Source organism: Artibeus jamaicensis, unplaced genomic scaffold, assembly GCF_021234435.1.
Source record: "Artibeus jamaicensis isolate MK-2021 breed Jamaican fruit bat unplaced genomic scaffold, CSHL_Jam_final scaffold_1964, whole genome shotgun sequence".
NCBI classification, from domain to species: Eukaryota; Metazoa; Chordata; class Mammalia; order Chiroptera; family Phyllostomidae; genus Artibeus; species Artibeus jamaicensis.
Genome location: NW_026522030.1, coordinates 21,001,364 through 21,123,259, shown reverse-complemented (window position 1 = coordinate 21,123,259; position 121,896 = coordinate 21,001,364). Strand labels below are relative to the sequence as shown.

Sequence of the window (121,896 nt, the reverse complement as noted above, 5' to 3'; positions counted from 1 at the left end):
TTATAAAGGAGCAGGACTTACTGTCATTCCTACTGGGCTTGAGGCCAGAGAGTTTTGTGGGGGCTTGCCTTTGGTCTCGGAGCCTCAACGATCCAATTACGTGCTCCTCAAAGGTAAGGGCTGTATCATTCAGCTTTTTTTTTTTTTAATTCACCCTCTATCGTTTGTGCATGGCAGCCAGTGTTCAATAAAGAAGCATCATACCTAATAAAAGAGCTTTGTCCTTAACTCTCCCCCACGACCACTAGGTGTCGCCTTCATCTCAGAGAAACTACGCCCCCTCCTCTCTCCCTCTACTCCAACCCCTCACCCTCCCACTACCCGGGAGCTCTCTCAGCTTCTCGGCGCTGTGATTTCTGGAGAAGTGGCTTGAAGGGGGAGGCAAGCCGTGGCTCTTCGCAGGGGGAAGAATGGATGTATGTGCATCTTTTATGACAATTGAGAAGAACTCCCCAAGGTCCCATAGCAGGCTCTCCCAGCAACCATGATATCATCCCTCACAAGCTGTTCCTCAGAATCAGATCCACACTCCAGATACGGGGTGTCTGGGGTGAGCCTTCCAGTTTGGAAGCTTGGGTGCGGGCCGGAGCCCAAGAGGGGCACCATGGACCTCTGTTGCTGCGGGAATGTTCTGCCTAGTCCGGCAGCGTTATCAGGTGCTCGCCCGTGCCGTGTGGCCCACAGAGGAGACCAGGGGCCTCTCCCGGCTCCTGCCCGGGAGCAGATGGTGGGGCGGAAGCCGGGGGGCCGCGGTGGGCCTCCAGGGACCTGGGAGGGCACGCAGGGGCCTGGGGGCAGGGGGAGGGAGGTGGCAGCGCGGGGTCCTACGGAAGGAGGAGGCTCCTGGGCTTTGTCAGGACGCGGGAGCAATGGATCGTGAGCGCCCCTCAGCCCCGGAGGGGCCCGTCTTCCGTCCAGCGGGCACGTCTGCCGGTGACGGAGGGAGAGGTTCCTGGCAATGAGAAGGTGTTACGGTTTACTAGGTGGAGGAGTAGCGAAGATTCCAAACATTTGGGGGTTTCTGACTGGTTCCTGGAGACCGGAGTGTTTGAAGCCCTCGCGGAGTTGAGAGGGGGCCCTACGGACTGGGAGACGCGAGGGGTGGGGAGAGAGGCTGCGGGCGATCGCGGGGTGTGAGACGGGGAGCGAGCCCGGGGCGCGGGGCGGTCGGGGCAGGCCCTCAAAGTGAAGGGACGCCGGGGACCTCGCCAGCCTGGGCGTCCCCGTGCGGACCCCCCGAGTGGTCACCGGGTGGGCTCGAGACCTGGGAGGTCCCCGGGCGCCGGGTCGGGGGTGGAGGCGGGGCCGCCGGCGGGCGCCGGCGGGCGGGGCCGGGGGCGGGGCCGCGGGCGGGGGCGGGGCGGGCGTCCTGCCCGCGGAGTCACACTCTGCCGCCGCCGCCGCGGGCGCAGCGAGCGGAGACGGGCCGGGCCACGGCGACCTGACCTGGACGAGCGGCGCGCCCGGGGGCCCAGGCGGGGGGCGGGAGGACGCGCCGGCAGCGCCAGCCGCCCGGGCCCAGGAGGAGCGGAGCTGGGACACGGGTGGGGCCGCCGCAGCTCCGGACGGGACCAGCGCCCTGGGCCCGTTAGTCCAGGCTGGAGCTTCGGGAGAAGCCTTCTCAGGGAGACTTGCCCCTGCCTTCCCCTCCCCTCCGGCCCAGGCCTCGCTTCGCTCGCGCCTGCCCATGGTCCCAGTCCTTCCGCGGTGCAGGCCCCTTCCCACCTTACCCCCTTCGTTCTCCTCGTCGCCGTTCTCTGCCCTCCTAGCCCCTTCAGCTGCGAGGTACCCCCAGGCCTTTTCTTTGTACCAGCCTGCCCCCCAACCCCCACCCCATGCCAGCCTCGGATCCCCCTTTCCTTCTTAACTTTAGATTCGTCAGCCTACTTCACCTCTCACTGCCCCCATCCCAGTCTCAGCCCCCTCCGTCCCTCGTTCCTCCTGCCGCCCTGCTCTTAGTCCTCAGACCTTGTCCTAGGCAGGCAGACCCACTCCTTACCCACCCCCTGGGCCTTCCTCCACCTCCTCCTCTCCCACCCCACCACTCTTGATCCCTGCCTGTCTAGCTTGTCCTCACTCCTCTCCCTGGCCATTTGCCCCCGGCTCCAGGCTGGGAGGCGCGTGTGCCTCCAGGGTAGGCCAGAGTGGCCCCAGGCCCTGGGGGTGGTGGGGCTGCTGCTTTCTCCCCATGGCACTGCCATCACTCCTGCTGTTGGTGGCAGCCCTGGCAGGTGGGGTGCGTCCTCCCCTCGCGCGGAACCTGACGCGGAACCTGACGCTGGCGGTGGTGCTGCCGGAACACAACCTGAGCTATGCCTGGGCCTGGCCGCGGGTGGGTCCTGCTGTGGCACTGGCTGTGGAGGCGCTGGGCAGGGCACTGCCCGTGGACTTGCAGTTTGTCAGCTCTGAACTAGATGGCGCCTGCTCTGAGTACCTGGCACCACTGGGGGCTGTGGACCTCAAGCTGTACCATGACCCTGACCTTCTGTTGGGCCCTGGTTGCGTGTACCCTGCTGCCTCTGTGGCCCGCTTTGCCTCCCACTGGCGCCTTCCCTTGCTGACCGCGGGCGCAGTAGCCTGTGGTTTTGCGGCTAAGAATGAGCATTATCGCACCCTGGTACGCACTGGGCCCTCTGCTCCCAAGCTGGGTGAGTTTGTAGTGACGTTACATGGGCACTTCAATTGGACTACCCGTGCTGCCTTGCTGTATCTGGACGCTCGCACAGATGACCGGCCTCACTACTTCACCATCGAGGGCGTCTTTGAGGCCCTGCAGGGCAGCAACCTCAGTGTGCAGCACCACGTGTATGCCCGTGAGCCAGGGGGCCCTGAGCAGGCCGCCCACTTCATCCGGTCCAACGGGCGCAGTGAGTGTGGCCCGGGCTGTTGCAGGGTCAGGGCGGGAGGGTCGCTGGATTCCTGGAGCTCAGTGCGCAGGTGGAAACTGTGGATGAGGGGCTGTGTGTAGTGGTGGGGACCAGACGCATGTGTGGACAGAGCACCTGTGCAGGGCGAAGGTGTTATATTCCAGGAGCTCGCCGATGTCACAGGCGGATGTAAACAAGGAATAAGATGGTGTGAGGGGCGAAGCTGGTGTCAAGAGAGAATACAGGATTGGGGTGGGGTATAGAATTTGGGGCACAATGTGAGTGCCCCAGAGTAATGGATGAGGTTGACAGCCACTTCGAAATGTATGAGCAGAGACTTCTTGGTCTGGGGTACCAAGACCCCCTGTAGTGTGGGTCTGTGATAAATCACTAAAATAGTGATGGTTTTATAAAGGTGTGGGATTCAGCAGGTTGGGTTGGGAAAGACAGGTAAAACTCACACTAAGAAATTGTGGGCAGCCATTGCCTTTGAGCCTAGGGAAGGACGGGGGGTGGGGGTGGGGGGCAGTAGAGTTGGGGAGTGAGGAGGGCTGGGGTACCAAGGAAGGAACAGCAGGCAGGGGTCTGGGGAGAGGAGGGGCTTCAGTCTGATAGCTCCCTTCCTCTGGGGGCTGCAGTCAGTCGACCTCTGCCAGATGGTCCACACAGCCCCAGGGTACTTAGGACAGGACTCCAGGTTGGGGGGCGGGCGGGGAACATCTGTGGTGTGGTTAATAGGTCAGGACACTCTCTTCCTTGCTGAAGATGGAAATGCAGATGGCTTCAGAGAGGGGGCTGTTTGGGGACCTGGAGACGTTCTCAGGGTGTCCCTCCGTTGTACACCTGCTCCTAGTTGTATACATCTGCGGCCCTCTGGAGATGCTGCATGAGATCCTGCTTCAGGCCCAGAGGGAGAACCTCACCAATGGGGATTATGTCTTCTTTTACCTGGATGTCTTCGGAGAGAGTCTCCGCGCAGGCCCCACGCGCTCTGCAGGTCGGCCCTGGCAGGACAATCGCACCTGGGACCAGGCCCAGGCCCTCAGGGAGGCCTTTCAGGTATCATTGAAGTCAGACTTGAAGGAGCTTGAAGGGAAGTGGAGCTTCTTTGGAGGTTCTCTGTCTCTCTCAAGACCCCACCGACACCCCAGGGACAGGGCAGGGATTGTGGCCTGCAGGAGGGAAGTGAACAGAGGCTTTTCTCGTTTGGTGTCGTTCTTTCTTACTCCCCCACCTTCGTGACCCTTTTTCAGTGTGTCTGCCAAGGCGGCCTCCAGACGTCCCAGAACACTGACTTTTCTAAGCAGCAGTAGCCAACTGCAGTGTGGGGAAGAAAGGTCCAGGAAAATATCTGGTCCTGGCTGGTGGGAGGGCTTCCACCCTTTCTGGAGAAGTGAGGGATGATGTGATACAATTAGATACAAGTGTGAGCGAGGATACGATATGTGTCCTGGAACAGACACTAAGAACTTTAAACGGGACTCAGTGGTAATGGGAGAAAGACACAATAAAGGTTTTTAAAAAAGAACTTCAGTGGTTCAGAGGAGGGAGACTCAGTGTGGCTGCAGTTAGGGATGACTTTTCATAAAGGGGTGAGGCTCTACTGTGACTTTAAAGAATAGATGTTGTGTTCCTAGTCAGTGTGCGAGCGAGGATCCAGGCGGCCTGAGCAAAGAGAAAGATTGGAATGAGCATGCGCGGGGGACCCAGGAGGTACTGGCCTGACGGGAAAGAAGGGTTCACCTGAAGTAGATACAGGAAGCAGTGTTGCTAAGATATAATCAAATTAAGGTATAATCAGATCAAAACATGAATCTAAGATCAAGGCACTTGGACTTAAATGTGGGATCCTTGAGTTTTTATGTGAAAAGAAATACAGCGACAGATTTCAGGTTGGATTGGAGGATGAGGAGGCTAGAAGCAGTGAAACCACTTGTTAGAATGGAGTGAGGTGATATGACCTTGAACTAGGGTGATAATAGCAGGAAAGGAAAGAAGTGGATTTGAGGAACAATTTGTAGGGAGAATTGATGTGACTGTTCATTTCACTCCTCTTATCAAAACTTTCAATGACTTATTTCCTGTAGAATTAAGCTGCAACTCATTAGTTCATTCAAGGCCTCCTGTAGTCTGTCCGCAACCTACTTTTTCAGTCTTACCTCCTAATGCCCGTCACGCCAAGTGCTCCAGCCCTTGACTCCTGGGCATCTCTACCCTTCCCCCTCCCCACCCCATCTCTCCATCTTTATGCTCTTTGATGCTTTCTTTTTTTTAAAGATTTTATTGATTTATTTTTACACAGAAGGGGAGAAAGAGAGAAAGAGGTGGAGAGAAACATCAATGTGTGGTTGCCTCTTGTGCTCCCCCAGTTGGGGACCTGGCCCGCAACCCAGGCATGTGCCCTGACTGGGAATCAAACCGGCGACCCATTGGTTCACAGGCCGGTGCTTAGTCCACTGAGCCACACCAGCCAGGGTTCTTTGATTTTTTTTTAAAAGATTTTATTTATTTATTTATTCTTTTTTTAAAAAAATATGTTTTTAATTTATTTTCAGAGAGAGGGGAAGGGAAGGACAGAGGGAGAGAAATATCAATGTGTGGTTGCCTCTCATGTGTCCCTCACTAGGAACTGGCCTGCAACCCAGGCATGTGCCCTGACTAGGAATCGAACTGCGATTCTTTGCTTCACAGGCCTGTGCTCAATCCACTGAGCTACACCAGCCAGGGCTATTTATTTATTCTTAAAGAGAGGGGAAAGGAGGGAGAAGAAGAGGGAGAGAAACATCAATGTGTGAGAGATACATTGACCTGGCCCACAATCCAGGCATGTGCCCTGACTGGGAATCGAACCAATGACCTTTCAGTTCACAGGCTGGCACTCAATCCACTGAGCCACACCAGCCAGGGTACTCTTCTATTCTTTGGTCTGGAATACTCTTCCTTCCCTTTCCCCAAATCTCTGCCTCTCAAGATCATACCCATGAATTGTTCCCCGGTTCTTCCACAGATTTTCACGGACTTATATACATAAGCATTTCTCATTTATTTATTGATATTCCTCCTTTCCCCAAAAAGGATGTAAGCCAGTGTATGGGGTAGCATAGCCTTAAGGTCCCCTCAACCTGGAGATTCTTTGACTCTAAGTAATGTATGTGAGGGCCGGACGTAGGTGACTGCCTTCTCCAGTGAGTAAGGTTTGTACGTGTGATTGTAACTGACTAGCGTGTGTCTGACTGCGAATGACATCATCTGTTTGCGTGCCTGGGTGTGATCTGTGACCATCACACCTGAACATAGGCGGTGGCAGGACAGGTTTCGTTTATTTCATAACTTTTGACTAAAATATTCTTCTCACTTTTGTCCATCTGAATAATGTTTGGGTATTCTTCAAGACTCAGACCGATCATCTTCCCTCTAAGACACTATTCCTGAGTCCCCAGGTTCCTCTTTTGTGCTTAGCTCTGTCTACTGTAGAACTTGTACACTGTTCGGCCAGTGTTTGATTCATTTGAAGACTGACTTACTCTATTAGTGTTTATGGAGCACCTTTTATGTCCTAGTCACTGTGCTAGGTACTGGTATATGGTGGAGAACATAACGGGTGTAGTCCCTGCCTCTTTGGAGCTTACATTTAGTAGGATAGACAGACATTAAGCAAATAAATACAAATATAGACTAAATTGTGATGAGTTACTTCAGTGGGGAGGGGAGAATAAACTGGTCTGAGAAGAAAATAACAAGGGGGTTGTATTTTAGTTAGTGTGGTCAAGGAGGATCTCCATGACCCTCTTGGGTGGATGATTTCGTAGCTTTTGTAATTTTTTTTTCTGTGAAAGAAACACCTGTTTCTTGTGTGAGAATTTCTAGCAGCCAAGGGGCCCCAGCACTTAGAGCAGGGGAGGGGGGATCTAGTCAGCTAACAGCCAGTTATGTAAATTAATTCTCAGTTCTTGATTCCCGCTGGGTGTAGGCATTATTCAGAGAGAACAACAAAGAGGGACAGTTTGCTACAACACAGCACAAGAGGAAACAGGCAGTGAAGAGTATCCCGAAGGGAGAACCGAGGCTTTGGGGTGGGCTGGGGAGGGGGTGAGGAGGGTCTTCTTCCAGAGCTGAAGCAGGTGGGGGGTGAGGGAAGTTGGTTGGTCAGCTCCAGCCAAGGATCAAAGAGCAGAGACACCTGGCCCACTGGGGTCCAGAACCAGGCCTGTCTGGAAAACGTGGCGGTAGAGTCCTTCATACCCAAAGCTTTTCCAGGAGGGTCAGGTGCTCCAGGAAAGGCCCAGCCCCTGCCGGGTGGTTTGCTTGAGGGCAGCGATGGTGCTCATCTTTGTATGCCTTGTGCCGAGCAGGCATTTGTTGAACTGAATGGAGGTGTATGTTGGGGAGAGCAGGGGGAGGACTAGGAATTCGTCTGGACAGGAGTAGAGCTAGCAGGTACTCTAATAACAAGTTGAGCAACCAGGATAGGGAAGAACAAGCAGACACAGTGGAACTAAATACGCAAATGACCAGGCTCTAAGGACCCAGAGGCTAGGCTGAGCATTTGAGGACCACAGGGTCAGAAACCCAGGCAGAGGTCTCAACCTAGGTGACCCAGCAAGATGATTAGGCTACAGAGAGGGGATGCCAGCAGCTAGAATGGAATAGGCACTAGACCAAGGGCCGCGTGTAAGGCCGAGCCTCTTTGGGAGACTTAGGCCACAGTTAACAGGGCCTCTTGTGGCTGCCGGAACAGGTCTCGGACAGGGGTGGGCGTCCCGTCTGCCGCCCTTGCACATTTCCTAGGTGCACTCTCGGCTTTCACCCATTGCTAGAGCCATTTTTGGCAGCCTTTGCTTTTTTTTTCACCTGGGGTCCACTATGAAATGAGACACAATTATTTACCTTCACCTTCTCTTTAACCCCCACACAAGCACAGAAACTCTTGTGAGATTGTTCCCCCTCCCTCTCTCCTCCCCCTTCTCCTTTTTCTTCTTCCTTTTCTTCCTCTTTCCCTTCTTCTTATTCTCGTCCTCCCCTTCTCCTCTTCTCCTCCTTCTTCTCTCTCTCTGCCCCCCACCCCTCTCTTAGCTAGTAACCACAGCAAAACAGAGTCTAGCTTAGCAGTTTTCAAAGTGTGGTCTTGGGAGCCCCAAGGATCCCAAGAAAGGGCCTCTGAATCCTTTCAGGGAACCATGAAGTCACAACTGTTTTAAAAACCATGCTAAGATGTTGCTTGCCTCTGCCGCTCTCAGTCTTCCATGATTGTACAGTGGAGTTTTCCAGAAGCTACGTGACATGTGATGATGTCATTACTCTGGCAGCTGTGGGAAGTGTGTGCGTGTGTTAAAAATTTGTCAGTTTTAATTTCTAGTATTTTAAATATGATAGCTGTAATACAAATCACAAAAGCTCTTTGGGGTCCTCAATAATTTTTAGTAGTGTACAGGGGTCACAAGACCAAAAAGTTTGAGAACTGCTAATCTAGCAAACAAACAAATCTAAATTTACTAAGTGTTTAAAACGCATTAAAAACCTATCGTCAGCCTTTATATTGAAACATAAATTGTGTTTGACCTGATCTTTTCCAGCTCTTTTACTGAGTTTTTACATTGTTTGACAATATCCTACCCTTCTATTTTTCTTTTATTCTCGGAACAGGTGTTAATGAAAGAACTCTTCCAACACAATTCTCAATCCCCCTCTCCTTTTTAATTTTGCCTGAGAGCGAGAAAGTATTAGAAGTGTGCAGCCAAGCATCCAAATGCTCCAGTAAGAATAATTACATCATGAAACAAACTGCAGTCTAATATAATGAATGTGCATAAGAAATTGACTTCAGCCCTGGCTGGTGTGGCTCAGTGGATTGAGCACCGACCTGCAAAGGTTGGTGGATCCATTCCCAGTCAGGGCACATGCCTGGGTTGGGGGTCAGGCATGTTGGGAGTGTGTGAGAGGCAACCAATCAATGTTTCTCCTGGGTGCACATTGATGTTTCTCTCCTTCTCTTTCTCCCTTCCCCTCACTCTAAAGAAAAAAATTTAAAAAATTTCTATAGTAATCCAGGGGCAAAAGACAACATAGTTCTAATGAACAACAGAAGCTGTAAACGGAAGGGGAATAAAAAGGAAATTGACTTCATTATATCCTACCTGGAATGAACTGATATGTAATAGATCATATGTGACGTATCTAGTATCTCCATGGTCTGCGTTTGCTTTCTGTGACAGGAATTAACAAAGCTGGTAGAAATGACTAGATTTAAATCTATCATTTCTCAAAGTCACATTTCATAATATGTATTGATCTGAAGTCTTTCCCTGAGGTTGTGGAGCTAGTTTCCTGTCCAAGGCAGAGGCTGGTCTCAGTGATTGTGCAAGTCTGGGAGGAGGTGGGGGCTGGCGTGCCCACCAGCTAAGAAAGGGGAGAGGTGTGAGGCCAGCGGGAGCCAGGCAGACACCCCAGTGAGAGACGGAGACACACAGACTTGTGGCCAGCGAGATGTGTGCATGGCTGAGACCAAATGTGTCATTAGCTTATCTGTGAGATGTGTGTAGGTGTGTGACGGTGTGTTTTCTCTGTGACACATGTCTGTTACCCAGCGATGTGCAGGGCCATGTCAGTATGCAGGCCCACGCTGCTCTGGTAGGTGTTTCCCACACATGAAATGAATGGGCTCATGGCTTTTCCCAGGTGGAATCACTGTCTCAAAGTATTTCCTGCCGCCATTGTCCTAGGACCTGGAATCTCTTTGATTCACTGGGTGGAGACTCTGTTTCCAAATGTCCCCAGTGGAAATGTAAACATTGTACTGATAACGTTAACAGTAATTAGCACCTCCCAGAGGAGCTGCTGATCAGTGGTGCCCTGGGTAGTGAGCAGGCACCCAGAAGGATGGGACAGATATGCTGTGAGTGCTGTGGCAGCCCTGACGGGAGGCCGAGGCAGGGGTAGGGGCTTCAGGTAGGGGCTGGTTTTGGGAACGCAGTTGGCTTCACCTGTTTCCCAGGCTCCACTGTTCCAGAATGATCCTCTATACCTTCTTACGGAGGTATACTTCTTACGGAGGCACCTTCTTGCAGAGGGGCACCACTCCCTCTTCCCAGATGTATTAAACACACCCACATACCTCCCCCCACAGGCACACGACATAGAGTTTAGTATCCTCTTGCCCTTCAGACTCGTCCATGTATATTTCATCTCACGTGTATTTCACCAAGTTTCCCTCTCCTGCTTCCTCCCTTCCCCGATGCCTGTCTTGAACATCGTGTTCATTTTCCCCACGTGCTGTTGGTACAGACGGTACTGATCATCACGTACCGAGAACCCCCAAATCCTGAGTATCAGGAATTCCAGAATCGTCTGCTGATCAGAGCCCGGGAAGATTTTGGTGTGGAGCTGGCCCCATCCCTGGTAAGTAGATCTCTCTTTCCCTAGAATCAGGCCAGGCTTGGAGAGAAGGCTCTTCTCCCTAACTCAGCGTTGAGCCGTGGCCATGTAGCCACCCCTACTTTGGGGGATGTCCACTTCCATCCAGGATTTTCCTTCTGCCCTAGTGTCCACTGAGGTAGGGATGGCACCTTAGGAATGAGAGGAGGGAAGAGATCAAACCACAAGAGAGAAGAGGTAGAAGGAGATTCCAATCATGGGCAAGGGAGCTGGGGAAGGGAGCCCGGCAGGACGTTTGTGGAGCACTGCTGAAATTGCCACCCCCAGATGAACCTCATCGCCGGCTGCTTCTATGACGGGATCCTGCTATATGCCGAAGTCCTGAACGAGACAATACAGGAAGGAGGCACCCGGGCGGATGGACTTCGAATTGTGGAAAAAATGCAGGGACGGAGATACCATGGTAATAATAAAGAGGGTCAGATGGAGCCCAGTGGGCTGCTGTTAGGCTCAGGAGTGGAGTGGGCAGAAGAGAATACAGGTGCTGGGATGGGGAGGAGAGTTAGTAGGGGTCAGAGAGCCTGGCAGAGGTGGACACGTTAAAAGCAGGGTCAGAAATGGACCCTGAGGCAGTTGGAGGAACTGTGGAGATTGGAGGGGGGCCTAGGGTAGGTCTCAAAGTAAGGGCTGTGCTTTCCTATCTTAGGTGTAACTGGACTGGTTGTTATGGACAAGAACAATGACCGGGAGACTGATTTTGTCCTGTGGGCCATGGGAGACCTGGATTCTGGGGATTTTCAGGTGATGGGGGAGGAGACGAGGAGGAGAGGGTGGGCCCTGCCAGTTCAGCTTTCTGGGGTTCAGTGGGGGCAAAATCAAAGGTACTAGAGGCAGGGACTTATTTTCTCTGCTGGAGCTGCATCTGGGTGGGTAGGAGGTTGGGGAGAAGAGCAGTCATGTAACGGGGGGCCTGGGGGAGGCGGCTGGGGGAGCAGGCCCGTGGGCCCAGTTCTCTCCTTCCTCACAGCCTGCAGCCCACTACTCAGGAGCCGAGAAGCAGATATGGTGGACAGGACGGCCCATCCCCTGGGTGAAAGGGGTGCCCCCCTTGGACAATCCCCCCTGTGCCTTTGACTTGGACGACCCGTCCTGTGATAAAAGTGGGTGTGTGCAGAGACTGGGAGCAATCCTTCCTCCCTTTATTTCCATTCTTCTCCCGCTCCTCACCGATGCTCCACCTTAGCCCTGCTCCTCCCGCTACTTCTGCGCCCCCTCCTCACTTCTCTCCCTCGAGAGGTCTGTCTGCTCCCTGCGCCCTGAGCATCGCCCTTCCGGTTCCTCCGACTCCACACACAGTCTTTCTCAGGGTCCCACTCTCCCCTTTAGCTCCACTCTCAACTCTGGCAATTGTGGCTCTGGGCACGGGAATCACCTTCATCATGTTTGGTGTTTCCAGTTTTCTCATTTTCCGGTGAGTTCTGGGCTTTTCACTGACCTGCTCTCCCTCCCCCCCCATTGCCACACATCCTTCTGGCTGAAGCCCGGTGGTCTCTGTACCGAGGGTGGGGGTGGGCCTCTTAACTCAGTGGTTGTCTCTTAGACCTCGAGTCCGCCTCTCTAGCCATTTACTTTAGTTGTCTTTTTAGCCTTGGTGCTGTCTTTCCACTTTTGGTCCGAGACTGCCTGTGCTAACTAGTGATTTTGAGTGGGGTCTTACAGGGGCAGAGGTGAAAGTGGACGCTACCATTTTAAGAAGCACTTCTACCTTTGGCCTCTGTGTTTCTAAATGAGCACAGGACAGTGTTAGGTACATTGACAGTGCAACCTTCTGTCTCAGTCCTGTGTCTCGGGTGCAACAATTGCAGCTTCAGGAGCTGCCGGGAGGCCCCTGCACCCCACTGTGGGTTTGTGGGGTGGTAGGACTGTGCTTGCCAGTCAGCTGAGGTGTGCAGTCCTTACAGAAAACTGATGCTGGAGAAGGAGCTGGCCAGCATGTTGTGGCGCATTCGCTGGGAAGAGCTGCAGTTCGGCAATTCAGAGCGGTATCACAAAGGTGCAGGCAGTCGCCTCACACTGTCACTGGTGAGCCCCTGTCTCGGCTGTCCCTCTGCTCTCCTCTGAGTTCCTGTCCTTTCCTACCCTGGACCTTTCCCAGCTCATCGGCCTGTAATGACAGCCCCTGCGCCACCACCGCCATCTAATGTTCCTTTCATCCTTCCGCCTCCATGTTGCCCTTGGCCCCAGCGGGGATCCAGTTACGGCTCGCTTATGACAGCCCATGGGAAATACCAGATCTTTGCCAACACCGGTCACTTCAAGGTGAACAGTCATCCGCTTGTTCTGGCCCCCACCATTTCATCCTGTCTCATCCCCATCTCACCTCCTCCCGTGAACCTCTGCCCCACATAACCCTCCTCTCTGAGTCCAGCCGAGCTCCTTGGTGCTCCCACAGTTCCGCCGTGTTCCGAGCACCCACAGACTCCTGCTAATACTAACTTTTCCTTTCCCCCTTTTGCTCCCACCATCAGGGGAATGTTGTTGCCATCAAACACGTGAACAAGAAGCGTATCGAGCTGACCCGGCAGGTTCTGTTTGAACTCAAACATGTACGTAAAGGTGTACGGGTTGAGGGCAAGGGGTGACAGGGATGGGGACGAGAAAGGGGAGGACCGTGGAACGGTGACATTGGCTGGGAGGGCAACGGCTTCGATTATAAATGACTTGAAGTTATAAGCACAATTAAGAGAAAGGTCCTCTCATATAGTGAGAGATTTCTCTAATTTATAACTCTTTCAATTCTCTTCTACTCCCCCCCCCACCCAGATGAGAGATGTTCAGTTCAACCATCTCACTCGCTTCATCGGTGCTTGCATAGACCCTCCCAACATTTGCATCGTCACTGAATACTGTACTCGTGGGAGTTTGCAGGTGAGGGATAGGTGGGGGTCACGGGGTGGGGGAGATAGGCCCGGAGCTACATTGACTCTGTGCAGGTGACAGCTAGTGGGACTGGGATAGTCACATAATCTATTTCATGTCACTTGCCAGGATATTCTGGAAAATGACAGCATCAACTTGGACTGGATGTTTCGTTATTCACTCATTAATGACCTTGTTAAGGTGAGTCTTCTCTGTGCCTCTTTAAGAGCTTATCCACTTCACTATGCCTCCATCTTTCTGTCTTGGCTTATGACTTTTCCTTCTAGTCCTCTGAAAGTCCCACACTCTCCATGTCCCCTCTTCTCGCTGTTGGGTAATAATGGATAAGCAAAGGGTCTGGGGCTTTTCATGGGGGGGGGGGGCGACGTGAGTTTTATCTGCCACAAGAAGTCCTGTACTTGTAGAGATATTTTGAATCTCTCTCTCTTTTTTCCACCCTCCAAGAGCTTATATTGAAATCCTGGAGCAGGGAAAAGATGAATGCAGTCTCCAAAAATATTTCTCTATTTTTTTCATCATTTACTCTCTGACCAGTATTTGGCGTATCTGCTCTTTTGGTCTGAGAAACTGAGATGTAAAAAATATTTACTAGTAAAACTAAGAGAAACTAAGGAAAATTATACTAAACCTTTGGTATTTTCTGATATAGTAGGTTTCATCTAGTTTCAGGTGGCCCTGAGGTCCGTGGATTTGCGAGGGTGTAAATTTGAATCTTGCAGGGGTTGGACAGGTGTTGAGAAGCAAGCGCCAGAGCCAGTTAGCTAGACTACTGTATCATTCATCCCATGCTTGAAGCTGGTTTGATTTTTCTGCTTAATTCTAATGAGGTTATTTAAAAAAATTTTGTGTGTGTGTGTGTGTGTGTATGTGAAAGCTTGCCATTACGTGATACAAACACAAATATGAGGAAGATAAAAAGTTGATGCAGTGCCCAGCTGGAGGTGTGCTGATAAATGTAAGAAAAACGTGACTCCTGAGAGAACTGTGATTGGATGGGAAAGTAATCTGGAACAAAGTCAGGAGCCCGATCACTTCGTATTCACAGATTCGGAAATTCCCAGAGGTTTTGTTGGTATCGAAAGGAATAAAAAGGAAGAGTTCGCAGAGACGAGTTGTGAATCGTTTCAGTCTGGAGCTAAACGTTCGGGGGAGGTGTTTGGGTTCGCACACGGGACACCATGCCCTTCTTCCGTGCCACCCGCCCTGACTTGGGCGGGCCCTGGGGCTCCCTTTGGGGAAGCACCCCTCTGCCTGCTTCGGACCTGCCCCGTGGTCCCTCACATGCAAAGGTTCTCTCCGCTTGGCCCCACAGAGCCAGAAGTGTCAGGCTGCTGCACTGGCTTCGCAGCTGTCTCCTATATTTGTCCATTTTCCAGGTTTTTTTTAATCCAGGTTTTTTAAAATAATTTTTTATTTTCTATACTTTCTTCCTGGCCCAGCACCCCCTCTGGTAGATCGCTTTTCTCCTTTATCCTGACTTGCCTGCCTACATGTGGGCATACATTAAAGTTTACACCTAGTTAGTCTTCCTTGATGCATCTAGGTACTCTGGATGCTCGGGTCTCAAGCCATGTCTTCCTAAGTAGTGGCCGTGCATCTGAGGCCGCCACGGGTGTCATAGCATTCTTGGAGTTTACCGGCATAGTTCTGTTTCCTTCGCTACTCAGAAGACGGACAGGCTGACAACTGATAGCTCCCCTCGTCCCCCCTCTTAAGCCTTCTCCTGACCCTGGTGCCTGAGTACCAGTGGACTGCACTTGGTACAAGGAAGGGATGACTCCCCTATTCCGCCTGCTTCCTTGGGTGGGAACTGCACAGGAGGCCTTCCACAGTCAGCGTGCTGTGTTTGTGGCCCCAAGATCTTTAGACAGCCAGCTAGTGCCCATCTCATGGAGAGAGGGTGTCCTAGGCCAGAAACGATCCGATCCCGTGACTTGCTCTGTGTCCCGCAGGGCATGGCCTTTCTCCATAACAGCATCATCGCATCCCATGGGAGTCTCAAGTCCTCCAACTGCGTGGTGGATAGTCGTTTTGTGCTCAAAATCACAGACTATGGCCTGGCCAGTTTCCGATCAACTGCTGAACCTGATGACAGCCACGCCCTCTATGCCAGTGAGGCCTCCCCTTGACCCCCAAGCCCGCTTTTATATTGCTCCTCTAGCCCTGGTCATTTCCACCTAGGGCGGGTAGGACAGGGAGATGGAGTGACAGGAATATGAGCAGCGCTATGGGAGTGAGCCCCGGTGGCCTTGGGGATGCCCCTTTTAAGGACTCGGCCAGCCGATTCCCTCTTTTCAGAGAAGCTGTGGACTGCCCCGGAACTGCTCAGTGGCAACCGCTTGCCAACCGCAGGCATGCAGAAGGCTGACGTCTATAGCTTCGGGATCATCCTACAGGAGATAGCACTTCGCAGCGGTCCTTTCTATGTGGAGGGCCTGGACCTCAGCCCCAAAGGTGAGAGTCGATCTACTACCTACAGCCTCCTCTACTTGGGGGGCCCTGTTCTTCATCCAAACCCTCTATCACCTTCAGAGATTGTTCAGAAGGTCAGAAATGGTCAGCGGCCATATTTCCGGCCTAGTATAGACCGGACACAACTGAATGAAGAACTAGTTTTGCTGATGGAGCGGTGTTGGGCCCAGGACCCAGCTGAGCGGCCAGACTTTGGGCAGATTAAGACCTTCATTCGCCGCTTTAACAAGTGAGAGGACATTGAGGGGCAGGGGCTCCCCAGGGATAGAAGCCTCATCATGTTTTGTGGATGAGGTGGGGTTGGTCAGTGCCAAGAGGGTGGGCCGAGTAGAAAGTCCCGGGAGTCTTGAGAATCTTGAAACAGTTACCGTATTCCGCCCCCCACCCAGGGAGGGCGGCACCAGCATCCTGGACAACCTCCTGCTGCGCATGGAGCAGTATGCCAACAACCTGGAGAAGCTGGTGGAGGAGCGCACGCAGGCCTATCTAGAGGAGAAGCGCAAGGCGGAGGCTCTGCTCTACCAAATTCTACCCCAGTGAGGTTTTTGTCCCCCTTCCTGCTTTTTCCTTTGATATTCTGCTCCGTTGGATTGTGCCTCATCAGTTTGTGAGAATTCACCTTCCAGCGCTTAGAACCCTGCTTCGTTACTTCTGGCCCCAGTGAGCCTTTCTGGCTAGAGACCGTTTCAATTCCGTCTCCGAGTGCGCTGTGCTGCTTCCTCCTTAGGACAGTGGTCTACCAGGCCTTCGCTCCAGCGGGCGCACGTAGGACGACGATCCCGACTTGAGACATGTACCCCCGTCCCAGGGAGCCCATTCCAGCTCCCAGGGACCATACAGCTTCCCTTTCGCTGGACTATAGAGTCTTCCCAGCCACTTCCTTCTCCTCCATCAGGCACAGTTTTCATGTTAGAACTAACTCATTTCTTTTCTCATTTTATTTCTTTTTGGCTCAAACTGCACCCCTGGCTTTCTAGTTCAGTGGCAGAGCAGTTAAAACGGGGAGAGACTGTACAGGCTGAGGCCTTTGACAGTGTCACCATCTACTTCAGTGACATCGTGGGCTTCACGGCTTTGTCAGCAGAGAGCACCCCAATGCAGGTGAGATTACGGGGTGGGAGGGGGACGTGGGGGAGCCTCACTGGGGCATGGTGATCCTCAGTAATAGGAAAGATAGTTTGCTCTGGAGTTTCTGTATCTTGTCACGGCCCTTGGGCTAAGAATTCTTTTTTAAAAAAAATATTTATTTATTTATCGTTAGAGAGAAGGAAAGGGAGGGAGAAAGAGAGGGAGAGAAACATCGATGTGAGGTTGCCTCTTGCGAACCTGGCCCGCAATCCAGGCATGTGCCCAGAATGGGAATTGAACCAGCGACCCTTTGGTTCGCAGGCTGCTACTCAATCCACTGAGCCACACCAGCCAGGGTGAATTCTTAGAAAGTTGGACACAAGTCTCAGGGCCTCAACTTTCCCATCCATTAGGTGGTGACACTTCTTAATGACCTGTACACCTGCTTTGATGCCATAATTGACAACTTCGACGTCTACAAGGTGAGAGCTAGGACTGCCCCTCCTACTGAGACCCCTTTAAAACCCATGCCTTCCCTGTTCCGTGGTCGGTTTCCCCTCCTGCGTCTCCAGCAGCCAAGTGCTGCAGTGCCCTTTGCAGACAAATGAGGCTCTGGCGCTCTCACTCATTCCAGTCTGATTGCCTGTGACTCCTCAGGCTTCCCTACTTGGAACCGTCACAAGATTCAGCCCCCATCTGCTACATTTTCCTGGGGGTATAAAAACTGCCTACCCGTCTTTTCTTGTTCCCCTCCAAACATGGCAGAATCATACAGGATGTGGGTGCAGAATGGCTTATTGGGGGTGAGGGGCGAGCTATGCTGTAAACGGTTTTTGTTGAACTCATTGAGCTAGCATGGGGTGGGCTTTATGGTGCTCAGGGATAGAAAGATTTGGATTTGAGTATTGGCTTTGTGACTCACTGTGCAGTGGGGGCAAGTCACAGGAGCTCCCTGTGTCTCAGGTGTTTTAGCTGTAATATGGGAATAGATGTGTTGTGGAAAATGCCTAACATCGTACAGATAATATTCATTCTGGTCCCTTCCTTTTTCATTTACTCTACTCTCTCTGTTATGACTGTAACAAAAGCTTCCCATAAACCCTTTACTCAGATTCACGAATTTTTATATTTTCTCTATTTGCTTTACTAAAAAAATATCTACATAATTATTTTCTGAACCACCTGAGAGTGAGTTTCAGACATTGTGCCCTTTTATCCTAAACAATTCAGGGTCGAGTTCCTGAAAACAGGGACAGTCTCTTACACAGCTCAGTACGACTGACGAAACCAAGCACCTGCCTTCCGACCTCTGATGGCTGTCTGAGGCCATCAAAGGCCGGCTCGACCTCCTCCGGCCTCCGTGCTCTTCAGGTCGGCCCTGTTTCCTTGCTCCCCATTTCCTGACAGCGGAGCCTATCTGTCCGTGTCCTCTTGCAAGCAGGGTGTCCATTCATTCAGCAAACGTTCACCGAGTGTTCACTGGGTGCTGGGGTGGAGCAGGAAGATTTAAAGATTCCCTTGACTCCCCTTCCCCCCTACTCTCAGGACCATGGCACTTGTTTTTCCAGTCAGTGTTCTGGCCTCCCAGGCTGTCAGCATGACTCACAGTGGTATCCAGCTGGTTTCCTTCTACTCCTCCCCATTCCCACTGGTACAGACGGAAGTGACATGTTAGTCCCCCTCTCAATCAGGTAGAGACGATTGGAGACGCCTACATGGTGGTATCTGGTCTCCCAGGCCGCAACGGTCAACGCCATGCCCCAGAAATTGCACGTATGGCCCTGGCATTACTGGACGCAGTTTCTTCCTTCCGCATTCGCCACCGACCGCACGACCAGCTGAGGCTACGCATTGGGGTCCACACGGGTAAGGCTGACTCTCGCTCCAGCCCCGGCATCCACTGTCCCCAGGCTCTCCAACCGGTTTCTTCTCACAGGACCCGTCTGTGCTGGGGTCGTTGGCCTGAAGATGCCTCGCTATTGTCTTTTTGGGGACACAGTGAACACTGCTTCCCGAATGGAGTCTAACGGTCAAGGTGAGACACGAGCCCTTAGTCCCAGCCTCAGTCTCAATTTGTGTTGCCCTTTTGTTCTTTTCAGAGTTTCTCCAAATCTCTCAGTCTGAGACCACAGTTCCTGGCTGCCCCGTCCTGGGACATGTTTAGGTTCTGGTGCATGTGTGCTGGGAAGACAGAGAGCGTTCTGACAGGTGGCGGTTGGGTAAAGCTCTCTCCAACACCACCGATTCTTCTGTTGCCTTTTGTCTTCTTCTTTCCGTCATCCCCCCATCCCACCCCAGCCCTGAAGATCCACGTCTCCTCCACCACCAAGGATGCCCTGGATGAGCTAGGATGCTTCCAGCTGGAGCTTCGGGGAGATGTGGAGATGAAGGTGATGGCAGACCAAGGGAAAGGGGGCATGGAAAGGGAGGAGGAAAGTGATTATGAAGATCACTGTATGGGAAGAGAGGGAGATAAGGGGAATAACATAGAAGAATCTGAATTTTATCTACTCCTCTGCTGGCAGGGAAAAGGAAAGATGCGAACTTACTGGCTCCTAGGAGAGCGGAAAGGACCTGCTGGACTTCTGTAAACTCCAATTCTTTTCAAGTCAGATAATCTCCTGCTGCTGGTGCCTGGGTAGGCAGTGGCTATCATCTCTCCATACACCAGAAATGGACCTTGTCATATGAGACGGAAATCACCCTTATGTGGAAGTTGTTGACCTTTGCAGCTCAGCCTTGTACATATGCCTGTCCCTCTCTGGCCTGGTCCCCTTCTTCCCTACCTTCTGTAAATATCTGTATCTAAACCAGAATATTTTGGCCAATTATAAAAACAACAACAACAAAACCCATGATGTCACAGTCAGAGCAGCTCTAAGGCAAGGTGTTGGGGTTACGAACAAAGCAACTCAGGGAATCACTGAATTGGCAGACTCAGAATCAGAAAGAATCCTTTATGTAAAACCCCTTCACCAAGTACAAACAGAATTCATTTCCTCCCCACCTCTCCAGTACAGACAGAACTAGACTCCATATTCCACATTTCACTCCCCTCCTCAAGCCTTAGACACTTCTACCCGCTCTGCCACCCTGCCCTCTTCCCTGACAGCCAAGGGAAGAGATTTCTCCCAATTGGTAGGAATAATTCTCAAGTTCATAGGGCAAAGGCTGCCCCAGGGACAAAGGCACTGGTGTGGAGAAGCTGCAGTTCTTCCGGAATGGCGTGTCCAGTGTCCTGATGTCACTGACACCCTGTAGGAATGCAGAGTGAGGACAGATCCTACTCTGTGAAGCCAGCAAAGAACCTCTTCCTTCCCTCTTACCCCACTCCTCCCAACAACTAGGCACACACCGGTAGCTGTGGTGCCCGCTGTATCCAGAAAGTTTCAGGCTGCTCCTTACGGTAGTCATGAGGCTGTGAGGGAAAAATAACTGTGTAACTTTTGGCCTGAAGCTTCCTCTCTCAACCTCTGGGTCTACTGCTTTCCCACAGCCCCCCAGAACCCTGCTGTACATGGTGGGTGGGATGGGTTCTCACCTTAGTTGGGGCAGGAGGCCCTGCCTGCGCTGGCTCCTTTTGGTAGTCACGGTGTGTCACAGACTCGGCCTCAAAGTGCTCCCTTGTGGGTTCCTGCTCAGCCTGCACCTCTTTACTACACAGTGACGGGGGCGTCCAGGCCATTCTCCCCTGGTTTTTGTCCTCCCCCTCCCCCTCCTCCTAACCCAGCCTCTCACCAGATCTGGTGGCACAGGAGCATCTCCAGCATGGCTTCACGCTTCCCTGTGGGAGGGCAGGGAGTGAACAGAGCAGGGGCGACTGGTTAAGCAGCAGGCCCAGAAGAAACAAAGTTGAGAAAAGGAAGGAAAGTCATGGGGTTTTGCCCTTATACCCACTGGACAATCCATAGTCCCACCACACATTCCTTCCTCTCTTTTTCCCCTGACTGTTGGACTCATTCTGGCCCATTCCCTCATGCTTCACACCTCTCATTGGCTGAAAGCGGTTTTCTGGGGGCTGGTAGGAGTCTTTCTGGGTGGTGCTGAAAGGCATGGGTGCCTGTAGCTGCAGGGTTAGCAGTCCCTGGTGTCCATGTCGGAAATAGAAACTCTCGGAGCCATCCTGCATGCTTGGGACTTGATCCAGGTGGTTGGTGGCTCTCTGTGGGCCCCAAGTTGAGTGATCATGATGTCCTTTCTGGTCCCCACTCCCATTACACACTACTGCCTCCCCCAGGGAACTGGGGGCAGCCTTTAGGAAAAGGGAGTAGGTCAAAACCTTAATACCTCTTCCTCCCAGTTGTAGAGAAGGCACTGGCCCCGTGGTATTTTGCTGAAAACCTCACACTTCCCTTCAACCTTGAGGGGCTTCCAGAGCCTTGGGGCAGTAGGTTCTGAAACTTGCAAAAATTTCCAGTGTTGTTTCTCAGGTTCCCAGTGTTGGTAGTAATTTTCAGAGGCATAATTAGGGACTAGGTCTGACCCCGGATTTCTGAAGCTTGTAAGAGTGCCAGGGCTGAGCTCAGGGCCATTGCCACAGCCTGGACTAAGCCCAGAGTCACAGGCAGGACCACAATCAGAATCAGGACCAGCGCCTTGACCAGCGCCATGGCCAGGACCAGAACTGGAGGCAGGTACAGGGCCAGCATTACAGCCAGGGCCAGGACCAGGGCTAGAGCTAAGTTCATTTATAGTACAGGGATCCTCAGCAACACCGGAAACGCAGACAGGCTTAAAGCCAATTTTCTCATGGCCTATCTTGTGGGTAAAGTCGGGTCCGGTGCAGGGTTTCCCAAGAAGACTGTCAGAGGTGGAATCCATAAGAAGGCTTTGCTCAGAAGAGGATGCTTCAGTCTTTGCAGATAATACAGCTGCTTTGGCAGTGGAGGCAGCTGCTGTGGTTGCAGCTGCCGGGGCCGACCTAGGACCGCCATCGGAAGAAGGAAATGATTCTGAAGAGGTCCCCAGTCCTTGAGAGCTGGGCTGTACGTTGAAAGATCTGAAAGAGAGTGAATGCGTCAAAGTTGTGAAAAGCTCAGCAGAAGAAGTCCGCAGACTTTTCTCGTCCCCTACCGCCTGCAGCCAGAGCAGCAGCTCTCACCGCGACTGCGATCCCTTGGTAGAATCAGAGGTCTCCATCTTCAGACACCAGCTACCCGGTTACCATAGAGATGGCAAATTATTCCAGGAGACTGCGCAGAACCAGAGCTGGGCGGATGTGGAGAGGCGGGGTGGAGTCAGGTGGCCTGCGGTGCGGAAGTCTTAAACCTGACGTGGTGTCAGAAGTGTGCTTTTCCGTCCGGACTCCATTCCGTCTCATCCCTGCCTTTCAAGGTTCCGCTGATCTAAGGCCTCGCCCTTCATACCTAAGCATGATTCTTTGAGACTTTCTAAGGTGGTCGTGTTGGAGATAAGCACAAGGCTGTGATTATCAGACCAAAAGCCTAGTGTATTTATGTGGGGTGTAATAGTAGCTTCCTCTCAGCTCATTCTCAAAGGGGGGGGGGGCGTTTTCAAACATTTTGATGATGAAACCCTTCAGACATCTTAAAGGCAAAATGGTGAGACAGGAATTAGAGGGTAGCAGCTTTTTGCGGTGTGTGATTAATTTGCACCCAATAAAAGGGCCTCACATTGGCCACCCCCTTTTCAAACCCTCTTATAACTTGGATTGGCAGCTGGATAAGGGCCAGGATTGTGCACATCTCACTCCTGGGATTCAGTCTCTTCATACTCATCGAGGTATATTCCTACTGCTATTTATCTAGAAGCTTGACACAGGTGGATCGCTAATTGTGACGATTTACAGATCTATAGGCAAGTGTGCCTTTAACTACCATATGGGCCTCATTTGTGTCTCTCACTCAAATCATATTCAGAGGGGATCATCCCCTGAATCAATTTTCTTTACTATTTGTGGTATAAATCTATCTATATATTTATGACAGGGACCCAAAATTGAGGGAGAGCAAGTTTATTAGCGTTACACGGTCCCTTTCCCCCTACCCCATCCAAGCGTCCAGGTCTGGAGTCCTTAGCCAGTTGGTAGGTTCAACCTGGAGGCCACTTGAGCTGTCGGCCCCCAAGTACATGAATGTGCAGGTGATACACAGATTGTGCTCCCAGCTTCCCATCGTTGATCACTGAAACGAAGCTTGGGGTTAGTGAGTTAAGATCATGGGAAAGGCCAAAGAATGAAGATCATATTGAGAAGTATTTATGAGAATTCATCGGTAAGGGGCTCAAGGGCCAAGCCACTCACCAAGTCGGTATCCATCTCCCAGACCCTCAGCCTTTGCTGTCTTCTTGGCCACAAGGAGAAGGTGTCCTAGAAGCTACAGGAAAAGGGGAGGGAGACAAGTGGCTTTATTTACAAGGAGCAAAACCTCTAGCTGAATCCAGGACTTCCCCCAGCCAAACTCTGGCCTTATTCTTCCCACCTGCTGGTCTTCTTCTTCAGCTTGGCTAATCCGAGGAATGGGCTTCTTGGGAATGACCAGGAAGTGCACAGGAGCCTGAGGGGCTACATCACGGAATACTAGACACTGGGAACGGTGACAGGCCAGAGACCACTATATTATTTTCACAGGCGAAATGGTTATCTGTGAAATTCCTATAGGGATGGGTCCTAAGGGCACCCCACCTGCTGGTCCTCATATAGAATATCAGCTGGGAGGCTGCGGTCCAGGATCTTGGAGAAGATGGTTGGGGCCGTTCCCCCAGGAGCTGCCTGCTGGGCCTTGGCCACTTCATTCCCATCATTCACACCTGCAGCTCCACGGACCTGAAGGTGGGTCAGACACACCCGAAGGAGAGTTGGTAATACCTCTCCCATGTACTCAGTTGGGGCTGGCAGAGGCTGGGCTCTTGATAGCCATTAACTTCACCCTTCTAGGAATCTGTTAGTATTTCCTACCCACAGGAAAAGCCCCTCAATTTCAGAGCATCAGCAGCAGAGAGTAGGGCCAGAGAGTGCTGGGCCTGGTTAGATAACGGGTAGTATCGCAATGTAGGATTTAGGATTTTGGTTGATTTCTTCTAAAGTATCTAGGAAATCTAGCACTGTTCAGGGAAAGGATGCAAGGTGAGAACCTGGAGACTTAGTTCCCAGTTCCTATTAGTGATTTGCCTTCGATAAATCCTTTTTCTTGGCTGCAAATGTAAAATAAAGGAAGCGGTTTGCACCATCTCTTAATACCACTTGGACTCTTTCCACATACTCTCATCTTGTTAATGTTGCTACTTATTTCCATTACTTGTTTTCTGATCTTTAAGCCATGTTACCTGTCTCATTCAGGTTTTAATAAAATTGCCTTTTGACACAAGGGCCTCTGGGTATCACATTTGACCTCCTACTGTGAATTTAACTGCAGTCCCTTGAATCACTGTAAGAGTCCAGTTAAGTGGACTCAGCCCCAGGGAAGAGGGTAGGAAAGTCCATGTTTCCCAGGGACTCAGAAAGGCTGAAGTTAGTGCTGTCACGTTGTGAGAGAAAAGGACAGGATGAATCTGACCCCTCTAGTCTCTCTGGCAAGTCGGGAAAGATGAGAGGTTAACACTAGTACTCAGTAGAAGGCCAGGGTCCCAAAGGAGGGCGTAAGACTGGCTCCGATATAAGAAAGAACTTGTCCTACAGGGGGTCCTAAGGGGGCTGCCTGGTGGAGGCTTTCTGTCAGAAGGGCTTCTGGCAGGTTTAGAAAAAGGCAGCAGCCGCTGCACTGGCCCTGTCCAGACCTCGGCGCCCGGGCTTTGCAGGACGTCGGTGGTTGCCAGTTCGCTTCTCCTGCGTCCAGGCTTTTGGAGAGGAGCTGCGACCACCAGTCCAACCTCACGGCGCAGCTCCGGAGCTTGCACTTTGCGCCCCGTCTCAGCGAGGCCGCAGGGTTGAGCGCATCTGGGGGAGCCGGGGAGGAACGTGGCCTCCGGCCCTGGAGGGTGTCAGAGCCCGCAGGACCCCTTCCTTGCCCCTACAGCCACTTCTCACCTGCGCCCCCCGCGGCCCCGCGACCGCCACAACCCTGTGCGCCACGCGCAGCCCCGCGGCCAACACCATGGCCGCCGCCATCTTCTCCTCCGCCGCGGAAACCCAACAACTGGGCGGGCACTCGGGCGCCAAGGCAGGCCCGAGGTGGGTGTGGCGGTACCTAGGAGCCACTGGGCGGCGGCCATTGGTCCCGCCAGCCTTGCGGGGAGGGAGTCCTGCTATCCCATTGGGTTGCGTTTCTGGCCCTGCTTGCTGCCCCTTAGCTCAGGGGCGTGGCTGAATCTTTTCATCCCATTGGTAGCTTTTGCCAGCTGGGCGATTTTTTTCACTCCATTGGCTTGTCTTTCCAGCGTGAACGACCTCTTTCCATTGGATCCCCTAACTAGTTTTCCTATGGGATAGTTTCTCACAGAATTGGAAGGAAAGAGAGACCAAGTGGTGGATTTCCCCCTAATTGGCTGTGATACACGCAGTGGGCAGCTTCTGGTTGCAGCGCTCCAGTTCAGGTCTGGCCCCTACTGCTGGCCTGGGAGGGAAAGGGTGGCGCTCCTGTCACCTGCCTCACAAATCCTGTAAGATTGTAGGCCAGCAGTTTTCCACCTTTTTATCTCATTGCACACATAAATTATTAAAATTCTGCGGCACACCAAAAAACATATTTTTTAGCGATCTGACAAAAAATGATATAATTTTGACTCATTCACACTAGACATTGTTATATCTGCTGTCATTTTTTTTCTGTCATTTTTTAATTTGACAATCTAAGGGAAGAGGTTATGATGCCTAACTATATAGTCAGGTACAGAATGCTTTAGAAATTCTTTCGGCACACCAGTTGAAAATGGCTTGTTGTAGACCCTTCCTGACGTTGGTCTGGAGGAGGGCAGGGTTCTGAAGGCACTCAAGTCTTATTGGCTCCAGGAACCAGCTAACCCCAGGAACCCAAGGCCTTAGGGCCTTCAGAAAAAAGAGGCCGGTTGAGCACACCAGGTGGGTGGGGCTGAAGGTGAACTGGGACAGAGTCCATTTTTTAACTGGAATAACTATGTTCCCCACCAGGGCAGTTTCAGACCACTGAACATTTCAAAGATTTTAACATACTCATCTAAGGCAGCAAAGCTTGTCAACCTTCTTCCTCTCATGGAACGCATAGACTAATTTCGAGAACTCTGTGGCACACAAAATAATGTTTTATTTTTTGCCAATCTGACAAAAATAGGTATAATTTTGATTCATCCACACCAGACAGCCATTGCTGTGTTGGCTATCCTCATTTTACTTGTCAGTTGAAGGGAAAAGAGGTCAGTGTCCCTGACTAAATAGTCATGTATTGAATGCTTTAAAAATTCTTGTGGCACACTGGTGGAAAATCACTGATTTAAGGGCAATTCCTCCTTAGTTTATGTTCCTGTTAACATATTCACTCCAAGATTAAAGATTCTGTAGTTTTAAGTTTTCTTTTTTTTGCATTTTTCTATTTAATGGGTAGGGCCGCAGGAAGCAAATGTTTCCTGAATAGAAAAGGTGGGTGCTATGGTTAGCTCTGTGCCTGGTATTTTCAGTGAGTGGAGTTAGGAGGACAAGGACAATGTGTCATGGCTAGGTCTGAAGTATATTTCGTTCTGCTGCAATACATATTTTTGACATAAGAAACAAGGGGGTCACAAACCCTGGCGGGGTTGTCATCCTGATACATCAAGGTTGAGGGTTCTATCAGCAGTTAGAGCACATACAAGAAGCAACCATGTCCTGGCTGGTGTGGCTCAGTGGGTTTAGTGCCAGCCTGTGAACCAGAGGGTTGAGGGTTTGATTCCCAGACAGGGCACATGCCTGAGTTATAGGCTATATCCCCAGTAGGGGACATATGAGAGGGGAAACTCTCATATTGTGTAGGGGAAACCATGCATTGATTGTTTTTCTCCCTCCTTTCCCCGCTCTCTAAAAATAAATTAAAAATTTTAAAAAGAAATGAAAAAAGCAACCAGTGAAAGCATAAATAAGTGGAATGACAAATTGATGTTTTTTTCTCTCTCTAAAATTAATAAAAAGAATTTAAAAAAAGGAACATGGGGGTTACAAAATGCTAATATACTCATACCAGGTTTTAGTCTGATGGTCACCACAGTATTTTTAGTTATTTTTTTTGCACATGGCCTGACACATAATGATTTGTAGAATGAATAACACTTGGTGTTTCCTTTAATTTCCTTTTATAATGTTATACATATGTATTGCAGATTTTCTTCCATTACAATTTTTCAATTTTTCATATTATTGCATAGTCTGCATACATATATTTTATAAAGTCTTCGTAATATGTCTTTGAATGTGTTTTTTAAAATTTTTATTTATTTATCTTTAGAAGAGAAGGAGAGATGAGGAGAAACATCACTGTATGGTTGCTTCTGGTGTGTCCCCTGCTGGGAACTGGCCTGCAACCCAAGTATGTGTCCTGACTGGGAATCAAACCGTGATCTTTTGGTTTGCAGGCCTGCGCTCAATCCACTGAGCTACGCCAGCCAGGGCCTGAATGTGTTTTTCATCGTAACCATTCCTTTATTGTTGACTACTAACTGAATTAGTTTCATGAATTGTCATCATAGTGCTAATTGCTTATAACCAGTAATGAGGAGCTCTTTATTTCTGGAGATAGTGATGACCTTGTTCATAAAGCAATACTATTATTGTTAGAAAATCCTTTCTCTTTCAAAGGGCAGACATTTGACCATGTGATTTCCCCCCAAAAGGTCTAGTAGTTCGGGTTTCAAATCTCCCCTTGGAAAGATAGACAGCCTCCCCAGTTGCGAGGAAATGTAGATGGGCCTTTTCTCTGTGCCAGAACAGGCTGCGGCTCTCAGCTGGTGCCTATTGACCCCCAAAAGACTTGTACCCATATTTTGCAATGCGTAACACACACCCACATTTTTGCCCCATACTTTCAAAAGAAAAAAATCTTTCATTTTAATGTTTTAATTCAATTATTTATTTTTATTTAGAAACAAAACTGATTATCATATTCTAGGGTATTATTTTGCATACAGATATTATTGCTTTCTAGAGTTACATTTTTTAATGCATAAGCATAAATAAAAACATTTATATAGGTATGGAATTAGTACTACCCATGTATAATGCACATCTTTATTTTTTCCTCAAAAATGTGACCATTTTACACAGCAAAATACTGTACCTGCCAGAAGGACTACTTATGGTTAATTGGGCTCAATTTGTAATGAGAGTTCAACAACCATTGCTGATAGGAGTCTCTAATGCACTCTGCATTTCAGGTGAAAGCCACAGACGGAACTGATAGCTGAGTCTCTCTCATAAAGGATTTCATGAAATCATCTTTTAACCAATGGACTGAGCCCTACCTTGTTCAATTGGAACTGCCCAGCTACATTCGTATTTGCATCTTCACGGGCCAATCAGAGCAACTCTATAATGACCAATCAGAATGAGCAATTCTGACCAATCAGGACAATGCTATTTGGACCAATCAGACTGCAAATTTGGATTCCTCATTTGAATAAAAATGGACCAATCAGGAATGGGGCAGGAACTTTATACATTTCAGCCTCTTAGTTATGGTAGAGCACATTTTCCCTTTTCACTGTAGGCTGTGTCTCCCTCGTTTTCAAACTTTTCACCTGAGTAAAGTTTCTCCTTTTATTGCACCGCAGATTGGGAACTCGTGTTGGCATTGGATTGGTGGTAGCGACCCTTCGTGGACATGCGTCTGGGATATCAGAAGCCCCTAAAGCTGCTCTGGAGAAGGGCAAGAGATCAGAGGAGCTGGGAGCTGAGAAGACGAAGGAAACCAGCTAGGAGGGCTAGGCAAGGACAAGGCACTTTGAAACCGGTTATTTCTTTGGGTTCTCATAGGGAGCAGGTAGCACAGAGATTATTCCTCTTTTAAAGATCCAGAACCTGGCGCCCAGAAAGGGAAATTGACCTGCCTAAGATCACAGAATCCATTAATGTCAGAATCCACTACTCCCCATAAGAATCATTTATAGGCTTTCTAGTCACATTTCTTGACATTCACTGATTTTGGCTGCTGGCCCACAGTCTTCTTTAATCCACGCCTTTGTGATCACTCACAGCTGCTCTTATCTGAAAGCTGCAGCACGCTGCAGGATCTGACTACTGTTTCCTGTACTTCAGCCCCCACCACTACATCTGCTGCTGGGCCCCATTAGAGGCTTCTGCTCCTTCAACTGTTCCTTTTTTCCAATCTGCCAATTGCTTCCTGGCCTCGCTTTCCTGATTTGTGTGGTCAGCTCCCTTCACACCTTCAATCTTTTTTTTTTGCCTTATTTTCCTGATTATTATTATCCTCCCCAACACCTTCCCATCCCAACCCATTAATCTAAATATTTTGTTTCTCTGCTTTTCTAACTAGGTTCCTGCTTCCAACTGTATCTTAATCCTCAACCATCGGATCAGGTTTTGCTCCAATTCCCCGCATTAGTTTTCCCAAACCTTCACCTCCCTTTTCCTGTCTCCTACTTTCCACTTTTCTCCTTCCCCCCCTTCCCACCAGCAACTGATCTTGTCTCTTACTTTGTAGGGGAACTTTCACAAGATCCTGCTCCCTATCCTTTCTTTCCTTTCTTCCTCTTGGTTTTAGGATGCAGTGTTTCTCCTGTCCAAAGTGAATCCCTTCACCTCTGCCTTGACCTCATCCCCTCCCTCCACCACTGGGATCGTGCCTCACCAGGCATCTCTCTTTCTCTTCCGCATCCTTCCAGGTTTTGTTTTTTTTAACCTACTGGCCTCTTCCCTTTTTCCTTCCTAAAAACTGCTTCCTCAACTCCACATCTCCCTTTGGATATTGTCTGACTTCTCTCCTCCTCTTTTCATTCAAGTTTTTTAAAGAAACTCCTTCTGCCTCCACAGCACCATTGAAACTACACTCTCCCCAAAGACCTTCTAATTGCAAATCCAATGGATACTTTTCAGTCTTTATCTTACTGGAGACCACAGCTGCATCTAACATCACTGCTCACACTATCCTACTTAAAACCCCCTCCCTCCCTCCCTCCTTGGCTTCATTGAATCCACTCTCTCCTCTGATGCCAGGGCTGGCAGATTAAAAGTGGGTGAGGTGAAGACAGCTGTCCAGATCCAGCCTCTCTACTGTGTATGGCTTCCTTTACCCCCAGTAGGTGCTGTCCCTAAGGTCTTAGAATGTCTATCCATGGGCCCGGCTCTAGCTATCCCATACAGAGCCAGGTCAGATTCCAATGGCTTCCCCTTTATTGCTGATCTGGGCCAGGCTCACAGAGGCCTGTGCCAGGTGCTGACAGAGTCTGTCCCTGGAGGAGGGAAGAGCAGAGGTGAAAGGGTCAGGTATGGCGGTTAGAAGTGGGGCCAGGTTGGAGGCTGAATGGGCCAGGGAAACCAGGGGGACTAGGGTGGGAGCTGGGATGGCCAGAAGGCCCCTGCTTCTGTAGGACCTCGAAGTCAGAGTTGTTGATGATGGTTTCTTGGAGGGTAGGAATCTCTGCAAAAGGCACATAGTCTGCTCCTAGGGGTGGAAACCAATGCAGGTATGGGATGCAGGGGGTGAGGGGTGAGGGGTAAGGGGTTAGGGGGCGAGGTGGTCCTGGGTGGGATGGTTGAGGGTGGGAGTGCCTTTCTGCCTGACTTTCTGACTACAGACTCTGGAATGACTCCTTGTCCCAGGTTGGCCCCCTCACCGTGAGGCCTCCCTCCTCGTCGCCGGGTCTCTTCAGTCTCAAAGAAAGTCTGGTGTTCCTCCCAGCGCCGGTCACAGGCTGCACACAGGAAATTAGACTCAAAGCAGTTGCAGCAACAGCCTAGGGCAAGAGGACAACCCAGATAAGTATGGGGAAGTGGGGCTTCCCCACGGACTGACTACATTCTCATCTCTTCCTCACCAACTACAAAACCAAGTCTCTTCTACCAGCTCCCGTATCCTTATCCCCAAGTTATATGCATCCTATCCCCACTCATGCCCACCTCTGTACTCCCTTTGTTTTTGAAGGTACCTTTGACCTTGCAGGGATGGGACCCAGTAGCTGCATGGTCTTCATGGTTATGTTTGCAGCGACATTGGGCTCTCCACGCCTTGGGGTCAAAGGAGGCTCGTCTCCTGAGCCAGAACTGACCCACCTCCTCTGGGCGTGATGGGATAAAGCAGAACATGAGGCAGCGGCACTGGTTCACATTGCAGGGCACAGATATGTCTGTGGGAATGAGGAAGGGTGCTAGGGCTAGACCAGCACCTGGCGGGGCCTGGCCTTCCCATGCCAAACCCCTCCCCCATACTAACACACACACACTTTCTCTCATACGTCCCAAAGCACGACAGAGTCAGTTATTCCTCCTCACCTGACTTTGAGGGATAACTCAGTTCTCCCTACCTGATACGATCTGGTGCTCTCTCAACAAGTGTCCACAAAAGCACTTGGACTCATCCCCAATCCGGAAACAGTCCCATAGATAATGGGGGCAACGCCAGCCAATGTAGAGACCTGGGTGTGGTGGGATTGAGTATTAGGACAAATGAGAGGGAAAATAGCCTAAGCTCTTCAGGGCATTCTCACACATCCCCTCGTGGGGGTGCCTCACCTTTCCCCGCCGAGGTGTATTTTTCTCCACCCATGAGTCCTCATCCCTACCCCTTTCGATTTTTTTCCTCAAGCTTTTCTCAACCCAAGTGTTTCCGTTTCCTTCCCACTCTAGGGTCCACTCCAACTTTGTTAGCCTGTCAGAGATGACTGAAGACAGTCTTCAGTTTCTGAGCAGGAAGATTAGAAATAAAATTTTGCTTAAAGATGAACATGAATCTCAGTGAGTTCTCTGTTACTGTGGGGTTCTCATTTCTTCCCCTCCCTACCTTACAGCCCAACTTTGCTTGGTTTTTTTGAAGTCTAAGGAGTGAGGGAAGGAAGTTGATTGGCTGGGTGTGGAGGAGATGGTGGAGATTGGCTATGAAGGAGCAAGATTGTTGAAGGGACCCAAAGAGGAAGAAGACGTTGGGCAGACCAGGAGCCAAAAGGAGGGTTTCCCTCACTTTTTTCAGGTCAGCGCCTTCATACTTTCCTGGTACTGTTAGACTAAAGCTCTCTATGACCTTGAGAAGGGCTGCTTAGGGCTCTCCAAGGGTCAGGTGAAAAAGGTAGGCCAGAAGTCACGAGTGGTTGAGACCCAGAAATATCAGCTAGTGAGGCGAGGGAAGGAAGATGAGGCTAAGACACATCCCTGAGCTTAGGCACTAGCAAGAGGCCCCTTTAGACCCTGGTTTTAATAGTGGGATCTGAAAATGCCTGGCTTACACTCAGTCTCACCAGGAGACAAGGGTGGTGCTGCTGTGTAAATGTGGGAGGAGAACCAGAGAGTACCCCCCACTCAGATTTTCTCATCTTTCGTGAGACCTAAGAGTACCCCAACTTCTAGCCGAGAATCCTGTGTGAGTCCCATGTGGCAGGGCTCTTATTCCAATGAAGTGTCACCTCCACCAAGAAGTGCCCCGGACTTCCTCAGTCTGCGGACCCCTCTTCCTGCCTTCCATGGCCCCTTGTGCTACTCTTATCACAGTTAATGAACTGTTCACTTGTATTGCTGTTAGACTGGGAGTTCCTCCAAGGAAGCATCTGTCTTTTCGTCTACATCTCTAGTCCTAGCACAAGGCCTGGCACAAAACAGGTGCTCAGAGAACACAGACTGCCTGACTGGATAAGTGAATGAGCCAATTCCTTCAGCAGACCAGGCAGAACCCTGAAGTTCCATTGGGGAGGATATGAAAGAGTTACATCCTCTGGTCTTTGATTCTGTCTGGGGCCATAATCCACAATTCTGTGTCTAATTGTCAGGTTAGGTCTTCTTGTATTACCCATGGTCTCTCAGGGTCTAAAGTCTGCCCAGGTGTGGCTTTTGGCTTTGCTTCTTCTGTCTTGATGCTGACGGCCCGTAGTGCCGGGGCCCCATTACACCAGGGAGTCTTGGTTTAAAGGGTGGGGTATGGGTAGAGTCACAATGGGAATGGGTGGGGGCCAGCATTCTACTAGAGAAATTCTGAACTCACGGATGAGCAGGTGGGATGTGCAAGTGAACAGGGGTCAGTGCTCAGAGACCAAAGCCCAGCCTGGGATCCCGGGAGGCTCAAGTCCGCGCACCGATGCAGGAGCCCATGTCAAGCTTTCAGATGAGGAAGACTGAAGTTTGAGCAGGGAGACTGGCAAACTACACCTCAGACTCAGTTACAGGTGTCCATACCCATTAAGTGGGGCTGTTGACATCTGGCTGTGTATTCTAGAACGGTGCCCTCTACTCTGCCCTGATTCCAAATCCTCTTCCTGTTATGAGTGGACAAGGAGTGGCAGGGAGGAGACTTTATCTGGGATGCCATTTTGATTCTTGATCACATAATCACATGGTCACATTTGCATGTTGACATCTCTTCATGCTTGGAATGTCTCCATACAAGATACACCTGTTTTTACATGAAGGATGTCTCCAGCCCAGACCTCTCTCCTGGGCTTCAGACCCATGTAGCCAGCTGTCTACTAGACTCTTTCCACCAGCATGTTCCACAACACTTTAAATGTGTTATATGCAATCATTCCTTCCAAACCTGGCCCTCATCCTTTGTCCTCTGTTCATCCAACACATGCTTAGCAAGCATCTGTCGTAAACATTCAGTTAATGGCACCATTATCCAATCAGTTACTTAAGCCAATACTTAGACATCATTCCAGTCTTATTCTATGCATCCAATGATCCAAAGGTCAGTTTTGCCTTCTTAGCATTTCTTGAGCTTGTCTACTTCTTTCCACATCCACCCATTCATTCTTTACCTGGATTAGTACCAGTGCCCCACAATGTATTCTTCCTGTCTCCAGTTTTTGTCTTTTTCAAGTCTACCCTACTGCCAGAGTGCTCTTACAAAAACACAAATCTGTTCATGTTATTGTCACATTTAAAATCTTTCAGTGACTCTCAGTTGCCCTCAGAATATAGTCCCATCTCCTGAAGATGGCACCGAAATGCCTGCGCAATTCCGCCCTCGCAGAGATGAGTTGCACTACTCTGCCAACCCCCTGTGCAGCAGGCATGCTGCGTTGCTTAGCTTCCTGTGGTGCCTTGCCCTGCTGTAACTCACCATACCCCATCTTTTACCTGGCCGCCTCTTCTTACTCATCTTACAGATCTCAGCTGAGAAGTCATCCCTTCCAAGGTTTATTCCCCCAGTTCCCACAATTGGGCACCTGCCCCTTTTCTCCGTTCATGCAGCACTCAGGGCTGAGCTCAGTTATAGCAATTATTAGGACGAATTATTATTTTCCTTTTCCTTTATTGGTGTCTCTCATTAAAGTATAAGTTATCTGAAGGATTTTTTTTTTCTTGGAAACCCCGTCAGTATCACGACCTCCATGGCTAGCATTGAGCCTGGCACATTGCTGGTGTTCAATGAATGTTGAATGAACAAGGGAAAAGCTTACATGTGATATTTCTCTACAGAGCACATCTATGGATTCCCCAGGGACAGAAGATCCCCAGTATTAGAAGATAAACCCAAATGTTTTTGTTCAAAATTAAAGAACACTTATATTTTGGTATAAAAATGCCTGTTGACACCCTGGCTGGTGTAGCTCAGTGGATTGAGCGTGGGCCTCTGAACCAAAGGATCATGGTTTGATTCCCAGTCAGGGCACATGCCTGGGTTGCAGGCCAGTTCCCAGCATGGGATACACGAGAGGCAACTATCCGTTGGTATTTCTTTCCCTCTCTCCTTTCCTTCCCCTCTAAAGATAAATAAATAAAATCTAAAAAACATGCCTATTGAAACAGGAAAATGAAGAAGTTCAGTTTCAAGAAGTACAGTGGCCTTGAAGAGGGGGGAGTGGACAAGAGGTTCTAAGAAGGAGAATGAGGGTACTGAACAGACCCAACATTTACAAGGAGAATAAAAGTGGCATAACTTGTCATTGAAATAAGCAAACAAAGCAATGTCAGTAACTGAAGTAAGACCGAGAAACAAATGAGATAGATCACTGTGATTTTCTTGTCCAGAGGTGGAGGAGGGAGGTCCCTGCATGGGACTGAGGAAAGTAAGTTCCATGGAGGACAGAAGGACATAGAATTACCTGGCTGACTTTACATCTTAGGCCCATCTAGTTTTGTCGTACCTCTACTCCTGTCATAAGGAGGAAGTATGAAAATAAACGCAGTGACATATATTGAATTTGGTCTAGAAACCCCAGAATCCTCTTAGCAGGTCAGGGTGACCCTCTTACTGAAGTAACCCCTATAGATACAAAGTTCAGTTACATAGGTACACATGTTCACACAGCACAGCACGTGTTCTCACTGTACCTCCCACACCCTTTCTATACAGACATGGATATAAGCCACTAATGGGCCTGTCGAGAATACTCATTCCTGAGAATGAGAGCTGAGAGTTGGAACCGAGAGGGCTAGAAGATATGACTTTGCTCTTTGGTGGAGACTCACCGCTTTTGGATACCCAAGTGATCACGTGTCTCATGTTGAGGGGTGACTGCCTTTTAATGGAGTCCCACCAAGGGGACCAAGGCCTTTTGCCATGTAAGAGCAGTAAGTCACTTGGAGACTGTCCAGGTTCTCTTCCTTAGGGTCTGTTTGGTGCAGGTGATCTGAGCCTTAGATCTGGGACTGGATGTGTTATTAACAACTTCAGTTCTGCCATGTGTCCCTAGCTGGGCTTTATATGAATATCCCCACTTTCATCTGCAACTACGCCATCTACCTTGGCCCACCTGCCTGCCTCCCTCCCAGATTTCAGGCAGGGGCCATCGCCATTTCCACAAGGGGCAGCTATTCATTGAATGGACAAGTATTCAGAAACCAATGGATCAGAGGATGGCCCTGAACCTGTCAGAAGCCTCGGAAAGGCTTCTTGGTCTCACCTGTCTGGATGGCACTCAGGGCTGCATTCTTCTCCCACTGGAACAGATTTTTCACCTGAGCAGCAAACATCTCTTTGCGCACTGTGTTAGCCACTTTCACCATCTCTGCCTGCGTAGTAGGGACCACTGGGCTGACTCTGGAGCCTGGGAAGACAGGGGCAGAGTAATCAAGGAGAAGTGGAGACCCTAAAACTGAGAGAGGGGGTCAGACCGAAGATTAACCCAATCCCCTTCTCCTGAGGCAGGCGAAAGACAGTGATGAGGATGGGGAAAAGGGCAGGAGCAATTACGGCCAACTCCTTTCTTCTCCTTCTTCTTGACCAGATGATGTCCAGGCTGAGCCGCGGGAGTGGCTCTCTCAGTGGCATCCACCTCATTCTCATTCTCTCCTTCTTCCCTTTCCTTTGCAGATGTGTCCAGGCTGACCTGGGCTGAAGGGCCTGAAAGGGAGTGCTTTTGAAGGAATTCAGATTCAGGGACCTGCACGGATCTTCTCATCCGGGAGACATCACTGGAGGAGGACTCAGAGATGGGGCCTTCCTTCAGAGTATCAGAGGGAGACGCAGAGACATGGCCTGGTGATGCATTATGAGAAGCAAGCTGTTTCTCTGAGACCTTAGAGATGTGAATCTGCAATGGGCTCTCAGGGACAGAGTGTTCTAAAGAGGCCTTGGAGATAGAAGGCTCCAAGGGGGGTTCTGAGGTATGGGTCTCTAACAGGGTGTGGGAAGTGGAAGGCGTCACAGGAGATTCAGGGGTGTGGGGCTCTAAAGGAGTCTCAAAGATGGAGGGCTCCAAGAGGGTTTCCGAGGTATGGATCTCTAACAGGGTGTGGGAAGTGGAAGTCATCACAGGAGATTCAGGGGTGCGAGACTCTAAAGGAGTCTCAGAGATGGAAGGCTCCAAGGGGGTTTCTGAGATACGGGTCTCTGAAGGGTTCTGGGAAGTGGAAGGCTCCAAAGGAGTTTCAGAGGTAAGTGCTTCTAAAGGGGTCTCAGAGATGGAAGCCTTCAAGGGGGTTTCAGAGATAGGGGGCTCCTGTGAGTCTCTGGCAGAGGGGTCCTTTGAAGAAGGGTGCTCCTCCGCATCCATGGTGGTGTGAGGCTCTTCTGCGACCTCGTCTGCTTCCATCTAGTGGTAGAATAGGGTACAGGCTTTAGGCTGGGATTGGAGGGTCTGCAAGTCAGGGTTCACAGGCAGGAGGGGAATTAGGGTAAGTGCACCTGAGATATGAGAGGGGAGCAAGACGAACTCTGTATTAGGCTAAAAGGCCAGAAGGTTCAAGAATGTGTCCAGACCTCATGCAGCACCCTGCTGTGGGTTGTGAGGGAGCTAAACTTAAAGAATGAAAGGCTGAAGCAGACAGAATCCCATCAGTAGATGGTAGCAGAGGACCATGCCCCAGGAGGGAGCCTAAACATAGCAACTTGGCCAGTCCAAGAGCAGGGCTCTAGACATACCTTAGGACCATGGGGGGGTCAACCTCTGGAGTTCTAGAGACTAGGAATCCTAAGCCAAAGTGGGGGGTTTGCTCCCGAGGGTGCAGAAGGATGCCATGATGGCAGGGCCCTGGTCACAGTCTAGTTTTGTGTAGGGACCCCACACTCCTTCCTTTGATGATGCCATTCATGTTCAAAGCTTCAACTACTTCCAACTATACGCTGATGACCCCTAAACCCATAATTCCACCTCAGACCTCTTTAATCCCTGTGCTACACACTCATACCCAACTGCCTGCTGAACGTGGCCAAGTGGATGTCCTACAGGGCATCAGAACTGACTCTGGGAATTATCCTAGTTTTCTCCTTTTCCCACAGCCCTTCTCTTCAAATAGGCACCGAAGACTGTATTTCCTATCTTCTAAATATCCCCCAAATCCATTTGCTTCTCTCCTTTCCCTCCAATTTTGTTCAAGTTCTCAACATTTTCTACCTGGATTATGTATGATAACTTTGGCCCTCTGCTGCCTTCCCCAGCATATTAATCCACTCACCTGTTTTTTCACTGATTTATGTAATTTATACTTTTGTAAAGGGCCTAACCCTACACTTTCACTGAGACTCTGTGCTAAGCACTAGGCTCAGTTGAAGGAAGCTGGGAAGGAGACAGGTTAACCGACATGACAACACAAAGGAGCTGGGTAAGCCCAGGATGCTGTGGAGAGCGGGGCATGCCGAATTTGTCTTGGAAGTATGTCCAAAATGAGTGAGCGCTCCTTAATGACCCAACTGTAGTCTTTCTAAAATGCAAACTTGACAATGGCATTCCCTTGCTTTAAAATACTCATTGAGTCAATCTAAGGATTAAGGCTGAATTTCTTAATCCTGATGTTCAGGGCCTGTCATCATTTGCAACAGTGTCTAAGGCTTCCAGCCTTGACCTTCCCTCCACACTTCTTGCCCCCACCATGCTCCGGAGGTACCCACTACATCACTTAAACTCATCAGAGCCTTTCTGAAGGGGACGTTTGGGACAGGAAGTAGGTGAAGAGGTAGGATAATGGGGAGGAAGATCTTCAGAAGAGGAAAAAGGGACGGGGTGGGATGTGGAGGACTAGAGAACGGTAAGAGGCAGGGGTCAAGAACGGGATAGAGGGTAAGGATGAAGAGTAGAGAATGGCGTGGGGGTGGTACTGAGGGCAGGGACGGAAGGCGTTAGGAGAGAAATAGGATGTGCGCTTGGAGGAGGGGCCATAGGAAGCTACGTACCTCTGGGCTTTGGCTCGGTTTTTACAAGTCCTTAGATCAGGATCTTGTCTGAAGGTGGGACTGGGAAGTGTTAGCCCGGAGAGAGGGGAGGCTCTAGGTTGTGGATGGAACCCAGCTGCAGGGCGCTGGGTGGTGACAGGCCTTGTCGGCAAGCCTACAATACAGGGAGGACACCTGCAGAAATTAGCAAAGGAGCTCTAGCCAGATTTGGGGTAGGTTGGGAGGGGAAGGGATGAGGGGCGGATGGAGGGACTTGATTGAAGCCTCTGGAACCCTGGCCAGAAGAGAAGGGATCCGTCACCAGGGCAACTGGAACGCCTAGCAGTCTGGTCACCTCTCGGGTGGTGGTCGTCTCCTGAGGGTCTGCATTGGACCTGGAGCGGACGAACCTACAAGGGTACACTTCTTTTAAGGGGGTTTGTGGAATCTTTTTGAAAGTCTCTGGGTAGGGTTTGCGGAGATCTGCGGGGACGTCCGTGGGTGTCTGGGTTTGTGAGGGTCTCTGTAGTGTTCCCATGAGATGTTTGTGGGGCCGTCCCCGGGGCCTGTGAGGACTTGAGGGTACTTGGTGCCTGGGTTGGGAAAGGCTGGGGCTCAAGTAGCTGGGGCTGGGCGGAGCCTGTCCCTCGGAGCCCAGCAGGGACCAATCCGACTGACCGAGAGGCGGGGCGCCCGGTGACGTCAGGCTCAGGCGGCAGCCGCCGCCGCGGGGCCTGGTTATCGCCGGTTCAGCGCAGCCCGGAGTCGCCCAGGCCTGAACTCCTATCCAGGTCCCTGGCTCGGCCTCAGCCAGCCCGACCCCGGCCCCGGGCCCGCGAGCATACCCGAGGCCACCCCCCAGGGGTGGGGAGCGGAGCCGCGGGTCAGCTCTGCGAGCGCCCCGCGCTGGCCTGTCCGGCCCCGCCCCCGCCCCGGGCCATGGCCCAGCCCTTGTCCCGACCCCAAGTCCTATTATCCTTATCCCGGCCTTGGCCTCCGGTCCCTCCCTCGCCCTGCCTCCCAAAGCAGTCCCAGTCCGGGCCTGAGCACCAGCGAATGCCCAGGTCCAGGTCCCAACCCAGGCCCCCCGTCCAGTCCCAGACCCTGGCCTGGCCTCCACCCCCGCCTCTGCCCTGGTTACACCCCCTGACACAAATCCCAGGCCAGCTCCTGTCCCAATCCCAACCCCAGTGTTTGCTTAAACCCAGGGCCCACACCCTGCCCTTGCTCCAGTCCCCATCACAGCCTCTCCTTGCATCCCATTCCCTGTCCTTGTTGAAGCCCCAGTACCCAGCTCAGCCCGACCCATTATCTCAGCCTTTGCCCTCATCTCCGTGTTTACCCAAGTCTCTCCCACTACCCACCCCTCTCTCTCACACCCTACCCCTCTCCCAGCCTCGACTCAGGTCTGGGCTCCGGCTGCCACCAGCCCTGTTGCTGCTGTTGCTGTTTTCTGTCCTTGGCCCAGGGGCTGGTGAGTGCAGAAGCAGCAAAGGCTGAGGCAGGGATGGGCTTCTGGCAGGGAGGGGTGGACTGGAGCGACTGGGGAGAGGTGAGACCTTGATAACCAAATCATTGGGGGAAGAAGTGGGGAGAAACAGGGAGGAGAGGGTTCTTCTACATCCGAGAGGAACTGGTAGAGTCAGAAGAGAGGTAACAGGTGGCTTGATAGCACCGAGGGCAGAGATTCCAACGTTTTTTTTCCTGTTGTACATCTGACCCCGCTTTGACTCTTGCTTTTTTTGCAAAGAGGTCTCGTTCCTGCTCATAAAGTTCGGTAGGAGGACATGGCCCCACACCAGGCAGCCTCTAGTCCAGTGTGGGAAGAGCTAGCCTAAACTTTTGAGATATCGGGCATGCCTTAAAATAGGTTTATGAAAGCAGTTTTGAAAATAACATGTAGCAAACAGATGGACACGGGTTAGTCACCATTATAATGGGTTTTCTTCCCGTAATGAGTTTTGTTCCAAATAAGCTTGATTTGGCTAGGAAAAACTGATACTCTCAGAGCAGGCTTGAAACTCAGAGGCCGTTTTACAGACAGGGAAACTGAGGCTCAGCAGGGGAGCAATTTGCTCAAGGTCATATAGCTTGTAAATGGAAATACTGGAGCTAAAAGAGTTCCTAATTTCCACCCCACACTAGTGGGGTTTTTTCCCCACTGCAACATGTGCCTGATAAAGAGGGAAACAAACCCAAGTGGGCTCAAAGCACAATCTGCCCTCTCCTCTGTCTGCCCACAGGGAGGGGCTTCATCCACAAACTGGTCCTCATTTGCCAGCTGTCAGCCTAGGGCCACTGTCCTAGGGTAGTGGTTTGGTTAGGAGAGGGAGAGGTCCAACTTCTTAATGGGTGGGATGTTGGAGGGGTGGTCCTTGCCATAGGAGATGGGCCAGAAAGATGGCCCCATCCTAAGGCGATAACTGTGGTCTGCCTGGCGCCGGCCCTCAGCCACCCCTGGTGGGTGGCACTCTAGACAGGGTGGACATGTGCCTGAAGGAGTCTTTGGCAATAACAGCAGAGTAGCTGGGGGTGGGGGGTGGGTTTCAGTGAGCTCTGGGGTCTTGGTTCAGTGCACAAGCTGGGGAGATCAATGCATGTCAAAGGTCACCCCTCCTGCAGAGATGTCCAAGTTCACTGGTACCTGGATGCTTAGGTGCCTGAGTGAGGGATCTGTGGGAATGCTGGGCGTACGCACTGTGTGTACATGCTTGTGTGTTAGTGAGTGTAGGCACATGCATGTTGTATGGGGTGCATGTGAGCCTGTGTGTCCTCTGAGTACCCCATATTATTGTACATGCTGTGGCCCACACATGTTCCCTTCAGCTCTTCCTGCCATTGTAGATGGTGTTACCTTCCCAGCACATAGCTCCGTGTCTGGAGGCAGCATTGGATGCCTCTCAGAACAGATACAAGTGATCCATTTGCCCCCCAGCCTGACTCCTTCAAGGAAGGAGCCATAGAAGGACTCAGCGCTGGTTCCTGCTTCTGGGAAATGGGGCAATTAGCAGATGTCGTGGCATGTCAGGTTTTCAGTTGGGTGAAGGGAATGCCTACTGTTGGGCCCAGTTCATGGCTTCTTTGTTCACGAGCCCATTGAGCAAGCCGGAGCTGGCTGGGGGAGGAGAGTGCTGACAGCCACAGAGCCGTAGACAGCTGGAAGATGTGGATTAAAATATGGCTGTCCAGAAGCAGGTTTAGGTGGTTTGGGGAGAATTGTAATGAGGCCAGAAGAGAGTGCTGAATAGGCCCTCTGCAGGCAGGGCGACTGGAGCTGCTCAGAGTCACTGCCTTGGAAGCTGTGGCCTGGCCTGCAGGAGTGCTCTGTGACGTGGGGTGGGGGGTGGGGTGAGAGATCGTTGACTGAGGGGAGGACCACAGACTGTTGGTCTCAATAAATGCTTATTGTTGGCTTCAATCTTATTTCAGGAATGGAAGGTATCTCCTGGGTCTCCGGGTCCTACCTCAATCCTTGGGTCTTTTCCCTGGGCTCAGCTGACTGCATTTTCATAACCTGGGCTTGCCTTGCCATTCCAGAAATGACCTTTTGTTCTACCTACTGCTGTCATCAGCAGGGTCAGCCTTAGCCTCCGTGGGTGTGTGTATGTGTATGCATGTGTGTTTCAGGTGGTGGTAGACATTCCCCCGAGCTTCCCCTGGAATGAAGTACCAGGGCATCTAGGACAGGTTCATCTGAGCTTGCCTAGGGCCTTACTTGGGCTTCCTCTGGGACACAGCTTTGTTGGCCCTGGTGAAACCCCAGACCAAAGCTTGGTGTGAATGGGGCTGCGGATGCCTTCTGGAACATTTGCCCTTAGAACTTCTAGGTTCCCCCCCATCACCAGTTGCTGCTCACTCCCTTTTCCTACCAGCCTCTCCTGGGACCTCTACAGTCCCTGGCCCCTTCTGGAGTTTCCCAGTAACGGCTGAACTAGTTTCCCAGTATCCAGGCCATGCCATGTTGCAGCTTTGAGTCACAGGGCTCTGTGTGCTTGTCTGTCCATGGCTTCCCAAAGATTTTAGCTGCTTTTCAGGAACAGCTCCCTGAGAGTCTGCACAGGAGGCCTGGTGAAGATTTCTTCCTCACAGTAGCAATGGCTCGTTCTACGACCCATCCTGGTACCGGCTTTGGGGAGGAGAAGCTCCCGCACCCCAAGCCCAGGGCTCTGCTTTTTTGTGACAGTGGTATCCAGGCTATTCAGCTCTTGGCTCTCTGCCTGCCAGTTGTCATAGCCATGGCTCCGAGGAAACCTGTCCCCTCCATCCATTGGTTCATTTTCCTTCGTTCCTCTCCATACACTGCCACGGCTCTCTGAAGGCTGCCCTGTGAGCCACTGGTTGGTTCCTGGGCAGTGCTCAGCTTGCAAGGTGGCTGGTCTCCTTGCTGACAGGTGAGACTGACCATGTGGTCTGCACTGGACAGACTAGCCCTTGGGTGTAACAGTGGCCTTCGAAGATAAACTCAGGCCGGACTAGGGCCAGCGGCCCTCACCTCTCTGCAGGGTGACTCTTGAGGCTGCGGTTCAGTGGGTCTGACCTCACCCCGAGTTGCCTCCCTCAGCAGCCTCCCTCTCCCGATGTCTCATTCTGTTATTTCAAATACCTCATTTCTGGAGTCGTGTCTCCCATTCCAGAGAGGGGGACTGTAAGACTAGTTAGGCCCCATGTGTATTTCCTACTTGGCTGAAAACTCTGCTTCAGAGTCTCCCCTACCCACTCCCCCCACCCTGAAAAAAAAAAAAAAGCTGATTTCCTAACCTTCTTACCTGTCCTGAGGTCATCTTCTGGGTTTCTGGGGCTGCTCTTAAGTCTTCAGAGCAGTCAGATTCTCCAGAACTTTGCCTGCCATTTGGGACTCTCTTCTGTCCAGCTGAGTTACTGGGTTATTTTTGCTTTAACAGCAGTGCTAGCCCCCTTGTGTTTGCCTGGCTAGCTGCTGACAGCAGACTTTCCTGTTCACTTTGGCTCTGCTCCCAACAGCCATGCTCAGGTATCTGGGCATTTCACTTAGAGATGAGCCCCTCTCCCCTGCTCTGAATATGAACGTTCCCAAGTGGTTGAGATTCCACCACAGTCCCCAGCTGACTGCCTTCCTGGGCCTCCCTCCGGGAAGTGCCCTCAGGCTACTCACTATGAATCCCAGAGGGCCTGGTGCCTCTCCTCTTCTCCCAGGGGCTTTTGTGGTGGCCTGCCAGCTCCTGTCCTTGCCTCTGCCACCCAAGAAGGCCCCTTGCAGACTCACCACACTTTCCCCTCCCCCTCCTGCCCTGAGCCAGTATACAGACAACTTTTGTGAAGCTTCTGAGGTTTTTTCCTTCTCCTGACCACAGGGGAATAGAAAGGGGAGGAAAATAAACAAGAAAGTTACACAGTTTCAGGCTGACTCCCCAGCCCCACAGGTGGAGTTCCAGCCCGCTCAGAGGCCTGAGAGCCCATGCCAACACACGCAGGCGCATGCTCCCGTTCACACCTCTGTTTTGTTAGGCTTAGTGAGAGGAGAACAATGACTCCTAAGTGCGGGGTAGCTGTACAGTCCTGTAAAGAGGCCTGGTCTTGGATTTACGCAGATCCAGGTTTAAGCCTCAGTTTCCTTATCTATAAAAACAGGTCATTTTTTCAAGGTCATTGTAAAGACTAAAGCCGACGATGGCGAGAGCCACCAGAGAAGAGCATTTGTTGAGTTGGTGCTGTTGCTGAGACTGGTGTGCCTGCCGCTTAACGGACATGCCCTGTGTCCTTCCTGCCCCTTTCTTTCTCACCTGCTCCCAGGAGGCCTCTTCCTGACCGATTACTCCACCTGCTCACCCCGCAAGCTGAGTCCTTTCCGCTCCTTTGCCAGCACTGAACTCTTCCACTTCCACGTTCCTGAGGACACATTCCTGGCTGTTTGGAACCTCATCATCTTCAAAGAGCAGGGGGGGTCCTTTGGGGACCACTGCCCAGACCAGAGTGTGACCGTGTGAGTGTACGAGTTTACCTCCGGGCTCCGCTTCTCACCCCAGACCACTGTCCGAGCTAAAGTGTGACTTTATGAGTACCTAAACTGACCTCCTAACCCTGACCTCTGACCCTGGTTGAGATTGAAGTATGACTGAGGGCCAAGCCCTCTGCTGCCTGATGACTTTGTTAGTACTGTTCGTGTGAGCTCCTGAGCGGACCTTTTGCCCTGTCTGTGCTGACCCCGGACCTGGCACCGCCTCGTTGCATGTGTCAGTGTAGGGAGTCTACTTGTTTGCCAGTGACGATGACAGTTCTCCCTTTTCCCCATTTCCCATCCCCACCTCATTGCCTGCTCTCCTTCTCTCCTCATTCTGGTCCCCAGGTATTTCCGGTCCGGGGCACCCCCTGTCATCAATCCCCTGCACACACACTTCCCAGGGGACACAGCTGTGCCTGGGGTGTTCTCACTGACCCTCAGCTGGACCCTGCCCAACCGCACCTCAGGCATCTTTAATGTCAGCAGCCCCTTACCTGGGGACTGGTTCTTGGCGGCCCACCTTCCCCAGGCCCATGGCCACATCTCCGTCAAGGTGGGTTGATACTGTCCAGGGCAAGAGGGGCCAGAGCTGCTTCTCCATCTCTGCTGAACTCCTCCCATGGGTTACCTGGAGCACCAGCTTGTACCAGGATGGGCAACAGCATCATGGTGGCCGGGGTAGAGACTAGCTAGAGGCCAGCAGGTCCCTCGATGGGCCAGAACCCGTGATCTGTACCAGGCAATTTTGTAGCCTTGGAAGGACATGGTGGGTCCGCGTAAGCTGAAGGGAAAGTCCAGAGTCTGTAGTCAGTCAGAGGCCCTGGCATTGCAGAGTAGTGTCCCTTCCTGTGGGAAAGTGCGGGAGTTCACCGAGGTGACTAGAAGTCAGCTAGGGACAAGTCAAATGCTGCTGCACAAACCCAGGATAGCCCTGCAGACTCAGGGCTACAGCCCAGTTGTTAGTCCATCCGGTAGAGCACATTCCTCCTCTGTCATAGTTTCAGCTCCCTGCACCCCCTGGAAGGCTGTGTGGGAGCACTCTGGGGTAGGGTAGTTCTTTCTTGGTAAGGGGAGGCTTTGGGGAACTGGTGTCTGTCCTGTTGCCTCCCTGTCCTCCAAATATCTGCACTGGTTTCACAGAGCAGAGGTGGTTAGAATCTGAAGTGTCCGTTCAAAGGTCAGAGTGCTTTTTCATTCTGGTCGGGAGGGGAAGGAAATGCCACAGAGTTCTGCTGCCACTCCTGGGTGTTGGGAAGAATTCTTACTTGTAGTGAGAGGATCTATAGTTTTACTCCTGTCTGTTGGTAGGAAGAGAAGGTGTGATAAGCTGGTCATTGTCAAGAGTGAGAGGACTGAGAGTAAGCAGAGTGAGGATTTAAAGAACAGGAAAGCCGTCAGGGTTTGGCTGCTGAGAATTGAGAGGGACAGAGATTCCCAATCAGATGAAGGTTCGAGTCAATGACAGTGCTCCAGGCTGAGTTCCTTGAGGGAGGGGCTCTGTGACTTCATTAGACTCACCTCTCTTCCTCCTACTGCACCTGAATGAGCTGAGAATCGCACAGGGCCCAGTGTGCTGGCACTGCTGCTTTCAGAGTGGGGACTAGGGCTGAGGTGGTGTCTGGAGACCTCGGCGATAGGCCTGCTTTTCCTGAGAGCAATGCATAAAGAACTTCCCGTCAAGGTCTGGGAGCCCCCTGGGGGAGAGTGTGTTGGGAGCTCCCCTGAAGATGGCTCTGAGGTCTAGGTAGGTCTCGATTCTCATCAGAACCAAGTTAGGATTATTCTGTTTGCAGGAATGTCATATGTCTTTGGCCAAATTTTGAAGAGCCTGTTCCTGATCCTAACTCTGATCCCGGCTTCTCTTTGTGAGGACTGACAGGGAAGATCCTTCTGAAGCCCTGCTGTGATGACTCAAAAACCTTTCTGAGTGATCAGGAGGAGCCGGGGGCGCCTAGACCCGGCTGGTATTATGGCGGCTGAAGTCCGGTTAGAAAAGGTCAGAACCAGGTTTAGCTGACATACCCATTTGCAACCAGATGTAGCAAGTGGGGCCCGGGGGACTTGGTACCGCAAGCTGGAGCCCTAGTCAGCAGAGCTCCCTGGGGTGTGGTGAGATTTGAGAGGAGAGGGCACAGTCCCACCTTGCCCATGAATGGCAGCAGACCTGGACGCCGTGAGAGATGCAGCTTTTCAGTCAGGCCTGTTCCAGAGGCTCAGAGGGTGGGAATGGGGTGAGGTGGGGGTAGGGAAGGAAGGATCACCCTCGTGGTCCCTCTGAGAGTTTGATTACCTTTCGGAATCTTAAATGGGCCTCTAAGGATTCTTAAGTTGTCTGGTTAATTGCTTAGATTTAAGCCCGTGGGTAATTGTCTAGAACGTTCCTCCAGGGCTCCATCTTCTTGAGTTGCTTCCTCCTTATTCCAAGTCTTGACTTCCTATGCAGCTTGGCCAACACAGGAAGTCATGTGCATTCAAGGATATCTTTGGGTAGGGACTGAAGAGTCCCAGCAACAAGAAGGCAGTGCTGTTTCTAGGGCTTTTCTTAGCTTCAGGGGTGAGTGCAGACTTGCCTTTAGACCTTAGTCCTGGAGCACCTGCTTTGTCCCAGGCCATGGGTTGGGTGCTTCAGACACAAGTACATAAGATGTATATTAGGAGATGTTTTAAGAGGACAAATGAGAGGTGGCTAATTCAGCTTGGTAGTGTGGTGGAAGTGGTCTTAGGTCACTGTTAGAAAGTGAGGCCTGAAGTAGGGAAGGCAGGGAAAGGCATTCTAGGTGGTAGGGTAGCCTGGGCTAAAGCCTGAGAGCTGGAGCAGTTGTGGAGCAGTTGCTGGGATGGGTAAGGGAGGTGGAGGGGTGGGAAGAGGCCAGATCATGAAGGGCCTAGAAGTTTGAACTTCATCCTGACAGTGACAGAAGGGAAGAGACTTGTCTGGTCCAGGCCACCGTCCTGAGCCCTGGTCCCACACTGCTGCTGGCCCCCATGTCTGTGGTATTTGCTCATGTGTCCCAGCACCCAGCTCAGAGGCTGGCACACAGTGGGGGCCGGGCAAGTTTGCATTGCCCCTCTGCTATCTTCTCAAACTCATACTGTCCAAGACGTATCTCACTTCTCCTCCTTTCCTTTCCCTTTCTTCCTGTCAACCTCTTCCATCGTGACCCATTCCTTCTGTCTCCTTGCTTTTCCTGTCTTGGAACATGGGCTCATCCTGTGGTGCCCAGCTGCCAGTCTGCTCTGAGGGGCAGGCCTTCGGGCTGTGGGTAACGCCTGGCACCCAGTGGCTCATCGGGGAAAGTCCTGCGAATGTCTGGGGCGTAGTTCTCCTTGAATGTCTCCTTTCTCCGGTCCAAGGTCTGAAAGTAAATGAAAGCAGGTAGAATAATGACAACAACCATAAGGAAACCAAAGGAGCAGATTGTATAAAAGAAAGGATTTGGCCGAATCCACCAACTAGGACGAAGTGTAGCTCAGTATGTCAACTGAAGAGGTTAAAATCTGCTAACAGTGCTCATTCTGCTCTTCCTCCTCCTCCTAAATTATTTTATTTGTGTTTTGATTAGGTCATACATGCATCTGGTACAACATTCGAAAGGTACAAAAGGCAGTGAAAAGTAAGTTTTCATCTTCCCTTCAGCTCTTCCCAGTCCTTACTTCCCCTTGCCAGAGTTAACTAGTAACTAGACGTTAATAAGTTCCTTATATTTATTACTCTTCTCTTCTTGAAAGACTCTGGCCTTTGTGACTTTACAGAACCGTCCTGGTTTCCCTCCTGCCCACGCCCACTCCTCCTCTGCCTCCTTTCCTGGCATCTCCTTTGCTTGATCAGACGTGTCGTGGGGGCCCCAGTGCTTGGTCCGGGGACAACTCCTTCCTTCTTTGTCCATTCTCCTGCTAGGGGTCTGCAGAACAATGGTTTTAAGTACCATCTACAAGTGAATGCCTTCCAGGTGTATTCAGTGAGTTCTAATTTCTTTGAATCTCAGACTTTATGATCAACTACTTACTTGACATCACCAATTAGATGTCTCAGAAATGTCTCAGACTTGACATGTATATATCAAAACAGAGCCAAAAGTAAAAATCTCTTCAATTTCCATTTCGCTTCTTCCAGTCCCGAGTCTTTCCTTCCTCTAGTCGTTTTCTCAGCGAGGGGCGCTGCCATTCACCAGTTGCTCCAGCTCCAAATGTAGGTGTCTTCCTCTTCCCGCCTTATTTCTCTACAACCAATTCACAAAGTCTCGTTGACTCTACTTCTAAAGCGTGCCCCGAATGTATCGCCTTGTCTGTTTCCACCCTTACCACACCTACCCTCATCTTCCTGTTGGGCCATTACAGCAACCTTTCAAGTGGTCTCCCTGCTTCCACGCTTGCCCCCTGTCGTCTGTGCAGCATTCATTTACTTCCATGTTGACCACCTCTGACTGATGGCAGGTCAGGGGCTGTGCTGGGTACAGGGATGGTCCGATGGAGAAGGCCAAGTGTTTTTGGGCATCTTTAGTCTGTAAGCCCTATCCAGAGCCTGGGACTGGCTACTCTGCTCAGGCAGAGGGTTTCTTTCTAAAGAAACCCAGGCCGTCCATACCAGAACAGTCTAGAACTCAGTTTAAGGCCTTCTGCTCCAGCTTCTTGCAGACCATTTTGTTTTGCACCCACTTCTCACTTTTGACCCTTGTGGTTTCTCAGGTTTCCTGGCTTTGACCTTGTTCCTTCCATGACTGCTGATGTTGACTCTGTTGCACTCTCACTTGGCTTCTGTCTTGGTGGCTCTGGAGGCCCTGAGTTCTGGTGCCCTCTTTCTAGCCCCGTCACTGGGCGAAGGTTGCTGCATCTCTGCACCTTCCCTGGTCTCCGCTGACTGAATGAATGCTCCCCTCTAAACTAAGGGAGGAGTATTAGATGGGCATCTTCTATAGTTTAAGGAAGGAGCACATCTTAACCACTGAGGTGATGTCCACTGATCCTTCAGTTAAGCCAATAGCAAGCAAAGTGTGGAGCAAAGTTTTTCTGCCCCCAGACTGTCCAACAAGGAAACGGGCCACCTCCTGATCATGGGCCCCTGCCCTGGGAGTTCGTCCACCACAAGGTTACTGTGGGCGATCCCTGTGGAAGCAAGTGAGGTTGATGAAATGACTTGTGACAGGAGTCCTGGTCCTTAGAGTTTGACATCGAAGATGAGGAACATCTGCTTTGGATATCAGAGATTGAGGTCTCTGAGCTGGGAGGTGGGGTCAGGAGCTCTCCGAAGGCACACTCTTTTTGATATCCATTCTTTAACTCAACAGATATTTTTTTTAGCTCCTAGTGTTTGCCAGATGGTGTGCTAGGCATTAGAGATGCAGTGATGCAAAAAATCACAGAAAAATTGCAGGCAGAGGGAAATGGGATTTTCTGCCCTGGCATGCACTGAGGCCTCCTGTGAGCTGCGGGGAGCTCTGCTGGAAGTGTGTGCTGTGGCCGGCTTGTTCCACGGCATGGAGCTCAGTGGGGTGTCAGAGCCTAGGGCAAGGTTTAGAGACATGTCTCAGTCAGAATAAACACTTAAGTGGAGAGTGGCCTCTAGTTTATTGGGCCGGCACAAGGTCGTTTGTCCAGAAGACAGGAAAACCTAACCAGGAGGCCCCTCCACCCTGAACTGCCACAGCAGCGGGGCTCAGATAGCTGCAGGCGCTGCAGAAGCGGAACAGGAGTGAGAGAGGCTGTGCCCACTGAAGAGTGCTGAGGCCGCGCGGGCCAAGGGTGCTGTCAGCTGAGGAGGGTGCGGGATCTGATCCAGAAGGCCACTCAGGGGCATGTGGCTGTTCTCCAGCCCCGTCTCTTGTCAGAAGGAGCAGACGTATCTGTGGGCCCCTTGAGACAGAGCAGTGGGAGAGGAGACAGAAGGTAGGCTTTGGCTTCATCAAGATAAGAGCTTCCCCCAGTCGGGTTGATTTGTTTTCTTTTTTTTTTTAAAGATTTTATTTATTTATTTTTGGAGAGAGACAAAGGGATGGAAAAAGAGAGGGAGAGAAACATCGACTGGATGCCTCTTATAAGCTCCCACATGGGGACCTGGCCCGCAACCCAGGCATGTGCCCTGACCAGGAATTGAACTGGCGACCTTTCAGTTTGCAGCACGGTGCCCCGCCCACTCAGCCACACCAGTCAGGGCCATTCATGTCTTCATTTGTTGATTCAGCAAACTCGTTTGTGAAGTGTACCCTTTACACTAGGCTCTGAGTCTGGGGAAACAAAAGTGAAATAAGACCAGGTTCCTATTCTCAAGTTGTTTACAGTCTGGAGGTAAAAAATGGCCCTTCCCTGGGGATGTTAAAGCAGAAGCTGGACAAGCACTCTGGGTGGGTGGGTGGGTGGGGAACAAAGGAAGTCAAAGGTTCACATTGTGGGAGAGGGAGGCGGTTTGGATGGAGGCCTTCCTGGAACTTTCCAACACCCAAGGAGAGCCAGGGTTTAAGTTCCTGTGGGCTTGGTGGGGGGCGGGTGGTTCAAAATTACCTGGAGGGGCTGTTAGGAATGCTCAGGACGGGGTTGGGTTGGCGGAGGGGCGGACAAGGCCTGATTGTCAGCAGGGCCTGAGTTTGAATCCCGAACCTCAGCCAGTGCCGAGGATCACAGCAGATCCTGCAGACTGAGAAGGACAGACCTAAGCAGGCAGAAAGGACCCAGAACTTACAGAGACCTCAGCCTCTGCCCTGGGAGGAGGGGACCAGAGGAGGGTGGCCCCCGCCCCACCTGCCGGTTCTGTCCGCCCACCGTCAGCAGCACCCATGCGGTCTCTGCCCCCCCACCATGCCTACTTTCTCTCAGGGTCTCCAGGATGAGTGTCAGTACCTCCTTCAGCCGCAGCTGATCGTCCGGCGTTTGCTGGACGTTGCTGTGCTGGTGCCTGGCCGTCCCTCAGAGCAAACCCTGTCCTCTCACAATCGCTCAGCCCTGTACAAGTAAGTCAAACCCGCTCCCAACCCCAAACCTGGCCCTTTCCCTCTTCCTTCCCTGGCCTCAAACAGGGAACCGGGTTCTCTGGCTACTTAGCCTACCTGCCTGTTCCTACCTTCCCTCTAGCCACTCTGGACAGCCGGGCCACCCAGAGCCCCAGGGTGGGGTGCACCCCTGCCTCCCTCTCTCCCAACACAGAGGGGAGGACTTGAAAAGGCCTCCTGCTCTCCTGTGCCCCTTCCTCCTCCCCACGCCCTTCCTCCTAGCATGCCCCTGATTCTGGTAGCCCTCTCACCTTTCCATACCCTGTGTTTTCTTACCCCCAACCTCCCCTCTGCCCAGGGTCTTTGTGCCCAGCTTCACTTACAGGGTTTCAGCACAGCTGGTGTGTGTGGGGGGCCGCGGGGCATCTGCCTGCCCCCTTACACTGCGCCTACGTCCCAAGGCCCCACCCCTGCACAACTCAAGCTCTGTGGCCTGTGGAGGTGCCTCTGTCTGCCAGTTGGAGCTAGCGCTGCCCCCCTGGGGGCGCTGGGTCTACGTGCGTGTGGAGACGCCATCCCGGGGCTCCGGAAGGACCGTCCGCTTCCAGCTGTGTGTGCGGTTGCAAGGTCAGAAGCCCCACATCTGCCCCAGTCACCCAGCCTGTGTTGATGTCTGTGACTAAGAAGAGGCAGGCATGGTGGCTGTGTCCAGTGCCCCTGTGCTATGGCCCTACAATCTCCCTGACCCCACCCAGGCTCCTTCACACTCCTACCTGGACCTTCAAGTCACTGGAAGGCCTTCGGGTCATTTTTCACCATCTGGGGCTCGCTGAGGGACCCCATCCCTCTTCTTAACTTAGTCTCTTTCAGTTTCCTGGGGTAGGTAGGGACAGCTAGGACCTCTGGGACACTGGTCTTGTGAGAGCCCCTGCAAGTGAGTGAGAGGGTCAGTCATCTGTTTCAACAGTATCCTTGGGTGGAGAAAGAGAGATGACCTTGAATTTGATTCCCTTCAACATGATAATCTATTAGCTATGACCACTAGGAAACCCCTAGGCCCTATCCTGTGACCCTGGGTGCCCCATACTCCCAGGGACATTCAATTCTCATTCTCACCCCTCCCTACCCTTTGCTAAATCCTGTCTGGCTCAGATCTGGTTCATGGTGGGGCTCCAGGGCTGTGAAGGCAGTGGCCCTCAGCTCTGACTTCCTCTGCCTCACAGAGTGTCCGAAGCCCAGCCTGTCCCGTGCCCTGGTCCCTGGAGCTGCCATGAACATGCCTCAGTCACTGGGCAACCAACCACTGCCCCTAGAGCCACCATCGCTTGGGGCCCCTGTGGAGGCGCCCGGGGCCCCGTCTCCGCCTGAGCACTGCTGGCCGGTGCGCCCCACTCTGCGCAACGAGCTGGACACCTTCTCCGTCCACTTCTACATCTTCTTCGGCCCCAGCGTGGCCCTCCCTCCCGAGCGCCCCGCTGTGTTTGGCCTGAGGCTGCTGCCAGTGCTGGACAGTGGAGGCGTCCTTAGCCTGGAGCTTCACCTCAATGCGGTACATCATGGAGAGCAGGGAGGTTACCCCTGTGGGGGAACTGGAAAAAGAAGGTGCCAGGGGTCATTACCTCCTCCTGGAAGCCTATGCAGGTTGCTTTCACCCAGATTTATGATCAGAGACCATGTCTCAGCCCAGTTCTGGTCAAAAACATTCCCCGAGTATTGACTGCAGTACAGATAGGCTGGCTCAGCCAGGGCAATTCAGAGGGGTCTGGAGTTCCCCAGTTTTGTAGCCTAAGCGCCCGTCACTAAGGGCCACTCTCTGTAGTGGGTGTTCGCTTTCATGCACACATCTGTGGTGGGGAGTTCACGGTCTGAGGCCACGCAGCCCATCTTTAGATAGCTCTGAGTACTAAAGGCAGGCCTGGCATTCCATGAAAACCTGCCTCCGTGGATTTTTACCCACTCACTGATCTTTGTTTTGCCACAGAAACTATATTTTGCTAAATCTATCCTAGTCCTTCAAAAAAAAAGTTAATAGACTCAGTTGATCAGAGCAGTTTGAGGCTTACAGAAAAATCGAGTGGAAAGAACAGCGAGTTTCCGCAGTCCCCCTCTTTCCCTGCACAGTTTCCCCCGTTCTTCACATCCTGTGTTACTGTGGCGCGTCTGTTACACCCCTGTCCTGTGTTAGCAGCCCGTCAGACGCCCCTCAGCTGCCTCGCTATCAGCATCTGAGACCTGTCCCCATCCTCCGCTACCTCCCCGGTCAGACTTCCGGTCCTCGGGTCTCTGGATAAGCGATCGGAGGTGGTCTGACGGGGCTCAGCTGCCTGCCTGCAGCCTGAGATTAGCCGTCCTCTTTCCGCTGCTGCCCCGCACTGACCACCTGGAGCTTGGGGTGATTTAAGATCTCTGAGTCTCTTTCCTTTCCTTCCTTTTTATTTTCTTCAAAACAATTGTATTCATTTACTTTTTAATTATAAGAATAATAGAATCACATGTAAAAGTTTTAGAAAAAAGAAGATGTTCTCGTAACACGACCGCGTAGCCTTTTGATGCGCATCTTCCCGGTCCTCTCCCACCTTCCCTGTTACATGTATCTGACTGTGACCAATGGGCGTACATGTCTCTGTGCACCGAGCCTGGTTCATGTGCCCTGCCGCCAGTTCCCATCTCATATGTTTGCAGTGAACTTTTTAACCCAAATGGAAGAATCCATGCTCATCTTTGAGGCATGGCCTAATGACACTGGTTTGGGTCTTGGGCTTTCTCCACTTTGTGTAGTCACACGCTTGAAGAACCAGCCCTCTGTGCCTCTTAGTCCTTGTTTCCAGCTTTGAGTAAGACGGGGCTAAGGACAGAGCCCTGCGTCAGGTGACTGCCTTAGGTTGGCATCAATCAACAAGGATCCCCCAGCCTTGGGCCCTATTAAGTCTCCTGTCCCCCAGCTCTGGGGGCAGGGACCGTTTCCTATGAATCGGCCTGTGACCTGGTCTGTGGCTCGATGTGGTCTTTTATGGGACATGGCTGAGAACTTTCAAGTGGTCCTGCTGGTCAGGAGACAGCTGAGTCTTCAGCCTGAAGATGTTCCTTATTTTCATACTCAATTCTGTCTGACTCTGTTCTAATGCTGTATGTATTTTGTGTTTGCTTATTGTCATGCCTCTGGGCAGTGACAGTGAAGTCTTGATTTGACCTTGAAACCTTAGAGCACATACCAGAGACCAGCTGTACGCATACTTGTTCTTCCTCAGCATCCTGAGAGCAGAGGCCCAGCCCTCCGCAGCTCCTCACCCTGTTCCTCTCTGCGTTCTTGTCCGCTCACTCTCATGGGCACCTGTTTACCTTCCCCCATCTTCATGCGATGACCCTTGCTACCCACCTCAGACAGTTGTTACATTTATTCTGAAAGGTATATTGGCACATCTACTCTCTTTATTCTCACACAGGATATGTGCTTATTGATTTTAGAGGGGAAGGGGAGATGGAGAGAAACATCGATGTGAGAGAGAAAAACATCGATGTGAGAGAGAAACAGATCAGATTCCTCTTACAGGCACCCTGACCAGACCGAACCTGCAACCCAGGCATGCACCCTGACCAGGCAGCAAACCTGTAACTTTCTAGTTTATGAGATGATGCCCCAGCCCACTAAGCCACACTGGCCAGGGCGGCACATCTACTATCTCTCCAAGTATTTCGATGTTTTTCCCTTGGATCAAGAATTGGTCATTTGAATCAGGGAACTGCAATGGCTAGGGAACATTTTTTATCTTTGGCTCTCCCCCGGAATGTCTTTCACTGAGTAATACTTTGGCATATTGCCCTGGGCCTGCATTGAGGAAAGTTATGAGCAGGTTGTATGACATTCACTCCTGTCATTGAGGACAAGATGCACAGCCAAGTGCTGCTTTGACGAGGACTTAGCTGAGAACCACACCTTCGGATGCTGTACTTCTGTGACTCTGAATAACCTTATCTTACGGGCTCGCAAATCCGGTCACTCATTGTGTTTCCTTCTTTGCTTTGGTTGCTTGGAAGTCAGCATCAAATATACAGCCCACATTTAAGGGCAATCTTTATTTTTCCTATCCCGATTTTTCAACTTCCCTCTTACATTTATTTTATCCTGTGATTTGCATTTAATAAGCTGCCTCAAATCCTTCTTGAATGAGGTGAGCTTATGGCAACCTGTTACCTTTATTCCCGGCTTCTCTTCGCCCCGGCCAGGTCGCTGCATTTAATCCCTCGGGCACTCGTCACCGCCCTTCTGTACCTCATCACTTCACCTGCGGAGTAGCCTGTTCCTTTGCCTGCCTCCTGCCTTCAGACTCAGGTGAAGAGGTGACAGTGACTGAACACCTCACAGTCACCCTCCTTCACAGCTGCTTTCTACATCCAGCAACAGCACCCTTCCCTCCCCCTCAACAAGCTAGGACTGAAAAAGAGGGTGTTCTCTTTAGCCCGAACAGTTCAAACGTTCTGCCCAGAGGAAGGATTTGGGATTGGGCCTTGCCTTTTTGTCAGACTTCGCCAGCTCTCTGGTGTGGGAGATTCTGTGTTCTGAAAATGGAGGAGAGATGGGTGATGAGCGCACCTGCAGCAATGTGAAGTCCAGTGAGGGCAAGAGGAATTTATGGGGAGGGGTTAACAGGTGTAGGAGTCTGGGGGTGAGGTGGGGGTGGTAGGACCTCCAGGGTGGGACAAGTTCATCTTCATACCTGCCTCCCCGACCCCAGAGCTCCCTGCACCAGGAAAATGTGACCGTGTTCGGATGCCTTACTCACGAGGTGCCCTTGAGTCTGGGGGATGCAGCAGTGACCTGCTCCAAAGGTGAGGATGAGGAATGGGGAAGGAGAGATGGTTGGGAGTCCGAGAAGGGGCGGGGATCGGTGGGGAATGTTATGGACGGAGGATGGGCTAGGGATGGGGTGGGAGTGGGGGGTTGGGGGCAGATGGGTGAGGGTTCTTTAGGTCCTGGGCCCACACTGCCCCTTCCTTCCTTTCACTGACCCCTCCTTTACCCGCTCAGAGTCCCTGGCTGGCTTCCTCCTCTCAGTCAGTGCCACCTCCAGGGTGGCCCGGCTGCGAATCCCCTTCCCACAGACTGGGACCTGGTTCCTGACCCTCCGCTCCCTGTGTGGGGCAGGGCCTCGGTGAGTAGCTTGCAGCTGTGTGACGGGTGGGAGGGAGCTGCCGAGCCCGGGTGACCGCCGTGTGTGCACAGGTTTGTGCGGTGTCGGAACGCCACTGCAGAGGTTCGGCTGCGCACCTTCCTGTCCCCGTGTGTGGACGACTGCGGGCCCTATGGCCAGTGCAAGCTGCTGCGCACGCACAACTACCTGTACGCGGCCTGCGAGTGCAAGGCTGGTGAGTGTTCTGGGTGGGCAAGGGAGCTCCTGGGGCTCTCGGGAGGGGGTGGCCAGGAGAGCATGGGAGGGCGGAACTAGGTACTAGGGTCAGACCAGCCTCCCCTGGCAGTGGCACTGGCTTAGCTGGAGGCCCCAGAGGCTTCCAGAAAAAGCATTTGTGGAACCTCTGGCTGCCCTCTGTACCCTTCCACCCTGTGCCTTCCCCACCCGCAGGGTGGCGGGGCTGGGGCTGCACGGACAGTGCGGATGCGCTCACCTATGGATTCCAGCTGCTGTCCACTCTGCTGCTCTGCCTGAGCAACCTCATGTTTTTGCCGCCCGTGGTCCTGGCCATTCGGAGCCGATACGTCCTGGAAGCTGCTGTCTACACATTCACCATGTTCTTTTCCACGGTATGCAGTGGCATCAGGGTCTTCTCTGGGTCCTTATCCATGTGGTGGGTGAGGTTCTACATTTTCCCCATGTTCTCCACCGGCTTGGGGATGTCCGTATCTTCACCATAGGAGGATGCCTCCAGTTCACTCTCTGCCGTGGCGGTGTGTCCCCGCCTTTTCATGTGAAGGCACGTATGCCGTGTGGTCAGTTTTGTAAGGCACATTGGGGTCGATGAACTCGTCTGTTCGGAACTTAAAATAGCCAGCAGCCACTGCAGGCAGTGTGGGGTCTCTAGTTGTCTCACGCCCTGCCCGTCCACCCTGAGGGCGAAGGGGACCGTTACCTCAATTCACTGGACGGGTAACTGTTCCACAGTGTGGGGTTGTGCCTTCACCACCAGAGATCTGCAGGGGGCAGGAGGTGCGCGCTGTCACCTATGTGGCCGCATGGCGAGTTGTCAGTCTCGTGGAATTCCTCCGTGATGGGAGGGCTGGCTGTGCTGTGCTCGTGTTCTCCATCGCACTGGGGACTCCTCCGATGTGAGCATGTTCTTTCTTACAGCATAAAAAGGTGTCTCCCCACTTAATAGCCATGGCCTCCTCGAATTATCATGGGGACTTCTGGAAGGCAGAGGAGATCTCTATGATTGGGTAATTTACAGAACGGTCTGGCTCTTAAAATCCCAAGAAACTTTACAGATTCAAGTGTGTTCTGCGGCATCATGGGAAGTGGCGGTGTGATATAAAATCCCAGTCCAAAGGAGGATGTTTTGATGAAGATTAACACAGTTTTAAACCCCTTCCCTTCCATTACAGAATTTCCACATCTGTGTCTTCCCACTCTTCTATAATCATAAAAATTCACATTACACGCACGTATCACAGATATTCTAAGGCAGGGTAGAGGAGCGAGCCTGCTAATGTGACTTAGCCTCCATGTAGACGGCCCCCTCGTCCCCCACCCTGGGGTTGTGCACCTAGGGATCTTCTCATCTCAGCTCTGGGCTCTTGGCGTCTGGTGACATGCAGTGCCTGCCTGTGGGCACTGCCAAAGTCCTAGATGCATTCAGACTTTCCTCATGTCTTAGCAACAGAGGTGTCACAGAAAACCAATACAGCCCCGCTTGTTCAACATTAATAGATCAGATATATGTCCAAGTTGCAAAATCCTACTTATCACTTAGGAGAATCCTACTTATCACTTAGGAGAATGATGGGGGCCGATGCCCCGAAACAGGGCCGTGTCATACGTTGGTTCCTCCTGGACGTCCATCCGCAGAGGAGGAGGAGCAGCCCTGTCTGTCTCCTTGCCTTGTAGACAGACCTTGGCCCCTTAAGCTGGATGAGAGGAGCACGTTCCAGGTTTGCTTTACTGGCCCCCTTTTTAGACCCACTCTGACAGTGCTCATTCTATTTTTATATTGGACACCGTTTCTCCCCTTTATTGCCAGATGCCCGTATACTGTTGCGACCAAAGCCTCTAGCAACAGCCGTTCCTCCAGCCAGCTCCTGGCTACATGCAGATCTGATGTGATTCATAATTAGTAAGAGTACCTACGCGGGCCACTGGGAAGAGCGTGTCTGTTCTGCACTCTGCACAGGCATCCCGGGCGTCGGCTGCAGAGTGTTCAGTCCTGGATGGCTCCTCATTTTCTGGACACAATGGCAGATCAACCTGAAAATAAAACACCTACCACCCAGTGGGAACACGGGGGGAACTATAGTGCCTGGCACCCCGTACGGAGCTTCTACCTCCTTAAGTAAGATGATGAACAAAAGATTAGGGGAAAGATGAGGTCAGGAAGAAGAATTCAGTGGGGAAAGTGTTATGCCTCAAACTCATATTGCAAACCATGATACCTCAGCCTAGACGATAGGAGATGTCAGGAGATGGAAGGAGTGGGTGTTGCCGCTGTGGTGTCTGCTTTTCCTCAGAGGTCCGTCCAGCGCGTTTCCTTTGGGAGGGCGCATAAGGCAAAAGACATAAATCCGCAGAGAGCTGTGTGTTCATCTTCGCGCCAAAGATATTCTTACAGCCATACGTGTTCTTAGTGTTTGGCATCAAAAATACTCAAATCATATGAATTCTACAAGAACTTCAGAGAAAAGTGGCAGCAGGTGTCCTAAGGCAGAGAGAACTCCGGTAACTCCTGGGCAACCTTCTTACAAATGAGGGAACGCAGGACGTCAGAGGCTGTGCGCTGTCCTGAGAGGCGCAGGGACTGGGACCACAGACCAAGGGCGCGCTGATGGCGGACCTCCTTTCTCTAACTGAGGTGCCGCAATACCCTGATACAATTCCATCTGTGTGCCCTGCACCCCTCTTTGAATCTCTTCAATACCCTGCTCTTTCCTGTGTTCCCCACAATGTGGGAGAGGTGGATGCTGCATTCTTGCATTTTCCCACGGTGTGAGGGGCCACGCTCTTCTCCTTGGCTGGAGGGACTGTTTTCATACTGTGTCTACATTGGGTGGGCAGTGATGAAGAGGACCAGTTAGCGAAGGACCTGAGGGTGAAGCCCAACTCAGAGTCTGAGCTAACAGCGGAGACTGGGACAGGCTGGGGAGGCTTGCGGTCTGGGTTGGCCAAGAGGCTAGCGTTCAGGCGCAGAGCCTGGGTCAAGGATGAGGATTATGGATGGGACCTGCAGCAAGCACGAGGGGATGGGGAAGGATTGGCCTCCCTGGCCTGGTGTTCTCCACAGCACCTTCCAGAAGCAGGAACATGAGGAAGGTCAGGATGAGGGTCGGGGCTGCAGATACATCCCTGTACAGCCGAGGCAGACCAGGCCCCCATGCCATGTTTTTCTCAGGAGTTGGGTGTGGAGTATTTCCTGAATCTGTGCCGCCTGTGACCTCTGACCCCTGCTTCTCTGGCAGCAGCACCCCCACCCCGTGGCCTCTTTCTTCAGTTGTGTAGGCCTGCACCTCTGCCCCCAGTTCTCTCAATGGCTGTCATTTCTCCCTCTAGTTCTATCACGCCTGTGACCAGCCAGGCATTGTGGTTTTCTGCATCATGGACTACGATGTGCTACAGTTTTGTGACTTCCTGGGCTCGTTAATGTCTGTGTGGGTCACTGTCATTGCCATGGCTCGTTTACAGCCTGTGGTCAAGCAGGTCAGTGTCGAATGGGCCCTGGGGGACAACTATAGCCAAAGTATGCCCGAAATGCATTCCCAACCATGCCAGGAGGGCCTCACCAAGGGCCCCCTCCATCCTGGCCCGGCCCCTGGAGTCCTCTTTCCCCAGGTGCTGTATTTGCTGGGGGCTATGCTGCTGTCCATGGCTCTGCAGCTTGACCGGCATGGACTCTGGAACCTGCTCGGACCCAGTCTCTTCGCCCTGGGAATCTTGGCCACAGCCTGGGTAAGGGTGGGGAAAACTGTGGGTAGGGTGTCTCAGCGGGACTTGGGTGCAGGGCCCTGGGTATCTGGTCCTCGCTTTAAGGCAGGCCCAGACCCAGTCATCATTACGGTTCTGCTCATGGTGCCCATTCTAGTCTTAGCAGGTTCCTTCAGGTCACAGCCACAGCTCAGGGGAGCCTGAGAGTGATGGGCTCTGGTGTGGGTTCCAGGGCCTCCCATTCCTGAGCTCCCCTTCTCTGCCTCCTCCAGACAGTACGCAGCGTCCGCCGCAGGCACTGCTACCCACCCACGTGGCGCCGCTGGCTCTTCTACCTGTGCCCGGGCAGCCTAATTGCAGGCAGCGCCATCCTACTGTATGCTTTTGTGGAGACCCGGGACAACTACTTCTACATTCACAGCATTTGGCACATGCTCATCGCCGGCAGTGTGGGGTTCCTGCTGCCGCCTCGTGCCAAGACTGAACACCGGGTCCCCTCCGGAGCCCGGGCCCGGGGCTGCGGTTACCAGCTGTGCATCAATGAGCAGGAGGAGCTGGGCCTTGTGGGCCCAGGAGGGACGCCTGTCAGCAGTATCTGTACCAGCTGAGAGCGGCTTTGGGCCTGGCCCTTGGGGAACGTGAACCCGTCCTCGGGGCAGAGAGCCCTTCCTGGGGTTTTCCCAGGCAGCGTGGAGCCTTCCCAGGGACGAGAGACAAGTTGTATTTCTTGAGGTCGTGGAGTCTTTCTTGACAGGGAACTCTTCCAGGGACCTGGCATCCTTCCTGAAGGCCTGGAGCCGCCCTGCACCCATGGGTTCCTTCAGGACTGCAGCCCGTGCAGGACTGCAGAGTCCCCTCCGCACCAGGCAGTCCCTCTCAGGGACATGGAACCCTCCTGAGGACACAGATTCCTTCCTGGAGGGACAGAGCTCTCCCCGGACATGGCGTCATTCCTGAGCAAGTGGAGGCCATCTTGGGAAGATCTGAGTTTCCAAATTTTCCCAGCATCTCAGCGACTCTGGCCTCAGGCCTCCTTCCCAGAGGCAGCGCTGGGCTGGGCTGGGCTGGGAGGGGAATTACAGAACACGGGGGCTGGAGTCTTGAGTAGACGCGGGTAGAGTCTGGTGTGTCTCCAGTGAAGTGTTTGCTGGTTCCATGCTGCCTTTTTTTTCTGCTGCCAAGGGTGCGGGGGAGGGGAGGGGGAGAGGGACCTTGAGGAGATCAGCAGGGGTGAGGCAAGCCCAGCAGGAAGGAGCTGCTGGAGCTACTCTCTGTGGCTGTGGTCCCATGGTGTCAGGCTATAGCAGCTGGGAATAGGGAGCTGAGAGAGTGTGAAAGAGAAAGAGAGATGTGCTGAGATCATTTAAATCAGTGAGACAGACCTCCCTTATGGTACCCACACCCAACAGGGAAGGAAGCTGAGGACCCAGGAAATTGGACCACCATGTACAGATCTCAGATGTGCAAGAAATATCACAAGAATGTAACTTCTATTTTCAGCTCCATTTTGCCTGACTGCCAAAAATATAATCCTTTGTCAATTTGGAATTTCTTCCCTTTCCACACTTGTCACAGCTAAGTTCTGAGGGTCTTAAATAATGCAAAGATGTTGGGAGAGTGTTCTTCCTGGTCACTGTGGTCCATGCGGCCCCCACCTCCTGAGACCTCCGACCTTCCACCTGGCCCTCAGTCGGCGGTGCAGGCAGGCCCTGCCAGAGCACCTTCTTGGTCCTGACTACGTAACCCCTTTGAGTCCTGGGCTCACTGCCATTTCTGTGCCATGTGCAAGGACCTGTGACACCTTGGCTACCCAGATGTACCTTGGAGCCATTTCTGCTCTGGGTTTCTGCTCTGGATTTTATTGGACCGACAATGCATGAGTTGCTCCCACTTTGAGATCCTGCAAACCTGCTCAGGGGCTTGGCTGAGGAAGTGGGGCTCAGGGCCCCTCTCATTTTGGACCCCTCTGTGCCAATGCTTTCACCATGCCCCCTCCCCATTTCTTTTCCTACTCCCTAGTTTAGAGAATATTTTGTTAATCTGGAGGTGGGGAAGCCTTACTTTTACTTAAGTTTCCTCCTAAATCTTTTGTCTATGCCTTAATGTTCCCTTTCAGGCCTAGGCTTTTGAAGGTCAAAAGCCAAGAAAACAACATCCCTTTGTCCTGTGGTTTCTGCCATCACAGCTCCTCCTTGGGGCACAGAGCAGAGAATGGTATGGCCAACTGAATGGTGAGAAGGAGTGAGAGGTGTGAGCTAAGTATCTGTTCCTGTATCAGGAATGTTGTTCTACCACATTAAGATGTATAGAGTCAGGTCACCAGGACCCATGAACCCAAATAGCTGGGATTCAGGACAGAGTCAACAGAATACAGATGGCACTGAAGAGGGAGACAGAGCTGGGACAGAGATGCCCCCCCACCCCCAGCCAGCTAGGAGGGGTCAGAAGGGGCTTTCTGGAAGGGGAATGTGTGGATGAGGATTGAATGAGTTTTCATATGCCAAGATGTTGGGAGAGTGTTCCTTTGTGTCTATATTGTATCCTTCCCCTGAGATTTCCATCATTCTACCTGGTCCCCAGTCAGGAAAGCACTAGGACACAGTGTAGTGCCCAGCCTGGTACGTGATGTGTCCAGTATGTTAGTTAGAGGTCAAGCAGTGTTTGAGGCTGGTGTGTCTCTCCACACCATGCCCCTCTCCTCTCTTGGAGAGTGAATAAAAACTTTACTCTCTACACTTTCTTCTCCTTGTGAATTCTTCCACAGCCTGCGTCACCAACCACCCTAACATGTTGGTGGCCCATATGGGGACCTTCTCTACTTTGCCCTCTCCTCCAGCCTCCTGAGACTTGTGACTAGGGAAGCAGGGGGCAGTGGGAGCTCGACCCAGGCTAACCTCCTGACCCAGTCTCTGTGGGATTCAGAGAGAGGATTCTAATCCTTCTCCATCTTTCCAGACTCTGAGGACAGCCTCCTCCTCACCCACCTTCGGCCAGCTATCAATAGAAGAAAACTTGCTTATTCCCCTAGAACAACTCGACTAGAAATTTCTACAAAGCAAGAACAGAACAGCTCCCTACAGCCACAGGCAGAAGGTAACATTGGAGGAGACAGCAGCCTCCTGTCACAGCCTCAGCAGTCTACAGGCCACACAACAGCAACCCCACCCTTTCTTAAACCAATTATCATCCAATAAAAGCTTAAAGCCCCCACCCCTCAATGCTGGTGTATCCCTCCACACTAAGCCCCTCTCCTTTCTTGGAGAGTGAGTAAAATCTTTATTCTCTCTTTTTTTAAAAAAGTATTTGGGCATGAGAGGGAACTGCAAGGGAGAGACAACGAGGTAGGAAAGACTGATAGTTATCGGGGAACAGGGAATAATTCAGTGTCCCTGGGCTATTAGAGAGTGTGTGGGTGGAGCAGGGGTGGGGGCAAGCAGCCAGTAATGCAGTTGGATATGGATAGGTGGGGTCTGGTTTTTGCCCTGTGGGAAATGAGCCACTGGAGAAACTTAAGCAGCAGAGTTGCATGAACAGATTGGTGTTTTGTCTTCATAGATTGGGTTGTTTTGTTTTTTTTTGCTGCAGAAAGTTTTATTGTTTCCATTTGGTCCAGTGGGTGGGAGAGGGTTCCAGGGTAGGGTTTCAGGGAGAGGCTCAGGCAAAAGCCAGATACCAGGGAAGTGTAGAGGGACCCCTCAAAGGCCTCTGGGATCCAAAGGCCTCCTAGTCATGCTTGAGGGTAAGCCTTTCAAAGAGATACCCATCCTAGCCTGGGGAGCTTTAGTCAGGTGGTCACCCATCTTCTTGATGAGTTTCACTTCCTCATCTAGGAAATGGTTCTCCAGGAAGTCACAGAGATGAGGGTCTGTGCAGGTAGAGGACAGGGAATGCAGATCCCAAAGGGGGTTCAGCTTCTTCTCCGAGGCCAAGGCTGCTTCCATGGTGTCCTGAGTTTTACCCCACTCATCATGGGAAGGCTTTGCCACATCCTGGAGAAATGTGGCCACTGTGCTGATTTTGCAGCTTTAAGAGACAGATGCTCAAGACTTCCAGCCAAGATGGAGGCGTGGGTGGAAACACTGTACCTCCTCACACAACCAAGTTTAAGGACAACAAAGATTTAGAAACAAAGACACAACCAAAACAGAAAATTGAACTGTACCGAAGTCCGACAACAATGAACCCTTTATCCAGACTGGTAAGAGGGGTGGGGTCGGTAGCTGGCAGAGAGGGGTTTTGGCAGGGAAAAGAGGTTGGATCAACCCAGGAGCGCAGGCGGCGGTTAGCAGATCCCAGGCGTGGGGTGGCAATGGGCAGACCCAGTGAGGGTGCAAGGTGGCTGGCTGATGTGGTCATAGATTCACATGCAGATAAACCAGATTAAAAAAACAGCAGTGAGACAGACCTTACAACATGGCCCCAGCAATGGGAATTAAAGCCTAAAAGCACTGATTGGAAAAACTTTAGGGAGTTGAGGTGCTGGGAGAGGCTCCTAGCCTCGCAGGAGAGTTTGTTGGGGAGACCCACAGGGTCCAAGAATGAACACAAGCCCACACACCCAGGAACCAACACCAGAAGGGCCCAATTAGCTTGTTGGAAGCGGCAGAGGGGACCGAAACCCGAGAGAGCGAAGCAAGTGCCACTGTTCCCTCTCGGACCTTGGCCCCGGTCGCAACCCAGGCACTGGGTTGCCCCACCCTGGTGAATACCTAAGCTTTCGTCCCTCATACATAACAGGTGCGAACAGACCAAAATATTATGGCTCAAGCAGAAGAAGAGCTGAAAGCCCCAGAGCCAATACTTCTAAGTGACCAAGAGATAGCCAACCTATCAGATGCACAGTTCAAAGCACTGGTGATCAGGATGCTCACGGAATTGGTTGATTTTGGTTGCAAATTAGATGAAAAAAATGAAGGCTACACTAAGTGAGATGAAGCAAAATGCACAGGGAACCAATAGCGATGGAAAGAACACTGGGACTCAAATCAATGGAGTGGACAGAAGGAAGAAAGAAACAACCAAACAGAAAAGAATAAAGAAACAAGAATTCAAAAAAAAAATGAGGAGAGGATTAGGAACCTCCAGGACATCTTTAAACGTTCCAACATCCGAATTATAGGGGTTCCAGAAGGGGAAGAGGAAGAGCAACAAGTGGAAAACTTATTTGAACAAATAATAAAGGAGATCTTCCCCAATCTGCCAAAAGAAATAGACTTCCAGGAAATCCAGGAAGCTCAGAGAGTTCTAAAGAAGTTGGGCCCAAGGAGGAACACACCAAGGCACATCATAACTACATTACCCAAGATTTAAATGAAGGAGAGAATTCTAGAAGCAGCAAGAGATAAGAGGACAGTCACCTACAAAGGAGTGTCCATCAGACTGTCAGATGAATTCTCAGAAGAGACCTTACAGGCAAGAAGGGGCTGGAAAGAAGTATTCCAAGTCAAGAAAGGCAAGGACCTACATCCAAGATTGCTCTATCTAGCAAAGCTTTCATTTAGAATGGAAGGGCAGATAAAGTGCTTCTCAGATAAGGTCAAATTCAAGGAGTTTATCATCACCAAGCCCTTATTATATGAAATGTTAAAGGGACTTATCTAAAAAAAGAAGATAAAAAAGATGAACAGTGAAAGGACAGCAAACTCACAGTTATTAACAACCACACCTAAAACAAAAGCAAACTAAGCAGACAGATCAGGAGCGGAACCATATAAATGGAGATCACATGGAGGATTAGCAACAGGGGAGTGGGAAGAGGAGAAGGGGGGAGAAGGTACAGAGAATAAGTAGCATAAATGGTAGGTAGAAAATAGACGGGGAGGGCAACAATAGTATGGGAAATGTAGAATCTAAAGAACTTGTGACACATGGACATGAACTAAAGGGGGGGGAGTGGTGGGGGAGGGGTGTACAGGGTAGAGGGGAATGAAGGGGGGAAATGGGACAACTGTAATGGCATAATCAATAAAATATATTTTTAAAAAAAGAGACAGATGCTCAGATCCTTCACGCTTCTCTTTGGCCAACTCGCAGAAGTGGCCCACACCCTGCAGAGCCACACTGTCCTGGTCGAATTGGAAGCTCAGAGAGAGGTGGGCGTAGGAAGCCCGTAGATGCAGGTTGGCCAGGCAGTTGACTGCAGCCTCCACCTGGGTGGAATAATTCTGATAAATTTGGAAGCTCATGGTTGTTCGGCAATGAAGAATTAAGGTCCGAAGAATGGTGCCAGCTGGTCTCGGAGGCTGAGGAAGGCTGAGGTGGTTTAGAAGGTGGTGACTAGAAAAGAAGATGGAGGGTGGATGGAAAGAAGGGCTGTCCTCAGGTCTGTTCCGTTCAAACCCTGTTGAAGCAGGAGACAGATCCCAGGACCGCTGAGGGCGCTCTAGAGATTGGGATTCAGAATTATAATTTATAGTTTATAGATTTAGAATGTGCAGTGACACCAGAGTTGCAATATTTGAGAGATGGATGGGGAAGCCTTAAGGCTGTAACTGCAGAAAGGAGTGAACTGATTTAAGAGCTGTTATGAGGTGGATTCTCTAGGACTTCGTGACTGATTGGATGTGTGGAGGGGTGAAGGATGAGAGAAAGTCTGTGAATGCCGTGTTTCTGGCGGGGTGGCTTGTGGGGGATGGTACCATTCTCTGAGCTGGGGGCTTAACTTTGTGGGGCAGAATGATGAATCCAGTTTTGGATAGTTCGAGTCAGGCATGTGTGGGTTCCTTCGGGCAAAGGGCCAGCACGCCAGGCAGAGCAGCTGCACCAGGTCCGGAGCCTGGTCTCCTGGCCCCCAAATGCAGTCCTGGGTTGTCTCCTGAGTAGGTGGGGAGCCCAAGCTGCCAGCAACCCCAGCCTTCTGGGTATTCAGGGCTTTGGCCAGAGACACTGTGCCTCTTCACTTGAGTCTGTCTGCACAATGCTCAGAAGCACAGAGCTCGACCCCCAGATGGTGACATTGGGAGGGCTTCTGTGTGACAATTCGGTTTAATAAACCCTCTATAGGGAAAGCCCTGTGGGAGCTGCAGAGACAAGCCAGACCTGGCTGAATCCTGCCCTCAGAGAGCTCACGGTGTGGTGAAATATCACGAATACAAAGCAGAATAGGACAGGTACTGAGCAAAAGTTTCCAACAAAGTGCTGTAGGGTGAAAAGGGAAGAAAACACTTTCAAACTGCGTCAGGAGAGCGTGTATAATGAGACAGTCCTGTTCTTACCAGAGAACAGCATTGACGGGGGGCTGGCGGTGCGGGTGGTGCAGGTAAAGTCGTGAGGGGTGGCCATGTGAAGGGGTTAGTGGAACATCAGGCTGAAGGTGTGGTAGAGGTGGGAGGGGGTGTCTGGATTCTGGAGGGCTGGAGGACTCAGCTGGAGGATTTGGACTCACTGCCGTGGTAATGGGGAGCCATCAGAGGTTCTTGATGAAGAGAATGATGAGTCAGGGTTTGACTTAAGTAGCAGAACACTCTGAGTGATACAGGGATTTGTTATGGAGAGGGTGAAACTAGAAAAAGCCCATTCATGCTGCTTGTCTCCTACCGGACCCAATAAGCACAGATGGACTGAATCTTTATGGTGCTTTATTCAAATGGTCAGCAATCTGAGAAAACCGCGGGTTTGTACCCTCACAGACCATCTGAAATTCCATTGTAAACTGACCCTTTTTATAAGGAAAAGAAAAGTATAGGTAAGGGGTTTGGAATTCAGGGAAAAAGTTAATCACATGAAAGCTATGGCATTCTTTTATCTATGCACTGGGAGGTGGTCTTATCTGTGCCCGGAGTGGTGGGCGTCTGCCCCTGGAGCACAATGGCTCAGAGACCATCCTGATTGCTGGCAGTCCTCCTGGGGCAGGAAGGTGGAACTGCTTACGGTCTCCTGGAGTCAGGGTGGGTCATACCTTCAGTTCTGGAACAATAGCTTTTTACATTCATTGATTACTAAGCTTATTAGCTATTACTTAAACTAAAAGTTTTCCAACATTTGAGTCCCCCATCAAAGGACCTTATGCAATTGTGGGAGCAGCTGCAGAAGTTTATGCAAAGTTGCTACCTCTGCTTGTAGTGTTGGGCTTGAAGTCCCTTTGGGCACCTGGGCTGGCGGGAATGAACTGGGGGTAGGGACGTACTAAGTGCCCAGGAGGACAAACTGGAACCTGTGTCTGGCTTTCACTGCCTTCGATCTCAGTGACACTGGTGACTGGCCTGAGAAGTTGGCACTCTTTGCCATGAGGCTGCACTAGAGACAAGACTGGGAACAGTTGAAGGGGGTGATCTGGTGGGACCTGGAGGGGCCGCACTAGCCGTGAGTTCAGCCTGGGGACTGACAGCCCCGAGTGCCCCTGCAGCGTCTGCTGCTGCTTCCGTTCGGCCTCAGATCTGAAAGATTTGCCTCAAATCTTCGGTTAAACCTCAAATCTCATGCAAATTTCTCTTGCAGCCCATTTTAACCCAGAGCATGTAGGGAAGGCACAGTTCCACCCAGTGTGACCCGAGGCAGAGCCATCACAAGTGAGCTAATGAGAGCTTTCCTGCAATTGCTCCCACAATTGCATAAGGTCCTTTGATGGGGGACTCAAATGTTGGAAAACTTTTAAGTAATAGCTAATAAGCTTAGTAATCAATGATAAAGGTTCGCATCCTGGGACTTCCTGCCCAGAGTGGATGGACTGACCTGGCATCAGCAGCGAAGGGTGGATGGTCAGAGGAAAGGAGGGCCACTCTCTGTAGGATGGTGTGACAATCATTAGGTTATATTCACAACTTTCTCAGCCCTCCCTCTCCTTCTAGACGCTGGGTAGGTGGGCTCCCCTGCACCTGGCCATATTCTTGTATGGGCAATAAAATGGAAGTGAAGTAACGTGCCACTCCTGAGTGGACGCGTGGAGAGTGAGGGCAGGCCTTGTCATTTCCTCCCTTCCTTTTGTCGTGGTGACCAGCAGTGCTCCAGCAGCTGCTCTAATTGTCCTGAGTCCCAGAAGGGAGCCGAGCCCCTGGCCAGTCTCTGATGGGCCTGTGACAGGAGTGAGAAGTAAACCTTTGTGGGTTTTTTAAATAAAGGCTTTATTTATTTATATTTTAGAGAGAGGAAGGGAGAGAGAGAGAAAGGGAGAGAAACATCAATGGTGTTTGCTTCTCACACCCCGCCGCCCCCACACTTGGGGACCTGGCGCACAATCCAGGCATGGGCCCTGACTGGGAATTGAACTGGGGACCCCTTGATTTGTAGGTCAGCGCTCAACCACTGAGCCTGACCAGCCAGAGCCCCTTGTGTTATTTTATTTATTTATCTTTAGAGGGGAAGGGGAGGAGAGAGGGAGAGAAATACCAATGTGTGGTTGCCTCTTGTACGTCCCCTGCTGGGAACTGGCCTGCAACCCAGGCATGTGGCCTGACTGGGAATCGAATCGTGATCCTCTGGTTCGCAGGCCCGCGCTCAGTCCACTGAGCTACACCAACCAGGGCGCCCCTTGTCTTTTTAAACCACTGAAAATTTGAAGTTATTACCACAGTGTAACCTAGCCTATCCTGCCAGATGCAGTCGTAGCGCAACAGGAAAAGCAGGGCATTTTCCTGGAGAGCAGATCTCCCCTGAACAGAGCTAGGGTAGCAGCTTTTACTTCTGTGTTTCTCAGGCTGTAGATGATGGGGTTGAGTGAGGGGGTCACGACCCCATAGAGCAATGCAATAATCTTATCCAAGTCAGGGTCCTTGGCCTTGGGCTTGAAGTACATGAAGGAGATAGTCCCATAGAAAACCACTACTACTGTGAGGTGGGCAGAGCAGGTGGAGAAGGCTTTGCTCCGGCCTGCAGCAGAGGGCACCCTGAGGATGGCAGCAAGGATGAAGATGTAGGACAGACAGATGAGCAGGAACGGGGTCATCGACACGACAACTATGGCCACCATGAAAAGGAGCGCATTGAAAGAGATGTCCCCACAAGCCAGCTGCAGCACTGCCAAGATCTCACAGAAGAAGTGGTTAATGACATTGTGGCCACAGAAGGGGAGTCTCCAGGCGACAATGGAGTGCATCAGTGAGTTGGCAAAGCCTATCCCCCAGCTCAGCACTGCCATCAGCATGCACGTCTGCCCATTCATGAGCTCTGTGTACCTGAGCGGCTGGCAGATAGCCATGTAACGGTCATATGCCATCACCACCAAGAGCAGGCACTCGGTGGAGCCCAGTGCCATGGTCAGGTACATCTGCAGAGCACAGCCAGGGAAGGAGATGATCCTTTTGGCTTTCAGGAAGTTGACCAGCATGAAAGGCACGAAGGCGGATGTGCCACAGATGTCCACGAGAGAGAGGTTGCTGAGAAAGAAGTACATGGGGCTGTGCAGGTGGGGGTCCAGCACGTTCAGCCCTATGAGGAGGCTGTTGCCCAGTATATTCATAGAGTAGATGCCCAGGCAAAACACAAACAGGGCCATCTCTAGGTTATGGTGGCCGCGTAGTCCCAGCAGGACATACTCTGTCACAGCTGTCTGGTTGGCCCGACCCATCTCATTCTCCTTCTGTGTGCCTCTGGACTGTACAGGTATTGGGAAAAGTTCTGCCTAGGCTGGGAGCCAGGCGACCGGAATGTGCACCCTGGGGCAGGTCAGCCCCACCTCTAGAATTTACTTTCACCCTCTGTATAATGAGAGACTGAGACTTAAGGTCTGCAAGCTGGCCCCCCTGGTTCTGCAGTTCTGACATAACAGGGTAGAGGAGATCCATTCTAGTTCTTTATGTTCTTTGCTGTTTCCTCCAGGGGGCGCTCAGGAGGCAATAAAGTAGGATTCATGGTTGACACACTCCTTTGGAATTTAGAGGTTTGGTTGTTGAAAGGAAGCATCTTTTCTAGGTTATGACTCCAATGGCTGCATTATGTCCATATCAGATTCCTTCATTGCTGCATATTTTTTGAATGTCTATTCTGTGCTAAGTATTGTTTAGATGCTGGGGCTATAGCAGTAAGACAAGTAAGTGGACAGAAAGATGCCGTGCCTATCACGAAGGCTTCTCCTCTTTCCTGAATTAGGTGAGCTGAGCTCTGGAAGGCAGGTGGGTGATGAATGGTGCTCACCTAGTGTTCCTTTGGGCCATGAAAGTCGAACATTTCCACTCCACAGGATGTGCAAGGCTGATTTCCGGTCACCACTCCTTATGGGATCATAGACCATCTGTTGATTTTTAAAAGAACATACATATCCCAGTAGAACCTCTGGTTACAGGATTTAATCCTAGTCATGAAAGTCAAATGACTCCTTCTCAACATCCACATTGATTTTTAGGGTAAATGATATCGGTACTGATGTCACACAAGTAGGGGAGACCAGGCTGTAATCTGGCAGAGGCCTTGCTGGTCGGTCATCGACTAGCTGTATACAGGGAGGGTGGGAAGAGGCTGCAATTTTCTCTGGGAGGGGCTTCCACTGCTGTTTGGAGGTTCTCTCACTGCCTCCTTGGGAAATGCCGGTGTCAGGTATTCACAGTCATCTTGTTCTGCAGGAAAGCTGTCTTATGGCCCAGGTGACCTCTGGTCTAAAGGAGAAATAGGACCTGAGAGTGATGCTTATCATTCAGAAGTTAGAATCTCTCCTCCCGCAAACCCTTAACTCTTGGGTTGCCTGGAAGGGCCAATGCCCTGTGGCAGAGCATTGGAGCCCTGTCTGTGCTTCAGGGATGGCTTTTCCCTTTTATCTTCCTCCTTAACTGCATATACCATTTGTAGGGGTGGAAGGGCTCACCCGCTCCTGAACAAACTTCATCTTGTAGGCATGTCCTCCCTGCCGTCTTCCCTGGGTGGGGGAGGGACATTCCCTGCTCATTCCTCAGAGCCCAGCCCAATTGCTCCTTTCTTCTCTCTCCCACCCCCTGAAGTTACCTGCTCCCTCCTGACGTTTCCTTAGCCCTTGGCCCTCCCTCTGTCCTCATGCTTGGTGTGCTCCGGATCTGTCTCCTCTACTACATTCGAGAGCAGGGCTCTGTCTCTTTCCTTTCAGAACCTCCCACAGATAATCAATGCACGATTCAAAACATCTCGCTTTGCATCCAGCTTCAGCACTAACTAGCTGTGTGATATTGGCCAAACCACTCAACCTCTCTGAGACTCAATTTCCTTTTGAAAAATGGGGCTGCTGTGCAGCTTAGACGAAACATATGTGTGAAGGTGCCGGTGTGCTGCCTGCTCTAAATAACACATTATTACTGAGGCTCCAGATCAAAGGCTTTGTCTCAGCCACAAGGTACCCACTGGGCTGGGCTTGACCCCCCTGGGGCAGGAGAGCTCCAGGGTGTCATGACCCTCTGTCTCCACAGAGCCCGTGCTGGTTTCCCCACCTCCAACCTGAATCGGGGTGATTGTAGAGGAGGTTTCTGGAACTTAGGGGTAGGTGATTCATCTTATCCACGTAAACATTTAAAGGTAGGGTTTCTTTTGCTAAGATTTGGTGAAAGGATAGAGAATAGCCTGAGTGTGGTGGCTCATTTGTTCACTCTTTCAACGGATAGTTGTGAGCAGCTCCTATGTGCTAGGTCTGTGTGAGGTGCTGGGGACAGAGGGAAGTCAGATTTCTGCACTGACAGAGCTCACACTCGTTCTCTCTCTTGGTGACCTCGGGCACATCCCTTCTCTCTGGGCTTTAGAAATCTCTGAGGTTCATTTTGAGTCTGAAATATAAAGACAAACTAATACTTGAAATCTGGAAAGAAGTTCAAAGAAAGGGATCTTTTATTCCTAGGTTATGATTTCATGTGTCTGGATTGTACCCGTAGTATTTCAGATTCAAAGTAAGGACTCAGTTTTTGTTGGATGTGTTGCTACAAAAAGACTTATGTTAACCTGGAATTAGGACAGTGAACACAGATGAGGGGGTGTTTCCCAGCAGGTGAAATGTGACCCTGCGTCTCTCTTCCTCACCTTTGTCTCCAACAGAAAGACCAAGGTGGAATGGCAGAGGCCTTCGAGAGCTTTTGTGTTCAGGCTCCAACCCGCCCTCCCGCCTTACCTCCCTCTCTTCTCTCCCTTCTTGCAATACCTGCTCCAGGCTCAGGAGACATCCTCGTTTTTGGACAAACCTCACACAATCCTGTCTCATCCTTCTTCTTACACTCTTCGACCTGGCGTGGTCTTCCTCTTCCACTTATCCCTCAAGGCTCAGCTCACACACACCTCCTCCATGCAGCTTTCTCAGATGCCTCCATAGAATTTACTATCCCGGCAACACAATGTCTACAAAGGATGCCACGAACACAGGGACTCATCACCGCCACTCGGGAGGTGTTGGGATTGCCTTTCTGTATCTGCTGTTCTGCCAGTAATCCTGATCCCAGATGTCTTACCTTGAGACCACTTCCCCGCTCCAAATCCATACTCACCAACAGAATGGTGAGCCTTTGTGGCTGCTGCCAGGAGGACTTTGGGGGTGCTAGTCTCCCACCTGTGGTCCCAGCTGCTGTTTCTGAAGAGCGAAATCAGGAGAACAGTGGGTTTCCTCACAGTTTGTCTGATCGTAACCCATTCATGGAAATTAGAACTAGCCCACGAGGCCATAGGCTAGTGGTCCCAAAGAAATAAGTCTGTGTGCAGAAAACAGCATGCTGCCAGGTTCCCGACAGCTTTGACTCCGAATGAGACATCGGGATGCAGCTGCCGTTTCCTTTGTGATTCAGTTAAGATGAGCTGGGTTTTGCTGCTGGGGGCTCTGTTTCGTGTGGTCCTCCTCAGAGACCCTGGCTCCACCATCTGGGACGTCACCAGTTGTTACAGCTTGGGAAGGACACACAGAGCAGCTCAGACCAGCAGTTATGAAATGGAGTGCAGCCAAGAGGGGGGCCCCAAATAGGGATTTGGAATGGGGTCCAGAACTCAGGGTGTCTAGGAAATATTAGAAAGACATATAAGATGTCCTCACCCCTTCCCTCTCAGGTGTGAGTTGGGGGAAGGGACACATGGAGCAGGAACATGCAGAGCTGTTTTGTATAGCAACGGCTTTGCAGCTAACCCATGGCATGGTCATTTAACATATCTACAACCTCTAACTGGTTGCATAGATATGTTAAATAGCTGTGACCATGCTGTGAACCAGCGGGAGGGAAGGGACTTCCCCCTAAGATGTAACTGGGGGCAGGTCCCCCAGGTTATGGCGCCTGTATAAGAGCTTGGAGAAGATTGGCTCCATGACGTGGGGCCACACCTGCCCAGACTCACGATGGTAGCCCAGTAAACTTGGAATGATACAGGAATGCTGGCAGGCGTAACTGATTGTAGGAGGAGTCGGAAATGAGGGTACAGAGGAAGATTGGTGCAGGGATTTAAACCCAGACATGGCAGCCATTGAGGAGAGAACCATGTGCTTTTGGCCAGAGTGGGGACCCCTGTAGCTCTGGTAGATGGAGAATACCACTCGGCTTTGCCAGAGTGGGGACCCCCTTCCTGCAACTTAGGTGAAGAGGGAACCACACGGTTTGGCCAGAGTGCAGACCCCCGCAAGTCTGGTGAGAGAAGAACCATGTGGTTTTGGCCAGAGTGGGTACCCCTGCAGCTTTGGTAGAAGAGGACCACATGGTTTTGGGGTGCTCTTTTTGGCCACGTGACCTGGGAAGCAGGAGAGACTTTGCCTGAAAGAAGGGTGACAGAACTCTTGCCAGTAGGCCATGAGAGGTTGCCATATGGCTTTGGATTAGTTAGAGATCCTGCCTGGACCTCAACACAGCTGACAGTGCCAGGAACCTGGATCCCAGACGTTTGCTTCTTTTCCAGAGTTACGGTACCCTAATTAGGGCAGGGGGAGAAGGAAGCACTGTGGGCATCTCTGGGTATCCAAAATGACTTTGATATTTTAATGAAGACATTAGGTCACTACTTAACGCCTGTATAGCATTAAATAAACATTTCCTTTCCTTTTCACAAATCTCTGGCATTGAGAGCCATCTTTCCTATCTGGGGGTGGATATAACAGACCTGGTAGGGGGTCCTTTTAGTAATAGTATATCATGATTCCCCCCTTGGCCCTGTGTATGTGTGGGTGTGCTCTGTAACACTTTTTGGCGTCCCTGAGTGGGCCAATAATTGTGCCCCCTCAGTCTGTTCTGTAATAGTTACATGCTCTGAGCCAGAAGTGACACGTGCCACACACGACCCTACCTGTGCATCCTGCCACATTCCCAGAAGGAGGAGAACTGGAAATGTGGCTGAGTGTGTGGATGGGACGGCTTTCCCACTACACTTGGAAAACCAGGGCATCTATCTGCCCACGTCTCACATTCTGTCACGTCCTGGAAAATCAGGACCCGAGAGAGACAGGAGTGTCTCTGAGAATAATCGGCTAATTCCACTCCCCAGTTTCACACTTTCTGAGAGGTGGGGAGATGCCATGGACTGGGACTGGGAGTCAGGGAGCTGAGTCTGATGCTTGCCTTTCTTCTGATTCTGCTGTACGACCTTGGCCGCGTCTCTCCCTTTGTGAATGGAACCATTCAATTTGGTGGTCTCTGCTACTCTATAACCTCTAAAACATTTTCTCCCATCTTTCTAGCAACTTCTCTAAAATCTAATAGATACAGGATTATTTTTCAGGGTTCCCATCATATCAATTTCATTGGCTGATAAATCTACTATGAATCATTTAATATTTATTCTAGGCTTCACAAATTATTTTAAAAGGAAGGTCAGTGACCCAACGAGATGAAAGCATCCGTTCCAATTTCCCTGGCATGCCAGGGTGGGGCTCCTGCTTTACTCCCTCCACTGTCCAGCAGAGCAGGTGAAGCGGGCATTGCCGTCAGACTGACCAGGGCCCACGTCCCAGACCGGCAGTTTGCTAACAGTTTCCTCAGCCTTTCTTACCTGTGATGTGGAGATAAGAATAGTATTTCCTTGTGGAGTTATTTTGAGGATCCTGTGAGATGAGGCGTGCAAAACACATCTCTTAGCATAGAGCCTGGCCCATGGTAAGGAATCAGTAAATGGTAGCTGATATTATTAGTATGATGTCCTCTTCCCCAAGCAGAGATTCTGGTTTCTATATGTTTAAAAAGATTTCAGGAGAATAGTCAACATGCTATGGGTTCTCCTTCCCTCCTACCTGGTGGCCCAGTGGCGTTAGCACATACAGGCTGCTGGCGAGGGCTGCCAGGTGAGCTGACCCGAGAGCAGAGCTGGGAAGAGCTGAGTTTATTGCCAGCAGACACACTGTGCCGGGATGGGCCAGGCTGTGCCCAGGAGGACCAGCCTCCTGGTGCCCTGCTACATAGACAACTCGCCTGCTCCTGCCTGCAGGGACTTCGCAGTCCCTGCCCAATTTAAAGTTCAGACTCTGCAATGACTCAAGTTTGTAGGTTTGGGAGCTATGGGGCTTCAGAGACCCCAGGTTCCTCGTGCCGTCCCAAGAGCCTGGCTGGGGTGGGGCAGGCACAAGAAAGACACTGGACAGAGAACCTGAAGCCTGGGTCTCACTGCAATCCTGCCCCTTGGATCTGAGGCTTGGGGACCATGACTCCCCCAGACCTGGGTGTGCGGGTCTGTGAAATGGGCTGTCTCCTTCCAGGGTTGTTGTAAGGACCTGGAAGCATGGGCGTTTAAGAAAAGCAAATTGCTGTAAAGGGTATGAGGCCCTTGTGCGGGGCCGTGGAGTCTGGAATTTAGTCAGATGCATGAGTTTCTACAGGTTTCTTTTCCCTTTCCCTTCTCTTTCCTGTCCTCCTTCCTTCCCACAATAAAAAAGTAACTCGACACAGTTTAGGGACAAAAAAAAACAGCCACAAGTACAGCAGCAGCTGCTGCCAAATTTTCCACTGTACTATGATTTAGCTTTTGGAATTTTTATCAAGAACACAGGTCAAGATTGTGTCCACTCTTTTTACTTTCTTTCATTTTCCAATTAATTTTTTAAAAATTTGATTGGAGTTATTGGGGTGACATTGGTTAATAAAATCATATAGGTTTCAGGTGTACGATTCTATGATATATTATCTTTGTACTGTATTGTGTGTTCACCACCCAAAGTCGAGTCTCTTCCCATCACCATTTATCCCCCATTTACCCTCCCCTCCCACTGTCCCTCTGGTCATCGCCGTACTGTTGCCTGTGTCTGTGAGGGTTTGTTGTCATTTTTGCTTATCCCTTCACCTTTTTCACTAGGCCTGACAAACCCCTCCCCTCTGACAGCTTTCAGTCTGTTTTCTGTATCTATGAGTATGTTTCTATTTTGTTTGTTTACTATGGTGATTAGATCCCACACTGTTGGTAGGAATGCAGATTGGTGTAGCCACTATGGAAAAACAGTATGGAGTTTCCTAAAAAAATTAAAAATGTAACTGCCTCATGACTCAGTGATTCCACCTTTGGGAATATATCCAAAAAAACCTGAAACACTAATTCAAAAGAATATATGCATCACTGTATTTATAGCTGCATTATTTACCATAACCAGGGTTTGGAAATAACCTGTGCCCATCAGTAGAAGAGTGGGTAAAAAAGCTGTGGTACATTTACACCATGGAATACTACTCAGCTACAAAAAAAAGAAAATCTTACCTTGTCCGACAGCATGGATGGATCTGGAGAGTATGATGCTAATTGAAATAAGCCAGTCAGAGAAAGACAAATACCACATGCCCACTTATTTACAAACTGCTCATAGAATAGCACCCTCTTGCCATTAACACTGTGAACATTTCATCTCATCAAATATCCTTCAAAAATAAGGCTTTAATAAGGCTTCATTACAGTCTATCACTGGACTCCACCAGGTGTTATTTGAACATTCTTCTGAGGTTGGACATTGAGATTCTTACAATTTTGTTGCTATAAATAATGCCACAGTTAATATCCTTCACATACATCTTTGTGCCTCTAATAATCTTCTTAGACTTATTCCTAGAAGTAAAGGTGATGATGGCTCAAAGGTTCTGGAAGTTTTCAAGTTGCTTGGTTCATATTCTAACTTAGTTTGCAGGAAGTTCATATTAATTTATTCCTATTCCCACCAGCACAAAGTATACGGCATTACCCATTTCAAAGCATCATTGTTAACAATAGACATTTAAAAAATTATTTGCCCACTTTATGGGTGAAGAATGGCATACAGCCAGTGGCCTTTCTAATAGTAAATGTGATTCAGCCCCCACAGGATGAGTCCAAACTCTGTGGTGGCACCAAAGTCCCAGCGGAAGGTCATGGCCGGCAGCCTTCACTCTGGCTCGGCCAAGAGGGTTGAGAGCGGGCGGCGGGGTGCTTCTCCTCCCTGTGCTTCTTTTCTGACCAACAGAAGCAGGAAGAGGAACCGAAGGGAACTGAGGATTCAAACGAGGGCTGTGCTTCCCTGTGTGGAGGCCAAGACCAGCTCTCCCATCATCTAGATGGTGCCACTGAGGCCCCAGGGGCGCAGGGAGTGGAGAGGCTGTGAGATTCTGTGCTCTTCTTGGTTCTTCCCCAAGAGCAGTCCCCGCCCAGCATGCCACCTGCAGAGCCCGCCCTCACTTGGAGGTCCTTCTCCTGCCCCACACCTTCCTGGCGGCCTCCTTCACCTCCTTGTTCCTCAGGCTGTAGATGACAGGGTTCAGCATGGGCGTGACCACGGCGTAGAGGACCGTGAAGACCTCATCAGAGATACGGGCCTCCTTGCTCTTGGGTTTCATGTACATGAAGATGACAGTGCCATAGAAAAGCAGCACCACGGCCAGGTGTGCCGAGCAGGTGGAGAAGGCCTTGCGGCGCCCGGCAGCCGAGGGCACCCTCAGGATGGTGGCCAGGATAAGCGTGTAAGACAGGCAGATGAATGTCAGGGGCACAGGCAGCAGCAGAATGGCGCCCACCAGCAGGAAGTCCTCGCTGATGGATGTGTCGCCACATGCCAGCTTCAGCACCGCCAGGATCTCACAGGTGAAGTGACTGACCACGTGCTGGCCACAAAAGGGCAGCCTCATGGCGATGACTGTCTCAGACACTGACTTGAAGAGACAGAGGGCCCAGGCGGCTCCTGCCAGCAACAAGCAGAGCTGGCGGCTCATGAGCACCGGGTATCTGAGTGGCTGGCAAATGGCCAGGTAGCGGTCGTAGGCCATGATGGCAAGCAGCAGACATTCTGTGGAGCCTGTGGCCAGGCTCAGACACATCTGGATGGCACAGCCAATGAAGGAGATGGTTTTCCAGGCCGACAGGAGGTGGACCAGCATCAAGGGCACAAAGGTGGACGTGTAGCAGATGTCCAGGATGGAGAGGTTGCCCAAGAAGAAGTACATTGGCGTGTGCAGGCGCACGTCCAGCACGCTCACTGCTATGATGGCTGTGTTGCCCAGCAGAGTCACCAGGTACATGGCCAAACACAGAGGGAAGAGCAGGCGCTCTATGGCTGGGTAGCCAGAAAATCCTTTCAGAAAGAACTCAGAGGCCTCTGTCCTATTGACCAGCTCCATACTGCGGGGTTCTGGAGAGACACATGGCTGGGATGGGGAAAAGAGGGTGTGGATGGTGAGGAGCCCACAGAGCCTCTTTTGGGAGGAGGTATGCTGCTGGGGTCTTTCCCAGCCCTGGCACACTGTCTCCCTGTGACTTTGGGCAGTCCTTGTACCTTTAGGCTGCAGTTTATCAATGCGAGAAATGATTTAAATCTGCGTTTCCATTAGAGAGTGTTAATGGAAATGTTAGTAAGCAAGCTGATAAGTCAAACTGAGGCAGCACTGGATTAATCAAAAGTAAACAAAGCATTTTACTGCAGGCCTTCTCGGAGCCTTCAATATGCCAGTGTGACCTGTGACTTTCCCAAAGCAGTGGAGGACGTGTAATCCCCAACTTATTTGACCCTGCACCTTCCCTTTGCAGAGCACCCATTAACCCACTTCAGATAAATATCCAGTGGGGTGGACCAGAGATCCTCACATGCACCAGAATGATCTGGAAAGTTTGTTAAAACACATTTTGCTGTGCTCTTTCCCCAGTTTCTGACTTAGTAGGTGTGGGTGGTGCTGCCACAGCTGGACAAGGTACCACACTTTGAGAACCAATGGGCCGGCTGCTCTCTGAGGGTCCTCCTGATTTAAGGAAGCCTCTTGGCCACTGCTTTGCACTGTTCCCACTATGGGAATGCCCCTCATCTCTATCCCTCAGCCTGCAGAAATCTGACTCGTCTCTTCAGCTTAGCTCTGGTCTCCATGCATCAAGCATACCTCGTGCATTACGTTGGAGGGGCTGCTGGCCTCTAAGCCTGTCAATGGGCTTGTCCGCCTGTCCCCCACAGGGCTGGCTCCATCTGCTACTGTGTGTGAATTGATCTTCATCATGACCTTTTGAGCTAAAATTTGATGGATGAACCTCTTAACCCAGCCCCAAACCTATTTTCTCTGGGTCTGACCCTGAGCTGCTTTGACCTCATAAATTCCTAGGGCATCGGCATGAAAGGCACCCTGAGTGGTCAACTCGTTGGATCTCCCACTGTGCAGGGGGGAAACCGGTCATGAAGTGGGTCCCTGGAAGAGTGAATGTAGCATCCAGCCCTCCCAATGCTGTGCCACCTACTCCACACACAGGGGACATGTTTGCTTCTGTCAAGCCCCAAATGCTGGTGGTTCCTTTACTGCATAGATGGATGTCTTTCTCTGAGGCCCTCCCTAGAACTGTGTCACCAGCTAAGGAGTATGATTCAATCTTTCCTTAGTGTTTCAGGTACTTGGCATGGTGTCAATAAACCCATGGGACAAGCCTGGGTCTGGGTCAAGCACCAATTCCTGCCAGTGTTTCCTTTGCATGAGACAATTTACTTCGTTTAGTCCCTCCTGTGTTGATTCTTCCTAGAATCAAGAAGTGATTGCATTTGAGTTTCTGCCACATGCCAGATGTGGCTGAATATAAAACATTCCCAGATAGAAACCCTCTCCAATTTCCTTGCCTCGCCCTGTCCTGCCTCTGTTTGCATGCCTCTAGTGACAGGAAGCCCATCACTCTCATAGACATGCTTTTATGCAGGGTCCAGAGCTCTGGGCCCTGCTTTGGGGTAAAGAGCCGCTTCTGCAGTAAGGAGTTCTGACCTAGCTCTGGGACTTCAGTAGAAGGTCTTGCCTCAGCTTCATTGTGCATAGAGACATTGTGGCACCAGGGGAGTAGGGGTTTTGAGCTCCCTCCAAGACCCCGGGAAACCCTGAGGGTTCCTGGAGAGGCACCCCCATTTAGCAGAGTGTCAACAGCAACAGGCACTGTGGCAGGCTTGAGGGGAGGTACAGAGGTGGTACTTTGCTGTCCTGCAGCCCTGTGACTAGGTCAGGCCACAGCCTCCTCTTTATATGGTTCCACAAGCTATAATTTGCCCCCTAAAGTTACTGGCAATCATCTGCAGCCATTGGCTGTCTATTGGAAAACACATGCATTCGCACAGGGTCATCACATACGCACCCACCTACAGGTGTCTACACAAACACACGTTTGGCACACATGCTCATATGTGTACACAAACAGTCATTCACAGGAGTATATGTGCATATGTAGCAGGTGCGCTCATTTTTGCTCACTCTTAAATGTACCACACATGCACACACACATACTCACACACACACACACACACACACACACACACACACATGCTCCCAAACCAGTCGAGCAGAACCTTGGACCTGTGGCCAAGGTGTCAGAGGACTGGCAGAACTACTTCTGCCCGGGAAGAGGTTCATGGAGACCAGGCAGGAACCACGGACGTGTCACTAGAGCAGCCCTGAGGGTGGGGAGCAAACTCTGCCTGGGATGAACCATGAGGACAAAGGACAAAGGAACCGCAGAACAGGGATCGGGTCACCAAACCAGCTGAGAGTCTGGTCCGCTTCCCAGTGTGAGCACGGAGGACCTGAGCCTCCTGCTCTACCTTCCCTCCTTCAGCTGGGGAGTGGGGCCTGCGGGAAAAGGGGAGCGGAAAGGATGTGGCCACGGAGCTCTGGGTTCCAAAGCATGGCAGGGAGATTCGTCCTCAGGGTCTGCAGTGTCTGTTTTGCCTTCATGCCTCTGCTGGCTACAGAAAAACCAGTTCAAGTGCCACTGCCCCCTTCCCCCCCATAGCCTGTCTTTATCCTCTCCCGGGCCACCTCCCGAGCCACCTCCTGGGCCACCTCCTGGGCCACCGTCAGCACCCTGTCCTTCGAGCCCCACAGGCCTGTGTTTGCATCTCTAGCATTGGTGCTCACCTTCCCCCCTTACTTCCTGCCTGTTGCCCATTCCTCTCAGGCCACTGCGATGCTACCGCCCTCTTCTCCTCCCCCGGTTTTGAAGGCCAAGTTGAAGCTCCTGGCTCGGCCACGGCCAACTTCTTCCTGTCTTGTTGTGACTTCCTGGAGCTAAGACAAATTGAGAGTGAGCAGACTGCCAAAGTGAGCTGTTCCTAGTCTAGATGACAGTACAGAGCTGGGAGGGGTCTTACAGATCAGCAAGGCCACCCCCTTGTTTGTCAGGAAACAGAGGCCCAGAGAGGGGAGGGGGCTTGCCCAGCGTGACACTGCGAGTTGTGGGGGGAAGCCAAGGCTCCAGGAGTTCCTGGGCTCCCGACTCCTAGCCTAGGCCCCTTCCCCTTTGCCTTCCCCCAAGTCCCCACTTTTTCACTTACCTTCAGGCCCTTCCAGATGCATATCCCTGGCTCCCTGAGAGATGTTTCAGAGGGTGTGAGACCAGGGACCTTCTGTGGCTGGAGCTGGGAGAACACAGGTCAAAAGCAGGCCCAAACCCTAGAGAGGGGACATGGAGTTTCATGCTGACCCAGCTCTCCAGACTGAGAAAACATGCCTAGACTTTCATAGAATTCAGTGAAGTTTGCAACTTGATAGAATTTAGTGGAACTTTCAGACTTTGGTGGGATTAGACGAAGCACTTAGACTTCAGTGGGGTTCTCTGAAGTGTGTCAGGTTTGGCAGAATCAGGAAATTCTGTTGGGCTCGAAGCTGAACGGGGCCTCCGATAGTTTACTGTGGGTAGCCAGGGCCTCCCCAGCCTGGGCAGCTCCCAGCTCCATGTCGGATGAGCGCCTCCCGGGGGCAGGCAAAACGACTGAGGCACCTTTCAAAGCTTCTTGTATACCTCGGGACTGCCCAATCCCCACGGCAATTCAGAGGAAGAGGGGAAGTGCGCCCAACTTAGAAACTTTGGGGTGCTTCAGGGATCATGTCCCAAAGACCCAATTACACAGAGTCTACTTAGAAAGCTTAATTGATGTGAAGAAGTTGGAGGAAGTGGCTCAGGGCCAGGGAATCCACCCTCACAGGCCAGTCCCCAGACAGTGCTGGCCCGGAATGTTTATGAATGAATAAGTGAATGGATAGGTGAACAATTAGTGAATGCATGAGCAATTCTCAGTGAATAAACTTAAAAATAAATGAGTGAGTGAACAAATGATAGACAGAGTTGCTTTCCAGGAGTTAGAGGTCTTGGTTTAAATGTCATAGGATCTTTAGAAAATGAAAAATCCAAAGTAAGTGTGATAGAGGAGTGAACTGGAAGGAGAGAGACAACATGTTAGAAAGTCCTGCAGACCATCGTGATCAGTCCTCATTGTACTGCCAGGAAAACTGCCCGAGAGAGGTGAAGGAGCTGGCTCAGCATCACTCAGTGAGGCAGAGCACGGGTTTGTCCACCCTTGAATCATACATCCCTCAGTCAGTGCTCAGGTCAGCTGATGACTGGGTGCCTCCCACCCCCAGATGCCTCCTCCTTGCTGCTCTCAAAACACTCATCTATACGGTTCCTCCTGAGGTTCCTTCTGGTTCTCAGAGTTCATGTGTCTACATTCTTAAGGGCCTTTTAATCAAATAGGGTCATTCAGGTTTTGTTACTGTTGTTGGATTTTTGGTTTTTGTTTTATTTTTTTAATTTTTATTTTATTGATTATGCCATCACAGTTGTTCTATTCCCCCCTTCATTCCCCTCCACCCTGCACCCCCCACCTCTACTATTCCCCCCTTTAGTTTATGACCATGTGTCTCAAGTTCTTTGGATTCTATATTTCCCATACTATTCTTGCCCTCCACCCTATCTATTTTGTGCCTATCATCTATGCTACTTATTTTCTGTACCTTCTCCTCCCTTCTCCTTCTCCCACTCCCCTGTTGCTAACCCTCCATGTGATCTTCATTTCTATGGTTCTGCTCCTGATCTAGCTGTCCTCTTAGTTTGTTTTTGTTTTTGGTGTGGTTCTTAATAACTGTGAGTTTGCTGTCCTTTCACTGTTCATCTCTTTTTATCTTCTTTTTCTAGACAGGTCCCTTTAATATTTCATATAATAAGGGCTTGGTGATGATGAACTCCTTGAATTTGATCTTATCTGAGAAGCACTTTATCTGCCCTTCCATTCTAAATGAAAATTTTGCTGGATAGAGCAACCTTGGTTGTAGGTCTTTGGATTTCATGAGTTGGAATACCTCTTTCCAGCCCCTTCTTGCCTGTAAGGTCTCTTTTGAGAAATCAGCTGACAGCCTGATGGGAACTCCTTTGTAGGTGACTGTCCCCTTATCTCTTGCTGCTTCTAGGATTCTCTCTTTCATTTTAATCTTGGCTAATATAATGATGATGTGCCTTGGTGTGTTTCTTCTTGGGCCCAACTTTTTTGGGATTCTCTGAGCTTCCTGGATTTCCTGGAAGTCTATTTCCTTTGCCAGATTGGGGAAATTCTCCTTTATTATTTGTTCAAATAAGTTTTCCATTGGTGGCTGTTCCTTTCCCCCTTCTGGTACCCCTATAATTCAGATGTTGGAGCATTTAAAGATGTCCTGGAGGTTCCTAGGTCTCTCCTCATTTTTTTGAATTCTTGTTTCTTCATATTTTCCTGTTTGGTCATTTTTTCCTTCTTTCTGGTCCACTCCATTGATTTGAGACCCAGTTTCCTTTTCATCACTATTGGTTTCCTGTGCAATTCCCTTCATTTCAATTAGTTTAGCCTTCATATGTTCCTCTAATTTGTGACTAAAATCAACCAGTTCTGTGAGCATCCTGATCACCAGTGTTTTGAACTGTGCATCTGACAGTTTTGCTATTTCTTCGTCGCTTAGAGTTATGGGCTCGGGGGCTTTGAGATCTTCTTGAGCCATTTTTGGTCTGTTCGCACCTGGTAAGTATGAGGAGTGGAGCCTTAGGAGCGGGGTGGAGCCACCAGGGTGAGGCCGCTGGGTTGTGACGCTGTATGTGGGGGCGGGGTCAGAGCTGGGGAATGGCAGCCATCTCTGCTGCTGCCCTCGCTGGGACCCGCTCTGTCCTGTCGTCTCACCGCCCACTCCTTTGTTGGTCTATCTGCGCATGAATGCGGGACCACAGTCAACCCTGCGTCCTGCACCCTCGCCGGATCCGCCGGTCAGTCACTGGGTCGCTAGGTCGCTTACTGGGTCGGCCCTTTGCAACCCCACGCCTGGGATCCACATGCCTGAGTCCGTCTGACCGAGTTTTCCTGTGCAACCCCACTCTGCCAGCTTCTGGTTTCGGCCCTCTTACCGGTCAGGCTGAAGAATTCGTTATTATCAGACTTGGAAAAGTTCAATTTTCTGTGTTCTGACTATGTTTTCTGTTGCTAATATTTTATTGTCTCTAAACTTGGTTGTGTGAGAAAGCACGGCATCTCCACCTATGCCTCCATCTTGGCGGCGGGCTTTTGTTTAACTGTTTAAACTTGCCTCTCCCCGTGCGCTAAAGCAGGGTGAGTGAGATTGGGGCCCAAGTATCCTCTGGCTGCTACACCTGGGGTAGAACCTCCACCCCAGGAGAGGGGACTGGAAGGATGAAGGGAGCCCCCAATCTCTCAGCTGCACTGACCACATGTGTAGCCTCTGCAGCTCAGAGTTGGAGGGGATGAGAAGTACTGGTGGGCTTCCTTGCTGCATGATTAACGTTCTCTGTGCATTTGAGAAAAATTATGTATTCTGCTATTATTGAGTGGATTGTTCTATAAATGTCAATTGTGTCAAGTTGGTTGGGAGTATAGTACAAAGCTTCTGTATTCTTACTCATTTTCTGTCTGCGTGTTTTTCAATTATTGAGGGAGGGGTGATGAAATGTTCAGTTACAATGATAGATTTGTGCATTTCTCCTTGCTGGTCTGTCAGTTTTTGCTTCAAGAGTTTTAATTTTCTGTTATTAGATATATAAGCTTTGGGGATTGTTAAGTTCTCTGGACAAATTGATGCTTTTGTCATTTTCAAATGACCCTCTTTAAACCTATTTATATTTTTCTCTCTAGCATCCATTTCATATGCTATTAATAAAGAGTTGGGTCTTTAAAACTAAATCTGACAATCTCTGCCTTTTCATTGGGATATTTAGATCAGTTACATTTAAAATGATTATGGTTATGGTTGGACTTAAAAACTTCTGTCTTGTTTTTTATTATTGTTTTAAATTTTGTTCTATATATTTTTTGGATTGAGTACTTTTTAAATCGATTTTATTTTATCTTCTTTATTGACACACTAGTTACCTTTTATTTTTAGTAGTTGCTTTAACTATAACTTACTTTGCCTTTAACTAATATTATATCTCTTCACCTACAGTTATAATCCTGGTAACAGTGCAGCACCATTTCCCCTCTTCTGTAACTTTTTGTAACTATTGTCATGCATTTTCATTTCACATGTCACACAGGGTGGGGCCAAAGGAGGTTGTGAATATGCAAAACATAGTTTATTCTTGTAAAGTATTATTATTTATTAATATTGCATTATTTTCCATATAAACAACTGTAAACCTACTTTGGCCTCACCCTGTATGTTCTGTAATACATGATTATTTTTGCTTCAAATAGTCAACTATTTTATTTTTTAAGATATGTTTTATTGATTATGCTGTTACAGTTGTCCCATTTCCCCCCCTTTATTCACCTCTGCCCTGCATGCCCCCCACCAGCATTCCTCCACCTTATTTCATGTCCATGGTCGTACATATAAGTTCTTTGGTTTCTCCATTTCCCATAATATTCTTATCCTCCCCATGTCTATTTTGTACCTACCATTTATGCTTCTTGTTCCCTGTACCTTACCCTCCATTCTCCCCTCTCCCACTCCCTACTGATAACCCTCCATGTGATCTCTATTTCTTTGATTCTGTTCCTGTTCTAGTTGTTTGCTTACTTTGTTTTTGTTTTTAGGTTCAGTTGTTGATAGTTGCGAGTTTGTTGTCATTTTACTGTTCATATTTTTGATCTTCTTTTTTTAGTTAAGCCCCTGTAGCATTTCATATAATAAGGGCTTGGTGATAATGAACTCCTTTCACTTGACCTTATCTGGGAAGCACTTTATCTGCCTTCCCATTTTAAATGATAGCGTTGCTGGGTAGACCAATTTTGAATGTAGGTCCTTGCCCTTCATGACTTTGAATACTTCTTTCCAGACCCTTCTTGCCTGCAAGGTTTCTTTTGAGAAATCAGCTAATAGCCTTATGGGAACTCCTTTGTAGGTAACTGTCTTTTTTTCTCTTGCTGCTTTTAAGATGCTCTTCTTACCTTCAGTCTTGGGTAATATAATTGTGATGCTCCTTGGTGTGTGCTTCCTTGGGTCCAACTTTTTTGGGATTCTCTGAGTTTCCTGGATGTCCTGGAAGTCTATTTCCTTTGCATTGGGGATGTTCTCCTCATTATTTTTTTCAAATAAGTTTTCAATTTCTTGCTCTTCCTCTTCTCCTTCTGGCACCCCTATTATTCAGATGTTTTAATGTTTAAAGTTGTCCTGGAGGTTCCTAAGCCTCTTCTCATTTTTTAAAATTCTTTCTTCAGCCCTGGCTGGTGTAGCTCAGTGGATTGAGCATGGGCCTGTAAAACCAGACGATTGCGGTTCGATTCCCAGTCAGGGCACATGCCTGGGGTGCAGGCCAGTTCCCAGCAGGGGACATGTGAGAGGCAACCATACATTGATATTTCTCTCCCTCTCTCCTTCCCTTCCCCTCTAAAGATCGATAAATAAAATCTTTAAAAAAAATTCTTTCTTCATTCTGTTCTGGTTGAATGTTTATTTCTTCCTTCTGGTCCAAAGCATTTACTTGAGTCCAGGTTTTCTTCCCTTCACTGCTGGTTCTCTGTACATTTTCCTTTATTTCACTTTGCATAGCCTTCACTTTTTCCTCTGTTCGGTGACCATACTCAACTATTTCTGTGAGCATCCGAATTGCCAGTGTTTTGAACTCTGCATCTGATTGGTTGGCTACCTTTTCATCGTTTAGTTATATTTTTTCTGGAACTTGGATCTGTTGTTTTGTTTGGGCCATATTTTTTCTCTAGGTGCATGTGTTATGTAGTAAAGGGCAGAGCCTTAGGTATTTGCTAGGGTGTTTGATGTGTTGCTAGGGCAACACGCCATTGTGCTGTGGTGCTGTATGTGGGGGAGGAGTCTGAAAGGAAACAGTGCCGCTTACTCAGCTCTCTGTTGGCTTTCAGTCACTTCCTCCACTACCCACAAGCAAATTGGGCCCTTCTGGTGCTGATTCCCAGGTGTGTAGGTTTGTGTATGTTCTAGGACTTTGTGGGTCTCTCCAATGAACTCTCCTGTGAGGCTGGAAGTTTCTCCTGCTGCCTCAACCCCCACAGGAGTTTTCAGTCAGAGGTTTTGAAGCTTTATTTCTCCATGCTGGGGCCCTGGGTTGTGTGGTCTGTCTCACTCCTCAGTTTTTCCTCCTGGTTTATCTGCATGAAAATGTGAAACTGCCTGCTCCACCAGCCGCCACCTTGCCTCACGCCCTCTCTGCCCAGCTGCCCATCTCCACCCCTCCTACTGGTCTGGACGGATGTTTCTTCCTTAACTCCTTGGTTGTTGGACTCCCATACAGTTCAATTTTTTGGCAGTTCTGGTTGTTTTTTGTTTTTAAATTTGTTGCTGTCCTTCTTTTGGTTGTGGGAAGAGGCAAAGTATATCTACCTATGCCTCCATCTTGGCCAGAAGTCCCCCTTCTCATTGTCTTTCCTTAATATGTAAGTTTTGCTTTTAACATATAGACATTTTGCTTATAGACGTTTCCAGATAATCGTTTGTTGTTTTTTAATTTTTGTATTATTTTCCAGATAAACAACTGTAAATCTACTTTGGCCCCACCTTAATATGGCACATAATATTCTATTGTATGAATGTACTATAAATTATTTAACCATTTCTTGCTGTTAGACATTAGGTTATAGCCAGTGTTTTTCTTTGCCATGCAAACAATGCTGCAAAGAATATCATTTTATACCCACTCTTGGGCACACACACAGATATTTCTCTAGGATATATATCTTGATAGGGAATGATTGGATGAAAAATATGATTATTTACATTTTAAAAATGCAACTAAATTACCCCCACAGAAAGCTATTTTAATTAAAATCTGCACCAAATATAGAACAGTACCCATTTTTCCATATCCTAACTGATGCTGGATGTTATCAGCATTTTAAATTTCATGTTATGATTGATTTTTTAAAAGAGCCATCTTATTTTATTTTGCATTTCTCTGATGACTAGAAATGTTAAGCAAACTTTCACATGCCAATTTTTGCCATTTACAATTTAAAAAAAAATTGTCTATCCATGGTTTGTGCCCATTTCTCTACTTTTGAAAAATATTGATTTCTTAGAGTTTTGTATATTCTGTCTATTGTATAGTGTGCACACATTAGTAGAGGCAAACATTTTATCACTTGTCTATTTTGTTTGTTTATGATGTCTTTTGTTACATAGAAGTTTAATTGTTTTAAATAGTCAAATTTCTTTCTTTGTTTTTCCTTCCCTTTCTCTCTTTCTTTCTTTCATTTCCAAGATTTAAGATACATCCTTTTAATATACTCTTGTTTCTCTTCAGATTGCATAAATCTTTCACCTTAAAATACATTTTCATTTCTGTATTTTCTTCTAATACTTTTTTGTTCAAAAATTTTACTCATTTTATTTGAATTTATCTATCTATTTATTTATTGAGTGAGTGAGTGAGGTAGGGTAAGTTTATTTACTTGCCCCAACAGAATTTATTGTAAAGGAATTCTTTCCTCACTAATTTGAAAATGCTATCTTTATCATATACTAATTTCTCATATGTTTATGGTCTCTTTCTAGGCCCACTGTTATGTTCTGAAGAAATTTTTAATTATCTCTTACTGTCTGCATACTCTACTTTTAAAATTACTGTAGATTTATAATGCTTTGGTACTTGCTAGGTTAAATACCCTCTCACTAGCATTTTCCAATAATTTTTTGGCTATCCTTGTACATTTTCTTTTCTGAATAAGTTTTGCAATCAACCTGTCCAATTTCATAAAAATTCTTCTGAAATTTTGCCTTTAATTTATTGACAAATTGGGGAGCATAACTAACCTCTTCATAAAATCCAGTTTTCTCATCCCAGAAACATTATTTGTCTCTCCGTGAACCCAAGTCTTTCACTCTATCCTGACCACATAGCTCTTTCCTTTCTAATATATTAAGGAAGTGCTTATCATCAATAGTCTTTCCTAATGCTGAACTTTCCTTGCATTTCTGGGATAAACACATCTTCCTCATTATCTTTTATTCTTGTCATGATGTGCAGGATTGATTTGGGGGCCAGGTGATGGGCTTTGGCTCCTGGGCTCCACCTGGTGGGCATCCTGCCATTCTTTCATGACCTTGGGGGCGTGGGGGGTGGGGGGTGGCGGGGTGAGGGTTGGAGCAGATGTGAAGCCCTGAATTCCAGGGGCTCAGGCCCAGACAGATCACCATGGCAGCGGGGTGATCAATCTAAGAATCTGGTAGACACAAATTTATGTGCCCCAGTTATGTGGCTGTTGGTCCTGCCACCTTGGACCCTACTAGTTTCTTGGTGCTGGGGGACTTTGGGAAAAAGAGACCACATCCGTGTTAAAAGAATCCTGTTCTCTCAGAATCTATCAGTCTATTCACTGGTATGTTCTTTTCTCTAAGCTTTATAATTATCTTTATGTCATTCTTAGTGAGGGGAAGCCCTCAAATATATTTTCCCTTTAATGAATGGGGATGGGTTTCCATGTAAATGAACTTAAAATCAGAAAACTATGTCGCCACTTTGGTCCAGAAAATAAGGTCTGGAGTCCTCGGTGCCAGCCCAGTTTGGGGCCTCAACAGTGTTTCAGACATCTTCCTGAGGAGTTGTAGAAGACAGAACTTGTACAAGTTTAAATGAAAATATGTTCTTAACAGCACTGAAAACCGGAGAAATTAACACCCTCAAAGAGGTATTCCTGAAAAATAGCAAAGCAAATGAGACTGGGTTGTTGGAGGAAATCATGACCAAACCAAGTAAAAGGAATTACTGCAACAAGGGGAATGGTTTGGGGGCATCCTCAGTTCAGAGGCAACGGTACAAGGACCATGAGGGTGTGTAAGAAGGCAACCATCAGACGACTGGGTAGGGGGCTCTACTTCACAGCAAGTGGGCAGGTTCGGGGAGTGAGCATCAGAGATATTTGCCCTCACAATGAGTCAGTCATTGTCAATGCTTGGACCAGAGACTCAGAGACGCACCTGGAGGAGTGGGGAGCAAGCTGCCAAACGATGCCGGCCCAGCGACACCCCTAGTCCCTCTGTTATAGTTCCCAGAGCTAGGAAATGGAAGCTGAATCCACAGACAGGCCATAGGGAATCCGAAAGCAGAAGAGGTGCCTGCCTGTCAGGACAAGTAACACAGAGAAGAGAGAAACGAAACCCAACCAAGAGGATAACATTGCAGGAAGCAGTAAAGTAAGCAGAAGACTTCGAGAAAAGTGTGATATTTAATACCGTCAGAGGGACAAGAGTAGGTTTTTCATTCATGGGGAAAAAACGAACGAATGTGAAAATAAAAACCAATTAGAGATTCTGTTGATTGTTGAAATAAAAACAAACAGAAAATCCACAAACGCCTCTGGATTAGCTGAGTGTGAACGGACACACTTGAAGAGCAGATTATCAAGCCCGAGGGACAAGTTAGGGAAATACTTCCAGTGCCGCTACAAGGAAGTAAGTGTGTGGACAGAGCCCTGACCTGTGTGGCTCAGTTGGTTGGGTGTCGTCCTACAAAGCAAAAGGTTGCCAGTTCGGGGTGTGCCTGGTCAAGAGCACATGGGAGAGGCAACCAATCAGTGTTTCTTTCCCCCTCCCTTTTCCTCTCTCTAAAAATAAATAAATAAAATAGAGAGGGTTGGGAGGGAGGGAGAGAAACATTAATGTGTGGTTGCTTCTCACATGCCCCCAACTGGGGACCTGGCCTGCAACCCAGGCCTGTGCCCTGACTGGGAACCGAACTGGTGGCCCTTTGGTTCACAGGCTGGCACTCAATCCATTCAGCCACACCAGCCAGGGCAGTTTCTCTAAATTCTTGTTAACATATTATTTTCTGAGCTCTCTCTCTCTCTCTCTCTCTTTTTTTTATGGTGGTCATCCCAATGGGTTTGAAATGGCATCTCATTGTAGTTTTGATTTGCATTTCCCTAGTGATTAGTGATATTGGGCATGTTTTCATGTGCTTATTCGCATTTTATAGAAATGTTTATTTAAGTCCTTTGCTTTCCTCTGGATCTTCACACCTTTACCTGTTCCTCAGCCGAGGCCTTCTGGGATCTGCAGAGTGCTGGGACCTCCAGCCCTTCAACCAGAGTTATGTGGGACACCCATCCTCACTCCCCATCTCCCGTAGCTCCCTCCCCTGAGATTAGACCAGAGGGATGACTCATTTTTACTGGGCCTGCCCTGCAGAGTTCTGTTCCTGTGGCATTTTAGGGCCTAATGCTGAAGGCTGGCACCCTGAGCTCTAGAGACAGGCTCCCAGGAGGCTAATTAGGCTGGGCTCATTGGACACCGCCGCTGGCGGTCTTCACACGTGATCAGGCAGGTTTCCTGCTGGGACCCAAGCCCTCGTGTGTCCTCTAATGTCCCAGGGTGTTTTCCTCGCCCTTACGGAGATACAGAATTGGATTATGTGACTCAGTACCCAGGAAGCTCCTCATTTTTGCCTCTGGAGACATATAGTGAAGCCCCTGTGTGGGTTGGAGAGCAAGCCTTAGTGTCCTTGTCCATAGGGAGGGACAGGTGTGTCATCCTTCTTCTACCTCGGGTTTCTCAGCATATACACTTCTGGTGCTTTGGACGTGTTTCTTCATGGGGGATTGTCCTGCGCATTGTGGGACGTTTGTCATGCCTGGTTTCTGCATGCGCCACGCTGACCCCACCTTCCCACTCAGCCTGACAACCTCGATACCCCCACATGTTTTCAGATGTTCCCTAGGAAGGTCTAATCCTAAAGTCTAATGCAAAGGCACCAAGTGGGCACTCACAGCAAGAAAGTCACTGAGATTCCCAAGATGCTGAAATCATCTGGTCTTTTCAGCTCTGTCTTGTCCACAGGACCTTGACTTTCAGTTCTCTGAACAGGACCAGTGGTGGCCAGACACTCTAGAGGGCGCTGTCCAGCAGAAACACCACGCAAGTCAGGAATGTAATTGAAAATTTTCTGGTGGCCACATTAAAAAAGTTAAAGGAAACTTGTGAAATTAATCTCAACAATATATTTTATTTAACCAAATATAGCAAAAATTATCATTTTAACACGAATAAGATAAAACTTGTTGATGAGGCACTTTACATTCTTTTGCATACTGAGGTTTTGAAATCTGGAGTCTCTATCACACATGCAGAACCTCTCCACTAACACTAGCCACTCTTCTTGTGCTCGGCGGCCACTTGGCTGGTGGCCGCCACACGGACAGCACTTAAATGCTCTGTTCTCCTGCACCCCCTCACCAACTATTGCCTACTTCCCACCCCCCAACATTTTTGTTTGTGTGTGAAATTTTCCCCTGTACTTTATTTTTATTTTTAATATTTTAAAATGTATTTTAGAGGAGAAAGGAGGGAGAAAGAGAGGGATAGAAACATCATTGTGTGGTTGCCTCTCCAGCGACCCCTACTGGGGACCTAACCCACAAACCAGGCCTGTGCCCTGACTGGGAAATGAACCAGTGACCCTAAGGTCTGGAGACCAGCACTCAGTCCACTGAGCTACACCAGTCAGGGCTGACAATTTTCAAACACATAGAAAGATCGAAAAAAAAAAATGTAGCATGAATAACCATATATATATAACCTAGTTTCTATAATTGTTAAAGATTTGTACTATCATATATCAATTTATCTATGCAACCATCTTTTAAAAACATTATTATTGCCCAAACCATAAATATGCTGACTTTTCTTACCACAAAATTATTATTGCCTATTTTTAAGAAGACTTTTTTTTTTTTTTTATAGAGGATAGTTTGGAAAGCCACTTAGGAAACTATTATCTCTTTGAATGTTGTTTGACAAAAAATAGCCTAATCAGGAGGCTTTCAAATTTTTAGAGCAAACGTCCTTGAAAGACTCTTCCCTGTGTTTCTCCATTATCCTCTCATGTCCTCCTTTCCGCATGTGCGGATTCTCTCTCCCACTTTCCATGGGAGGCGTGGGGCCCGGTTCAGTCCAACACAGAGTCACCGTGTGTTCAGTTAGGCTTCGCGGGTCAGGCAGCCCGGGATTGGTTCTGGCTCCGCCACTTCCTGCCTCTGAGACCCGCAGCAAGGACTTCAATTCTCTAGCCTTTGTACGTGATGTACATAGAGCGGAGTTGGTGTGAGGTCTGAGTGAGGTAAGCTTGTGCAGTGTACTGTAGCAAGCACTAAGAGAGTAGGTTGGGGAAGAAAGGGAAAGAAGTTATTGCGTATGAACGACCCCTTCCTTTGCAATTCCCTGTGGCCTTGTGTACACAGGTCCTAAATTTGCCCGGTACATTATAATCATTCATATTTCTGGCTCTTGTTCTAGGCAAAAAGTCCCCAGAAGGCAAGGACTGTGTCTTTTCCCTCCAGCTTCAGCACTAAACACAGGGCCTGGTTAAATAGGTGTTACTTAAATAAATGAATATAGTCCTAATTGTTACAATTATCTTTAGATGGTGGTTCCAGAAAGTTACAGTGACTCAAAAAGTTGGAGTGGAAAGAACTTTAGTCGGCACAGATTCCACCTTTCTCCAGTATTTCCCTCGTGCACAGGGGGAAACTGAGGCTCAGCAAAGTTTACTACGTTACCTGCATGTGCGCGTCAAAGAGCCCATGAGGGGAGGAGGTGTAGAAAGCAGTCCCCCCGGAGGTTAATCAGCTCCCACACATCCCTGAGGACAACCAACCCGGTACCCTTCTGCCACTTCCTGGCCTCTTTAAGGTGACGCCAGTAGAGTTGCCAGTTCTGGAGTCTGGCCACTCTCATCCTTGGTGGATGAGGAGTGTGTGGCCAGGATTTGGACCATTCTATTTGGATGGAAATGATTTCTGAATATTTTTTCTAAAGCTGCTATAACTTCTGTTGCTTCCATTATTGTTCTACAAGTAACATGAAATAAAAAAAAAAAAGGATTGTCAGAGGCTTGGCAGCCATTGAAGAGAGAGCCACGCGGTTTTGGCAGAGTACAGACCCCTTCTTGCCCAGGGGAAGGAGAGAACCATGCACTCTCCTCCAGAATGGGGACTCCTGCAGCCCTGTGAGAGAGAATCACCATGAAGTTTTAGCAGAGAACCGCCACTCAGCTTTGCCAGAGTGGTGACCCTACCCTCTCTGCAGCCAGGTCGAGAAAGAGCCATGTGTTTTTGATCAGAGTGCTGACCCCTGCAGCTTTGGTAGAAGAGGCCCACGCGGCTTTGGGGTGCTCCCTTTGGCCACGTGGCCTGGGAAGCAGGAGAGACTTTGCCTGGAAGAAGAGTGAAAGAACTCTTTGCCAGTGGACCATGAGAAGGTGCCACGTGGCTTTGGATTAATTAAAGATCCTGCCTGGACGGTGACCCACCGGACAATGGCAGCAAGCTGAAACACGGACTTGTGCTGCTTTTCCTGAGGTACGGTACCCCGAATTAGGGCAGGGGGAGAAGGAAGTGCTGTGGGCATCTGTGGTTATCCTAAAGGACTTTGACATTTTTATGGGGACATTGGGTCACTATTTTAAGTCTGTATAGCTTTGAATAAACCTTTCCCTTTTTTTCACAAAAAAAATAAAAAAAAATATGAATTGTCAAAATAAAACTCGGTCACCCACAACCCCTCAGAGAAGCACAGTTAATATTATATAGTGTAGCTCTCCAGACTCCGGTCTGTGCGTAAGCTCACAGCCCAATGCAAATATTCCCTGCACTAACCACCCTGTGTGCACGGGGGAGGTCACGTGTTCATGGGTACCCAGAGTTTGGAGACCTTACTCCGCATCTAAATAACGTTGGCGTCTCCATTTACTGGTCTCCGTCTCCATCCTCCGTCAGCCTCTCCCTTTAGTTCTGGAGTCCCCAGGGGCTGCTGCGCATGTTTCACACTGCCTTCTTTTTCTCCTTTCCATCATCCCTTTGGCGTCCCCTGGCCCCAGGTAGCATGACCTCTGTCAGCCTTAGAGCCTCAAACCTCTGCTGCCTGGCACTCACATGCGGGGTGGAGGAGCTTTCTGCATTTCGGCAGAGCACCATGGGTGTGTCCTCAGCTTGGTTCTTGATTTAGTCTGTTGAAAGGGGGAGAAGCCCTGGCGGAGTAGCTCAGTTGGTTAGAGCATTGATTGTCCCAATGCCGGTTCGACCTTTGGTCACCGCGCAGAACCTGAATCAACCAATGAATGCATAAGTAAGTGGAACAACAAATCAATGTTTTTTTTCTCTCTAAAATCAACTCTTAAAAATTTAGAAAACCTCCTCAGAAAAATGACTTGACTTGCAAGCAAAAGTGTATTTTGAATATCAAAGCTTGCATATTAACTTTTGTTCTTTGTGGTTTTTTTCTGTGATATTCAAATTTTTCTTCTGGTGATGCCCTGGATCAGCTAGGAAGAAGCTCATGTATTTGGAAAGGCAAAATAAAGAAGCACATTAATATTTAAAAAATATGACCCTATCACCTGTAACAACTCTTTCAACAGGTGCCTGGAAAGGTGCTCACATGTCCGCATTCACTGAGGTCTAGTGCGGGCTTGTGATCCAGGCCTCTCTCATTCGGCACCGTTACCCCATTTCCACTATTCAGGCCTTCCTTCGTGGCCTCCGGCGAAATGCTGTCTTTTTTTTTTCTATTAGGAATCTTGTTAAATTTATTTCTAGAAATTTTAGTTTTGTTATCTAGTGTGTTTGTGCTATGGCTGTCAGGTTTGGTATCAGGGTTTTGCTAGTTTTAAAAAGTACATTGTATATGTGTTCAAATAAAGGTTTCTCTATTCTTTGAAGCAGTTTAAACAGCTCCGGTCATTAGTAAGGTTATTTCCTTTATCTTTTTTCTCTTTTTCAAAATAAACTATTTTTAGAGCAGTTTCAGATTCAGATTGGCTTCTTTCACTTAGTGATATGAATTTAAGATTCTTCTGTGTCTATTTATGGCTTGGTAGCTCATTTTTTTTCAGTGCTGAGTAATATTGCAGTGTCTGAATGTATCTTATTTTTTAGTTTATTCATTCAGCTACCAAAGGACATGTAGTCTGCTTCTAAGTTTTGGCAACTATGAATTAAAATGTATAAAGGACAACACTTATCTTTATATATTTTTACATAACGTTTTTAGTGTTAAAATTCCACCTCGATATATCTGCAGAATCTGGTCTGGTCCCTTCAAATAGTTTGCCTACAACTCGGTGCACCTTTGATCTGAAGACTTAATTCTTCAGGCCAGGAAGTTTTCTGTATTTTCTTTAATGATTGCTTCTCTGTGGGCTCTGTTCTCTGGTTCTAGAATTGCCTGTTATACAAGTACGTTTGTTTTCCTAGGTATTTCCTCTCTTTCTCAATCTCTTTATTATTTTTTCAGAGTTCTAGGGTGGATTCTCAAAGCAGTCTTTCCTGACTTTGTTTTTAATCTAAAGTAAATTTCCTGTTTTTCATATTTCCCCAAATTCATGTATAAATAAAAATTCACATGTGGATATTATTTAGACTATAAAATTGGGGGTTTACTAGGTTTTTAGATTCTAGTAATTCTTCTAATAAGCATATAATATCATATCTTTTTCATATATCTAGAAAATGTTCTCTATTTGCTTACTTTACAGGGTACCTAGAGTTATGTTTGTTTGGGCTTGGAATTTGACATGGATCTATAAAAGATTATGCAGGTAATTCTCAGGCAGGTTCCCCGTTGTAATGGTTTAGCGTTCCAGACTGGGAAATCCAGTTGGCCACATGTAGGGAAGGGAGAGCTACACATCCATCAATCTGGTTTCACCTGCACTAGATCTTGTATAAATTCCTTAAGATATGGGCCAGAATTTGGAACAGAGAGGAGTTAACTGTGTGGGTTCAAATTATGATCTATAAACAGAAATCAGGGTACAGTATCTTTTGACAGGTCAGAATATAAAACTGATTTATTTACAGTGTGACCACTAGGTGGTGCCACCAATTAGTAAAAACAATGGTTCTTAACACTGGACAAAAGCAATGGTTTGCAGCCAGTACAAGTTTGTGAGATTGTATGAAGCTTGTGTGCACTTGTTTGCACAAGTGCACAAGTTGCACAAACATATCACAAGTTTATGATATGTGCATGAGTGTGTGTGCACATATTTCATGGTGCATGAGTTTACCCACAGAACAATGTCGGTTTACAAGTGCGTGCACACACATAAGAACATGCACGAGTCTGTGCCCCTGAAAAGTAGGGTGTGGAGCTACATGATGTAGACTTCACAAGGCTGACCCACCGGCCACGTGGTCTGGAACTCTGGCCCTTACAGCTAGGAAGGTTGCTTGCAGAGTGTGCATTAGACTCCATCCAATGGGAGAAACAACGACAGCACCCAGGGCAGCTTTCCTGAGGAAAGGGATCCCTGGACACCCCCACGGGTTCCTCTAAAGCCATCAGTCCTAAGCCCTGCATCCAGTCAGGCCTCCAAGTAGGTCTCAGTCACTTCTGAAGTCACCCTTCCAGAGTGCCCAAAGCATCTAATAAAACTTTCACCTTGGGATCCTATCTTCCGTCCAGGTGGGCAGTGACCCTGCACCTAAGAAAATAGATTTCTTGTGTGTGTGTGTGAGCTGTGAGGTCTCCCCCTAATCCCTGCTCCCCCGAGTTGTCCATATCCACACACCCCCTGCTATTACCTCAGTGGAAGTTCCCCTGCGGATGATCTCAGACTCTCGCTCCTGATACCCTCTCCCTCCAGGAGGAGCGCTGTCCTGACTGCCTCCTGGAGAGTGTGGCCCACAAAGCTGGGGGGTCTTAGAGAAGTCCTTTCCCATCCCTGGCCTCAGTTCCCCCAACTGTCAGTGAGGGCCGGGTCCGGGTGGTCCTGTGAGGCCCTTTGTGCTCACTGAAGTCCTGCAGGGGGCTGGTGCGGCGTGGGACCTCTCTTGGAGAAACTCAGAAGAAGAGACTTCCTCCCCCTCCTTCTAGCAGGCTTCCCTCCTTAACAGGCCACTAGGGAAGGCAGTTGGGCTCCCAGGGCTCCAAGAGGGGCAGGAGGAAGTTTTCACTCCAGCATCATTAAAAGTTCAAGTGGCTTTCCCTGGGGAAGCTGAAAGTCCCAGGGTTCATTAGACCCGCAGTCCCCTGGGCCCAATTTGGTTGGAGGAATGTTTGGCATTTTATTCCAGAGAAAGTTTTCACTAAGGGTTTGAGGCCTCCTTGTGAGAGAGCTCATCTCCCATGGAGGTCAGAGAGGAAAGGTCTCTGGAGGTCAACCTCTTGCTTTGACACTTTTCCAGAGGAAGAAGCAGGCTGGATGAGGGAAGGGGCTTGCCACATGGAACCAGCCTTGCCAGCTGCTGGAACATTCTTCCAGGTGGCAGGGAAGTGAGCACACAGGAAGGAGAAGAGAGAAAAGGGCGGGGGGACTCAGCAGGGAGGGCTGCTGGGTACCAGTGGTCTCCGGGATGCAGGCACAGAAGAGCAGTTGTGGGGAGGCCCTGTGTGAGGAGGAGCTTTGAGAACAGCCTGGCAAGCCCACCACAGGAAGGACTGCCCAGGCAGACAGAGGGCGCCCACTCTGAAGAGTGTGAGTCCAATGAATGAACAGAGGGGAGTTGGGACTAGTGGGGGGAGAGGAGCCTGCAACCGCTCAGGTCCTGTCCGCTCTGTAAATTCTCTGCCAGCAGGAATAGCATGTCCAGGCTTCTGGGCAGGGAGGGTGAAAGGGGGAACAAGGAGCCTGCCTTTTATGGCAAGTTGAGATTGTGGAACTGGAAACCAGGAGGCCGGGACTGGGGCCTGGCCTCTCTGGGTTCAGCAGCCTCTTTCCCGCCTCCTGCAGTCGTGAGCTAATGATCCTCTTGGTTCCCAGGCCCAGCAGCACCGAGGACCTAGAGACAGTTGTTTAGCTTCCCTGAATGAGGATAATCTGCCTGTGGTGCCTCACAGAGGTCCTGAGTGTGGGACAGTTTATTTGACATGACCCGATGTGGAGAGCAGGGCCAACGGAGTGGCACTGGTCCAGTCAAGATAGGATGGAATGCATAAAACAAAGTGGAGCCGCTCACGTCAACCAAGATGGCTGACTGGCAGCCATGACACTTTGGTTCAAGAGGGAAGCTGCTTACGTCACACTGGACACAGCTGGCACGGAGACACACCTAAGTCTGTGCATGCCACCAGAGCAGCCGCATCAGCAGAGTGGGACCACCCACAGATAGGCTCCTGGGGAAACTCCCCACTTGCTGTCAGGGGTGCCTAGACACTTGCCAAAAGACCCATGGGGTGGAGTGCTCCACTCCCAAGGTAAAAGTGAGGCCAGCTCCAGACCACTGCTGAGACAGCCGAGCTCCACTCACCAGAGCGCTCCTCCACGCCATGCCGATCTCCCTGGGCATCGGCCGCGGAGGCCCTGCTCTGCTTCGCCTGCCCTGCCACCTGCCCACCTGGCTCAGGAGGTTCTCCCTCGTAAGATGCTGATGGCCCCCTTGCCCACAGTGCTGTCTCCCGGACCCACAGACTGGGACTCTGGGACTCAGGTTCATTGTCCCCCAACTCTCATGCGGTATCATCACTGATTGTGTCTGAGTGGTTGGTATTATCATCAGATTGGGACAGATTTGGGCTAAATCTGCATTAGGAAAGCTGAGTGGCCCTGCATGAATAAAGTCTGAGTGAACGGCACAGTCACCTGTGTGGGCCCCCTGTTATTTCTCGGTGCCGGTGTCACCTGTGGGATTGGTGATCATACAGGTGGCTCAGCGCCTTTGGTTCTTAAGGCCCCGGTCAGATGATCATAGCGGGGACCAAAGGCTGGCTTGTAGGAAAGCCTGTATCTCGAACTCCAGACCCCTGCCTCAGTCCCGAGCACTCTGTGGCCTGCAGGACAGGGAGCCACAGACTCTCAGATGAAAGTTCTCTTGAGGCACCCAGTTCAAACTCTGTTGCAGTGATATCGATGGAAAACACATGTCAGAAACTGGTTTCCTTGCTTTCTAAATCTTAGCTCCTTGAATCCTCAGACAACCCTGTGAGGGAAGGTGTTCTCACTGGCCATTTTATAGATGAGGAAATAGGCACAGAGAGGTTAGGTGACCTTATGCACAATCACAGAGCTTGTGAGTCGTGAGTCATGTGGTTTCAGAACCCATGTTCTTTTTTTTTCTCTTTAAAGATTTTATTTATTTTTAGAGAGGGGAAAGGGAGGGAGAAAGAGAGGGAGAGAAACATCAGTGTGTGGTTGCCTCTCATGTGCCCCCTACTGGGGTCTTGGCTAGCAACCCGGGCATGTGCCCTGACTGGGAATTACTGGCAACCCTTTGGTTTGCAGGCCAGTGCTCAAGCCACTGAGCCACACCAGCCTGGGTCAGCACCCACGTTCTTAATCATTGTGTTTTACTGTCCCTAAAAGAGGGGGAGCTGAGGCCCAGGGAGTGGGAGGGGCCGCCCGTCACTTGACCTGTGGCAGGCAGGGCAGGCATGGAGGCCCCTCTGTCTCCAGCCTCAGGGCTGTGCCCTCCACAGCCCCCCGCCTGACAGTCTTCCGTCCCCACTCAGCCTCCCCGGGGCCTCCCTAGAGTTAACAGTCGCCTGGTCTCACCCTTGGCCTGCAGCTCCAGCCCAGAAGGCTGAGTCCACATTTCCTGGCGGCTCTCCAGCCTGCGGGAGCTGAGACAACAAAGTGCAGTTACTGTGAGGGCTGAGCAGAGGCTGCCGAAGGGGAGGAAGCAGCAGGAGCCGAGGAGCAGAGGGGCCGATCCAGCTCTCAGATGCTGGGCCTCCTGGGGAGCACCACGCTCGTGGGCTTGGTCGCAGGTGCCGCTGTGGCCGTGCTGCTGCTGCTGCTGCTGCTGGCCACCTGTCTGCATGGCGGGCAGCAGGACCCTGACGTGGAGAGGAACCGTCCAGCTGTAAGGAGAAACCGAGTTCGGCGGGCCCGGCCTTGGTTCTTCCCGGGCCGGGGCCACCTGGGACACTTTCACCATCACCATCATCTTGGCCACGGGCCTCACGCGCACCACGCAGGCCCCCATCACCACCTCCACCACCACCACCTCCACAAGGCCCGCTTCCACGCCCACCGAGGCCACCGCTGATGCCTGTGGATGGCAGCCTCTGCCTGCCCTACCATCTGCAGGACGAGCAGACCCCCCTGTTCCCGTGCAGAAAGGCACCTCTCTGTGGTGAACCCAGGGGACTGCGCCTGGGTCTTGCTTGGGCTTCATTTGCATACAGTGCTGCAATGAACCACAGAGGCAGAGGACAGAGGAACACCTGAGGTGGCCCTGTGCATTGCTGCAGGGTGAGGAGGGTGAGGGCGGGGGTGATCTTTTGGGAAGGACATCACCTTGTGACTGTAATTCCCAGCGGGCATCCAAAGGGCACTGCTAAGCTCTGATGTGTGAAAGACGCACCTTGCTCCCTCTGAAGGGCTCCTCCTCTGACGACCTTGGTCTTGGGGTGGGGGCCTGGCTGGGAGGGGCCCTGGCAATGCCCTTTTGTGTGGAGAAGGCAGTAGGAGGCTGCACAGTTAATTCACTGGTGCCTTACTATCAAAAACATAAAAATAAAAACCACCAAGAAGCTTTGTTAAGAGGCTCTTGATTGTAACTCAAGTGGGAGGGCAGGAGCGGCCAGGCTCCTGTCTGCATTGCGTGGGACCTCCTTCTTGGATGGGAAGTGAGTGCCTGGAGTGGCTTCTGCCTGGGGCTGCAGGCTGGCTGTGCAGACAGGGGGACTGGGCGGGCTCCGCAGTGCCCTGTGGAGAGCAGGTGAGGGGGTTGCAGGACCTGAGTTCTGAGGGCCCGTGTGCAGGCCTGTGCAGAGGGGACTCTCTGTGTACCAGTGGGGCTCTGTGGGATAGCCTAGCGCTCAGAGAGAGGAGAGGTGAGGTCACCCACCCTGGTCCCCAGGTCTCTCCCTCCCCTCTCTTTCCAGCCCATCTTCAGGGCAGGCTGTGCTCTGGGACCTGCAGAAGCCCCGCTCTGCAGAGCAGGCTGTGTCGAATGCGATGTTTCTTTGGTAACTGGGTCAGGGTTTCTTATCCAAACCTTGAGTCCCCAGCCAGCCTGCCCTCCTGGTGCTTGTGTGTGGCAATAGGGTTGGGAGGGAAGGGCGGTTCTCTAAACTGGGGAACATGGTCCTGGGTGGCCTCGGAAAGTGCTTGCCTCCTCGGGGTCTCAGTGTCCTCTTCCTTGAAATGAAACAGGTAACGGAGACTCCTTCTTTGCCAAAGCTGGAGGCATGTTCCCAAACACCCCAGGAATAGCTGGGGGAACTTCGCAGGGAGGAAGGAACTCTTGTTCTGAGGCCTGCAGCCTGTGCCTGTGAGCTGGGGTGGGAAGTGGAGGGAGGAGAGGCCCGGGGCCTGGTGAGGTGGTGGGGAGGGGCCTGAGACACAGCCAGAAAGTCAAGGGCCTGCTGACTCACTGGAACAGAACGTCCTGTTTCTTTTCTGCTTCCTGACGGATTCTCTGTGAGTGCGTGGGTCGGGGGTGAGGGGGAAAGAGAGACAGACGCACACGGACAGCCACACTGGATTTCTGGGTTGGGAAAGTGGACCAAGAGTTGCCTCGAGTTGTTGATTTCACCTCTGAGCGTCCTTCCAATCCGCCTCCCCTCCCCCACCCCACTGTCCACCCTAAGCTCCTCCCCCAGCCTGGATCCCTGTCACAGTCCTACCGAGTGTGCCTGGCTCCAGCCCGGCCCCTTTGTGAAGCATCTTCCTGCTGCAGCCCCAGGGATCCACGCCTCGCTGCCCTTGGGATAAAGTCTCTGCCTCTTGGTTGGCCATTCAGGGCCCCTGGCCTGGTTCTAGCCTACCCCTTGCTCTGTGTTCCATCCCCACTGACCCAGAAATCAGCCCACACCTTACCCTCTCTGTGCCTTAGTCCAAGAAGAAACCCTGCCATGGGTTTCCGGCGTATTGTGGTTATTGCCTCCCTTTGGAGCCCTGACCACACTTCATCTCTTTCCCCAGAGATTTATGGCAGGGCTCACGGGCCCTGTCTTCACAGAGCTGAGAACTCTCGGAAGGCCCCTGGCCCCCAGCACAGAACCAGCCCACACCACAGGTCCTCAGGAAGGGATCTCTGAGACTCACGCTCTCTGGCAAAGTAAATATGATCGAAAGAACCGCTGCTAGAAGTTTGGGGCCTGAGGACACCAGGGAGAGCATAGGGCCTGAGGGATTAGGTCTTGGGGCTCCCGAGGCCCCTGGGGGAGCCTGCACTCCCTCTCCCCAGTGCTGGGCGTGCAGGGGAGGTCTGAAAGGAAGGAGACCTTTAACAGGCGGAGGCCATAGCCCTCTGGATTGTGGGCCGAGGTTGTCTTGCTCTTCTCAACTCTCCTGATAATGCGGATAAATGAAAAGAGACTGTCGAGGATGGTCGGGGTGAGGGTACCGAGCTGGGGGGAAGGGGAGGCCGCCCAGGCCGGCCCCCAGGGCTCCGCCTCATTCCAGCCCATCTCCAGGGCAGACTAAGCTCTGGGACCTGTGGGAGGTATCTGACCTTTGCCCACTTTTGTCTGTGGTTATTTTATTTTATTTTATTTTTTGCCCTGGGCTCGAGACGCCACAGCGGGCATCCCGCATTGCAGACTGCCCGTGAGGTCCACGAAGACCCGTAAGAGCCCTGAAAGCAGACTGCGCCTGGGTCCTCTCTTATAACCCAGGCTCCTGTCACTCCCCCTGCCGCCCCCCCCCCCCCGTCCCGCTCAAGTGCTGAGTGCCTACTATGAAGATGGACCAGAAGTCCTATTTTACAGGAGAATCAAAGCACGGTCCTCAAATCTCAGAAACAGAAAAAGAAACCAATACAAAGCAGGAGGTAAGGGGGCTGAACCCTGGTCCTTTGTTCTGCTTTAAAAACGTCCAACAACCCACACCTACCGCAGCTGGCCCCCAACTCCGCCCACTCACAAAGTGCAGGTCGATGAGACAGTGAAGGAGCAAATAACCCAGGAGCTTGAAACCAGGTCTGCCTGCTGCCCCTGCTGGGGACTAGTCAGGTCTCCTGACTAGTTCAGCTGGTACTCGGGTCTGAAACCACAGATGGGCTCCTCACATTGCCTTTTCTCTGCTTCTGGCCGCCCCAGTTAACACAGACAACTCCGGGTGCCCAGCTTCCTGCCACGGCCCCAGCTTGCTCCTGCTCCTCCTCGGCCCTCTCGGAGCAGAGGAGCCCCTTGCCCAGGTCTGTTCAGTTCTCTTAGAAAAGGGAAGAGCGAGGATTTGATGGGGCGTCGTGCTCCCAACAGTCACTCTCCCATTCTGGGCATAGGCAGTTTCCTAACTCTGGTGCTAAAGAAAGTTCACTGGGGCCTTGGAGAAAGTAAAAAGGACCCAGGCTGTGTGACGTCGGGGTAGCCCTTTGCCCTCTCTGAGCACGGGAGGGAAGGCCAGGAAGCTCTTGTTATCACTGCAGATCAGCAACAGGCCCTGTAACCTCAGATTACCAGCATCTGAATCTGTAAAACAGAGACAACGTCACTGCGCAGGGCCGCTGGATTGATCACACGGGGCAATGCCCGGCTGCCTCCTGGTTCCAGAACTGCTGTTCCTCACCACTCCACCCCCCAGAGTCCGGGCGCAGTGGGCCGATAACCCAGCCCCTGTTTTAGAAGTGGCGGCGATCTCAGGAAGAGCCAGCATACTTACTTGGTGGCCTGGACCCGGCTTACCCTGTACCTGCCCAGGTCCAGTGGCGAACCTGGGGCGGGGGGCAGGGCTGGAACGGCCTGGGTGTGCTTGTTGTGGGGTGGGATAAGCACAGTCATCAGGGTGACAGGCAGCTGGGAAGGTCCTGCGCCCTCACAATAGGAGGAAGGAATTCAGGAAGTGCTTCTAGCCACTCAGATGTCTTGGAGCCTCGTCCCAGGCGGGACCCAGGCCGCAGCACCCAGGGTTGGCTGGGTGGCTTCTGGGGTGGCCGCCAGGTCAGGAGGCCATGGTACCACATACAGCTGGAGCAGTTGTTCCGGGAAAGCCCAGGGTAAGTGTTCTCAGCATCTGAAGGGGAACAGCAGACATGAGCAGGCAGCACGGAGGGAGGGCCAGGGCGAGGCCAGCACAGAAGAGGGCTTCTCGGGGAACACTGACGCACAAAGGGACTTGGATGTCTTGGCCTTATCTAAACAGTACACTCCCCACCCCGGGCAGAGAAGGAGGCCAGATGAGATAGGCCCTCCCCCACAGCTGCTGCCGAAGGAAGGCTCCGAGGGCCCGTGTGGCCTTACCCAGGGCTGGCATGGTCTCCCTTCCCACCTGTCCCTGCCCCCAGCACAGACCCAGGGTCTCAGGAGGTAACAGAGAGACAGATTCGAGGATCGGCCCAAGGTCTTCCAGGGGAGGAGTCCAAGGTCATCCTAGATCCGCAGGAGGGCACGTGTTTTGTCTTTTGGCTGAGTGTACAAGCTCCCCTGAAATGTAGGCGTCACCCGCGGGCCCGGTTGGCCAGGCTCCCTGTGAGTGAAGTCTTCTGCCCCCTCCTCCAGCTCCCCCGAGTCCAGGGAGTCTTGCTCGCACATCTCTCAGGACAGCGCTTCTCCCACAGGCTCCTGGAAGTCCGGCCAGACGTAGGAAACCGTGACAGAGGTCGGAGTAGTGTCATGTGGGGCCACTAACAGCCCCGAGGGGGTGCGCCCCAGGACCTCAAATCAGTATCTTGGAAGACAGCAGGGAGCGTGGCTGGGAGAGCCGAGCAGCTATCAGCACCCAGGCCCCGTGTCCGATGGGGAGCTAAGGCTCCGAGAAGCACCCAGGTTGCTCAGCGTGTCAGCGGCTGCGAGGGGCCATGGAGACAGCAGTGCTTGGTGTGGTGGCGGTGCTGTTTGTGGTCACTGTGGCCATCACCTGCGTCCTCTGCTGCTTCAGCTGTGACTCGAGAGCCCAGGATCCCCAGGGGGGCCCTGGCCACAGCTTCACGGTGGCCACGTTTCACCAGGAAGCTTCTCTCTTCACGGGCCCGGGTCGCCATGCGCAGCCAGTGGCAGGGGCCCGGGACTTCTGGACCTTCATGTGAGGCCCGCCAGCCCCCAGGGTTTGCTCTGCTTGTGGGTCAGACTCACCCGGCCCCCAGCAAGCCCGCCCTGATGTCCCCCTCTTCCAAGTCTGGCACTGCTGCTCTTCCTTGCCTGTATCCAGACAATTCCCTGTTGCATTCTGTCCTGAGTTGCTGTGTCCTCCCACCTGGGACATCCACGGTGGTGGGACCAACTGGGAGTCATCCCTGGCCCCTGAGAGCTCAGCTGGACCTGCCCACAGGATGGGGCTTAGGAAAGGTCCGAGGAGTGGGAGACGGTACAGTTTTGGATTGCACAGCAGGCAAGCTCTTCTGATCTGCAGGGGAAGTGGGACTTACCGTAAACAGGGTTTGGTTAACTCAGGTGAACCCCAGGATGCCCACGGAGCTGGCTCTATGGCTACCAGAGGAAGCAGCGCCCTCCAGCGGACACTTTCACAAACCACCTCTCACCTGCCCCACTGACTGAGTCTTTTTGCTCTTTGAATGAGCACATGCCACAGAGCCCGGCCGGCCGTGAGGCCTGCCCCAGCCAGCTGCCCGAAATCAGCCCTGAAACTCCGAAACCAAAGGGCCACTTCCTGGGAACAAACGGTTTATTTTATAATTGAAAATGTATATCCTTTTATGGGTCTCCCAAGAGGCAGGTTTGGAAAACCACCAAAGGACACAGAAGAGAAAATCAGTCCCAGAAAGTATGGGCTATTTTATTACCAGAAAAGCCAGAAAGAAGGAGACTTTATTACTCCATTCTTTTTGGTCACTTTTATTCTCAGAGAATGGGACCGCCTTGGGTCACTCAGGATTGACAGAAAATCAGGAACTCAAAGACAATTCCAAGTGCGTCCAAATGTCACGTTGCAGGGAGAGTGTGCAACAGTGCTGTTGTTCCCGTCACAGATGAAAAAGTCTCAGATTTGTTCATGGAAGATCTGTTTTCTCTGTACCCACGAAATAAATGTTGTGCCATATTTAATAGTATAGTTTGAAGGGTACAACGTTTTGAGTCTCCTGGCTGGGATGTCTGTTCAGCCCTGAACAAATAGCTCTCCCAGGACCTGCCTGTTGAGGGTAGGACTGACCCTGAGGGGGGCTCTGGCCCCCGAGTGTGCCCAGGCAGGCCACCTTGGCCTTGTGGTTGCCACAGGAAGAACTCTTGGGGGGAGAGAGAGAGAGGGAGAGGGAGAGAGAGAGGACAACTTAGGGCTGCAGAGGGGAGAGGGTAAGGGGTCAGACAGAGTCAGGTTGATGGAGAGGAACAGAGTGGGTGAGCATGGCAGGGAGAGGCTCAGCCTGGGCTCCTGGGGACCATGCCTTGATCACGTGGGACCCATGCACATGGACGGCAGCTGGCTGCAGGGAGGACCTGGGGACCGAGTAAAGGGAACTGTTGCAGGTTGTGTTCTCTGAAAGCAAACACTGAGACAAAGTTTTGGGTGCAAGGTGTTTATAGGGATCAATGCCTGTGAGGGAAAGGAGCGGGACTGGGTAGAAGTCAAATTGTGTTGCAGACTCTTCAGATACACCACCCTTTGCTGAGTGCTGCCCCACCTCCCGCCTGCCCTTAGTTTGCCCACAGGCAAAGTAGCTCTGGGCTGAGATGGGCCCTGAGGCCCTTTCTTGAAGGGGCCCTGGGTGGTGCATCCCCACGGGAATTCAGCGGCGCCTGTTCTTTGAGGCACTCTGACCCGTCAGAGGTGGGTGAACGTGTCCAGGCACAGAGAAATACCTGGGAATGAGAGCTGCGGGTGGGCAGAGACGGAGATGCAAGATCTGGGAGGGATGAAAAGAGTGGGCCTCGGGTGCTCTCTGCCCTTTAACAGAGTCAGTCAGCTCTGCTCCAGGACAGGCACGCTGGAGGGGCCCATGCTGGGACCCCAGGTCCAGGGCTCTGGCCCTGTACTGCGTGGTCACAGCTGCAGGCCGAAACCACATGTGTCACTCTGAAAACAAAACATTGGCTGGGAGGGGCCCAGCCTTACTCTGGGGGTGACGGGCAGCCTGTCCAGCCCTGTCCCAGGAGAGCAGGGAGTTGGAGAAGGGAAGGCGGTCAGGGCCAGCACCCTGAAGCAGGCCGACAAAAAGAGGAGCAACCGGAGAAGGGAGAGGAAGGCGGGGAGCTGGTGGGGCAGAGAAGCAGGGACTAGGGTTACCAGGTCCAGCAAATCAAAATATAGGACATCCAGTCAATGTTGATCTCAGAATGGCAGCAAATAATTTTCAGTATAAATATGTCCCATGCAATATTTGGGGCATACTTACACTAAAACATTTGCTGTCTAGCTGAGATTCTAATTTAACTGGGTGTCCTATTTTTCACCTGGCAAGCATGCAAAGGAGAGAGTAGTTCCCAGAAAGGGTGGGTCAACTAGTTGAAAGCATCAATGAGGCCAGCAAAGTGCAGAGAAGGGAACTTGGACATTGCAGCATGACAGTTGACCATGAGCTTGGTGAGAACAGTTTGAGTGGAGTAAGGGAGCAATGCTACAGTGGTATGCTGGTGCATAGGGCATGTGCATGTGTGTGTGTGTGGGGGTGTGCGTGCAAGGGCAGTGGGAGCTGAGGAAGGAAAGATCACAGTTGGGAACCTGATGAACAAAACAAACACATGAGCAAAATAGAACCAGTGACGTGGAAACAAGGAACAGACTGACAGTGACAAGAGGGGAGGGGGAGGGGAATAATGGGGACAGAAGGGGAAGGTCTAGTCAAGGAACATGTGTGAGCGACCCATGGAACGTGACAACAGGGTGGGGACTGACTGTGGGTGAAGGTGTGGGGGCGTGGGGCAGAGGAGAGCAGTGGGGGCAAAATTGGGACGACTGTAGAAGGACAACAATAAAATAAAGAAAGGAGGATTGTAGCTGGAAGTAATTTGAAGGCAGGGAGAGTGATACACTGTGGCCAGAGAGGCGTGGCGCAGAGGGAGAGTTTGTTACTACTTTTTAGAAGGGAGGGAAGTCGAGCCCATGTCAGGCCCGAGGAGCACTGGAGAGAGGCACTGAGTACGCCAGCAGGGGAGACACTGTGGAGATGTCCCTGGGGCGGCCTGGGCGGTGGGGGCGGGAGGATGCTGCCGGGGGGGTGTTGGGGGCTACAGGTAAGTGCCACAGGTGTGGCCTCCAAGGGACAAGGCGGTGACTGTGTCGTGCCAGATGGCCTGTTTCCTCCGCAAAGCAGGAGCATCTGCTCTGAGGTGGGTAAGGGGGGGGTTACGGGGAGGCTGGGTCAAGGATGACGGCCCAGGGGGCGAGCAGAGAAAGTCCTGCTCTTCTCAGGTGTGTGGAGTGTGTGGGTGCGAGGCTGTGTGTGGGGGATGGGGTGTGAGTGTGGAGTATGTGTGTGATGTGTATGGTGCGCGCGCGCTGTGTGTACATGTGTGGGTGTGTGCACATGTATGTGGCGTGTGCACGTGTGGTGTGTGTGTCGGCCCAAAGTGCTCCTGCCATTCTGCCCAGTGCAGCCCGGTGTGTAACGGGGGAGGGGCTCTAGAAGGGTCCAGCCAGAGCTCCTTGTCCCCAGGAGGGGAGGTGGCTGTGCAGGGACACACACTTAGGTTGGCACCAGAATGCCAGCAAAGCCGGGAGTGTTTGTCTGGTGGCTGCGAGGAAAGGGGTTGCTCCAGGTCACCCGGGAAATGCGGGGTGGAGCCACAGTGGCCCAGGCCTCCCGGTCCCTAAATCCAGCCTCCTCTCTGTTCACTCTTCTCCTCCTACTAGTTCCTGCTTCTCGGCCTCCTACTGTGCGCCGGGCCCTGTGGCTCCCCTCGCAGGTGCTCACAGCAGCCCATCGCCCGGCAGCCGCCCACCGTGAGGTGCTGTGGGCCACGGCCTCCCGGTGCAGCTGCCCCGAGGACCTCAGGGAGCAAAGCTACACTCCTTTTCCTCCATGAGGGGGTCTGCCTCCAGCAAACCCTCAGTGGGCACGTTTTATATCTTCAGGATGAGGGGAAGGTCAGAACACTGGGGATTTGACTTGCTCTGGGCTTCCCTGCACAAAACCTCGCACACACCTGTCCCCACCCGGATCTCTGACTTTGAGGTGGAAGGCGGTCTCCGCCATGCAGAGCCTCGCCCCAGGTAACGTCTGCTGAGGGCTGGACTTCCGACTGAACAGACCTCGGCCCTGAGCCAGCGCGCAAGGCCTCCCGTGGCTTCTCACTGCAGGGACTCCCACGCCCAGTCTGGCTTCCCTCCCAGCCCCACCCCTGCTCTGTCCCGCCCCTCCCAGCCCCACCCCTGCTCTGTCCCGCCCAGCCCAGTCCTAGCCCCGCCCCACCACTAGCTCAACCCCGCCCCCGCCTCGGTTTCCCTGGATGAATAGCGCAGGTGAGAATCCTGTCTTGCCTTACCCAGAGGATGTCTGAGAGGGGGAAGATCCCTAAAACCCAGCTGTCAGGAGGGGCTCAACCCCACCCTGCTCCTTCTCTCCACCCTGCCTGTAATTAAGGTAGCGTTTCTCTCTGGCACAGGCTGGATTCTGGAGTCAGGAGGCCCTGAAATAACATGTTTTCTGGAAAAATACCTTCTTTAAAGGAAACCACTTTTTCCAAGGTGTAGAAAAGGGTCATTGTGTCTTGCCAGGACCCCACTCCCCTCAGGAAATGACACTCGAAAGGACAGGTACAGCTACACACACACACACACACACACACATTTCCTCCAGTACAAACGTTTGTGATAGTGAAGACTTAGAAGCAGCCGACACACCAGTCAGGAAGGGCTGGTCCGGCAAATCCTCGCCCAGCCATGACATTGAACACGGTCTTGAAACAATGAGGCAAATTTAAACTCATTAACACAAAAGGGCATTCAGTGTATATCCGTAAGTAGAAGTGGAGTGAATTAGAGAACTATGAATGCCCTGTAGTAAAACTGCGTTTTTGTCGAAATACACTTAGATGCACCGAGGACGCACAGAAGAAAGCAGCCCGTCCAGGTCTTAACTAGCGATCGTCTCTGGTGCGTGTGTCCAGTGTTTTCCCTTTTTGTTTATCTGTATTTTCTGTAATGAATGGTTTGCTTCTGAATAAAAAAGGCAAGGAACTAACAAAGGAAATGAGACAAAATCATTTTTTAAAATTAGAAAACAAACCAACTCCTGTCTGAGATAGAAATCCAAAAACACAGTCAAACACAGACCTGGAAATAGTGGCAGATGAAAATCTCGGGACAGAGGAGCCCCCACAGGGATGGACACATGTGTGCACACACACACCCTCTTCTGCCTCACTGTCCACGTTGGGGTGGGCTGTGGATGGGGGCGATGGCTGCTGGGTTTCCAGAGAATGCCGGCATCCAGGGGTGGGGGCGACTGCCGGGCCCGAGTGATGTGTTCGGCTGGGCGGGCGGAGTAGGGGGGTGCTCAGGGATTCGGGTCGGCCCAGCCGAACCACAGTCACTCAGGGCTTCCTGAGGCAGCGCGTGGGTCCTGCTCCCAGGTCCAGAGCTCGGGCCAGGCTGCAGAACCTGCCAAGTCAACTACCCGCCTCCCTCAGCTGTAGAGGAGACCGCAGGGCCCACGGCTGGGAGGGGATGGAAGGGGCTTCCTTGCCACCACTTGAGACTTCGAGACCAAGGCCTTCCCGGCCTTCCCACGGACCCCACTTGGGAAGCCAGGGCTGTGGTGCACCATACGGAGAGGCCCTCTGTCCTCGTCCTCGAGAACTTCTGAGTTGCAGGCTCAGCGGCTGCCCTTCGGCCCGACCCTCCCTGTGCCCTCGCCCCACCCCCACGGTCCCTGCACAGACCTCCCCATTGCAATATCCTGGGACTGGTCTCCCTGGCCTTACCTCACCACCGCCCCCTGGCCCTCAGAGGGATGTTCCTCAGACAGATCTAAACTCCCCCGAAGGCTCCTGTGTGGGCTCTGTCCCCCTTCAGACCTGGCATCTGTGGCTGGCATAATAATGGCCTCCCAAAGGTGTCCGCACCCTAATCCCCAGAACCTGCGACATATTATATGGTGAACGGGAACTACCACCGCTAACCAGTTGATCTAAAAAGAGGATTAGCCTGGACAATCCAGGTGGGCCCAATGGAATCAAAAGGGAAATCAAAGGGGCCTTAAATGTGGGAGAGGGAGGCCGAGAGGGAGGCCGAGAGTCAGGCGAGAGGGGCGCGATGTGGGAAGGACTCGGAGATAGAAGAGCCACCTCTAGGATGTGTACAGAAGCTGTGAAGAAAAAAGCAAGGAAACAGACTCTGCCCCAGAGCCCCGGACGGCAGCCCAGCCCCGAAGATGCCTTGACTCAAGCCCATGGAGTCCCATCTTGGTCTCCGACCTCCAGAACTGTAAGAGAATACATTTACCAACCTAACAAATTTGTTAGAATATGTAGGTTGTTTCAAACCTCTAAGCGTGTGGTCATTTGTTACACAACAAAGTATCTTCGACTAGACCTTAAGTATTCACCAGGGCGTAGCCTGAATCTGCTCTGCTTGTTAACCCCACACTTGGGGGCATCTGAGGGGTGGCAGGTATCAAAGCTGAAGAAGGCTGCTGGGCGCAGGGATGGGGGGCTGGCCTACCTTACAGATGAGGGTGGGGTGACAGACATCGCACTTCCCTGACGCTGGCGCGGGGAGGGAGGGGTCACCGTGCGGAGACTGTCGGGCCGTGCTGGGCGCTGTGTGGCGTGTGTCTCCAGTGACCCCAGCCTGGCCCCAGGGAAACACCCACACAAGCGTGGGCACATACGTGTCCAAGCGTGTTTTTGCAGTATTATTCTTACTAGCAGAACAGAAAGATTCAAGTATCCACCCATAGGGAAATAAACAAATCACAGTACATTTAGAAAATGAATTGATAGCCATTACACAAAATGAAGTGACTTGGGAACTGCCCATTATAAATAGAGAAATAAAAACAGCCAGTTACAGAATGGTCTCATAAAGAAAAAAGAAAAAGAAAGAGCAAATAAAGAAATAGCCCTTTTCCCCAAAAAACAAAAATAAGAAAACTCCTACGTTACACATGTATATATGTTTGTCTAAATGTTGAGGAAAGTCTGGGAGGATAGGATTACTGCTGGGGACCAGCTTGGAGGGAGGAGGAAACTTACTTTGGATACTTCTGTACTTGAATTTATTTCAACAAGCATGTGTTGTTGGTTTTTATTACATGTGATAATATTTTTTAAAAAGATAGCACAGAGGTTAAGAAAAGCAAACTTTATTTGCCAAAGCCCCCTGGGCTGCACCAAACCAGAACTGCACATAGCGAGACCACTCTGGACCACAGGTGAATGGATCGATGCCTTTCTCTGTGTGCGCTCAGCATGGGAGTGAGGTGGCGTGAGTTCTCCGAGTGCAAAAGCACAGTCTGTCAAGCCCTCCCGGCCTTTTGCAGCTGTGCGTGCGATCTGAGGGTTTGGAGAGGGGAACTGACGGGTTCCTCTACATTTCACGGCAGCTCTAGACTGAAATACAACCTTCCGGCCCCCATTCCAGTGAACTTTAAATTTCCTCATCATTCACACTCCCCTTTTTATAATTCATAACTTTCACATAAGAGATAAAATATTCTCATTTTACTGCCTGATCCCAACTAATTATTGAATGACCCTCATTTAAACACAAGGAATTGCTGACACGGAAGGCCCAGCCCTGAACAGGGACAGGCCCCAACACAGAGAGTCCCAGGAAAGTGGCCAGGCTGGGGCGTGGCGTCTGGGGTCCAGTCCTTGCTGTCTCCACCAGGCTCATGCTGCCAGGGTTGTAGCAGGCGTGTGGACGTCCTCTGTCTGTCCAGCACCTCGCACTCCACCAGGTGTCCCAAGTTTGGGAAGCTTCTCGGCAGCATCATCTTCCACAGTGAGCCTGGAGCCTCCGGAGAGCAGTTTGTAGGTGAGAAAACCGACGCTAGAGACGCCAAAGTGACAGGCCCCAAGTCACTCAGCACCTTGGTTGCGAAGTTCGGGACAGAATCATCTCCTTTCTGTTTGTGTCCTTCAGCCAGAGAGAGCTTCATTTTGATTGGGCCTCTTCTATATCTTCTGTTTCCAAGGTAGATGTTGCTTGATAACAAGAGCCCTGCTGCTTTAAACAGCTTGAAAGTCAAATGGTCCAGACTAGTGTTTCCAAATTCCCAACTGATGCTACTAGTCAGCATTCCGTAACGATGAACTGAGATGCAGGAATTCTCAGGAATTCCTGAAATCACAAGTTATTGTGCATTTTTCAAAACACTTACTTATATGCCTTTTAAATAATGAGTGAACATAATAAGAGTGAATAATTTTCTGTGATAGTGTGATGGTAAATTTCAGACATTTTCAGTAAAAAATATGTTTTATAGTTTACTATTATGAACCAATACATTGTGACAAGACTATTCCAACAATATGTAAGAATGATCTGTACCTGACATAGACACTGGATATAGAAAACATTAAAAAGAAGAGAACACATAAAACTTACCTAAAAAATAAAAAACACTACCACAAATATTTAAACTTTAAAAGTTATTATTTTAAGAACTTAAGGCATACGAAGCATTAGTTGCTCCATGGGTTGTTTTAATCTTGTTTTGTGATAAATATTCCAGACTTGGAAAACCTCCTTTTACTTTGCAGTAACGTTGGTTGAATTAGGAGTGTGGCCCAAACATCTTCAAGTCCCGTGTTGGGGCACATGTTGCTTTGTAAAAGCTTATTTCCTTTCTAAAAAAAAATCCCTACATGAGGATATGTTTACTGATTTATAGAGAGAAAGGAAGGGAGAGGGAGGGAGAGGGAAACTTTGATCTGTTGTCTCCTGTGCGCACCCCGACCAGGGATCAAACCCGCAACGCAGGAATGTGCTCCGACTGGAGATCGAACCTGCAACCTTTCGGTGTATGGGACAATTCTCCAACCAACTGAGTCACTCAGCCACGGCTCTCATTTCCTTTTTTAATGAAAAAAGTGTTCTGTCTGCTTGCCCTATTCTCGATGTTGCTGCCGAATTGAACATTGCTCTTGCTGGTCCACATTGTAGAGCAGTTTCTGCCTTTGCGTTGGAGTGCTTGGCAACAATCACTCGTTCTTTTCGAAGCTCTTCTGTTAAATATTCACAAATACCTGTGGCCTGTAGTGAAGACTCACATACTGGGAAATGCCAGTGATTGTTACTGGGAAATTTTCACATAACATTAACATTCAGCTCTACTAGCAATATTAATAGCATTACACAGAATCACTTGCTGAAATCACCAATATAAGGGCTTATTTTGCATCCAAAATTTGTTATTTTCTGTAACACTACTCATAGGATTTGTGTAAGTATCCTATGTGTATAAACTTACTAATATTTATTTTGTTTGTAAAAACGACTTAATGTTAGAAGCAGACCAGGCCACAAACCCACACTTATAACCAGTGTGCTGGTAAATTGATTTTGGGGGGAACCCCCCCAAATCCCTGGCAGGTAGTATTTGACGATTTCTGAGGGGAGGTACAAATGCTATCACCACGGTCACTCTCAAGCTACTGGGCGACAGCACTGAGAATCTGAGAGACGGCACAACTGGTTCTCCTGAGCCCGTGGGAGCCAGGTGCAGCACGCCATTGCCTATGGTGTGGCACAAGCCACAGGAACGATTAATTAGATGAGGATCATCTAGTCTTAGCAACTTTATATAAGTCCCCATTTAAAAAACGTTTATACCTCTGTGAAATTTGGAAATCTGAGAACCACTGGGAAGATGGATGAGAAGGTAACCATCTCTCTGACTTGATTTTTCAAGGAGCTGTAGTTCATAGAAATGACCACTAGATGACACTCTTGTGTGCTTACAGCAGCCAGATAATTTCCTGGGACAAATTACAGAAACAGGAAGTGGGATCCACTTACTTTACAGTAAATTAAACTTTATTGACAAAGTATTCTTTTCCCACATACAGCTACTTTATGATAAACACTAGTTTTATTAGCTTTTGAAAAAAAAATTAACTTTCAAAGTCCTATTTTTAAAATGAACATGATTACTTTCCTAAATATTCTATGTCCATGGGCTCCAGTGTTCTCAGAAATTCAGTGTACTTACAATAAACTGTTTATCTCGGTCAAGAGCTTTCTGTTAGCATCTTAACTGTCTATTATCTTTATCTGTGTGAGCAGGGACTATGCCCTGCCATTTTCACAGAGCACAAAGCATCTAGCCTGATGCCACATCGATATAATGTTAATACTCTTCATCTATCTAGTGGTTTGCAATTTTAAAAGCCCTGATAGTTTACTCTCTCTCAGTGGTGGGTAAGGTTTGCTCTTCTTTGTAATAAGTCAAAGTCTAATGCAGTCTTTATAGTGAAAGCTTTCTACTTCATTCATTCATGCATTCAGTAATGAATGGTTGTTGAGCAGGACTGCGTGTTAAGCACTATAGTGTGCCCTGTGCTGTGTACTGTGTGTTAGCAATAAACACAACAGATGAAGGCACTCCCCTGTGGAGTGAACGCTCTAATGGGGAGGTTATTTGTCAGGCAGTAATGAGTATTGTGGAAAAGAACGAAGCAGTAGGGGGAATGGAAAACCATGGGAGCGTGTTCATCTTAGGTAGGTGCTCAGGTGCCCTTCATGCTGAGACCTGAGTGATGTGAAGGCGAGTGCAGTGTGACAACCTGGATGAAGCCCATTCTAGGTCTCGTGACAGAGAGGAGTGTGGAAGAAACTCGTTGTAGCTAGAGGGGAGGAAAGGAGGGACAAGTGGTGGGAGAGGAGGTTGAAGAGTTGCACAGGACACAGACTGGGTGGGAACTGGGATTTTATTCCCAAGTGCGACAAGACGCCACTGGAAGATTTTCAGCTGGGGAGAAACATGCTCTGAAATGTGAAGAATGGCCTGCTGAGAAGCATGTGAACCAATGGAATGGGTTCGATGTGGCTATATTGAAGGAGGCAGACAGGACTCGCTGATGCACTGGAAGCAGAGGGTGAAGGAAAGTAACCAAACAAGATCCATAGACTTCTGGCCTGAGCACCCAGGTGGGCGGCCGTCCCCATTTACTGACATGGTAAAAACTGGGGAAGAAACAAGTTGTAAGAACGGCATTGAGACACAGAGTTCTATTGTACACCCAAGTACAGCTGTCAGACAGACAGGCGGTTATTCAAGTCTGATCTTCAGAGGCTGGGTTGGGGCTGGCAAAGTTGCTGTAGGACCCATTCTTGTGACCTCTGCTGCCTGGGCTGCTTGGATACAATAGGAGCCATTTGACATACTCCGGAGGCACCTAGAGATTTAGTTTGATCCTGTAATAGCTTCGCTGTGTTTCAGCTGAAACAGGTAGCAGGTTTTCCACCTACCAAAGCTGTCTGACATAAGGCCAATATGTCTCAAAACATGCAGAGCATATTTTGAAAATTAAAGAATGTAGATTTCTATTAATTTTACTGAACTAATTTAGAAGTTACTTTGCTTCTAGTGACAGTTGTATTGACTTGAGAGAAATTTCCTTAAGCACCTGCTGGTGAGAGCGCCGGGTCCACAGACCTGCCAAGCCAACAGTCCCCTTCCAGAAGTCAGTCCTAAGAAAGTAATTAAAGAAGTGGATCAGGTTTTCCTAACAGAGATGTTCATGTGCCCGGCCAGAGTGTGTGATTGGGGTGGCGTCTTATGGACTGAAAGTTTGCAGATTTGATTCCTGGTGCTCACGAGAAGGCAACCAAGTCAGTGTTTCTCCCTCACACTGATGTTTCTCTCTCCCCCTCTCTCTAAAAGCAGTGAAAAATGTTCTCAGGTGAGGATTAAAAAAAGAAGAAATAAAGTAACTGTCCATCAATACATGGCAACTCAGTAAGTACATGGCATATTCATGAAATGGAAAATGATTCACACATTAAGGTGATGTCAACAAAGGATTTTTATTAACACAGCAGGGATGAATATGATATAAAATTAAATGAATCATAGGTATAAGTGTGAGCATATAGTACAATCTCAATCACATAAAAATATATGTGCATAAAAATGACCAAACAGAGGGAAATTACTTCAAACCATTTAGAGCAGTTAAACCACAGGGAATGGAATTCCTTCTAATACTGCTTTGTTTTTGTCCAAACTTCCTGCCATGGACATGTGTTATTTTGTACTCTAAAAAAAAAAATCATTTGGATTGAAAACCATAATAAAAATAACAACCAAAAGGGGGAAATGGAAAGAACTAGCTTTGGCCTGGGCATCAGAGATGAGGACTTGGGTCCAGAGTCCTGCCTCACCCTTTGAGTACGAGGAGCTCCATTCTTCCCCTGAGTCTAAAGTTTCTCACCTACAAAACGGGGAGAGGAATCCAGCCTGTCTCCCTCTTGGAGTTGATGCAAAGATCTAGCCATTATGCCAGCACAAGGACTGATCTCAGAAGCGGTTCAAAGTTTGGAATTCGACATTTCCACCCCAGGGCTCCAGGGAAAATGCCCTCTCTTACCCATGAGTGCGGTTAGTGGTGGAAGGTACCTGGAGGGAGAACATAGTTCTCAGGCACACGTTAGGAGGCAAGTGGGAAGTTCAGACTTGGGATTGACTCGATAGTTGATGATATGAAGAAATTACTTATAAAGTGTTATACACAGTAATGGTATTGTGTGTGTTATTTTAAAAGAAGTTATATATATATATATATATATATATATATATATATATATATATATATATTGGTGTAATGATACGTGTTTGGGATTGGCCTCAAAATAAGGATGGAGTCAGAAAGTCTGGTGAGGATGTAAAGAAGATTGGCCATGAGTTGGTCACTGTTGAAGCTGAGTGAATAGGTCGTGATTTTACTTTCATATATGTTTAAAATTATTTATAATTTCAAGGGCAAGCAACTTGCCTCCATTTTTGTGGTTTGTAAATGTGAAGCTAGAAATGGCACCCAGGGCTGTTTCTCTGCAAAGCCTGTGTTCCTTATGACTAGGCTACTCTGCCTGCTTCCACCCACCCAGGGTGGAGGGCTGTTCTCCCTGGCACCCTCTGCTCATGGCCACCCTCTGCTCCAGCACCTCTGGAGTTGGGGCATCCCACTGTTCTGTTCTTTTCCAGGATGAGCTGTAACTTCCATCCCCTCACCTGTTTCTTCCCTGACCACAGCCACCCAGGCTATATCCTGGTTTCCACTCCCCACACGTCTAACTGCTCCTTCAGTGTCTGCCTCTGCTCTTGGCTGTAACTCCCTGAGGCAGGGCCTTGCTCACTGTTCTCACTGCTGTGTTGCTCGGTGCTCAGGCTGTTCGCCTGAGGCATGTGGATACAGAGGGACCCTCAGCATGGCCAGGTTACTGTATAAAGATGCATCCCCTGGATGACTGGCCTGCTGGAAGGCCACAGGTTGGAGGGCCCACGGAGACCTCAGCCCTAAGCCCATGGTGCTTGCTCTGGGTTCGAGGCACTATGGTGGGATGGATATATAGGGTACACTGCAAGCATGAAATTATTTCTACAGGGCTTGATATTTTAGAGGCGGCTGAGTATTCTCAGTTATCTTTCAAGGCAAGAGAAGATGAACAAGAGTGAATGCAAGCGCAAGATGTTTAATTTCGCCAGCAAACCTGCCACTTTGACTCTAGCTGGTGACGGGATTTTGTTAGAATTGCTTTATCATTTTACCTGCTTTCTGCTTTTGTATTATGTGGGAAATCTCCAGAGATTTAGGCCAAAGGGGCTGGAATTACAGGTAATGCCCCCTAGGATGCAAGAGGGGTGTGGAAGAACAGCAGGGGGTGTGCGCAGCGGGGGCCGGCTCGAGGGTCTCGGCAGCACGGACTGGCTCCCAGCTGGCCTGTGTGCCCCGGTTCCCGGGGACTGTGAGGACTCAGGGCTCACAGAAGTTGTCACGCCTCACTGCCTGGGAGAACATCGTCTGAGGGCAATGCTTGCTGTATTTTCAAATGATAATTTAATTTATTATTATTTTAAATTTTTTATAAATTCAAACATAAAATATTAATACATTTAAAAGAAAACTTGAGCCCTGGCTGGTGTAGCTCAGTGGATTGAGCACGGGCCTGCGAACCAGACAATCGCGGTTCGATTCCCAGTCAGGGCACATGCCAAGGTTGCAGGCAGGTTCCCTGCAGGCCAGTTCCCAGCAGGGGACGCACGAAAGGCAACCATACATTGATGTTTCTCTCCCTCTCTCCTTCCCTTCCCCTCTAAAGATAAATAAATAAAATCTTAAAAAAAAAAAAAAGAAAGAAAACTTGAATTTTCTATCTGGGGGAGACTAAGAGGATAGATTTTTATTTTTCATCTGAAAAAGAACATGTGTTTATTTT

The 121,896-nt window shown here is 50.4% G+C and overlaps 9 protein-coding genes, 2 long non-coding RNA genes and 1 pseudogene across 20 annotated transcripts; 5 read left to right on the top strand and 7 right to left on the bottom strand.

Annotated features, from left to right (window-relative positions):
* The first annotated feature begins 1,392 nt into the window (after positions 1-1,392).
* Positions 1,393-19,332, top strand: NPR2 (natriuretic peptide receptor 2). Its single transcript, XM_037144495.2, has 22 exons — positions 1,393-2,867; positions 3,721-3,926; positions 10,149-10,262; positions 10,566-10,701; positions 10,945-11,039; positions 11,266-11,398; positions 11,625-11,709; positions 12,200-12,320; positions 12,483-12,557; positions 12,767-12,844; positions 13,062-13,166; positions 13,287-13,358; positions 15,131-15,290; positions 15,477-15,632; positions 15,711-15,879; positions 16,040-16,186; positions 16,628-16,751; positions 17,132-17,200; positions 18,410-18,584; positions 18,655-18,753; positions 19,017-19,108; positions 19,244-19,332. The coding sequence occupies exons 1-22, from the start codon at positions 2,189-2,191 to the stop codon at positions 19,307-19,309; spliced, it is 3,156 nt and encodes a 1,051-aa protein (XP_037000390.1). The 5' UTR covers positions 1,393-2,188; the 3' UTR covers positions 19,310-19,332.
* A 452-nt stretch (positions 19,333-19,784) lies between these two features.
* SPAG8 (sperm associated antigen 8) lies at positions 19,785-22,588 on the bottom strand. Its single transcript, XM_037144505.2, has 7 exons — positions 21,820-22,588; positions 21,006-21,717; positions 20,706-20,880; positions 20,457-20,502; positions 20,260-20,374; positions 20,074-20,136; positions 19,785-19,973 (listed from the first exon to the last, which is right to left on the bottom strand). Exons 1-7 carry the CDS (start codon positions 21,855-21,857, stop codon positions 19,785-19,787), a joined length of 1,338 nt encoding a protein of 445 aa, XP_037000400.2. The 5' UTR covers positions 21,858-22,588.
* Positions 22,589-22,676: 88 nt separating this feature from the next.
* HINT2 (histidine triad nucleotide binding protein 2) lies at positions 22,677-24,818 on the bottom strand. The gene is made up of 5 exons (XM_037144506.2): positions 24,703-24,818; positions 23,362-23,502; positions 23,159-23,263; positions 22,981-23,053; positions 22,677-22,861 (listed from the first exon to the last, which is right to left on the bottom strand). The coding sequence occupies exons 1-5, from the start codon at positions 24,781-24,783 to the stop codon at positions 22,770-22,772; spliced, it is 492 nt and encodes a 163-aa protein (XP_037000401.1). The 5' UTR covers positions 24,784-24,818; the 3' UTR covers positions 22,677-22,769.
* A 298-nt stretch (positions 24,819-25,116) lies between these two features.
* On the top strand, positions 25,117-28,057 carry LOC128626036 (uncharacterized). Its single transcript, XR_008389925.1, has 3 exons — positions 25,117-25,208; positions 27,065-27,145; positions 27,990-28,057. It is a non-coding gene; the product is annotated as an uncharacterized LOC128626036 (long non-coding RNA).
* A 226-nt stretch (positions 28,058-28,283) lies between these two features.
* FAM221B (family with sequence similarity 221 member B) lies at positions 28,284-45,393 on the bottom strand. 4 transcript variants are annotated; one of them, XM_037144502.2, is made up of 8 exons: positions 44,780-45,393; positions 38,330-38,718; positions 35,912-36,752; positions 35,622-35,765; positions 31,095-31,205; positions 30,720-30,917; positions 30,408-30,527; positions 28,284-28,465 (listed from the first exon to the last, which is right to left on the bottom strand). In XM_037144502.2, the coding sequence occupies exons 3-8, from the start codon at positions 36,750-36,752 to the stop codon at positions 28,284-28,286; spliced, it is 1,596 nt and encodes a 531-aa protein (XP_037000397.2). In that variant the 5' UTR covers positions 38,330-38,718; positions 44,780-45,393. The 4 variants fall into 4 exon arrangements, with proteins under 4 accessions (XP_037000397.2, XP_037000395.2, XP_053512379.1 ...); XM_037144500.2 differs by lacking the exon at positions 28,284-28,465 and adding an exon at positions 29,758-30,235; XM_053656404.1 differs by lacking the exon at positions 28,284-28,465 and having other exon boundaries at positions 30,089-30,527.
* Positions 39,033-61,829, top strand: TMEM8B (transmembrane protein 8B). 4 transcript variants are annotated; one of them, XR_008389924.1, is made up of 13 exons: positions 39,033-39,782; positions 44,078-44,267; positions 44,631-44,838; positions 51,093-51,226; positions 51,564-51,832; positions 52,429-52,754; positions 55,939-56,032; positions 56,232-56,355; positions 56,427-56,569; positions 56,785-56,963; positions 58,152-58,307; positions 58,397-58,705; positions 59,917-59,997. XR_008389924.1 is itself a non-coding variant. In XM_037144497.2 (13 exons), exons 1-13 carry the CDS (start codon positions 39,248-39,250, stop codon positions 60,894-60,896), a joined length of 2,802 nt encoding a protein of 933 aa, XP_037000392.2. In that variant the 5' UTR covers positions 39,033-39,247; the 3' UTR covers positions 60,897-61,829. The 4 variants fall into 4 exon arrangements, 3 of the variants coding, with proteins under 3 accessions (XP_037000392.2, XP_037000393.2, XP_037000394.1); XM_037144497.2 differs by lacking the exons at positions 58,152-58,307; positions 58,397-58,705 and adding exons at positions 60,196-60,312; positions 60,561-61,829 and having other exon boundaries at positions 59,917-60,063; XM_037144498.2 differs by lacking the exons at positions 58,152-58,307; positions 58,397-58,705 and adding exons at positions 60,196-60,312; positions 60,565-60,735 and having other exon boundaries at positions 59,917-60,063.
* A 2,182-nt stretch (positions 61,830-64,011) lies between these two features.
* On the bottom strand, positions 64,012-66,473 carry LOC119048783 (ferritin light chain-like; annotated as a pseudogene).
* Positions 66,474-69,802: 3,329 nt separating this feature from the next.
* On the bottom strand, positions 69,803-70,789 carry LOC119048782 (olfactory receptor 13C7-like). The gene has a single exon (XM_037144558.2). The coding sequence runs from the start codon at positions 70,787-70,789 to the stop codon at positions 69,803-69,805; it is 987 nt and encodes a 328-aa protein (XP_037000453.2).
* Positions 70,790-78,749: 7,960 nt separating this feature from the next.
* Positions 78,750-79,688, bottom strand: LOC119048785 (olfactory receptor 13J1-like). The gene has a single exon (XM_037144560.2). It carries the CDS (start codon positions 79,686-79,688, stop codon positions 78,750-78,752), a length of 939 nt encoding a protein of 312 aa, XP_037000455.1.
* A 22,420-nt stretch (positions 79,689-102,108) lies between these two features.
* HRCT1 (histidine rich carboxyl terminus 1) lies at positions 102,109-103,210 on the top strand. The gene has a single exon (XM_037144507.2). It carries the CDS (start codon positions 102,392-102,394, stop codon positions 102,716-102,718), a length of 327 nt encoding a protein of 108 aa, XP_037000402.2. The 5' UTR covers positions 102,109-102,391; the 3' UTR covers positions 102,719-103,210.
* Positions 103,211-103,805: 595 nt separating this feature from the next.
* Positions 103,806-106,357, bottom strand: LOC128626063 (uncharacterized). The gene is made up of 3 exons (XR_008389949.1): positions 106,282-106,357; positions 105,544-106,091; positions 103,806-103,953 (listed from the first exon to the last, which is right to left on the bottom strand). It is a non-coding gene; the product is annotated as an uncharacterized LOC128626063 (long non-coding RNA).
* SPAAR (small regulatory polypeptide of amino acid response) lies at positions 103,962-108,621 on the top strand. Of its 4 annotated transcripts, XM_053656515.1 has the most exons (3): positions 103,962-104,097; positions 105,390-105,451; positions 107,177-108,621. In XM_053656515.1, exon 3 carries the CDS (start codon positions 107,417-107,419, stop codon positions 107,642-107,644), a length of 228 nt encoding a protein of 75 aa, XP_053512490.1. In that variant the 5' UTR covers positions 103,962-104,097; positions 105,390-105,451; positions 107,177-107,416; the 3' UTR covers positions 107,645-108,621. The 4 variants fall into 4 exon arrangements, 3 of the variants coding, with proteins under 3 accessions (XP_053512490.1, XP_053512489.1, XP_037000403.1); XM_053656514.1 differs by lacking the exon at positions 105,390-105,451; XM_037144508.2 differs by lacking the exons at positions 103,962-104,097; positions 105,390-105,451 and adding an exon at positions 106,531-106,615.
* Positions 108,622-121,896: the final 13,275 nt, after the last annotated feature.

Coding starts and splice junctions, on each gene's coding strand:
- NPR2 (XM_037144495.2), top strand. CDS start 2,189: ATGGCACTGCCATCACTCCTGCTGTTGGTGGCAGCCCTGGCAGGTGGG. Junction 2,868..3,720: donor CATCCGGTCCAACGGGCGCA/GTGAGTGTGGCC, acceptor ACCTGCTCCTAG/TTGTATACATCTGCGGCCCT. Junction 10,263..10,565: donor TGGAGCTGGCCCCATCCCTG/GTAAGTAGATCT, acceptor TGCCACCCCCAG/ATGAACCTCATCGCCGGCTG.
- SPAG8 (XM_037144505.2), bottom strand. CDS start 21,857: ATGGAGACCTCTGATTCTACCAAGGGATCGCAGTCGCG. Junction 21,718..21,819: donor ACCAAGGGATCGCAGTCGCG/GTGAGAGCTGCT, acceptor ACTCTCTTTCAG/ATCTTTCAACGTACAGCCCA. Junction 20,375..20,456: donor CTCCTGTGCCACCAGATCTG/GTGAGAGGCTGG, acceptor GTCACTGTGTAG/TAAAGAGGTGCAGGCTGAGC.
- HINT2 (XM_037144506.2), bottom strand. CDS start 24,783: ATGGCGGCGGCCATGGTGTTGGCCGCGGGGCTGCGCGTGGCGCACAGG. Junction 23,503..24,702: donor CGGGGCCGCGGGGGGCGCAG/GTGAGAAGTGGC, acceptor ACCCACCTTCAG/GTCCGTGGAGCTGCAGGTGT. Junction 23,264..23,361: donor TTCTATATGAGGACCAGCAG/GTGGGGTGCCCT, acceptor CACCGTTCCCAG/TGTCTAGTATTCCGTGATGT.
- FAM221B (XM_053656404.1), bottom strand. CDS start 36,752: ATGGAAGCAGACGAGGTCGCAGAAGAGCCTCACACCACCATGGATGCG. Junction 31,206..35,621: donor CCTGAGTGCCATCCAGACAG/GTGAGACCAAGA, acceptor CACCACACCCAG/GTCTCTACATTGGCTGGCGT. Junction 30,918..31,094: donor AGAGCACCAGATCGTATCAG/GTAGGGAGAACT, acceptor TCATTCCCACAG/ACATATCTGTGCCCTGCAAT.
- TMEM8B (XM_037144497.2), top strand. CDS start 39,248: ATGGCCCAGCCCTTGTCCCGACCCCAAGTCCTATTATCCTTATCCCGG. Junction 56,356..56,426: donor CTGTGTGGGGCAGGGCCTCG/GTGAGTAGCTTG, acceptor GTGTGTGCACAG/GTTTGTGCGGTGTCGGAACG. Junction 60,313..60,560: donor GAATCTTGGCCACAGCCTGG/GTAAGGGTGGGG, acceptor TGCCTCCTCCAG/ACAGTACGCAGCGTCCGCCG.
- LOC119048782 (XM_037144558.2), bottom strand. CDS start 70,789: ATGGGTCGGGCCAACCAGACAGCTGTGACAGAGTATGTCCTGCTGGGA.
- LOC119048785 (XM_037144560.2), bottom strand. CDS start 79,688: ATGGAGCTGGTCAATAGGACAGAGGCCTCTGAGTTCTTTCTGAAAGGA.
- HRCT1 (XM_037144507.2), top strand. CDS start 102,392: ATGCTGGGCCTCCTGGGGAGCACCACGCTCGTGGGCTTGGTCGCAGGT.
- SPAAR (XM_053656514.1), top strand. CDS start 107,417: ATGGAGACAGCAGTGCTTGGTGTGGTGGCGGTGCTGTTTGTGGTCACT.